The sequence below is a fragment of the Eretmochelys imbricata genome, chromosome 8 (assembly GCF_965152235.1).
Source record: "Eretmochelys imbricata isolate rEreImb1 chromosome 8, rEreImb1.hap1, whole genome shotgun sequence".
In the NCBI taxonomy this organism is placed as follows: Eukaryota; Metazoa; Chordata; order Testudines; family Cheloniidae; genus Eretmochelys; species Eretmochelys imbricata.
The window spans coordinates 33,154,676-33,298,854 of NC_135579.1; positions in this window are offsets into that span (position 1 = coordinate 33,154,676).

The window sequence follows — 144,179 nt, forward strand, 5'->3', positions numbered from 1 at the left end:
GGTAATCAGATTCAAAACATAGAGAATCCCTCTAGGCAAAACCTTAAGTTACAAAAAGACACAAAAACAGGAATATACATTCCATTCAGCACAACTTATTTCATCAGCCATTTAAACAAAACAGAATCTAACGCATATCTAACTAGATTGCTTACTAACTCTTTACAGGAGTTCTGACTTGCATTTCTGCTCTGGTCCCAGCAAAAGCATCACACACACAGAAGAGGACCCTTTGTTTCCCCCCTCCAGCTTTGAAAGTATCTTGTCTCCTGATTGGTTATTTTGGTCAGGTGCCAGTGAGGTTATCTTAGCTTCTTAACCCTTTACAGGCAAAAGGGTTTTTCCTCTGTCCAGGAGGGATTTAAAGGTGTTTCCCCTTCCCTTTATATTTATGACACAGGCTGTGGCCATTGATTTAACTGAGAGCTGTGGGTGCACAGCTCCTCTGAGTTTATTGATTTAGGTTACCTGAGACTGAAAGCTTTACCTTATTTAACTAACCTCACATAAAGAACAGGAGTCCTTGTGGCACCTTAGAGACTAACACATTTATTTGAGCATAAGCTTCTCCATTGGATGCATAGAATGGAACATATAGTAAGAAGATATATATATACATGCATACAGAGAACATGAAAAGGTGGAGTAACAGGCTAATTCATTAAGATGAGCTATTATCAGCAGGAGAAGAAAACTTTTGTACTGGTAATCAAGATGGCCCATTTAGACAGTTGACAAGAAGGAGTGAGGATACTTATATCTATTTCCCGTGTTAAGTATCCTCACACCTTCTTGTCGACTGTCTAAATGGGCCATCTTTATGCTCAAATAAATTTGTTAGTCTCTAAGGCGGTGGTCTCCAAAGTGGGATGCGTGCACTCCAAGAGGTGCACAAGATCATCCCTGGGGGAGCATGGCAGGAGGGGCACCACTGAAGGAGTGCCACCAGCACAGCAGCAGCTGTGCTCCTGGACCTTTGATTCCTCGACGGCATGCCGGCGGCAGCTCAGCTCTCCCCGCTCCATCTCCTGTGGGATGCCGGCAGCAGCTCGGCTCTCCCCGCTCCGTCTCCTGCAGCACGCCGGTGCCAGCTCGGCTCTCCCCGCTCCGTCTTCGGCAGCACACCGGCAGCAGCTCAGCTCTCCCCGCTCCGTCTCCTGCGGCACGCCGGCGGCAGCTTGGCTCTCCCCGCTCCATCTCCTGCGGCACGCCTGCGGCAGCTCGGCTCTCCCCGCTCCGTCTCCTGCGGCACGCCGGCGGCAGCTCTTTTTTCATTTTTGCTTCCCTAGAGCTGGCCCTGGGGGTGCGCGATCCAAAAAGTTTGGAGACCACTGCTCTAAGGTGCCACAAGTGCTCCTGTTCTTTTTGCTTATACAGACTAACACAGCTACCACTCTATAACCTCACATAATAACTCACTGGTGAGTCAGGAGCAGAATCCAAGTCTTGTGGTTACCTGCACAGCACTTTCTCCGCTGCCTCCCTTTTGCTGTGAGATGGGGGGCTATGGTAGGTCTCTGGTCCTCAGTGGGTCTCTTGTTCAAATCCAGCCCAGACTGACAGTTAAGTAATCAATGAGAGAGCACGAAAAGTCTTTTCAATCCAGTTCCTTTGATGAGTGGCTGTCCACATCACAACTAGAATCCATGTTGTCACTCTCAGCAGAGAGACCAAAGGCTGAACAGTCCTGAGAGACTCACTAGCCTCTCACCTCCTGAGACAGGGCCTCCAGAACAGGGTTGAGGGCAGGCACAGCCAGGTAGGAAGCTGTGCAGCAAAGCTTACATTGCCTCTCTTCCGGTTCCTCCAAAACCTGCTCCTTAAGTTTTGGCTGTGCTTCTCTCTGTATCTCTGTATTATTGCTCCCCCCGCCCCCCCACCTGAGGGCCTCACCACTTCCAGACCTCATTATCCTGCTCCTGCCACTGGCCAAGCTGGTTGTGCGTAAGCCCATGAGGAAAGCTCTGTCTCAGGGAGGCTTTGTGATTGTAGTACCATTTTCCTCACTCATGCAGGCATCTGAGAAGAGTTCCATTGGCCTGCATCCACTGCTTTCCAGGACCTCTTCTTGGAGTGGTAGGTGTAGTGAGAGCTCTCTGCTCAGCCCCCCCCGCCCCCCCACCGGTATGCTTGCATCATACCTGTGACCACACTCCCATCTGTGCACTTTGTTGATTTGTCCAACAAACTCAGTTGGCCTCAGTTCTTTTCGGCACCTTCCCTTCTTTTCTACTGTCATTTCAGGGGTGGGGGGGTCCTTCTCTCTGCCTCAAATAGGCCAGTGCCATGCACAAGCCTGAAATTCACTCCAGAAGGTGGCTTTTAAAAGCAAAAAAGAAAGACTGCCTAATGTCTACTCAGGTTCTGATCCTCACCCCCATTCCATATTAAATCCATTAAATAAATGGGTAGTATCATCCATAGCAACGCTGTCTTTGCTTTCCAGAACAGCTACTTCACAACTCTGGTTCCCGCTGGGGGTTTTATTACTGTGTTAGCATGCTCTAGCTCTGCAGTATTAGGCCACAAGCAGGGGCGGCAGGTTTGTATAATTTTTGGTGGTGCCCAGAACAGGTCCAAGTCCCCCGCACACACACACACACCTGCCTTGTAAGCCAATTTAAAAAGTAAATAAATAAATAAATAAATAATGTAAAAATGTGAGACTCTGGGGTGGGGCTGGGGATGAGGGGTTTGGGAGGGGCTTGGGCAGAGGGTTGGGGTGTGGGCGTGAGGACTGCAGGGGAGGCTGGGGATGAGGGGTTCACAGTGCAGGAAGGGGGCTCAGGGCTGGGGCAGAGGGTATGGGGAGGCAGGGGGGTGAGGGCTCTGGGTGGGGGTGCGGGTTCTGGGGTGGGGTGGGGCCAGGGATGAGAAGTTTGGGGTGTAGGCAGGCTGCCCGCAGCTGGGGCCAGAGTGGAGGACTCTTCCCAGCCCTCCCCCCGCCAGCAGCAGTGAGCTCCAGGGGAGGGCCCCCCGTCCCGTCCCCATCGCTGCCCCCTCCCCCCCCCCACAAAGCACACTGACCTCGCACCACTGTCACTGTACATGCTCCTAGGGCCCCTCTCAGGTCCAGGAAGCCCCCTCGCCTCCCCTGTGGTGGGTGCAGGGAGGCTGCCATCATGTATGTGCCTCCTCCCCTGCTGCTGCCTCTCATTGTAGCCTCACTGGGGGTAGGGGCATGGGGTGGGGGCGTGGGGCAGGAGCGGTGACTGTGGGCAAGGGGGCCCCCTCTGCTGGTGGAGAGTCCGAGAGGAAAAGGGAAAATTTGTCTGTCCGAGGCAGAAGGGCAGGGTCAGGTCAGCCTAGGTCAATCTGCCCTGGCACTAATTGTTGGGGGGGTGCTAGGACCCTGGTGGGAGCTGGCAGAGCTGAGTGCAGCATGGAGCTGCAGGGGCAGCTGTCCAGGGCACAGGCAGGGACACTCAGGGGAGGCGCGCGGGGGTGGCAGGCAGGGCTGGGGGAGAGACCCCACCTGGAACATTAGTGGAGCCAGGCCCCCATCCCCTGAATATTGTTGGAGCATGAGCACCACGGGCCCATATAACTCGCCACCCTGGCCACAAGTTAAAGGAAAGCGGTCTGCAGCCAGTTTCTAATCCTGTACTCGGTTTGGTACAAACCAATACAGGAAGAGATGCTACTGTAATCTCTGAATTCATCTCTGCCTTCCCATCTGTAATTTCTACATTACACCGCAACTAAATACAGCTGCCATTATGCCTCTTGCTCTTTCCAAAGGAACCTTACAGCAGCAAGAAATAATTTGCTCTTGTAGAGCAGCTACCCTCCTAGTATTTAAAAATGCTTTTTGGACATTTATGAATTAAGTCTCACAAACACACTGTTCAAGTCGGTAAATATTAGAGTTGACTAAAAGCTGTAATTTTCATCCAGCAGGAAATGCTGCTATTTTGACATTTGTTTTCTTCTTGAACCAGGATGAAAAGTCAAAATATTTTAACTGCGTGGAATAAAAGTTTCCGGAAGAATTTTGACTTGGAAGTGTCAAAATGTTTCATTTCAACATTTTTGATTGAAACAAAATGTTTCAATATTCCCAAACCAAAACATGTAATTTCCACTTGTTGGCCCAAACCAAAACATTTCCTCTTGAATTTCCCAGTGGAAAATTACACCCCTAAAAAAAAATAATAAAAAAAAAAATCTTTGCCAGAGCTAAAATTCAGTTTCCACAAAGAAACATTTTCCCATCAGAAAATGGAGTTCTCAAAAGTTGAGGACCAAACCCAGTAGATATTACCCCTATTTTAAAGATGGGAGAAGTGAAGCACAGGTTGACTTACCAAGGTCCCACAAAAAGGCAGTGACACAGCCAAGAACCCAGAGTTCTTGACTTCCGACCCCCTGCTCTCACCAACAGAATGCATTTATCAGTCTGGGCTGCCTTATTGCAAACATTGGACATAACCACTAATTTTAAGAGAGTCTGCCAGAGCTACCGCTACCTCAGAGGGGTATTGAGAAACTACATTAATTAAATGTTTGTAAAACTCCTTGAACTTAGATGGAAGATACCGAGCAGCATTTATTGTATCAATAAAACAAGCTAAAATGACTATCACTATATACAAAGATATTTTAGCTGCTGAGGGAAAACTTTGTTTCAGAATCTGGTCAAAGACAGCTTAGGCACTTGGTGCCTGATTGCCCTTTCATGAATGTTCTCAATGGAGTCAAGCTGGCATAAAACTGGAGTAAAGCAGCAGAAAAGGAGGCCCTTTGAGTCACATTCTGTGTCAATCACACTCTTGGAATCTCAATATCTTAACTGGGGCTGCAGGTGGGTAACAAATTCTGGAATTTGGCCTATTTTAATTGTAAATGCATATTTTTAAGATAGTGCATCTGGATTTTAAGTTCCCTTCCAAATGTTGTGTGTGATTCGTTCTTGCCAGAGAAGCACACCTGGGAGTAAGAAGGGGGGTTAGATAAGTGCCTTTCCATATGGCAAACTGACCAGTGTTTCATTCTGCATTGCTTAATTTTTAAAATAAATCCTGTATCAATAAGATACCAGGTTCATATTTTATAGGGCAACTGTGCTTCACCTATTAGAAAGAAGGATTTGTTGTTGGTGCTGCTATTGTTGATCCAGTTAGGAAATCTGAAGTGGTACTCCTGGGCATTACATCATCATTTAAATTCTTCCTCCTTACATTCCAGCAGATATAATTTAGTCCTCTTCATAGGGTAGACACTAGGTGGCTTAATAGCAAAAAAGCCAACATAAATTATTAGTCACAGACACTGCACTAAGTCTAGCAATAAAAAGCATCATTTTAAGTGACTTTTAGATACTGGGGCTTTTTAAGTAAAGATATTGTCGGTACAAAATGATAAAAGGGAAACCAAGCACTATCCCCTTGAGAGACTGAGGGCTTGTCCACATACTGCTTTAGCCTGCACCAGAGGACATTTTATTCCACACTAACATGTCGTGCACCAACTGGCCTGTGTGGGCCCTGCTGACGCACATGGAAAGTTCCCTAGTGTGTATTAGCGTAGTACTGTTTGAAATAGAACTATTGAAATAGAACTACACAGCTGTTTTCAGTTGCACCCTCAGTGCACGACATGCTAGTATGGGCTAACATTTACACCATCTGGTGAGGACTAAAGCATCTTGTAGACTAAAGCCTAAAGAGTGCAGTGTGTGTTTTAGCATCTCCTCCATGACACGTGGGACCACATGCATAGAAACCCGTGCTCCACTCACTACTCTGCATCCCCATCAAGTATAGTGTTCAGTGCAAGATCTAGGTTTTCACCTTCTGCATTTTTCATGATCTGGGCCCAGAACATCTGTGAGACCATCTCACTTTGCAAAATCTTGCCACTATCATCACCATCCACTACTCTGCTCTGGCACAATGCAATTGCCTGCCACAAGGGAAAAACTTGTCTGCATAGGGAGCCAGAGCTCTTTCAGGGTCCAGTCGAAGAATGGAGAACTCCTTCCCTCATCGCTTTGTTTCAAGTTCAGAGTGCACTCTTTGACCCTTCCTTCAATAATATTACTATTACATTGGCATACAGCAGCCCCAACCAAGCTCCAGATCTTATTGGGCTAGGCATTGTCCAGACATAAGATAACGGACACTCCCCGCCCAGACGATCTCACAATCTAAACAGATGACATAGGGCAGGAGAAAGGAGGCATTACTCCCATTTTACAGAAAGGGATCTGAGGCACAAGAAGATTAAGTGACCTACCCACATGGGCCTGGGGTCTAAACTCAGTCTTGTCATACTCCATTGTCTTAATCACCAGGCCTTCCTTCCCCTCTGTGGAAGAAAGCACATAGCACATGATAACCTAGGAAAAATAACCCATGCTCAGGTCCTCCAAGCAAGAAGAATGGAGAAGACACCATATATGACCAATTGCAATCACATTGGTTCATGCCTCTGCCAGGAGCTCAGATACCATGCCCATCACCATGGTATCCTACCCTGATGAGAACAGAACAGCAGATTACCAGATGTTTAGAGATGCAGTACATAGAAAACAAGATTATGCAATTTTCATAGCTACACAGCTAGCTACATTTATTTCCCTAGTTCTCACTGGGGACTTCTTGGGTCAAGTTTCAGCCTGTTCAACACATACAGCCATTCTGAGTTCTGCAGAGTTGCATGGATGCACGTAAGCAGATTTGCACTGAGGGTTCTATAACACTCCTGATCTCTGTGAACCAGATCCTCAGCTAGTGTAGAAGTCAGCTGAGCTACACTGATCAATAGAACTATGCCAGTTCACATTCATTGAGGATCCAGGTCCATTTGTAGAACACAAATTGATGACAGAGAACAGACAATGCACTGGATATTTGCATTGCAGGTATTAGGTATTAGGCATTTTGCCTTCACACTGTGTTTAGAAAAGAAGAGTTAGCCACTGGATCAATAGCGATCCTCCCGGGGAAAGAATGCTGTCTTGTCACATGCATTTTAGACCCAATCCCAGAAGGCCCTGACCACCTTCAATTCTCACACCAACTTCAATGGTTGTTGAGAGTGTTTGTATCATGATGGTGTTCAGTATTCAGTGTTCCAGAATTGATCCGATCACTTGTCAGGCTTAGGTGCCACCTCCCACCCCCCACCCCATACTACTGTTAATCTAACTGGCTGTAAAGAATGGGATGCAGCTCTTGTTTAAATTCATTTTAATTGCAAAATGCTGGGCTCCCCTCAAAGGAGATTTTTGGCAGTGGGGCAGCGAGGGATGTGGAGGCAAGACTGGTGGGTCCAGTCTTGGTGGATGCAGGCTGGGATCAGAGATTCTTACAACCCCGGGGCTGCCGTAGTTTGAGACAGCAGTTCAGGTGGTGCTTTGCTGTATGGGAAAGCCATGCCATGTGGAACACCCCTGACTTAAGCCAATACTCTCCGACTTTGAGTTGAGGGGAGGGCCTGACCATGGAAGGAGAGTAATTGCTTAGGAAAAAAGCAAGTGGGTATAACTAGGAGTAAATGGAGGAAATTTAGCAATGGAAAAAGTAGGCAGATTATCTGGAAAATATTCCTCATGGTGAGATCTATTAGCAGTGGAACGGGCTCCCAGAGCAGTGAAGAATAGACTATGTCATAAGAACGGCCATACTGGGTCAGACTAATGGTCCATCTAGCCCAGAATCCTGTCTTTCGACAGTGGCCAATGCCAGGTGTTTCAGGGGGAATGAACAGAACAGGTAATCATCAAATGATCCATCCCGTCTCCCATTTCCAGCATCTGGCAAACAGAGGCTAGGGACACCATCCCTGCCCATCCTGGCTTATAGCCATTGATGGACCTATCCTCCATGAACTTATCTAGCTCTTTTTTGAACCCTGTTATAGTTTTGGCCTTCACAACATCCTCTGGCAAGGAGTTCCACAGGTTGACTGTATGTTGTGTGAAGAAATACTTCCTTTTGTTTTAAACCTGCTGCCTATTAATTTCATTTGGTGACCCCTAACTCTTGTGTCCTGAGTCATTTTAAACTGGACAGAGCCATGCCCCAGAGAAATCACTGCAGGGAACAATCCTACAATGGCAGAGGAATGAACTAGATGATATACTAGGCATTTTCCATCGTTGCTTGTGTTAAGTGACTGGAATCCCCTGCCCCATGGCATTTTTCTAACATACCAAACACAGAAGATTTGTTCCATTAAGGAAGATTGTTTAAAAGAAACACAGATTATAAAGGAAAAGATTCAGCCTTTAAAGTTCCAGCCCTCAGAAGCCACCCCACCCTGGTGGGGTGAGGAGGGCCAGGTTCCCAGATGGTATAAATCAGAGCAGCTACAATGAAGTCCGTGGAGGACCTGCTCCTGAGTGTTAATCTGAGAGGAAAATAGCTGTGTATTGCCAGGAACTTACTCAGGCAAGGGCCTGTTACGAAAGAAACCCTCATTTAGTCACAGATGCCATGTGCAATGGAAAACATAGGCCACAGAAATAAAACTATGGCATGTCAAAGGGTGATGCTGGGAGCTACCTTCAGAAACAGACAACTGAGAAACATGACCAGCCTCAAACTCCAGCTGCACCCTGAGGACAGGTGGATACAATGTACGTTTCCTACATAAAAGCAGTCCCAGGTGAGTAAGAGGTCACTATGACCCAACTTAAAAAAAGCACTGCCTTATTCTTGGATCTAAAAAAAAAATCTGCCTTACTACTTTACTCTATCCCATTAATTTTATTGCAGCTGAAAGTCCCAACTATTTTAAGGAAAGGGGATTTGCACACAGGTGAGTGTTCCCAATACCAGACACAGGAGTGTTCAGAAGGAACTAAGGAAACAAATGCTATTAAGTGGTTATAGCAACACTAGGTACGTGTGTTTGAACCATGCATGTTAAAAATAATTTTTTTTAAAGGACAGGAAAAATCCCTGCCCCAGGAAATGCCACATTGGATCAGGCCAGTGGTCCATATTATTACAGTAGCATTTGTAGTACAGTAGCACCATCAGGCCTCAGCTGAGATTGCTGGACAGGCACACAGTGAGAGAGTCTTTCCAGAAAAGCTCCAAAGCCAAACAGACCAGACAAAGCGGGGGCAGGAGGAACCAGACACACAGCACTTCAGTGCCCACTAGGCCATGCTAACTCCTAGGCCAGTGCCTTGTCTTCTACATAGACCAATATCCTGTCCCTGACACAGGCCAATACTAGTTTCCTCAGAGGATGGTGCAATGATCTCTGCAGTAGACGGTTATGGGAAAACGTGTACTTCTGAGTGCAACCCTGACATACTCCTTTGAGATCTACTTTTCATTTGATCCTGCACAGTGCAGTGTGGATGTGTGTGTGCATAAAGAAAAAAGCCAAACAGAATGAGCAAACATGGAGAGGAGAGAATCTGATCCTGCAATAATGAGACTGCTGCTATATGGCTACCATGTTACTCCTGCCTAGCAGGAGAAGTGATTTAATAGGTTACCAAAGGGCTAGTGAAATTTTTCATTTATTGAAAACAGTTTTGATAAATCATTTGTCATTTAGTTTAAAAAAGTTTATAGTTAACAATTCATAAAACCTTTTGATAATGTCTTCAACAATTTCTTATAACAATTTTTTTTTGAGGGGGAGGCACACTTTTCTGTGAGAAACAGAAACATTGGAAAACAACTTGTAAAAAAATAATTGCCCTTTTTCCCTCCAGAAATAAATGTTTGCTAGAAAAACTGTTAGAAGAGTTTCTACCAGCTCTGCATTAGAACCAAAAAATTGTTCTATTGTATTTTGTACTTTTTATACAGCAAAAATTATAAAAAGCCATTTGGACACAGCTAGATCCCAAATAACGGTGTTTACTGAATATACACAAACAGGCAAGGCCTGGTTATATACCTGCTGCTTTTCTGGAAGCTTTTACAACATAGAACACAGTGAGTACCCCTAGAAGGCTCATGCACCATTTAAAAGGTGCATTCCTTATTCCTATAATCTGCAATGTCCATCATACATAATGGGGAAAGAGACTGAACCAAATAGGGACAGACAATTTTGAATGACAGCACCCAAAAGCCACTTACTCCTGAGATCTCTTGCTCTCCTTTTCAGTTTCTAACTTTGTAGACGTCATAGGGGTACAGTTTTGGGGGCACGGTCTAATAGCTACGTGGTGAGACTTGTCTTCAGTGACCAAACCAGGAACCAGCAAAATACAGCTGCTTAAAAAAAAAAAAAAAAAAAAAGCAGACTAGCACCCAGGACATTTCATCTGGGGATACGCATTTGTGGAAGGTGTCCTGTTCAGGGCTCACTGCAGATGGAAATTGATTTACTGCATGAAAACAATGTAGAAGGGCTGCAGCATGCCATTAGTTCACTGCTCCAAGGACACACTAGAGCAACATAATGTGTCTTTGACGTGTGTCAGGGAGATTAGTAGTCAGTGAATTTTAATTCCTGGCATATGCCCTAGTAAGATTCATTTACTATCTTGCAGGGCCTGATCCTGGCTCCTACAACACACTGCTTGTGGAGGACACCCCTCCCTCACCAAGCGGGAAGTCAGCCTCCTCCAAAGCAGCATCTCTTACCCAGGACCACAGAGGATGTTTTATGGGTCCAGGGATCAGAGGGTGTCGAGGGGGCTAGGACATATGGGTAGGCAGAAGGGGAGAAAGACAATGTATCATTCCCACCACTGGCTCTATGGAATTTACCGGCCCCAGGAAATAGCTGCAGGCCCCTCTGGGTTTTTCCCATAAGGTGGAGCCAAGATCAATTATCAATGGGCTTGCACTACCAGGGAATGTGGAGATGGAGGTTGGAGACAACCCCACCCCAGAGGAATGAGACCCCCATGCAGATGCCTCTGACTATCCCATTGTTTTGTCCCAATCGGATGCAGTGGCTAAAAACATTAATGTCATGGTGGGGAGTATTAGCAGAAGTGTCGTATGTAAAACATAGGAGGGGATTGTCTTGCTCTACTCAGCACTGGTGAGGCTTCAGCTGGAGTATTGTGTCCAGTTCTGGGTGCCACACTTCAGGAGAAATGTGGACAAGTTTCAGAGTCTCCAGAGGAGAGCAATAAAAATGAAAAAAAGGTTTAGAAAACCTGACCTACGTGGAAAGGTTAGAAACTGGGCATGTTTAGCCTTCAGAAAAGGACACTTGAGGGGCAGGGGAACCTGATAACAGTCGTTAGATATGTGAAGGGCTGTAATAAAGAAGGATGGTGGTTAGTTCGTCTCCTTGTCCACCGAAGGCACAACAAGAACTAATGTGCTTAATCTGCAGCAAGGGAGTTGCAGTTTAGGTATTAGGGAAAAAACCTATCAGGATAATTAAGTGCTAGAACAGGCTGCCCATTCTTGTAGGTTTTTAACATCAGGTTGAACAAACCTGTCAGGGCTGGTCTAGGTTTACTTGGTCCCACCTCAGCACAGGGGGCTGGACTTGATGGCATCCTGAGGTCTGTTCTAGCCCTCCGTTTCTATGATTCTATCTTCAGCTTGGCCAGATTTACTACTTTTTTCTTTTTTTTTTTTTTGCATCACTGCTGTTGCTCTGCCATCAACACTGCTACACAGCAAGAGTCCCCGTGCACTGTACAGTCATGCTCTAGCACAGACACCTGAACTCTCACCAAAATGGATCCTGCTCCCATTGAGCACAATGAGAGTTTAACTGGTTAAGCTGTGTGCCTCAGTTTCCCCACCTGGGATAACACTATCTGCTTCCAGCAGTCCTTTGAGATCTGATAAAAAAAGCACAATATAAGAATGAGGTATTATTATTACTACATTAGTGGGAGCAGAATAGGCCCCGAATGGTCTTGATGGCACTGCAGTAACATACCTACAGCACCCAGAAGAAACCTGTTTTACTTCCCTCCTGATGCAGACATTCCTTGTCACAAGTGCATTGGTCATTTTGCTGAAGTCCAGGGAGGCACGTAATGCCAATGCTGCAGTGGAGAGACTTCCTCCTGGAGAGAAATCTCTGGGTAGTGTGTCACAGAATACCCCTCTGAAACCATAACAGCATGACATCTGTGCCCTAGACCAGAAAGACTGTCACAGGATAACACTGATTAAAGCTAGGATCTGACTTCTCAGCCATTATGCAGACAAATCAATGGGAACTTTTGCATGTCAGCAAGGTCTGCAAGGGTCTACCCAAGCAAAAACAAAGTGAAATTTTCTGCCTCAGGCAATCCTAATACAAGAATCACTGGGTGAAATCCTATGGCCTGCGTTATGCAGGAAGTCAGACTGGATGATCATAGTCTCTGCAGCCTCAAAATGTCTGAATCAATGATAATAGCAGGAGAAATGTCACATTGCCTGAGCAGACCCCAGGATAATAGTTAACAGAAGTGACAGAAAAGCTGTGCCACTAACAAAGGGAAAAAAGTTTCCCCAGAGTGAGATTCATTAGACTGTGGAATATTCTCCCCAAGGAACGTGACAGGAGCTCCATAACTTGGATCATGTTAAAGCAAGAATGAACAATACAAGACAGACTATAAATTTAAGGAACAGCCCAACACTGGGAAGGGGCTGGCTTACATGACCTATTTTCTATTGTTTGTTTCTGAGTTTTCACCATTTACACCAAAGAAGAACCTAGCTGTGTGTCAAAGAAAACAAGAATCCAAAGAGTTTGTCATTAAAAAAAGCTTTCATCTTTGCCTCCTAGCTGAAGGGGCAGACTGATGCTCGGCACAGTTCCCTAGCGGGATCATTTCTCATTACTGTAAGAGCTTTGGAAACTAGCATCGGGCCCGACAATTATTTGTGTTTCTCAGATTTGTGCTGCAGTCTTTGTATCTGGAGATTACCACTGCACACTCCAAAACCGGACAGCTGGAATTAACAAAGGGCCAGATGCCGATACCCTTACTAATGTAAAGCAGGAACTTACTCCCCGTGATTTCAGGTAAGGAGTAAGCCCTGGTCTACACTAGGACTTTAGATCGAATTTAGCAGCGTTAAATTGATGTAAACCTGCACCCATCCACATGATGAAGCCCTTTATTATGACTTAAAGGGCTCTTAAAATCGATTTCCTTACTCCACCCCTGACAAGTGGATTAGCGCTTAAATCAGCCTTGCTGGGTCGAATTTGGGGTACTGTGGACACAATTCAACGGTATTGGCCTCCGGGAGCTATCCCAGAGTGCTCCATTGTGACCGCTCTGGACAGCACTCTCAACTCAGATGCACTGGCCAGGTAGACAGGAAAAGAACCGCGAACTTTTGAATCTCATTTCCTGTTTGGCCAGCGTGGCAAGCTGCAGGTGACCATGCAGAGCTTATCAGCAGAGGTGACTATGATGGAGTCCCAGAATCGCAAAAGAGCTCCAGCATGTACTGAACGGGAGGTACGGGATCTGATCGCTGTATGGGGAGAGGAATCCGTGCTATCAGAACTCCATTCCAGTTTTCGAAATGCCAAAACCTTTGTCAAAATCTCCCAGGGCATGAAGGACAGAGGCCATAACAGGGACCCGAACCAGTGCCGCGTGAAACTTAAGGAGCTGAGGCAAGCCTACCAGAAAACCAGAGAGGCGAATGGCCGCTCCGGGTAAGAGCCCCAAACATGCCGCTTCTATAATAAGCTGCATGCCATTTTAGGGGGTTCAGCCACCACTACCCCAGCCGTGTTGTTTGACTCCTTCAATGGAGATGGAGGCAACACGGAAGCAGGTTTTGGGGATGAAGAAGATGATGATGATGAGGTTGTAGATAGCTCACAGCAAGCAAGCGGAGAAACCGCTTTTCCCGACAGCCAGGAACTGTTTCTCACCCTGGACCTGGAGCCAGTACCCCCCGAACTCACCCAAGGCTGCCTCCTGGACCTGGCAGGCGGAGAAGGGACCTCCGGTGAGTGTACCTTTTAAAATACTATACATGATTTAAAAGCAAGCATGTGAAAGGATTACTTTGCCCTGGCATTCGCGGCTCTCCTGGATGTACTCCCAAAGCCTTTGCAAAAGGTTTCTGGGGAGGGCAGCCTTATTGCGTCCTTCATGGTAGGACACTTTACCACTCCAGGCCAGTAACACGTACTCGGGAATCATTGTACAACAAAGCATTGCAGTGTATGTTTGCTGGGGTTCAAACAACATACGTTCTTTATCTCTCTGTGTTATCCTCAGGAGAGTGAGATATCATTCATGGTCACCTGGTTGAAATAGGGTGCTTTTCTTCAAGGGACACTCAGAGGAGCCTGTTCCTGCTGGGCTGTTTGCCTGTGGCTGAACAGAAATGTTCCCCACTGTTAGTCACGGGGACGGTTGAGGGGGTAGCCACGCGGTGGGGGGAGGCAAAATGCGACCTTGTAACGAAAGCACATGTGCTATGTATGTAATGTTAACAGCAAGGTTTACCTTGAAAGAGTGTAGCCACTGTTTTATAAAATGTGTCTTTTTAAATACCGCTGTCCCTTTTTTTTTCTCCACCAGCTGCATGTGTTTCAATTATCTCCTTCCCAGAGGCTAGTGAAGATTAGAAAGAAAAAAAACGCACTCGTGATGAAATGTTCTCTGAGCTCATGCTGTCCTCCCACACTGACAGAGCACAGACGAATGCGTGGAGGCAAATAATGTTAGAGTGCAGAAAAGCACAAAATGACCGGGAGGAGTAAGTGGCAGGCTGAAGAGAGTAAGTGGCGGGCTGAAGACAGGGCTGAAGCTCAAATGTGGCAGCAGCGTGATGAGAGGAGGCAGGATTCAAAGCTGAGGCTGCTGGAGGACCAAACCAGTATGCTCCAGTGTATGGTTGAGCTGCAGCAAAGGCAGCTGGAGCACAGACTGCCACTACAGCCCCTGTGTAACCAACCGCTCTCCTCCCCAAGTTCCATAGCCTCCATACCCAGATACCCAAGAACGCAGTGCGGGGGCCACCGGCCAACCAGCCACTCCACCACAGAGGATTGCCCAAAAAAAAAGAAGGCTGGCATTCAATAAATTTTAAAGTTGTAAACTTTTAAAGTGCTGTGTGGCATTTTCCTTCCCTCCTCCACCACCCCTCCTGGGCTACCTTGGTAGTCATCCCCCTATTTGTGTGATGAATGAATAAAGAATGCATGAATGTGAAGTAACAATGACTTTATTGCCTCTGCAAGCAATGATCGAAGGGAGGAGGAGAGGGTGGTTAGCTTACAGGGAAGTAGAGTGAACCAAGGGGCGGGGGATTTCATCAAAAAGAAACAAAGAGAACTTTCACACCGTAGCCTGGCAAGTCATGAAACTGGTTTTCAAAGCTTCTCTGATGCGTACCGTGCCCTCCTGTGCTCTTCTAACTGCCCTGGTGTTTGGCTGCGCATAACCAGCAGCCAGACGATTTGCCTCAACCTCCCACCCCGCCATAAACGTCTCCCCCTTACTCTCACAGATATTGTGGAGCACACAGCAAGCAGTAATAACAGTGGGAATATTGGTTTCACTGAGGTCTAAGTGAGTCAGTAAACTGCGCCAGCGCGCCTTTAAACATCCAAATGCACATTCTACCACCATTCTGCACTTGCTCAGCCTGTAGTTGAACAGCTCCTGACTACTGTCCAGGCTGCCTGTGTATGGTTTCATGAGCCACGGCATTAAGGGGTAGTCTGGGTCCCCAAGGATACATATAGGCATTTCAACATCCCCAACAGTTATTTTCTGGTCTGGGAATACAGTCCCTTCCTGCAGCTTTTGAAACAGACCAGAGTTCCTGAAGATGCGAGCGTCATGTATCTTTCCCGGCCATCCCACGTTGATGTTGGTGAAACGTCCCTTGTGATCCACCAGAGCTTGCAGCACTATTGAAAAGTACCCCTTGCGGTTTATGTACTCACCGGCTTGGTGCTCTGGTGCCAAGATAGGGATATGGGTTCCGTCTATGGCCCCACCACAGTTAGGGAATCCCATTGCAGCAAAGCCATCCACTATGACTTGCACATTTCCCAGGGTCACTACCCTTGATATCAGCAGATCTTTGATTGCGTGGGCTACTTGCATCACAGCAGCCCCCACAGTAGATTTGCCCACTCCAAATTGATTCCCAACTGACCGGTAGCTGTCTGGCGTTGCAAGCTTCCACAGGGCTATCGCCACTTGCTTCTCAACTGTGAGGGCTGCTCTCATCTCGGTATTCATGCGCTTCAGGGCAGGGGAAAGCAAGTCACAAAGTTCCATGAAAGTGCCCTTACGCATGCGAAAGTTTCGCAGCCACTGGGAATCGTCCCAGACCTGCAACACTCTGCAGTCCCACCAGTCTGTGCTTGTTTCCCGAGCCCAGAATCGGCGTTCCACAGCATGAACCTGCCCCATTAGCACTATGATGCATGCATTGGCAAGGCCTATGCTTTCAGAGAAATCTGTGTCCATGTTCTGATCACTCACATGACCGCGCTGACGTTGCCCGATATCGTTGCCCGATATCCTCGCCCGATATCGCTCTGCCAGGCTCTGGTGCTGCATATACTGCTGGATAATGCGTGTGGTGTTTAATGTGCTCCTAATTGCCAAAGTGAGCTGAGCGGCCTCCATGCTTGCCTTGGTATGGCGTCCGCACAGAAAAAAGGTGCGGAACGATTGTCTGCCATTGCTCTGACGGAGGGAGGGGCAACTGACGACACGGCTTACAGGGTTGGCTTCAGGGAGCTAAAATCAACAAAGGGGGTGGCTTTACATCAAAGAGTATTTCAGGCAGGACTTCACAGAGGGTTCCAATAAGAAATGGTGCACCTAAGTTATTGTTCTTATTGGAACAAGGAGGTTAGTCTGGCCTCTGATTGATACATGGCTAGATTTACCTCGCTGCACCTTCTCTGTGAGTGACTGCAGTGTGACCTAGAGGAATGAGTCCCCTAGACTGGGGAGAGTGGGGAAGCAAATGAGTACAAAACAAATCTGGTCTATTTCTTGTTTTGATCCACTCCATCTATCTTTTACATCTTTGGCTGGCAGCAGATGGTGCAGAAGGACTGCATGCCATCCACATCTCATGGCTGCCCGGCAGAAGATGATGCAATAGGACTGCTAGCAATCCGTATCGCCTGCCTGCTCACCATAAGACGGTTCAATAGGACTGACTGCAGGACTAAAGAGAATGACCTGGTCAAGTCACTCCAAATTTAGTCTCTGCACCCATGTCTGCCCAGGCGCTCCTGGCCGACGTGGCCAGGAGCACCTCGGACATGACGATGACGGCTACCAGTCGTACTGTACCGTCTGCTGCCACAAGGCAAGGGGTCGATGCTGCTGTGTAGCAATGCAGTACCACGTCTGCCAGCACCCAGGAGACATACGGTGACGGTTACCTTAGCGGGCTCCATGCTTGCCGTGGCATGGCGTCTGCACAGGTAACTCAGGAAAAAAGGCGCAAAATGATTGTCTGCCCTTGCTTTCACGGAGGGAGGGAGGGAACGGGGGCCTGACGATATGTACCCAGAACCACCCGCGACAATGTTTTAGCCCCATCAGGCATTGGAATCTCAACCCAGAATTCCAATGGGCAGCGGAGACTGTGGGAACTGTGGGATAGCCACCCACAGTGCAACGCTCCGGAAGTCGACTCTAGCCTCGGTACTGTGGAAGCACTCTGCTGAGTTAATGCACTTAATGCACTTAGAGCATTTTCTGTGGGGACACACACACCTGAATATATAAAACCGATTTCTAAAAAAACGACTTCTATAAATTCGACCTAATTCTGTAGTGTAGACATACTCTAAGGCACTACTGAATGAGAGTATAAGGATTTGTCTACCAGCTGGGTCAGCTGACTTGGGCTCACCGAGCTCAGGCACTAAAAATTGCCACACGGATGTTCAGGGTTGGGCTACAGCTGGAGCTGTGGGACCCTGCAAGGATGATCCCTCGATTCGAGGATGATCTCTATCACAGATTTACATGGGGGTCCTGAGATGACTCAGGAGTCCGATCCTGGAATCACAGATCTGCCCGTAGTAGGTACAGACATTTCCTGGCGGGTCAGCTGCCAGCTGGGAGAAAGTTCTTTCTTTTTTCTTCCTTCCCTCTTGTTCCATAGTGGAGGCAGCCCAAACCTCGATACAGCAATTTTTAGCCCAGCAGCTTGAGTCCAAGGCACCTGATCTGGGCCAGCCATTGGGGTGTTCTGAGGCTTTTATTCCCATCTAGATGTAACTTTTGGGTCTAGAATCTGGCCCAGATTGATCTGAAATAGAAAATACAACTTGCCCTTTGTACGCCATCTGCCCAGCTTTATGCACTACCCCTCTTCCCTAATCCCCTTCAACTTTTTATATGAACTAAATACAAAAATAAATCACAAAATGATTCCTCCTTTGCACTATGACTTTCCAAGCTCCCACACCATAGACCCAATTGACTGCTACAATGTGAACCTTACCCAGTGACCGGCAGGGAGCCTGTGAAATTAGAAGGGTTTCCATGCTGTTTTACAGGGGGAGAAGAACTATATTTCATTGTAGCCCAGAATAATTTTAAAAAAGGGATAAAGTCAGACACACTCTCAGCCAAAGGGCAGGGTGCACACAGCTAATGCAAGCGACTGAAATATCCAGACACATTGCACCGTAGAAATGAGGAAGTTAAAAATTCAAAGCGGTTCTGAGCTAGAAGTTGCAGTTGCGACAGCACCTCTCCTTGGGCACTTTTACCTTTCAGAGAAAATCAACAGTCTCCATCCAAAGACCACTGACTTCAATGGGCTTTGGAGCATGCCCTAAGTAACTGACCCAAGGTCACAGAGAAAGCTGGCAGTTCATCCAGGTGCCAACACCGTAAACATACAATCATCCTTCTCCTGTTTAACACATCTCCAGTAATAGCATGGGATGCCATGGGTGAAATCCTGGTTCTACTGAATTTACAGGTGGTTTGCCATTTACTTCAGTAAAGCCAGGATTTCACTGCAGGGTCCGGGACTGTTCCATTTCAATTAATTGGCTTTCATCATCTGGTGACTGAACACCATGCAGGGCTAGGATCAGACAGAGAATGGAGAGGCGTTAGGAATATAAAGCCATGATTCCCCCCACACCACCACCTGCCCTCTACCCTCTGTAAAGTGTGTGAGGAGCTGGTGAGAGGGTGCTACCAAACACTGTTGGCCCCTTACTAAAACTCGGGGGGGGGGGGTTGGTTGGTTGGCTAGTTCCCAGTACCAAAAGGAAGGGGAAGGTTCGCTGGAAAATCAGGACCCCAACACCATCATGTTCACAAGAACAGCCAAGACTGTCTTGACCCATTGTCCCTCCTACAAGCTGCCCTGGATGTCACATGCCCAATCAGCTGTCTACCCAGCCTGCCAATTGACACTGCAAGGAGATTTCATAGTACTGCAGTCATAGAAAGAACACACGAAGAGGCATTTCAGCTCTTTCCCCAACTTTTGTTACACTGACAGATATAGGTAATATTAAATATTAACATGCAGAATAATATGTGAGATGGTTATATAGCAGGACCCTAAATTATTAAATGGGATCTTTCATAAGCACATGAGAATAGCTAAACAGGATGAGGCCAATGGTCCATCTAGCCTAGTATCCTGTATTCCAACAGTGGCCAATGCCAGATGCTTCAAAGGGAATGAACAGAACAGGGCAATTGAGTGATCCATCCCCTGTCGTCCAGTGCCAGCAGTCAGAGGCTTACGGGCATCCAGTGCATGGGGTTGCATCTTTGACCATCCTGACATTCTATAGCTTGGGGGAGCATGCGGTCCGCATTTTCATATACTCATGATCTTACATATAAAGCATGCCTTGTAAGGTAGCAGGGGAAAGGTTATGACCTGCTGAAAGTCATTTCTCTATCCATATATGTGTATCATTCATGCATATGAAGTTATGAGAATTGTGTAGTATGGTTGTCACTAAAACATGCTGTAAGATGGGGGAATCAGCCAGATCAGCCAGATATTAGCTTCCCAGAGGCAACAGCAAGGAAAGTAACCAGCACCCGGGCGGGGTGGCAAACAACCCATCAACAGCCATTGTCCAGCAAGGGCGCTACAATGCAATGACACACCTGCATGAGGCCACACCAGGGAATTGCTCAGACTTGCTTAGAGAGATTCAGTAATGCTCACCTGACTCTGAGGGGGGAGGGGAGGTGCAAAACCAAGAGAGAAGAAAGGACATGATAAAAGGGAGAGACATTTGTCATGCTCTCTCTCTCTTCCACCTACACCTACAGACACTATCAAGAGACTGAAGTGCTGATCAAAGGGAAGAGCCTGGCTGAAGAGCAACCAGCCAGCCTGTGGTGAGAAGCATGTAAGTTTGTAAGGGCATTGAAAGTGTTAAGATCAGCTTAGAATGCTTTTTGCTTTTATTTCATTTGACCAAATCTGACTTGGTATGTTTTCACTTATAATCACTTAAAATCTGTCTTTATAGTTAATAAATCTGTTTGTTTATTCTGTCTGAAGCAATGTGTTTGGTTTGAAGTGTGTCAGAGGCTCCCCTTGGGAGAACAAGCCTGGTACATATCAATTTCTTTGTTAAATTGAAGAACTCATATAAGCTTGATGCATCCAGTGCGCATAACTGGACACTGCAAGACAAAGGTTCCTAGGGCTGTGTCTGGGACCAGAAATATTGGTTAGTGTCAATCGCTTGCAAGTAGCTGGGAGCAGCTTACATGCCAGAGGCCATGTGTGAACAGCCCAGAGGAGAGCAAGGTAAGGCTGACTCCCAGAGTCAAGGATTGGAGTGGCCTAGCAGATGACCGGTCCGGATAACACCAGAGGGGAACATCACAACCATCTTGACTAATCATTATTTATGTACCTATCCTCCATGAAGTTATCCAGGCTCAGGTGTGGAAATCTTCCTCACATTCTTTGCAGTGAAGGCCTGTGCAAATAATTCGTTTAGCTTCTCCCCAGTGACCTTGTTTTCCTTGAGTGCACCTTTAGCACCTCAGTCATGCAGTGGCCCCACTCATCATTTGGCAGGTTTCCTACTTCTGATGTAATGACATTCTGTTTCTGTTAATTTGTGTGTCTTTTGCTGGTTGCTCTTCAAATTCTTTTTTGGCCTGTCTAATTATACTTTTACATTTGTCTTGCCAAAGTTTATGCTCCTTTTATTTTTCTCAGAAGCGCAGGGAAGGCGGTTAGGGTGCAGGAGGGGTGCGAGGTGGAGGCAGGGAGCTTAGGGCAGGGAGTTGGGGTGCAGGAGGGGTGTGGGATGTAGCAGGGGACTCAGGGCAGGGAGTTGGGGTGCAGGAGAGGTGCGGCAGGGAAAACAGAGGAGGTAACTTGACTCAGCTTGCAGGCAGGACCAGGAATAGAACTGAGATCTCCTGGGTGTGATTCTACCAGCCACTTTGACTCAACTACAACATTAAGGAGCCATAAGTAAGAAAAGCTTCAGTTGGGAAACAAAATAGATACACATGCACTTCATTGCTGAGTGGGCTTACCTTTGCCCAGTACAAAAACCTCCCTTTTAGACGTACCCCTATGTCAAACAATTCTGGGAAACAACTGTCAATGTTGAAGCCCAAGTGATAACAAATGGACATCTATGTTAATCTGATCATGAGATAAGGGCAGTTCTGACTTCCTTAAATGCTGCCAATACAGGCCATTGAAGGATTTATAAAATGCAGTGGGGGAACCCGTCTAGGCCAGGGCTTTTATTGAGAGTGTTTTCTTAATAGTGACAGAGGTCTTGAAAAATGAATTTTCATTTGTGCTCATTTTACAGAGACCTGAGGCAGAGAGATTTCTTTGGACTGAAAACCATCTCAAACCTCATTGATGTAGTTCTGGCCACCTTCTGTTTCCACTCTAAATCACTCTTAAAAAGATGTCACTGAATGGTTGATTGATATCTGGTTTGGAAGGAGGAGGGGAACAACTAGCCTTTTTCACACGAGCTGTAATAAAATAAAATATGGTGTTTTAGTTGTGTCTGACCATTTCCCAGATCCTTTTATGCCAGGTGGTAGTGTTAGGAAAGGCTTTCTGTTCACACTTTTTGTTTTTACTAATCAGGATCTGGCTTCTATCAATAGAGACTATGCATTCGGAGTACAGCATTGGCTGCAGCTAAACCTCAGGGCCAGATCCTCAGCTGATGTAAATGGGTACAGCTCCAAATAAATCTACAGAGCCACACTGATTTAGAGCCGCTTAGCATCTGCCAAACAAAGTATTGTGTGCTATTGTTTCTTGCATTCCTTGTCATTCATTTTCAGTAGGAGTGGGGTGCTACTTCTTTAACGCATTGCCCATCAGATTTGGTGTTGTGCTCCCGCATGCCCAATAGCTGATATTCCACAGGAAGACAAAACCAAACCTGCATCTAGCCCAATACAGAATGCTGATCACAGGGATACAATTCCTTCCTGGCCCAGGAACAAACTTCTATTGGGCTAGGAACTTATGTGACGTCAGTTCAAACTAAAATAATCTGAGGACCAGTCCTGTGCCTTAACCATAGGACCACCCTTGTTTCCTTCTCCTTTGAAGTATGCAAATGGATTATCCTTCCCTTCATTTCCCTTACATAATTACAATTATTATTGACATGCAAACTCTTGGGGGAGGCGGTAAGTCAAGGGAGAACTATCACTAGGCCAAGTTATCTGGTCTCACGATTTGCTCTATTTTTACCCAGATTTCTCATAGCTGTGTTTAGTTATTTTCACCCTCTGTCCCAAACTGAGCAGCGGTAATTTGTTGCAGCTTTTGTTATTTCTAAATGGCTATTTGCATGTTTTGTTCCTTATTATAGTTTCTGACTCATACTTCAGTCTAGTCACTTCTAATCATTTCTACATGAAACATTCAACCACTTAAAAAGAAAAGGAAAAACAAAAAACAAAGTTTGGACACGTCAGTCATTGGTGGATTGGGACACAAACTGCCTTTGCCGACTTCTATCAGAAATATTTGGACAAGGTGCAGTTTGCTAGATAGAAGTGCTTTTTTGATGCCTCTTGGACTTTTGATGAACATGAGCAACTGGCACTTTAGTACATATGAATTTCCTTCCTCACCACTGGAATATTGGTTACCAAGATGGAAACTATGTCCTGGAAAGAGATTCCAGGAAGGTCTTTAGGATAGTACATCAGATGTGTTAACATTGCTTCAACTCAGAGAAGTATGTGCTAACATAATCCACTTCACCCGTATCTCCTTCCCCCTACAATGACATGTGCTGTGACACAGCCCATTTCTGTTTAATGGGAAGAAACACAAGCATTACAGTGGATAATCAAACAAATGTGGACTCTTCAAGTCTTGGATGAGATTTCACTGTTAGCTAATATCATAAAACATGGGAAGAATGTGCCTTAATTAAACCCTTCTCCAGCAACGGTTGACTAGGTTTGGAACAAGCTACAGGAACTACGCTGAAATCATAGTCGCCAACATAGAGACTGGGACTGAAAGATTTCCACCATACAGGGTATTGGAGTGAGGCCTAGGCTAAGATGCTATTCAAGTTCACCAAGGGCGTTTACTGAGGGGATGCTGCATCCATCACTTTCATACAGATCTAGACAATGACGACAACATTCTCCTAGGTTTACACCAGCGCAACACATTGGAGACTATTGTAAACTCATCGAGGAGGAGAATTTACCCCTGAATAGCTAGCACCACATGCATATTGTAAGGGGACTGTTGGCCCCTTACTAAAACTCAGGGACGGAGCGGGGGTTGGTTGGCTAGTTCCCAGTACCAAAAGAAAGGGGAAGGTTTGCTGGGAAATCAGGACCCTGACAGTGCTCAGGAGCAATGGGTTGAGTAAATCTAAAAACAAGCAGCGGGAGGGCTAATACTGTTTCTTTTCTGAAAATCTCAACAGCTCAGCGATGCCTTTCCAGAGGCATTTGAGAACTTACACATCTGTAGCCCTGATCATGCATCAGCTGTTTTTGCTCATGTCTGAGACACAGATCTCAAGAGGAAAATCCAGATAAGGACAAAATGGAAGAATGAACCAGCTCAGACTCCCTAATGATAGGGGTAATGGCGTCCATTTTCACAGGTGGCTGTAAAACAGTGTGTTAAACCAGGCGATTATAAAACTTGTTTAAATTTGTCAATATGAATGTGACCCCTCCATACTCGTGTTAGTAAAAGATGGTACAAGTAACAGTCCTGTCTATGCAGACAGCTCTGTTAGAAGACAGGTAACAGCTTGGCTTTCAGACCAGGATGCTTATGCTTTCCACAAACCATTTCAAATATGTTTTAAAAGAAACAAGACCATTGTTTCAGATGTGGATGCGCAATGGCAGGCAGATTTGGTGGATATGCACCGGTTCTCCAAACACAACAGCTGTTTTAAGTACATCTTAACAGTGCTAGATATTCTATCCAAATATGCCTGGGCCTGAGACCTAAAAGACAAGATGGGTGGTGAGGTACCCAAGGCCTTTAAAGTTACTTTCAGCGAAGGTCATGTGCCTCAAAAATTACAAACCCATCAGGGGAAAGGATTTTTAAACGAACCTTTAAGCAGATTGTTAAAGCGGCATGGAGTTCACCATTTTGTTACTAATAATGAAGTCAAAGCAGGGGTTGTGGAGCAATTTAACAGAACTTTAAAAACTAGGATGTGGAAATATTTTACAGCCCCTAACACCTTTTGCTACCTCGACGTGTTACCTGACTTTATAAAGAGAGTTACAACCAGAGCTTTCACAGAACTATACGTATCAGACCCCTAAGGTTAACCTTTCAAATTCTCTGAAGGTATGGAAAACTGTTTACAGAGACAGTTTTAAAATAAAACTGGTTGTTGCCTCTTTTAGAAAAGATGACCATGTGAGACTATCTAAAACCAAAGGAGCTTTTGAAAAAGGTTATGAACAAATGTTTACCAATGAGATATTCATAGTGGATGAAGCCTTAACCTGGGTCCAGAGAGCTGTATACTGATTAAAAGATTATTAAAGTGAGACTGGGTGAATCTTTTTACCCTGAAGAATTACAAAAAGTAAACCCCAAATGAGACAGGATTTACAGGATTGAAAAAGTTCTAGCCAAGAAAGGAAAAGGGAAAAAAGGCAGCTACTGGTGAAAAGGCTGGGGGTGGCCAGATAAGTTTAATAGCTGGGTGGAAGCTTCTCAACTCTGACATTTAGACGTGAACGAAAAGGATTCCTTCTGCAAAGAGAGAGGGATGAGCGACAGCAGGTTTTACATCACTTTACCCAGCAATGCCAGCTCAGGGTTTTTTCCCCAAAACGCCAGCTCGAACTTTATAATATGGCTAATTAAGCCCTTGGATCTCCCGGATGCCTGGGAGGTGCGGTTAGAAATACAATACCCGCAGAGCTGGAACACTATCAATGAAGACACCCCTTCTGAAATCACCTTTAGAGATATGGTGTGGAGTTTCATCTAAAACGAGATTATTACTTTTCCATACCTGAATTACTGGATTATATGAATACCATGGCTCATCACCCAGGACCTCCTGAGGTGGTCATGAACTGACACTCTAGGTAGAAAAGTTAGACTTAAATCCACCGATTTTACTTATGTTTTCTACCAACGGGGAGCTAGCTAGCAAGCATTCTGGGTTTGGACCCCAAGTGCAGCGTCCACAAAATCCCCTTCTCAGCAGACATCACAAGGAGTTTCAACTCCTTATATCTATACACGGATATTGTAGAACACCAGTTTGTGGGGGACTTTTCCGTTCCCCTGTTACACTGCGTCCCCATCTGAGGGAGGAACAATGAGTTGGTCACCATCACCTGCAATAAACGTCATTACGTCCCTATCAGTAAACACCACATCGACACCATCACCACTGAAATAAAGACAGATCAGAACAGACAAGTCTCATTTCGCTTTGGCAAGGTAATCGTCAAACTGCACCTGTGTTCCCTAAAAAATTACAGCAACTATTACAAAGCCCAGGCTGGATACGCCCTTCCTGGATATCATGGGGCCTCCATGATGTATGGGGCTGGCATGGGTGGAATATTCCATAGCCTCTTTTGAAAAGCCGTACTGCTTTTGAGGAGGGGGCTAGAGATTAAGCCCCATGTAAAAACCACTGCTCAAAACATAGCGAGACATATCATGTCTCTCATGCTGTTCTGGAGAAGGTGGGGAATCCAGCTGCACAGGAGGTATCGAGGCTGATGTACATTAAAAGGAGGAAGAGAAAGAGAAATGAGTCATACCCGTGATGCACAGGTCCCCTGAAAACCTTTAAAAGAAGGGCTTTCACGCGCACGGCCAGCCATAAGCAAAAGTCCAAGAGGAAGCGGGGGCACAAAAAAAAAAAATGATATTTTAATCAACATGGCTTTTGTTCATTGCGGGTCTGAAGAGTGCACCAAATCTGAGCTAGATTTGTTCCAAATAGCCCCTATTCAGATCAGCATCGAGAAAAGCATCTACATCAAGGTGCAGCCTCCATCGGCAGTTACAGAGGCTGCCCCCATTGACTTTTTTATAGCAGGGAATGGCACAGATTATATGGATTTAAACACGCTGCTGTGCCTTTGTTGCAAGACTGTAAAAGGAGATGGAACTGAACTCGCTGGGAACGCCGAGGTGGGTGCGGTGAATTATCCCATGGCATCTATTTTCAGTCAGTTGGATATCGTGCTGGGTGACCGCCCGGTAAACCAAAGCAACAACTGTTACCCTTACAGGGCCTTTACAGAATCGGTGCTCAGTTACAGTGAAGACACCCTCGCCACACAATTTTCCGCCAGCATGTTTTACAAATATACTCCCAGACAATTCAAAGAAACAGCTGGATGGCGGGAATCTAGGGTTTGTGAGGTGGGCGAAGCTGACGGCCCTGAGCAGTACAATAGAACTGTTGGGTCATTTACACAGTGACCTGTTTTTTCAAGGAAAACTTCTGTTGAACGGAGTAGATGTGAAAATTAAACTGACAAGCAGTAAAAACTCCTGTTTAATGGGCAGTGCAGTCAAAGGTTTTCAAGTGTACATTGTATCAGCATCCCTTTTTGTGAAGAAAGTACGGGTGGCCCCGGGCATCTGTCTGGGGCATGTGGAGGCCCTGCTTACTGCAAACACTAAATATCCCTTGGACCATGTGGGAATGAAAATGTTTAGCATCCCTGTGGACAGCAGGGTCAGTAACTAGAAGCTGTTCTTGGGACCTGTTTTTGGGACAGTTACCCAGAATGCTTGTCCTACAGTTTGTGAATAATGATGCCTTTAGCAGAAGTTTAGCTTCGAGCAGGGGGTTGGACTAGATGACCTTCAGGGGTCCCTTCCAACCCTGATATTCTATGATTCTAAGTTACACTAAAAACCCCTTTCATTTTAAACATTAAGATATTAATTTTGTGGCCTTGTATGTGGATGGTGAATAGATACCAGCCAAGCCCCTGCAAACAGACTTTGAGGCCAGACGCTGCATGAGAGAGTACATGAATCTGGAACCGACAGCTGGTAAACACATGAAAGATCATTCTCTGCTAATCAACCATGAGGCGTTTGCGCAGGGTTACACCTTGTTTGCCTTTGACCTGTCTCCTGACCAGGAACGTGCCGATCACTGTTCCCTGATTAAAACCGGGAACTTGGGAGCAGAAATATGTTTTGGGAAGGCTTTGACGGTCACCGTCAATATGATCTTGTATGGGGTTTTTGACAACGTCAGAGATAAATCAGAGAAACATTCCATTTGACTGTATGTGAATATGGACACCGTGCAGCTCTCATGTGTCTTATCAGCAGACCCCTACACAAAAGGGAATTTCTTAGATGTGTTCCCTTGCGATTGGCTCCCTGGCAGCAAGCTGTCTCAGAGACCCCTAGGATTGGTGGTCAACACGCATCCACACAACCAACCGGGTGAACCCTGGCTCGCCTTGTATCTGGCAGAGGGTAACCATGCAGTTTTTTTACTCATACGGCATCCCCCGAACAGTCCTTGTTTTTTTATTCAAAACCCCAAAGCACATGCTCCAGGTTTGTGAATGTGTGTTTTCATTCACATTCACAATGGCTAAAGCGCATGCTCTGGGTTTGGGAAATGCATATGTTTTCACTCAGTTTTCTCAGGGTTTGGTGTGGTGTTGACCTCTGAGGAACTGGAGTTGTGTTTGCAGAGTTGTTTCTTACTAGAGTCTTTTGTTTTGTCCTTGGGTTTGACGTATATGAGCTTTGGACTGCCCTGATGCTTCATCTGCACAGTGGTGGTGGTCTCAGAGCAGATTTCTGGTTCTTTGGTGGTTCTGGTAAAGGTGTCTCTGTAGCTCTGACCACAGCATTGTCAGGAGAGCTGCCTATGCCTGATTAAGAAAAACAGAGATGTTCCAATTTAGCATCAAATAAACATTTTACAAAAAACTTAACCATCTTTCTCAGCCACTGTGACATTCTGTATCTTGGGGGGAACATCCTGCACCCCCATAAGGCGGAAAATGTGTCCTCATGGCTTAAAACAAATCCAGGCAAAACTCTCCAGGAGCAGAGGGGCAGTTCACACCTCATCAGGTCATATATGGGACAAACCCAGCCCAGCCTCACAGGAGCAAAGAACACTGGCCTACGCAGCAACAAAGGATCTGTTGGGCTCTCGAGTGAGTCACCCCCCTTCCCTTGGCCAGTTTGGGACTATGATGAGGTAATGCTCACCTGACCCTGAAGGGGGGTGCAAAGCCTAGAGGGAAGAAAGAACATGATTAAAGGGAGACATTTGCCACACTCTTCCTCTCTCCTCCTCCATCTATAGACACCACCACCAAGCAACTGAAGCGGGCATATCTGGACACTGCAAGATGGAGGTTCCTAGGATTGTGTCTAGGACTGGAGATATTGGCTAGTGTCATTTGGTTGCACAATCCAAGCAGCGGCTGGCCAAAAGTGCTCACTCACGTTGCTGGGAGCAGCTTACGTGCTAGAGGTTGTGCGTGAACAGCCCGGGAGTGGGGATTCTCACAGCAGAGCAGGGTATGGCTGGCTCCCCGCGTCAAGGATTGGAGTGACCTAGCAGATCACCGGTCCAGGTAACACCAGGGGAACATCACACCCCCACCTATGTATTTGCTTAAAATACAAAACCTCACAAAATAACCAAACGAATAAGCAAAATATATTTACTGGGCTTCATCCATCCATCAGCCATTGGTACTGGTGAATTTTCCTTTTCAGCTGTCTTTCCTTTTTCTTTAGAGCTTGTTTACCCTCTGGTCTAAGGATCTCTCATATCTGGATCGTACTGTGGAGCAGACGACATTATTATTAAAAAACACATGAAACTGTCTTGTAAACTTAAAAAATAAAATACTCAGAGTGTTTTTCTATTTAAAAAGTCATAACTTTAAAACAAAATAATCCATTTCAGGCTGTACAACAAACACAGGTTTGGGTTTATTTCTACCACTAGTGTTTCTCTAAAACCTACACATTTTTAATACAAGCACGTTTCCACCATGCACCCAAAAACAAAGTGTGCAAAAAAATATTTTAAATCCCCCACCATAACTATGTCTTGCATAGGCCCCCTGAATCACCAACAATTTAAACACAAACTAATTTTAAAACAACCCATTTTAAAAACAGATCACATTTTGCAGAATAACCCCCCCCGCATTAGTTTGAAACACACGAAACCAACAGTTTGCAAGCATATATTTTTAAAAAACACCCACACCTATATCTTGCACAGAGCCTTAACTCACAATTTAAACATTAAAACTAATTAAACATTTTGAAACATACACATGCTTTTAAAATCCAGTTGCAGAAAGTTACCTTCTACCACAAGGTACAGGGATGTTGGCACATGGTTATTCTGTTTTCCCCCAGGTGTATTTGAGCCTTTGGGTTAAAGAACAAGCAGAATTTGTAGTTAGTATTATTCCCCCATTGCACCAAATCCCCATGCAATCTGTGTTATACCTGGTGTTTTTTAATTTAACAGCATTAAGCACAACTATAGTTTAAAATGGGGTTTTGCCTGGCCCTGGTGAAAAGCAGCTTGAAGTTGTTATTTCCATGCTAAACAGATCACACTGCAATAAAGATAGGTACCATTATTTAGTAAGGACAGCATGGACAAAGAGTGACATTATATATATATATTCATTCAGCATTAAAAACAAGCAGCATACCTCATCCTGTAGTCCAGCAGTTATTCTGTTCAAGATAGTTTCTGTTTAAAGAGAACAGTCTCCAAAAAACTGAGGCTTTTATACCATCCTAACTTTTTGTTTCAGAGTCTGTAGTTAGCAGGTTGATTTGATCACTTACAACTCTTAATTAATAGATACTTAAGGAAATTAGGCACCCCTCCCCAAAGTTCCCTTTTGTGATCTGAGGGGTTGGGGGAATTAAGTTGTCTGCACAACTGGGCAGCTTTTTTCTTTTTTTTTTTTTAGTTAAAATACATTTTTCTGTTTCAATTGAAAAAACAGAGCACTGTAGGACCTTCTTACATTATTAAACAGTAAAACACCACACACAACAATCCTTAATGTTACTGATATCAATGAATGTCTTGTTTTGTTTTGAAACATGTTTCTTTCATGCTTAAAGTTTGGATATGTTTTGAAATCAAATGGATGTATCCCAACCATAGTAAACACCCTATGATTATTACCCATAGCTTTTAAATGTTTTTACAGAAAATGCTTGTTCTATAAAAGTATGGTGGAGGTTTGTGAACCCTTGAAACATTTCAGTTTTGGGTTAGACCCTTGTTTATTTTTGTAAATATATTATTTTAATGACTTTGAGTTGCTAGAAAGAGTGTCTCATAGCATTCAACCAACTCCTGAGGGTTTATTGAAACTGTCCAATAGAGTTCTACCAACTCCTGGGTTACATTTAAACTGTCCAATAGCGTTCTCTAAACTCCTGGGGTTATATTTAAACTGTCCAATAGTGTCTACGAATTCCTGAGGTTTTATTTCATTTAATATTAATCAGAGTTCACCATCCCCACCCATGTCCCTTACTGCGGGTGTACACGCATCAGACTTAATTACTGATCATTAATATGTTTAACGCTGATGACAACAAGGGTGGGTAATCATATCTAGTCCTAGAGACTCAATAGAGTCACCCTTGCTATTCAGTGGGGGTGTGGTTAAACCATCAGCTCAACAGTGAGTCAGCTCTGTTGTATTCAAACACATTTCAAACTTCCCTGTTTTATATAGAAGCCTTTTTTATCTTTTATTTTAAACACATTTGTGGGGGGGGGGTCCCCACAAGATTCTACTACACACATTTCAGTTTTTTGCTGTAAATGGGTCTCTTTTACACAAAGACACAAGAGCTAGTTTCTCACAAACTATTTTTTTTATTTAAAAGACATACAGCCCCTTGAAAACAAACCAAGATGCTCCATCAAAACTTTTTTCTTACTTAAGGGCCACACAGACCTTCTAACAGAAGAACAGATAGTCACAAAACCCTTTTCAATAGACATTTTTATTTACAGCTAACAAGTTTTATATCACGTTTGTCCCCTCACCATTCTCTAACTTAATCCTTTGAGATTTCTTATAAATAGTTTTTTTCTTAAGCAGGGTTCTGTAACTTTTTGTGCAGGCCAGACCGTCAATATAATGCTGTAAGCAGGCATCTTCTGGTTTGGTCATTTTCTTTAAAACACTGTCAGGGTCTCAACCGAATTGCACAGCATTTACCAAGGTCTCCCCTGGTGCTAAATTTTCTTGAGTTAGGCACAGACATTGCAAAGCACAACCTATGGCAATAACAGCGTTTAATAAACTTTCCAAACACAGGTCAGCACACAGTCCAGGAGTTTGTAGCTTATATCCTCCGAAGTCCAGCTCACACAGTCATGGTGCTGTTGGGCTGGTGCATCTATGACACAGCCCTCACAATCTTCGAAAAGCTTTTCCCTAAGGCAGTGATTAAGAACACCATAAACAGCAACATGTAGAATAGACCGCATGACTTTTTTACGCTCACGACATGGCACTGGCTCAGTTAGTTCCATGCCCAGCCTCCTCCTAAAATCCATATAGCTGTCATTCTTGGCGTCCTCGTCAACAATTTGTATTGGCGTTGAGCAAAAACAAGATGGGCCTGGTTTGTCTTTGTTGTTTGATGCAACGCTGTCCAGGGCCTCCAGGACCTCTAGAAAGTCATCATTGAGTTGTCGATAGATTTTCAGAAAAGAAACAACTGTAAGCCCTTACTGCTTGTTTTTAGATGTATGCAACCCCACGTTGGTTCCTAACCCCATTACACCCCACACTCGACTGTCACTTCTTAATCATTCATTTACCTGGGCAACTTTTTTTCCATTCACCTTGTCCACCAGTGACTTCCACGAGCCATGGTCACCTTCCTCCTCTAGGGGGGTGGAAGACGAGAGGCCATCATGCTTGTCTGTCTTCCTCATGAGAGGTTGGGTTTTGGGGTTGGGTTCTGGCGTATCCATCTACAGCTAGGCCAAAGGGTTCCCCTTGGTGGCTCCCTCCTCCTCCTCAGAACTGTCACTGATGTAGCACTTTCTCTGCAGGCAGTCAAAGGCCCTCAGAGCTAAAACAAAGTCTGAAGTTCTCACGGGGATGGTGAAGGAGTCCATGTTTCCTCTCATCTTTTCCACGATTTTTAAAACACACATTCTTGGAATGAAATGGCCTCTTCCATGCAGTGCTGGAACTTCTGCGGGTGGTGCTGCACTCTGATTGGTAGAGGGCAGTAGGGGGAGCTCTTAGAGGAGTCACACGACCCTGTTCTGGGTGGGTCACCCCACCCGGGAACTCCCCTCGATTGGTTAAATCTGCTCTCCGGGACGTCCTCTACAGCTGAAACCCACCCTGATTGGTAGAGGGTGGTGGGAGGAGTTCTTAGAGGTGTTACATTACACTCTTTGCTTCCGGGGATGTGTCTGTCTTGACCTTGGAAGTAATACCCCCAGGGGGCAGGTCTTATGTTTGATTGATGGTAGGCCCCTTCTACCACTCCTGGTGACTGTATACCAGTTCATAACCAAAGACACCGTAGACATAATAAAATACAGGACAAATGGAAGTAAAATCCCCACACTGTGGTCATCCACAACAATCCTGAAGTGTCAGTTTACACTATCCACCCTGAACTAGGAGGTCCTGAGAGCGTTGTACAGAGGGACCAACTGAAACATTGGACTTTTAGTCTGACCAGGGCTCAGAGGAGACATAGAGCAGTATGTCCCGAGGAGACTGAAACCAATGGGGCAAACTCAAACCCTGATGAAAATGGCCAGATCCCTCAAATTGACCTGGTGTTACTTGGGGACAGGAGAATAGAAAATATGGGTAATGAACCATCAGTCTTAAGAAGGTCCCAGAGAACTACTAAGGTTGTACTGCCTGTTAAACTTAGAGATGATTATGTTATTGGTAGAGTTTTAATGAATATTATCATGTAAAGTATGAAGAAGTAGACATAGAATGTTACATATGTTAAATGTTCTTTTGTTAATTGTTAATGTTTTTTTTTTTAATATAACCTGATGTTGGTATATGTTGCTAATATGGACCTGGAGGTACTGGTGTAAATATTGTGGCAGTGGCAGAATTTTAGCAAGGTGGAATGTAAGGGGACTGTTGGCCCCTTACTAAAACTCAGTGGGGTTTTTGGTTGGCTAGCTCCCAGTACCAAAAGAAAAGGGGAAGGGTCGATGGGAAATCAGGACCCTGAGACTGACAGTTCCCAGGAGCAACGGGGAGAGGCCAATGCTCCAGGTCAGCCTGATTGACAGGGCAGGCAGGCTAATGGAGTCAGGAGGCTATAGGGGTCCCTCCTGTCCTCCATGTGAGCTGAAATTGCCTGGAACTGGGTGGGGCCCAGCTAAGGAGAGAGAAGGGGCCCCAGATGAGCTCGGGAGCAGGGCCACGCTGGCCAGAGAAGCAGCCCAGGGAGCTGTGCTGGAAGCAGAGCAGCATCAGTGCTGAGGCAGAATAGAGCTGGAGCTGGGGCTGGGGCTGGGGCTTGAACAGTCTGGAGCTGGGTGAAGTGAGCAGCTGGGGAGATGCAGATGGATGCAATGAGCAGCTGGGCAGTGGACCCAGCACAGGGAGACACCCCCAGCCAAGAGGCCTTGCAGGCCAGACTTGGAGGGGGATCATAACCCTGACAGGGGAGGGGGGGAAGATGCTGGGAAGAAGGGCCCTGCCACCTAGAGCCTGAAGGTGTGAGGCCACCACCAGAGCAAGTGTCGGACCCGCAGCATCCCTGCAGCACAGCCAGGACCTGAGAAGGAGGCCTGGGACATGTGAGGAACAGATTGAACTTCCCTTACATTCCAGAGACGCTGTTTGTGATGTCTTCCTGCCACAGAGCAGGCTGATGTGTTTTCCTTTAACCTTTCCCATTTTTAAAAATTGATTGCTGTTTAATAAAGTGTATTTGCTTGAACTATACACAGTGATCAGTGGATATGGGAAGCGTCCAGTGTGGAGAGAGCACCCCGGAGTGGGGACACCCTATCCCCTGTCCTAAGTGACCATAACAAGGTTGGGGGTCGAGCCCCCCAGGAATCCTGGAGCCAGCCTTGTTGGGGTTACAAGGACTCTGACACACAGGAGAGTGGAAGGAGAGTCCACTGGCAGGCCTCTGGGTAAAGGGAGTGGGAGCGAGGATTCAGATCCTTTCTCTAGCCCATTTCACCATGGTAATTTATAAGGCTCAAAAGTTTCCCACAATAGCAGGACCATTCCCCCACTTGCAGTATCATCCTGTCTCCAACCCCAGCCACAGACTCAGCTGGTACACTGTGATATGGCATAACAGAATTGCTTCCATGCTGCCTTCTTCACCTCCACAATTTAAGTTTTCATTAAAGAAAGAGATGTGATCTGTAGCTGTTATGGTTGTTGAGATGGCCTCAAAAACCATTAAGTCAGAGTAGCTGGTGCACTGATGTCTGTCTGCAGTTTCAGATTCTGAAACAGTACCCCTGAAATGTGAACTGCCCCATTCATCTTAGTGAGGTGCTAATTCAGATGGCCCCTTTTAACAAGATGGACAGTTACAGTACTAATGATTTCACTGCTCAAAGCATGAAGCAAAGGAGAGGGAAGACTATATTATGAAGATCTGTGCAATCTACTGCCAGCAACATCAACAGCTCATTTTGGCACCTTGAGTGAGTAGTACCACCACATATGGCCACCCGACCACTAAGGAGCTTAGAGCCCAGAGGTGGCATCTGAGGTCCCCCAAAGGGGAGCCAAGCCCAAGAAACACAGTCAGCACACAACCCTCAGCAAGGGGAAGCCAAGCAGAGCCCAGTGGTGTCTCTGGCTCCCAGAGAAGGTGAGCAAGGAGATAGATATTTTGAACCTCTGCACAATCTACCGTGAGCGAAATCATGTGGGAGCACTTTGTTTTTGGGAAGAGCTTAGGTGAGAACATTTTCCCCTCCAATCTGACCCCTGTCCCAACACAGGTCTCCCTTTCTCACATCCTCTGTAAGCTCTTCTCACACAGTTCCATTCACTGGTACCTCTTGCTGGGCTGGCCTTGCATCTCACATCCCAGTTGCAGAGCCTGGGAAGCATCTGGAGGACTTGGATACCAGGAATTTTTCCATGTCTGGTGTGCAATCCTCACGGAGCACAGGATGCAGTTTAGATTCGCAATCTTGGAGTGTATGATGGTGGGGTTATAAGTGATGCTGCTGCCATTCTATCGGATGTCAATCTACAAAGCTCTTCTCTCTCAGCTAAGATTGCTCTCTTAGCAAGCCCTACAGACCAGGGTGGGGTAAATCAGCCCACTAACTGATGGTTATATCAGCAAAAGCCCTAGTGCAGATGCAGTTCTACGAGCAAAAAAACCTCAGTAATTTTACCAGTGTAGCTTATTTCATTTGAGGAACTGGTATAAGCTATATTGGCAAGATATCACTTTTGCCACTACAAATTGCATCTCCATTAGGAGGGTTGTCAGTATTATGCTGGCAAACCTTCTCTAGTGTAGATAAGCAGTGCCAACACTAGGCATAAGCATGCTAAGCAATTGCTTAGGGCCAAGCAACTCAAGGGGGCCCCCTACTCACTTATTTTCATAAGAAAATTCCTGTTTTAATATTGTATATGAAAGGGGACAAAAATATTCCTGGTAAGGGCCCCCAATGGGCTAGCACTGCCTCTGTAGACAAGGCATCTCTGAAGGACACTGCAGCATGAGTCAAATGTGCATACGTTTTAGGCTCTTCTTTTGAAAAATCTTAGCCTAACTCTAGGCACCCAAAAATATATATTAAGCAGCTAAGGGGGGATTTTCAGAAGGGCCTCAGGCACATAGAAGCACAGCTTCCATTGAAGGTCAGTGGGGCTTGCCCTCCTAAATTCCTTGGCTTCTGAAAAGCTCACCTGTGTAACTTTGATCTGATTTCCAAGAGTACTGAGCACTTACAGAGTTTAGGAGCCTGATTTTAAACACCCACTTTTGAAAGTCTTGGCCTCCTTGAAAAGTAGAATTATATGTTCTGGGGCAATGTGACAAATGTGTGACATTCATTAGAAAACAGAGAGAAGTGTTTAGCAGAGCACAGACTTAAGAATCCAGAGTCCTGAATTCTAATCTCTGCTCTGTCATGAACTTGCTGTGACCTTGAGCAAGTGACCTGAACTTTCCTTGCCTCAATTTATCCCTAAGTTAGATGGTTATAGTGGTACTTCCCTCACAGAAATCTTGTGATGCTTAAAGTGCCTTGGAGATCCTCAGATGGAATGTGCTATAAAAGTGCAAAGGGCAATGATTCTTAGTGTTATACTGCGGCCTCCAGAATCAGTAACATACAGTCACTTAAAGTCCAACCATTGCAGTGCAAACTGGTCACTCATAGTCCTCAACTATAGAATGCGGAGCTATCACATGGAGGATTAAGGTGAACATAAAAACAGCCAAAAATGATTACTCTCAAATGTCCATATATAAAAGAAGAAAACAAATACAATCTCCCCTCCCCTTCTTCTCCTGTGTAGAATGAGCAGGAACACCACAGAGGAGGTCCTGAGAAAACAAGTTCTTTGCAAACGTCATTCATCCCACCACACCCCGTGCAAAATTGCAGGCCCATCAACAAACAGCATGTCAAACACTGGCTATTGAAATAAGTTTCCAGCTATCCAGTGAAGCAAGACAAGTAAAAGAGAAACAAATAATAAAAAGTTGCTCTGGTGACCGAGCCCCAGAATAGCATCAATTTGCTTTCAAAATATGAATCCAATTTGCAAAAGCAAGTGTCAATGCCGTTGTCAAAAGACATCATTCTGAAAGCTGTTAGTATAGTGAAGAATGACTCAAGAACTTGACAAAGAAGAATATAGTGTGTATTGGCAACATTCCTCATTACATATTTCAAAGGAAAAATTGAAACCACATTTCTGAAGGGCAGACTTTGATTACTAGAAGGGCATTGCTATAAACAATGTGCTGCAGATTCTTTTGCAGCTCCTTGTTTTCCTTAGAGTCTGCCTTTCCATGCAAGCCATTGAATGCCCCGTTATGTATCCCAGCTAAGAGACAGCTGCCATCTGCACAGGTCTGTGAGAGACCATACCAGTGCCATGAAGAGGTTCAAGAGGATAATAAAATGCAGCAGGTGCAACCACACGAGAATGAAATAAAGCAAAATTATCTCCTTATGGGAGCAATAGAAATGATTGAGAGCACGGATTCTGTGATCTGCAGAAACTGGGGGAAACTTGAGTCAAATAAATACACAGAGTGGAAAAACCCTGGCCCAACAAATATATCTGTGTTGTGTGCCCATGTGTAATTTATGGCCTCAGTTGAAGTCTACCTTGGCTAGACTTTGAGGAGGAAGATAAGGAGACAAACCCTACACATTAAAATAAGGGCAGGTGTATAGGCATGGATGCAACTAATGGAGGGGGATGCCAAAGACAGTCCTCCCCCGGGGCGCCATTTAGTTTAGGGCCGACCCAGGGTGCAATGGTCCCCAGACTAAATTAGATTGTCCTAGAAGGCTACCTAAAGTATGGCAACCTGTCCCCAGCTGCCTATGGGCAACTGTGCCACCTGGATTCCCCACCCCCTCCCATCCCTTGCCATGGCATGCTTCTTATGCAGGGGCTTCAAAACTGTGTAAATTACCTCTGGGACAGCCTGCAGAAGTGAGAATTCTCCTCTGGCTTGATCTGGAGCACAAACGACTCTCTTATGCTGCAGCAGCAGCTTAATAGGATTGTAGAGGAGGGGAAAATCCTACCCACAATATATAGATATGGACTCCAACCAAAGGTCCAAACTGTGAGGGTGTTTAAAGTAAAGGTCTGAATTTTTCATGTAACCCCTCTTCTTACCCTGGTCTGACCCAACACACCCTAAAACACAGATCCCCATTATGCAGCTCGAGCTCCTTTCTAACAAAATGGTGTGATTCTTCCGCTCTACTGGTGTATTTTTTCACCATTGAGCCATACTGTGCCATCCATGTTGAATTGCAGTGTAGAAATCTGCTAGAACAACCAAATTAATAGTCTGGACTGGTCTTTATGTTCAGCTAGAACTTTGCCAAACTTTCAGAAAACCCAGAACTCAGCAAGTCTGGGGTCTCGTGACCAACCTACAACTCTGGCACGGTTCCTTGAGTTTCATTAGTGCCAGCACACTTTTAAAGTGATCCTGGGCTGGTGTATTGTTTCAGACGGATGCCAGGAGAAAGTGGAGTCACAGCTCAGTTCTTCTTTGTTTCTGGGTTTATGTGAACCTAAAACCCAAAGCTAAAACTCAAGGGCTCTGATTCTTTTCTCACTTACCCTGATGTAAATGGGGAGCAGCGCCACTGAAGACCATGGAGTGGCACTTGTGAAACAGGCCAATGGAGAGTCAGTCCTCAGGAGTGGGCAATCCACATTTGGAGAGAGAAAGTTGAGTCCTGTTAAGAAAATCGCTGGGTTCTGCACAGCTTTGCTTTCTCTCAGCCCCATACCGTGCAGCAGGTGGTACGGTCGCCAGCAGAGAACCGCCCACTGCTCAGCGCAGAGAATGCAGAGTGCCTCCCGCACCTCGGACTATTAGGTTACATGCCTAAAAGTATGTGTTTCAAATTCCTCTGGCCTCCCAAATCCTTTTCTCACATCCCTTCTGAGACCCTGGTTTTGTTGAGTTGTAATCAATTTGGAGAGAGAATGTCAGAAATGCTGGGGGATGGAGGGGGAGGAGGGGTGGTTCCCCTGCTAATAATTACTGGATTTAGTTACCTACCAGCAGCAATTCAAGGGATCAGTGAGTAAAATACACCCTGGCATCTCTCCAGCACTGAAGTATTATTTCATACTCTAGTAACTGTACATAAACTAATTAGATATCCAAGTAGGCTGGGATTATTTTTTCTATAATTTAATGCCCTGACAGTTGTCACAGGACATAAGTTTGCTTCAGTTTACTTCATTCTGTGTTCCTTCCACAGTAGACGCAGCTCTTCTGCTGCTGACACTGTCAGCTCAGCATAAATCAGGTGTCTTGATAAGTTAAGCTTTCTACACAGGTTTTGATTGTTTGCAGCTCAGCTAGGCTTCAGCCTCCACACAGCATAAATCAGGGAGTGGAGGGAGGGTTTCACTTGTATGTGAACTTAACTACCTTATATTCTCTTGCTGGACAAGTTTTTTAAAGGGGTGTAAAAAAGACCCCAGGTAGGGTTTGTTTAGTTGGGCTGGTGGAAAGTGGTCTGCCAAAAATGTTTTCCCCCTCTCCCTACACACACTTGATGAATAGTTACTTTTATAAAAAAAACGAGTTTGTCAAAAATTTTAAGATTCTAAAACCAAACCCTCCCTCCCTAACCCCCCTCAAAAAACCAGCCCATGCTGACAAGTTTTAAGCCAAAAGATTTTGGTTTGGGGAGTTTCAGGTTTTTGGTCAAAAAACCTAAACATGTTCAGAATTTTTTTTTTAAGACTGTGAAAGTATTTTTTTTTCACCAACACTTTCCAAAGCAAAAGAAATCATTTCATAACAAGGTCGAGAGTGGAGATTGATTTGGTCCACTAGTCAAATATCAGAGGAATGAGATTGTGATGTTATCTAATTAAAATAGGACCATGTAGATCATTGTTGCTACCACTGTTATATAATTTTAATAAAACTTGTACAAAGTATGTCATGTAAGGCATCTATGAAACAGTTATGATTTGCTGAATATGATTATCCTACTGGTATGCATATATCATTTTTTGTATCTGAAGTTATGAATATTAACTAAGTAGCTGTATTTCAAATGTTTGCTCCTGTGGTAACACCAACAAGGTATTCAGCCAGCACATTGTGAAGGAACTATTCAAGTTGAATGGCCCATCAAAGAACACAACTCACAATGAACCATGGAAGATGCCTATCTACACTTAATGGACTTTCCTGTGAATATGCTAACTAGAGTAGGGGTAATGGCCTCTGCTATGACTAAGCTAAGCAGGCATGGACATGTGACTTGCCTCATGTGATGCCAAACTCCATCTTGTTACTTGTATTTTTCCACAAATGGGACTGAGGGCTTTGTTTCAAACAATGTGTTTCACTCTACATGGCAGAAGCTATAAAAGGCCCAGGAAACACCTCCATTTTGCCTCTTTCCTGCTCAAACCTCTGGACTATGAACTTATTCTACTGGGACCATTCTAACCAAGGGACTGTGGACCTTCCAATGATTTGGAAGCAACCAGAGACTTAAGAAGCCCAGCCATTTATTTAATCACTGCTACAAGTCTGATCCACGAACCTTGCAATTGTATGTATTTGATTCCTTTAACCAGTTTTAACTCTCACCTTTATTTCTGGTTTCAGAGTAACAGCCGTGTTAGTCTGTATTCGCAAAAAGAAATGGAGTACTTGTGGCACCTTAGAGACTAACCAATTTATTTGAGCATGAGCTTTCGTGAGCTACAGCTCACTTCATCAGATGCATACTGTGGAAACTGCAGCAGACTTTATATATACACAGAGAATATGAAACAATACCTCCTCCCACCCCACTGTCCTGTTGGTAATAGCTTATCTAAAGTAATCGTCAGGTTAGGCCATTTCCAGCACAAATCCAGGTTTTCTCACCCTCCACCCCCCCACACAAATTCACTCTCCTGCTGGTGATAGCCCATCCAAAGTGACAACTCTTTACACAATGTGCATGATAATGAAGTTAGGCCATTTCCTGCACAAATCCAGGTTCTCTCACTCCCTCACCCTATTTCTGTTTATAAATAAACCTTTAGATATTAGGTACTAAAGGATTGGTACAGTGTGATTATTGGGCGGGTCCTTTGGGATCAAAAGAATCTTTTGATTAAATTGGTTTTAAATAACCAGTCATCATTAAGTCTTGTGGTTTTGGGGGTGATACAAGGACTGGAATACCTAAGGAGACTGCTTTTCTGACTTCTTGTTAGCCAGTGTGGTAAAACAGAAGTTTACTTTTGTTGCTGGTCTGGTATATCTTATGGGAGAATAACCACCAGTTTTGGGGTGTGTCTGCCCTATTTCTCAGCAGTTTGTCCTGAATTTGGTATTTAGTTGTGACCGACCAAGGCACAATGACAGAGATGTACTCGGAAAGAGGAATATCTATTAATAAACGAGAAAAGGAATGGAATTCATGAAGGCTCAGAAATAGCTTTTAAAGGTCCTTCTTCAACTAGAAAAAAGAATTGAGAAAAATGTTTGCAAGTACCAAGCAGGACAGAACTCTGATCTGGATGGCTACCATAATAAATAGTATGAATAATTAGGAGGGAAGACCCAATAAAATATAATAAAGAAATACTTGAAAAATATGAACATGTACAGATCAGCTTCTGCAGATAAGAGGAAAGCTTATGCTCAAATAAATCTCAGGTTTCAGAGTAACAGCCGATGAAGTGAGCTGTAGCTCACGAAAACTCATGCTCAAATAAATTGGTTAGTCTCTAAGGTGCCACAAGTACTACTTTTCTTTTTTCAAATAAATCTATTAGTCTTTAAGGTGCCGCCGGACTCCTTGTTGTTTTTGTGGATACAGACTAACACGGCTACCCCCTGATACTTGCAGATAAGAGACTTTCTATGGTATGAAGGGAATTAGCTATTGAACTCATTGAACTGTTGACAATTATTTTTGAAAACTCAGGGACAGTGTTGGGTAATCTAAGCACCTTTATTCATCATGAGGCTACATCTACACTACAAGCCCGGGGTGCGAATCCCTACATACACTTGCACTAGCTCACATCAAGCTAGCATGCATCTAAATAGCAGCATAGCCACAGCAGAGGCATGGCTTAGCCGTTCAATATACAAACCCACGTGAAACAGGTGCGTACATACTCAGCACTGCTCACCCATGACACTACCCAGGCTTTCATGATTACACTGCTATTTATACTTGCACTAGCTTGATGAGAGCTAGTGTGAGCATGTGCACATGAGCGGGGGAAGGGGGAATTAAAAACCACACCTTAGCTTATTGTGCAGAGGTAGCCTGAATAGTCTTGACTTTGTGACTAGACCCATTGGGCTGGATTGTATCCTTGCCTTAGTCAGCCACAGAAATAAGAGGAAGTAATTTTCCTCCTTTTCTCTTTGCTAGGTCTTCCCAGATCTTGGATTCAGGTCCAGCGAGGAGTACAGCACATGCTCTCTACAGATCAGTGGGTCTCAACCTGCGGCCCAGTCAGAACAGTGACATCCTCAGGGCCATACAGATATACTGGATGCAGCCCACATAACACATTGGCCCACAATGGTAAATACCCAGGGAGAAGTGAGCTGTACCATTTCAAGAGTGCTATTAACTCACTTCCCTGTCACCAACCTCACCCCACTCCCACCACCAATCGTTATCACCCTAGAGGAGGAGAGAAGCAGAGGAAGCATTGTGCCTCAGAGGGGTGTCTCAGGCACTGGCCGCACAGAGCTTCCACTCACTAAGAATTGTCCTCAAAGCCACAGCCTGGCCCGCTGAGTTTAGGGAAAGGGTTTGTGAAGTAAGGTACGAGCCAAGGCTGGTCAGAGTATCAGAATCTGGCTCAAATGACAGATGGCTAGAGGGACTACTGGTCTGATCCACTATAGCAAATCCCACACTCCTGTTTTGGCAAAGCTACCAGTCTGACCGTGATAAACATTTTGCTAGATGAACTATATCAAGACAAGATGAACTATAGCAAGACAAATTATAATGAGAATTGTTTCAAACATGCAGACTCTCTGGGACTGAAGATTCAAATCCAAGTAAGATCAGCTTCACCCTACAGAGAAGATATGCTGAGTTTCATGCATTCACTCTACAATTGGCAGGTCCTTTGTATGAGAGCCTAAAAACTAAAGTCCTCCTGTCTGCTTTCTATGGACACTAAGGATCTCCAGGCACTATTGGAAAAATGGAGGTTCACCCCAGCGTCCTGGGACAAAACTGACCTTCCTTTTTGTGCACTGGTTGAGGCCATACCCCAGATATAGTTGCATTTCAATGATGTTGTAAGTTCATAGTTTGGGTAAAGATTTGGGATTCTTTGCAATAAAATCCACTATATATAAAATATATTTTTTTCCAATTGCCATGTACATCATTTCACTTTGTGTAGTTTGAGGAGAAGAAGGGATTTGGGGAACGTTAATAAACTAAATTCCCTCTCCAAAATGTCTAATTACTTTTCCTCCCCCATACACCTTGTTTGTTCTTTCCCAACATAAATTGAATTTCAGCTGACTTATTGATAAATGGAAGTGATGATAGCTATTTTGCACCACCCCAAGGCTGATTGTGGACCCATGCCAACTACAGGTCTAATAGTCCCAGCAGATAAGATTGTCTGATCTGGTGAGGTGCATCATAGTTCACGTTTTGTTGTGTGGATGTTCTATACCATTATCTAACTGCATTAAGGAATCTCTTTACCAGGTCATGAACTAGAATATGCCATTGTCTCACACAGTTCTGATGTATAACTATTGTCTCACCCATGCTACAAAGAGAAAACTATCTTTAAAAAAAACTATGCTGGGCAACTGCAGACTGCACTACCAGACAGAGCCCAGGGACTGGATGGGTTAAAGAGGTATGGGTATGGACAAATCCCTTCCAAAGAAAAACCATTTGCTTGTACAGGAATCCTTTGTTCTAGTGCATTGGGGGAACTTATTTTCAACCTTGAAAGAGGCACTTGATTAACCTCTCACCAGTAGATAAGATGCCTCAGTGTCTTTCAGAACAAGTCAGGGAGAGCAAGCCTTGGTAGAAAATGCACTCATCATTACAGGTTTTTATTTTTCCTCTACAACATTCTCCTTTTGACAATTCCCTCTGACTTTTCTTAGCACTGATGGAAAGTGGCAACTTATAAAAATGAGGTTTACAGCTTGCCAGATTGTTGCTGTAAGTAGAACAGATGGCCAATTCATCTCCATTGAACTTGGTACTTCTAACAAGAGAAACTGTGTGTTTTGCTGTCTGATTTTTCCCGCAGGTATCCTAGCAGGTGACTGGAAAGTACGATGACAGGAATGACTTGACTTGAGCTTCCAGAGGCCCAGAATTGTGGGGTTGCCATTGTTTTGCCCAATGACCTGTTTCTTAGCAGCACTCTGGTTTGGTTTCTTGAGACCCCAAAAACAATAGCAAACCCAAACAATACGCAAAAGCCAGTGGCCAGGTGCACTATCCCAGTGTGACCCAGGGACCCCCTTGGTGCCAACTGAAAGAGGGTACAAAGGGTGCCTAGGGTTTTACAGAATCCTGTAAGTCAGATATAAGCATAATAGTTCACCAAATGGTGGCATATGAGGGCTCTACCTAGAGCCAGTGGCCCACTGCTCACCATTATCATTGCAAAAAAAAAATGTATGTACAGGTAATATTCAAGGAGTTCTGTGTTTATACCGAAAGATTTGCTCTTAAGGTCTTGGAGTTAAGGCAGGTCACCAGGAGGTGACATCCCACCTGCCTACAAGGAACATCTCCAAGATAACTGACATTTGTCTCCTGTCTGGCCATATGTGTACTGTGTGCCTTAGGTTGTGTGCCTATTTGCATACTGAGCTGGGTGTGAAGTGAGACATCGTAAAATCTACAAGAGAGGAAATCTACAGAAAGAAACAGACAGCAGCATGGGGGATAGGGGTCCCATTTAGGAATAAAGACAAGAGAGTGGGGTCTGGTATATCTTGCAGTGCAGAGAGACACAATCTTCCACTTAGGAGGCAAAACTAATAGCGTGCATCTCTCATGAAAGAAGGGGCACAGCCAGTCTGGCTGTAAAGCACTGCAAGGATTTGGAGTGAGCGTTATTCTGCAAGCCATGAGTATATCTTAATACGTCTAGGCTCTCGAAAATGCATTACGATTTCATTTTAGATGTAATCTTTTATTTCCAATACGTTACTTGCTACTACTTGAATCTCTCCGCCGTGTTAAATAAACTTATACTTGATTTCACTATAAACAAATCGAAGTGCTGCGTGCAGCAGAGCGCTGATGGGAGGAGTTGGGCTGTACTGCTTCTTTGGAAGTAGCAGATTTGTGACTCCTACCCGTGTGCAGTGGACTAAGGCTTTGATGCTCTCGGGAGATGCTCGAGCAGCTCGGGGGTTGGGGTGTGCTTAGAGCAGGGCTTGAGGCTAGAGGGAAGTCCTTGTGCTGCCCATGGAGTTAGGGACCTGATCCCTGGCAGGTACAGGCAGGACTTCCTCACCCTAAGGGCAGGTGGTAGTGAAATGCCTCACAAGGGGGTACCCTCGGGAGACATCACACCCATCATTTACAGGTGACTCATTTTTCCTATTCAAATACATCTAATCATACCTAAAAGTATTCTTTTAATTCCTCTTCTTGTGTTCATGTTGAGTGTAATACACTCTGGTGGAATAAAATGCAGGCAAAATAGAATCCAAGACTAGAATGAGAGGATCCAGGTACGTATGGACATCCACAAAGGATCTCAAATTCAGTACAACTCCTGGGTCTACTCCTGCACTGCTAATTTGAGCTCATGGAGGCAGAGTGAGTGGACTGCTCCTTATCTACTGAAAATCATAGCAAACATCCTTCCAGCAAGAATGGCTTTATTTTAGATTGCGGTCTTAGAAAGAAAAACAATAAAAGGAAAGGAAAGACACATGCATATGTGAGAGAAACTGCACTGAAATGAACACAAAATGGCTGATGTATCTGGCTGAAGCTTCCTCTGCCCTCGACCCTATTAACAGTGGCTGCTATATACTACCTTGCTGTACTGGATTATGATGCAGTATGTACCAAATAGATCATTCAGCCCAGAGATACCAATCACCCACAACTCCCATTACAGTGATTGGGCCAACATGGGTACAACACAACTCCATACATTGTATTTTCTTACAGTTACTTTATGATGGTTATAATGTCAGTATAACAACTTTAACTTTCTTTAACAAAGAAAGAAGAGACTATGCAGTATTGTTATATGCTACAAAATTCCCACTGGCCCAAATTTGGGCCACTGAGTGCTAGAGTTATGAATGGACTGGGTACACAACCTTGAGCAAGCCCAATCACCTGTCCATGCCTCTCTTTCTTTCCCCTATCATCTCTACCTGGCTACCTAGAAAAACAGCATGGTCCAGTAGATAAGGCATGGATCAGGAACTCGGGAAACCAGGGGTCTTTCCCTGGCTTGACCACTAATATGCTATGTGGGTTTAGCCAAGTCACTTCACCTTTCCCCATTCCAGTTTTCCCTCCCTACCTTTACCTATGTAGATTTTGAGCTCTTCAGGGCGGTGCCCTTCTCCTACAGCATGTATGTCCAATTCTTAGTACAATGGGACTGCAAGCTTTGTTGGAGCTACTGTGCAACAGCAAGTAATAATAATGGAAAGAAAGTTCTGAGAAAAAAATCTCAGTGAGATGATGTAATCAGTAGATCAGGAATGGCACTGTGCATGTTATTATGTATATGTTTCGAAAGCAAAACAGCATGAGATGTTTATTCAGTGAAAATACACTGAATACACTGATTATAAAATAAATATATGATTTTTATTATCTGCATTGGTTTACCAAAAGGCTTGCTTGGAACTCTTACTTTATTAAAATTAAAATAGAAAAAACACTATGAAATATTCATAATACAAATAATCAAATATTGATGTTTAGAAAGTATTCCCAAAAGTACAGAATCTCAAATATTGGTCTAGTACCCCAGGTCACACAGTCCGGTCTATTGAATTGTTCACAGAGCACTTGCTGAGAGCGGTGACTGGTCACGTGGTGCTGACACCTTGTTTAATTAAGTTTAGCAGCAGTAAGACAGCTAACAATACATTAAGGCTGGAGTTTTCAAAGAGGCCTAAGGGAGGTAGGCACCCAGCCTCATGGACATTCAGAAATGGGCACCAAAGATACAGATACTCAAAGATATTGTGGCACCTAACGCCCATTGAAGTCATTAAGCACCAAAGTATCTGCGGAGCTAGGCCGGAACTCCCTTAGACACCTTTGGGAACCCCTCAAAATTAGGGCTGTCTATTAATCACAGTTAACTCACCCGATTAACAAAAAAATTAATTGTGATTAAAAAAATAATCATCATTAATCGCACTGTTAAACAATAGAATGACAATTGAAATTTATTAAATATTTTTGGATGTTTTTCTACATTTTCAAATGTATTGATTTCTATTACAACACAGAATACAAAGTATAAAGTGCAATTTGCTGCAGTGTGTTTTGGGAAGTTTGCAATGCCTCATGAGAGCAAAACATTGTTACAGGGGAGAATGGGAACACTGGGTCAGCATCCCATGAGGCACTGTGCTCCCTCCCTCATATCAGGGGCAAATAATCCAGTGGTTTTCATGCCTTAAAACTGCCATGCGTACACCCTAACCCCAGAAGCATGGAGCCTGCTCAGTTGTGCACTCTTGCTGTGAGCATCTCAAACACCTCACGCCTTCCTCTGCAGTATTTCCAGAGCTGAAGTAGGGTCCGCTGCGCAGAACATAGCAATGTCCTGCAAGCAGCCCTGCTGCAAGCCATTGAAAAAAACAATTCACAGTGCAGCAGCACTCTGTGCAGTGCCATTTCTGGTTCCGTTAAACAAGCACTGGCTGGTGGGACAGCATCGTTTTGCAGGTAGGGGATGATGAGCAGTGACTACAGAACTTTCGAATGCGGGAGGCCACCTTCTAGGAACTTTGTGCAGAGCTTTCCCCTGCCCTGCAATTCAGCAACACAAAAATGAGAGCTGCTCTGACAGTGGAGAAGTGAGCAGTGATTGCTATTTCGAAGCTTGCAACACCAGACAGTTACCAGTCAGTGGGGAATCAATTTGGAGTAGGTAAATCAACCATGGGAGCTGCTGTGCTCCAGGTGTGCAGGAGCATTAATCAACTTCTGCTACAAAAGGCAGTGAGTCTGGGAAATGTGCAGGACATAGTGGATGGTTTTACCGTGATGGGGGTTCCCTAATTGCAGTGGGGTGATAGATGGCACTCATATCCCCATCTTGGCACCAGACCACCTTGCCAAAGACTACATAAACTGAAAGGGATACTTTTCAATGGTGTTGCAAGCTCTGGTGGATAACAGGGGGCATTTCATTGACATCAACATAGGATGGTCGGGAAAGGTTCATGATGTAAGCATCTTTAAGAACTCGGGTCTGTTCAAAAAGCTGCAATCCGGGCCTTTCTTTCCAGACCACAAAATTAACACTGATGACATTGAGGTGCCTATAGTTATCCTGGAGGACCCAGCCTACCAATTGCTCCCATGGCTCATGAAGCCATACACTGGCCGTCTGGACAGCAGTAAGGGACGGTTCAGCTATAGGCTCAACATGTGCAGAATGGTGGTTCAATGTGCCTTTGGTAGTTTGAAAGGGCGCTGGAGAAGCCTAATAACAAGGCTGGACCTTAGTGAAGAGACCATCCCCATGGTTATAGCTGCCTGCTGTGTGCTCCATAATATCTGTGGAAAAAAAGGCAGAAAATTTTCCACAGAGGTGGGCACTTGAGACATGTCACATGGCAGCCATTTTTTGAGCAGCCAGACACCAGGGCAATAAGAAGAGCACAGCAAGGGGTGCTGCGTATCCGCGAGGCTTTGAAAAGCCATCTCAGTAATGAGTCACAGTAATGTGAGCTGCTTGTCTGCACTGTGCTTTCCCAAACCTTCGCCTGGCTTGTATCACTGTCCCTGTAAAGCTAACTGTTTCTACTCAATAAAGAACATTTATTTCTTGAATCCATTTACTTTATTTAACAAACATAAGTAAAGAGGGAGAACAGAAAAAAAGGTAACCTTGGGGAAAAGGGGTTGTAAAGTTGTAATGGAAGAAACATTTTCAGCTGTGTAACATAACACCACATTCCAGACCATCAAAGGTCTGTGAATGGGCACCTTCTTTTCTTTGTACCCCTCCCCCACACCCCCTGAGTTAAGTGAAAGTGATAATGGACTTTTTGCCCATGCCTCATGGAACGCTTGGGAGAGGGTGGTTCTGCACCAGGCAATGCTGGCTGGCTGTCCACCAGGGTCTGCAGAGGGACTCTACCCTTCTGCTTCTGTTCCTGCAGTTCAACCAGATGCCTCAACATGTCTGCTTGGTCCCGCATAATCTGAAGCATCTCAACCTGTACCACATGCTCTCACTCATTGGAAGCTTTCCTGCTCTCCATGTCCATGTTTAACTTCTTAGACAGTGAAATCCTCCACACTCTCAGATCTGTGTCAGCTGTCCGAGAGGCGTTCATTATCTCAGTGAACATGTCCTCCCACGTCCTCTTTCTCCTCCTTCTAATCACTGAAAATCTGCTTTCAGGTGTTGATGACACACCGAGGGACACATTTCCAGCTGTCAGTCAGGGGAAAAAATAAAGGAGCTATTGTACATAAATAAAATGTTTCCATAGCAAGGCTGTTTTTATTAAAAAAAAAAAAACAACAACCCTTAGTACACTGGGTGCAAGCCATAACGTAATCAGAATCCATAACCGTTCACTGTGCCATTTTGCTGCTCCAGCTATGGTAAGTATGACCCTCCGGGGCCTTGGGTGACTGCACTTTTAATGAAGTTTAGGGCAGGCTCATGTCAGGAGCACAGGTAGCTAGTCAAACGATGGCCCTTCCCCATAGCACCACAGGAAGCTGTTTACGAACGGCGCAGGGGTGGGAAACATTTTCACTTCTGAATTGCGGAATCTCTCATGTGGGGCCCCAGTCCCCTATCAGCCACTTTAAACTACTTGCCAACCCATGCCAAGCATAGCAAAGGCACATTAGCAGCCACGTGGTTTGGCAATCCGGAATATGGGGGGGGGCGGGGTGGATCTACATGCCCTTTTTTCGTCTAAGAGCACTTTTAATGAGAACTTCCCTGTTTCCTCTAGGTAATCCTATGTGATATCAGTCTCCTGAGGGTAACAGAGGTGGAAAGGAAGGAGATGCTGCAAGCATCTGGGTATAGACCCAGTCCTTATGCTGCAATGATGCCTGCAGAATTAATTCAGGAGTTGCGTGGGAAAATGTCCTACCATGGTGAAAGAAATAAGACTACCCTGCCCAGAAACCTTCTGCAAAGGATTGCAGTGTACATCCATGAAAGTTTCCTAGAGATATCCATAGAGGATTCCCGGGCTATCCCAGTCCACATAAATAGTCTTTTCCGGGGGCCACCCTCTCCATAGGTGGAGCGGCCTCTTGTAAGCAGAGAACCACAGCACCTTGCTTCTTCTTCACAGTGAACATGCAATACCACTGAATGTGTGTGCCTGCTAAAGTTTAACTGGACTTTGATTGTAACTGTATACTCACCAGAGGTGCCTTCCCCAGCATAACCGTCAGCCACCATGATGTCCTGCAACCCACAGGGCTCCGGAGTTAAAAATATTTCCTGGCTCTTGAGGAGAATGGATCCACTGCTCACCTGTCTCCCATTCTCCTCCTCCTCCTCATCCACCATATCATCCTCCTTGTTGTCCCTAGACTCACACACCTGTAAGGTGTCCATGTTGCTGGTGGGGTCACCCTCAAAAATCACATGCAGCTTGTTGTAGAACCAACATGTGTGGGGTTCAGCATCAGAATGATTGTTCGCCTCCCTTGCCTTCTGGTACGCTTGGCAAAATTCTTTTATTTTCACATAGCACTGCTGTATCCCCCTTGTGTAGCCCTTCTCCCCCATTCCACGAGCGATCTTTGCATAGATGTCAGCGTTTCTTCTGTTGGATAAGAGCTCTGCCTGCACACACTCCTCTCCCCAAACAGTGATGAGATCCACCACCTCCTGTGCAGACCAGGCTGGAGCACGTTTGGGGCGTGTAGTCTCCATGATCAGCTGTGCTCAAACTTGCACGATCCCAATGCTGATCAAACAGGAAATCAAAATTTTCTGTGGCTTTAGCAGGGGAAGGGCTGTTTTCTATGTGCCTGCTGCAGTGCAACAGAGTTGAGAATGATCTCCTGAGCAGTCACAGATGAGCATTGTGGGACACCACCCAGAGGCAAATTAAGTCAAATTGCACAATGGTGCCTGTGCACTACCTCCCAGTCAGCCCATGAAAATCTAATTAAGCACTACGCTTCTCACAGAGGTGGATTACAGAAGTGGACATCAGAGGTGACTTAGGCCGACATAAAGGACCTGGTAGTGTAGACACATACATTAAAAGGTTGACTTAAGGGGGGCTTCCTTCGACCTAACTCTGTAGTGTAGACCAGGCCTCAGATGCGGAAACTACAGACCCTGTACCACCATAAAAGAAAATCAATCTTCTGCTGGTGGCATCTCAGATGATGAAAATGAACGTGTTGGTCTGCTTTGCTTTGGACTGTTATCGAGCAGAACCCATCATCAGCATGAACGCATGTCCTCTGGAATCGTGGTTGAAGCATGAAGGGACATATGAATCTTTAGCGCATCTGGCACGTAAACATCTTGTGATGCCGGTAGAGTGACCAGACAGCAAATGTGAAAAATCGGGACGGGGGGTGGCGGGTAATAGGAGCCCACATAAGAAAAAGACCCAAAAATAGGGACTGTCCCTATAAAATCGGGACATCTGGTTATCCTAGATGCCGGCTACAACAGTGCCATGCGAACGCCTGTTCTCACTTTCAGGTGACATTGTAAAGAAGCAGGAGGCAGCATTATCTCCTGCAAATTGTAACCAAACTTGTTTGTCTGAGCAATTGGCTGAAGTAGGACTGAGTGGACTTATAGGCTCTAAAGTTTTGCATAGTTTTATTTTTGAATGTAGTTATTTTTTGTACATAATTCTACATTTGTAAGTTCAAATTTCATGATAAAGAGATTGCACTACTGTATTTTATTAGGTGAATTGAAAAATACTACTTCTTTTCTTTTTTACAGTGCAAATATTTGTAATAAAAATAACTATAAAGTGAGCACTGTATACTTTGTATTCTGTGTTTTAATTGAAATGAATATATTTGAAAATGTAGAAAACACCCAAAAATGTTTAAATAAATGATGTTCCATTATTGTTTAATCGTGCAATGAATTGCAATTATTTTTTTAATCGCTTGACAGCCCTATTCAAAATATTCCCCAAATACCATTTTTCCATGTAGGCAATTGCTACAGGGCTGTTATGTGATCACGCAAGGGAGGGGAGGTGGTCTGCACGCTTGTGAGTGGAGGAGGGTTGTCCATGAGACAAGACCTCCAAAACTGTATGTCTTTCTAAAAATATATGCATTGGTTCCAAAAGCAGTTCTAATCGCAAACTGCTGGGCTAGGTGCAAGAATGATGGGGTGACATTCTGTGGCCTGTCTCATAGAGGAAGCCAGGAAAGACGATCACAATATGTATGAGACCTACATGGTCTACAATGAACAGGCTGTGGAACGCTGGGCCTTATAGTGCTACTGAAATTCCTTTGGTAAAAGATCAGTGGTGGAATCTCAAACTTTTTGCATCTCCCATCAATAATTATCCTAGCCAAGAACAACAAATGTTAACCACCATCTCCCCCCACCCCTTCCAATACTAGAGTGGTTTTTGAGTTCAAGTATAACATTATGCAGTACGCTCATATTCTAGCACAGGACAATGCACTGAGCTGTCAGTAATCAGCTAGCACTGGGAGCTTTAGTTACTGATTTTTTATGTTCCTCAAACATGTAAGGAATCAAGTAATTCCTTTAAACACATGAGTATGGTAGTAATGTTATTTGTATGTCTGTGGCTGCAGAACCAATCACCTAGTGTTAAATTTCCAAGCATCTAATTAATTTCAGTGCCAAGTCTTTTGGGCGCCCAAGTGGAGCTGAATATGTGCAGCCAGTCTGCAAATCTAGCCTGGTTTTCCCCACAATATCTTCCATACCAGACTCCCTTTTCCATACTGGGCAAACCATTCATCTAGCCAGGTTAATAACTCTTGGCTTAGATCTTAGGCATCTGATGTTGGGCTCCCAAAAATTAAAGTATCCAAAAGGAGTGCTCAGATTATGTGCAATCGTAGGCAAGTAATTTAGGGACAGATTTTCAACAGAGCTCAGCTCCTATTGGTCCTGATACTAAAGTAGGAAGTCCATGGGGTTAGTCACATGTGTAGAGACTTATTTTGGATTTACAGTTGGATCTTGTGTTACCCTAGTCACATGCTTCAAATTATACGTGTTTGAATACTTTGCTGAATTAAGGCTGCTGAGTTCTGAAAATTTGGCCCTCTCTACAGAGCTAATATTATAGGGCACCTTCACCTTGTGGGTGCCCTCGCATACCTAGAGGCAACATTGCGGGGGGGGTCCTCATCTCTGGCCACCAGGGGGTGCCATTTTCTTGGCCCCACGATAAATGTATGTCTGGGTCTTCTGTGACCTGACTCTCCAGTCAGGTCACTTAAAAGTTCAATCTCCTTCTAGGGTAACACAAGATCCAACTGTAAGTCCAAAATAAGTCTCTACACTAATAGCTTCTGCTGCCTCTCTTGGACCACTCTAAAGTCTTCTGCTTAAGGTGACCACCAGCCCTTATTTGAATGGACTGTCCCTTATTTAATTGATTTGTCCCTTAGGGTGACCACCCATCTCTTATTTTAAGATATATTGAAATGTATTAAACTGATACTAAGTACCATTTTAAACAGTAAATTAATGCCTATAATAATTGCATTATATACTTGAGGGCAGTAGAAACGCACACTTGAGAGAAAAATACTTGATATGCTAAGGAAAATGGTGTTTCCCTAAAATGTCCCTTAGAATAAAGCATTGTCCTTTATGTTTCATGTGGTTTTCCCTTATTCCTATCCAACAACGGTGGTCAACCTACTGCTGCTTTGCCTCTACTCCTGGGTCCTGCAGAGTTTGGGTCTGGAATTTTCTTGGGTTTTAGCTTCTGCCTGTAAGTTTCTGGTTGTCAGACGTGAGGTCTGGAGGGTTAGACTTATTACCTACAAAAAGGTTTGTTGCTGCTGCTAAAAGTGAACATGAACATTTGCAGATTTTTCCCCCACAGGAAAAAAAGGAAGCCATTTTCCAAGCAGCTCTAATTAACAGCACCGCTTTTAAAGTACCTGGGTATTGCTTTGAGGTCTCTCATCCAAGTACTCTCCTGGCCCTAGCTTTTGAAGTCTGATAGTCCCCCAAACTGAGGTGGTATATGGTAAACACCTGTGATCAAGAATTTGTGTATTATCTAAAATAGAGGCTTGTGATTATGGGCCAGCTTTGCAGCCTCATCAGCCAGCATGAAAATCAGAGCTATTGAATGAAGTGCAGCGTGCTGATCCTGGAAGGATATGTATTGCAAGGTTCTTAACCCCCCGCTTTTCCTTGTGCCAGACAATTCTGTCAGCATGGTATCATGTGATTAAGAACAGCTGCATGGATATTGCAAACCTAGCTCACTGACCTTGTACATAATTACAGGACCACTGGAAACATGGAGGAAGTTGCATGTACAATCCTTCATAAAGTGCGTCCCAGCTGGAACGTGACATCACAGCCATAGATCAACTTGTGGCCTATTTGGAGTTTTCATCTACAGCCTCACTAGGATTGATTAGTGAAAGGAAACAAGCTCTGCATTGAACTGACATGGATAAACTACTTGCCAAAATATTTCTTCCTGATGTGCATTAGGAGGCTATCAAATCTCCCTAGAACTTTTATTTAAAAAGTGATATAGCAACTTCCATACAAAGGTCCTATACTGCTTTACAAACAGTTTATTAAGCCTCACAGCACATTTGAAGTGTGTAATTGCTATGATATCTATGTTACAGGTAGGTAAACTGAGGCACAGAGATTAAAGTGTGGCTATTAGATCCGTGTGAACAGAATTTCTCATTTGCTGGCCATCCAAATTGGAGGTGGGGGGGGGGAATCAATTCATTTTTGATCAACCCAAAAACAAGATTTAAGAAGTTTTGGCAAATCAAAAAGTCAAAAATTATTTTGGGTTAAGTGAAGTGTTTCTTTCAACCCAAAACCAAAACCAGTTCTTAATTTTTAATAAATAAAATTGAAGGTAGCTTCAAAAGAAAAGTTGTTTTGACCAAAGATAAAAAGTTTCATTTCCATATATTCAAATTGAAATAATTTATTTTTGGATGAGCATTGGGTGAAACTGACTTACTTTCAACATGTTTTGCTGTTGTCTAGTCTGCATTGTTTGCTGAAAAAAGTTTCAGATGAAATATGGTGTCTATACTCGGAAAAGGCATCATCTTACCCAAGAAATTTGCTACATGTGTTTATATTCCAAGTCATATATGCTGACTTGTGGGGTGAGTTTTTGCAACATATATGCACTCATGTTTAACTAAAGCAAATACTCATGGAAAGTCAATTTTAAGCTCATATGCTCAAATACATGTAGAAAGCAAATTTTAAGTTTGCTTTTTGCACACATTCACACCAGAAACCTGATTATAAGAGTTACACATCCAGACAGAGAACAGAAACACCACTGTTTGTTATATGATCAATCATAACTAAACTACACAGCTTGAATGTGGGATTTTGAATGTCAGACAGCAAACCATACAGTTAGTGAAATTCACCAAAAAAAGTTGTCAAGTGTTTGACTAATGACTACATTTGAAAAAATTGGGAACTGTTCATGGCAGAACTGTAGTTACACATTTAAGCTACTGTAATTTGTTTAGACGCAATAAAAAAATCCCAAAGCTGGGCATTTTCTTTTTTAAAAAAAAGAAATCAGATTTTCCCTTGAGAAATAAGGATATTAAAATGGTGGCTCTAGCATTACAGATTTTTTTTTTGCGCACTTCAAAATTGGTTACATATGGGCCTCATTTTCAAAAGCAGCCTCTGCAGTGTTCCTGCAGTTCTCTTCCCTCAAGATTTTGCACATGTAATTGTTCGTGTTTCATTTTCTTCCATGTATACAAATTTGGAGGTATACATGCATACGACATTTGCACCTGCATACTTGATTTATGCATTTGTTTACATGCACAAATCCAAGTTTCTGTGATACTTCATTCTTTCATTACACCCATGCTAGAGTTCCATTTCTGGGTGCAATTGAAAAATACTGGTTTTGATCTATAAAGCCTTTTCTGGTTAGAGACAGTCCACATCTCCCATGTTTTAACCGAGCAGCTGAGATCATCTGGGATGAGCTCCAATCCCTAGATGTTTGCAGGTGGTGACTGTAGGCAAAACTGATGGGCCCTCAGCTCTGGGACCTTATTTATGCAGCATCCATCCCTCTATCAAAGACTGACTGGTGACTGGGATGAGAATGGTAAAGCCCAGTGATCGGTGCAGGCATCGGGAACCAAGGACTAGGTTGAGAGCAGGCATCAGTAACTGGAGCCAAGGGTCAAATGGGAGGGCAGAAAACGGATACCAGGGTGAAGGGTCAAGTTGCAATCAGTAGACAGAAGCCAGGGCCACAGATCAAGATGGAGGTCAGGAATTGAAGCAAGCAGAGCGGTAGGCAAGGAGTGGTTCAATGCTGGGGCAGGACAGAGGCAAGGCTGGGTGAAAGAAAGGAGCAGCAGGAACAAGGTAACACAGAAGCAGTCACAGTGATGGGTGTGACAGGTTCCCCACCGCAGGGTGCCACTTGGAACTGAGGTACCACTGAGCCCACCTGATCCACCAGCATGGGCTCCCTTTCACACTATGATGCTATGATAAGTTGCCAATCTCTCCAAGCTGACTCGTTCACTAGTATATACGCAGATAGGGACCCATCCAGCTGCAGCTTCACACAGATGCTGAGATCAGCTCTGCATGGGAAGGCTCAGCTAAGGCTCCTCTCAGTTGCTAAGGCATGCACCCACCTCTGGAGTATAAATCCAAAATTATACCATCTTGCACTGCACAGGGAACTGAACAGCATAAGCACATAAAATCCCCCCCCCCCCAATGTGGAGAGAGATATGCAACAGCTTTCTGCCCCCATTTATAATTTCCACACACCCTGGTTTTAGACAAAACAAAACAAGTTTATTAACAACAAAAGATAGAATTTAAGTGATTAGACGTGATAGCAAACAGGTCAAAGCAGATCAGTAAATAAACAAAACTGCACACTAAATAGGTGGGATATGAATTAGCAAATTCTCACCCTGAGTGATAAATAGACTGGCAGATCAAGGCACGTGTTGACTTGGCTTTCCTAGGTTTTCATACACAGACTAAAAATCCCTCTACCTGGGACCATCACTTCCCACAGTTCAGTCCTTGCCCCCCAGGTGTTTCCAGGTGTGTTGTTGTAGGGAGAGTGAGGTCCCATCTTGATGTCATTGTCCCCCTTTTATATCTTCTTCCCACTTGCTGGAAAACTCTTTTGCTGTGACCTGGGTCAAACTGTTCCTATTGTGTAGTGCTATCTCTGAGAGCTTTCTATTGTACACAGTTCCTGGGGTAATCCTTGTGCTTGTGTGCATTTCCTCAATAAGCCATTAACATTGTTTGGCCTTTTTACTGTTGTATCTGAAAGGCTGCTTGTGGGTGTTTTCAACCTCACAACATGTTTCAGTAACACATACACAGCCAAATTTCATAACTTCACATGCGACGGTAGCCCACACAATCCAACAAGATATTAATGTCTAGCAGATCAAGACTTTTAGATTGATACCTCACAAGGCATACTTTGTACAAAACATATCCTAATTACATGACAGTGATGAATATTGGGGTGCCAGGGTGTCATAGTGGGCATGAACACTGAGCTGCCAGCAAGCTGCTGCTGGTTTAAGGTGGCCAGCTGGCCCCTCCAGCCAGTCAGGTATCCTGCTGCAGGCTAGCTGTACTGACAAGGCTGCCTGGAGACTAGTTCTGCTGAAGGCCCCAATTCCTGATAGACTGACTCTGTTGTCCTTCAAGTAACACTGAAAGGCAAGGTTCAGCTGTTTCCCCAGGCTTTTCTGGAAAGGGAAGATGGGTTACTTGAGAGAGACTGGTGGGAAAGTTATGTTGATGTCATTGCTTACGGTAGTTTGTTGTATGTAGAAAAATAGAATAAACCCAAAATGTTGTATGTGCAAACAGACATGAAACTTTGCACATGTAAAAACTGAGCTGAGAAATTGTCAACACAATTCATAGGCCAGGTTAAGATCTGTTTACAAGTTTGCCCTCATACTTCAGAGTCTGTGCCCTCAGCTTACACAGTTTAGGCTAAAGTCTTCCCCTACTTGACATTGTCCTTATGTTGCATTTGTAATGAATTCAGCGTAAGATACCGGTTACTATCAGACAGCAGTAGACAATGTAGAAAGATAATCATATTAGGATAGAGAAAGCACAATTCTGTAAAGCATGAACATAAGAACAGCCATACTGGGTCAGACCAAAGGTCCATCTAGCCTAGTATCCTGTTTTCCAACAGTGGGAATGCCAGGTACTTCAGAGGGAATGAACAGAACAGGTAATCATCAAGTGACCCATCCCTTGTTGCCCATTCCCAGGTTCTGGCAAACAAAGTCTTATAGAGCAAATATCATAACATGGAAACCTTTCCAAGCTAGGTACAAAGTGAGAAAACATTGAGCATTCATCATATCATTAAAAGAATCAGACCTCCATTGTTTAAATGGCATGAGTCCACCATAGTCTCATAACGGCATGGGATTTCTACTGCCCCAGACTAGTTACAGATGTCTAAACATATTGTAGTACTAGTAGCTAACGTTTTGTACTTGGAAATTGACCTACATTAGGAGAACAAAATTCACATTGTTCTATACATTAGATAGAAAATCACATACTTCCATAATGCCAGGAAACCTTACAATGAAACATAATTTGGGATAGTGGGGGAGAACCTTATAGAATGAGTTATAGAAACTCTTATTCACAAGAGGTAGATAATATATGCTGACATAGTACTATCCCTCCTAAGCTGCACTGGGTATAAGCTTACATCATACAGGCCTTGTTATGCAGTCATGTCATTATGCCTTAGTGGCCATACACACACATTTTCCCATAATGCACAGAGTATACTTTTGCAGGGCTGTAGGGAATGACTCACATATCTGCATGCTGTCTATGGACTAGATTATAAAATATTGGCTGTGGACACATCATACCACACAAGGGGTTGGTTTCATATCAGCACACAGAGGCTATAGAATTACATCACTCTATTCCAACTCTAGACATACACCAGAGATTCCACTGGTATCACACTTTGCTGGAACAGGCTTTCAATATATGTTCATAAGGAGATTGGCTTGTCACATATCCCACTTACGTTTCACTGTAACTATGCCATACTTTCCATAATTTGAAAGCAAGAGGTCGTGAACTGAAGTTGAGGCAGAAGCCAGCATATAATAATTAGTTTCTTATCCTACAGGCATGTTGGGATAAGGAGCAAACTGTGAATACATTCAACAATGGGAGAGGCAGTGGTAATGAAAGTGCTGTGCAGTCATCAGGAGATAACTCAGTAGCATTAAGTCAACTACTTCCACATCATGTCATTGTTAGCACCGGGCTTGTGGTCTGGAAGCTGGAGCCCTTTATCTCATAAGGGTGTACAGTCAATGTAGACAAATCATTATTATATAGATTGCAGGAATGTAACCACTAGTGAGCGTGTGTTATGGGTCCCCACGGTGCTCCATCTGCAGAGAATATGAGATGTGTAGAAGACTGGACTCACTGCTGGCATGTCGCCTCGTGACTGGGTGTGGTGTAGCAGGTTCTCTTCACCTGGCGCCCCCTGCCAACAGCTGCTCTGGGCCTGTCATAGTCTGCTTCTTCTTATGACTCAGCCCTCCAACCAGGTCATATCTAGCCTCATCCCTTTGGGAGTAAGAGAGTCCCACAGCCTCATACCAAGTCTTTGATCCAAGTCCAGACTCACTAATTCTTCACTCCAGGGTGGAAGCCAGGCCCTCCCCCTTCTCTGGGTTCCATCCCAGGGTCCCAGTAGTGAGCAGGCAAGGTCTGTCTATTCTGACCCCACCCTTGCTCCCTCCTTGAGCTATTCCCTACCTCAGCCTGGCCACAGGCCTTTCCCATTGCCCCTTCACAGGCCCACTGCCTACCTGCATTCTTCCCCAGCCCCACCATCTCACAAGATTCATGCTTCTTTCCACGAAGGGGCTCACAGCACTCCCCCTGGAATCTCCCAATTAATCCCAAATGAAAATACAAACAAACCACTTCAGCTCTCCTCAGGCTCATGCTCTCATCCCTCTTAAACTTTCCCTGTGCTCCAGTCTCCAGCTGAATACCAGATCTCAGGGCTGCCTCCCCTGGAGTCTTGCCCTTATTTCAAGGCCCACCACTAGAGCTAACTCCCACCCTATGGTTTGCCCCAGCTCTGCTTCCACCCATCTCCTATCAGCCCTTCGCTGAGAGAGGGAATTTCCAAGGTCCTCTCTCCTGAGTCACCTCTTTGACCAGCCCGGTCCCACTACTGCTAGGAGAAGAAATACAGCAGGCTTTCCCCCTCTTTATAGTCACCAGCCAGCTGCAGCTCATCTTCAGCTAGGCTGGTCCAACCTCCAGGTGTAACAAGATGCATTAATTATTCTCTATCTCCAGTGTACTCTTTCATGAATGATGTGGGGCATGCACCCCTTCACAGTCTGTTACAGACCCAGCCTGAGAGTCTTGGCTTTTTAGCTCAAACAGTAACAGCTCATATTTTTAGCTCCGGAGGTCTTCTCCCAATTCCTCAGGTCAGCCAAGATGTCAGCAGTCACAGTGGCACAAAAGGGACCCATTTTGCTAGACACTGTACAGAATAAGAGACAGCCCCTGCCCAGAAAAAGCTTCCTGTCCAAAGAAACAACAGCCAAACAATGGGAGGGGAGATGCTTAGAACTGGGCAAAATTTTTCATCCAAAACTTTCCCTTTTGTTGATAAAAAGCAGCTTCAGCAACACTGGGACTTTTGCGAATGTTTGTTGGTTTCCCCAAATTGCCTGAATTTTTGTCTGACTTTTCAATTTGCTGGAAATTTGGGAAAATTTCACGTTTCGTTCAATACCCAACAATTTCTTTCCTGATTTTTCAGAATTGCCAGTGAACAACAATATTCTCTAGCAATATAGTAAAGTGACTCACGCCAAGTGATACAGCAGAGTGTGACAGGGTCGGGCCAGACGGCTATAGGAGAGTAATTTTTTCTTCTTTTTTTTTTTTTTTTACAGCAACAGCTGGGGCTGGGGTCCCTCACTCCCCACTTCTGGGGAGCAGGCCAGCTATAGGAGAGTAATTTTTTTTTTGAAGCAAAAGGTGTTTTTTTTATTTGTATAACACACTTACAAAGTAAAAACAGCAGCATATGCAATGTGTAACACAGCAACCAATCACAATTGCTTTCTCATTAGCTTCAGGGGAGGGAAGTGTTCGAGCTTGCCTGGGCCCAGAACGGGTGGCTTCCTTGACTCTCGTGGTCTTCCACCCTTCTGAGTTACCTGGTGGAGCGGAGCGGAGCAGAGCAAGGGGGCTTCATCGACTCTCGTGGTCTTCCACCCCTTCGAGTTACCTGGCGCCACGCCCGAGTGTCACCAACAATTCCCTCCTCTGAAAGCACCCAACAAGAGGGGCAGGCTGTGGAGTGGACAATCCTGGGGGGGGGGCATGTGCACCCACCTGTGAAAGGACCCCTCTAAGGTGGTGATGTCCGCAGCAGCAATGGCTGGGGCTGGGGTCCCTTACTCTCTCCCCCAATCAAAGGGTCAGACAAAGGGACCCGGATGGGGACACCGAGCAGAGAACCTCGGACAGCGCCCACCGCTCCTCAAAAGCATCAAGGGAGTCGGTGGACGCCGCCCAGAGGAACTCCACCCGGAGACGTGAACGGACAGAGGATCAGAAAATGGCCCCACAGTCACAGGAAACTCCATCGGCCAACCTCCTCTCTCTGGTTTTATAGATGGCCATTTTAGCCAGGGCCAGGAGGAGGTTAACTAGGAGATCCCGCGACTTTGTGAGGCCATGGATGGGGAGTGCATAAATAAAAAGGTGAGGGGAAAAATGCAACCAAAAATGTAATAGGAGATTTGTGAGGAGCTGGAAGAGGGGCTGCAGCCTGGCACACTCCAAATATATGTGCGCCAGGGTTTCCCTCATGCCACAAAAGGGACAAGTATCTGGGACGGGGGTGAACCGCGCCAAGTACGTGCCCATGCTCACAGCTCCATGAAGGAGCCGCCAACTGATGTCCCCGACGGGCCTCGGAACCAAGGTGGAATATAGGCTGGCCCACTGGGGCTGCTCACCTTCCAAAGGTGGCAGAAGGTCTCGCCACTTTGTGTCGGGGTGGGACACTAGGGTGAGGGCGTGAAGGATGTGGAGTACGAGCGTGTATAGATGTTTCCTTGGTGCGGTTTGGAAGTGTACCGGCTGCAGTTCATGCAGCCAGCTTACAGTGAAGGGGTGAGGGGGTCGATTGGGTCTGCGGGGCAGGGGTCCAATTAAAAGGTCCGGCGGGCCTGGGGTAGAGGGTGGGCGGGGCGTGCCCTCGAGCAGGACCCGGTCGAGGTAAGCTCGAGCAGTGGGCAGCAAAGCGGCCTTCGCCTCCTGAAGTACGCGCCGGGGGGTGCGAGGTCTGGAGAGCCCCATGCGCCGGGCGAGCGTCAGGGGATCCACCCAGTCTCCCCAGTCGTAGTCCAGGAGGTCTCCGACTCTCATGACTTCTGCCAGGATCAAGCTCTGGCGCACCGAGCAGGACTCCGCCACCTGCACACGGAGCTGTGGGTTGTGTAGCAGGGGCTCCGCGAGGAGATCTACCACCTCGGTGGCCGCCACAGACCTGGTCATTAAAAACAGTTTCCAAGTCCGGAGGAGGTCCTGGTAGAAGACCGGCAGCCCCGAGAGGTCTCGCAGAAGACCTCCCGGATGGAGATAAAAGAGCTGCTGGTCATATCGGAGCCCTTGGATGAGGCGCAGACTGGCGTGTGCCAGTGTGCTCCATGCTGAACTGCCTGCACCATAGAGAAGCCTCTGTAGGGCCTGGAGACGGAAGACGCGGACCTGAGTGTGTAGGCACTTCAGGCCCTGTCCTCCTTCCTTCAGGGGTAGATGAAGAACCCCTACAGGGGCCCAGTGCATTCCTGACCAAAAGAACCCCAGAATCGATGTCCGGAGGTTGGTCGGGAAACCCGGGGCCGGGACCAGGGTGTTGAGCCGGTACCAGAGCATGGACAGGACTAGTTGATTAAGCACCAGCGCTCTCCCTCGGAGGGAGAGACATCGGAGTAGTCCCGTCCATTTCCGGAGCCGCTCTATCACCCCGCCCTCTAAATTTTCCCAGTTTTCCGGTGGAGAGGGATGCGTGGCAGAAAGGTAAACGCCGAGGTAGAGCAGTGGACCCGCGCTCCACCGGATGGTCTGAAGCGCGGGTGGGAGGGAGCTCGCCTGCCGCCAGTCTCCTACCGCCAAGCCAGAGCTCTTGACCCAGTTGACCCAGGCAGAGGAGGCTGCCGAACAGATGGCCTGGCAAGCCTCCACCCGCGCCAAGTCCCCCGGGTTCTGGATCACGAGGAGCACATCATCTGTGTACGCTGACAGGACCAGCTGCAGCTCCGGCTCCCACAGCACCAACCCTGTCAACCTCCTGCGGAGGAGACAGAGGAAGCGTTCGATCGCCAGAGCGTACAGTTGGCCCGAGAGGGGGCACCCCGCTGTACTTCTCGCCCGAAGCTGACCGGTTCGGTCAGGGTCCAGTTGAGCTTAACCAGATACTCTGCGGAAGTGTACAGCACCCGGAGAAAACCCACAAACTGGGGTCTGAAGCCAAACGCCTGCAGAGTGCTCAGGAGGTACCCGTGGTCCACCCTATCGAACGCCTTCTCCTGAGCTAGGGACAGGAGGGCGACCGACAGACCGTCTCTACGCCCGAGTTCTGAAAGGCCCCAAACCATATATAGGTTATCAAAGATACTGTGGTCCGGGACAGTGTAGGTCTGGTCTGTGTGGATCACGTCCGCCAGCACAGACCCTAGCCTCAGCGAGATTGCTTTCGCTATGATTTTGTAGTCCGTGCTGAGGAGCGAGACGAAATGCCAATTTCGTAAATCGCGGAGGTCCCCCTTCTTCGGCAATAAGGCGAGCATAGCTCGGCTGCACGAAAGAGGGAGGACCCTGCTCTGCAGAGACTTGGCCCAGACGGTGACTAGGTCTGGGCCGAGGACTTCCCAAAACACGCGGTAGAACTCCACGGTCAGCTCGTCCATGCCTGGAGACTTATTAGTGGGCATACGACGGAGGGCTTCCGAGAACTTGGCCAGAGTGAGAGGCAATTCTAGCCAATCTCGGTCGCTCGCGCTGACCGTAGGGAGCTCCTCCCAAAGCACTCTGCAAGCGCTAGGGTCGGTTGGATCCGGGGAGAAAAGATTTGCGTAGAAGGCTCGGGCCCTCCCACACATCTCCACCGGTTCCGTGAGGGGGGTGTCATCTTCTGCCAGGAGGCAGGTGACGTGTTTCTTAGTCCCCCTCGTTTTCTCCAGGGCATAGAAGAAGCTGGAGCCACGATCCATCTCCCGAAGGAGGCGGATGCGGGATCGAACAAAGGCGCCCCGGGCCCGATGGTCCTCGAGGGCCCGAAGCTCCTCCCGCTTCTCCCAGCATGCTCCGCAGAGGAGCGGGTCTTCGGGGCTGGCGGCCAAATGCCTCTCTAGCTCTAAGACCTCCCGTTCCAACTGCTTTATCACTGCATTTCTCCATCGGCTGGTGCCCCGAGTGTAGTTGCGGCAGAAAAGCCGGGCACGCACCTTCCCCAGGTCCCACCATCGCTGCACCGAGGGAAAGGCATGTTGCTGCCGTCGCCAGACCAGCCAGAGTTCCTGGAAGGACATCATGAAGCCTTCATCCTCCAACAGGCTGTTGTTAAAATGCCAATAGGCCGGCCCCGGCCTCTCCGCACAGAGGGAGGCTGTCACGGTGGCTAGGTGATGGTCAGAAAATGGGGCCAGCTGAATGCTGGAGGAGTGTGCTCGTGAGAGATGGAAGCGTGATAAATAAATGTGGTCCAACCAGGAGTGGCTAGACCGATGGGCTTCCACCTGGACAAAGGTGAACGTGGAAGTGTCATCCGGGTGGTGGTCATGCCAGATGTCCACTAGGGAGTGATGTTCAACTATCTCCCGGAGGATGTCTGCGGCGGTCGGGCTCTGCTCGGTCCCCGAGCGGTCTCGCTCCTCGAGGGTGGTATTAAAATCCCCTTCCAGGACCAGGCACTCATGAGAATCTAAGGTGCCGAGGAAGGCAGACGCCTGCTGATAAAATTGCAGCCGCTCCAGGCCCGATGTCGGGGCATAGACATTAACAAGGTTAACCACGAGCCCCTCTATACGGGCCCGGAGATGCAGCAGGCGACCCAGCATGGCCTCGGCGACCCCTAGCACCTCGGGCCGTAGGTCAGGGGAGAACAGGGTCGCAACTCCAGCCTGCTGAATAGGGGAATGGCTAAATTAGACCCTGTCCCCCCACTCCTACCACCAACTGTCTTCGGCAGTCGGACCTGTATGGGTCTCCTGCAGGAAAATCACAGAGTACCCTCCCTCCCGAAGGTAGGGGAGCACCTGGGACCTGTGGAGAGCCATCCTACAACCCCAGGTGTTCAACGTTGCGATGGTGAGAGGTGTCATGGGAGGGTCCGGGGGGGGAATCCTCACTGGCAGGGATGCTCGCATCCCCCAGCAGGCCGTGCAACAGTCCTTGACCCATCCCATAGGTGAGTAATTGGTCATGGAAGACGCGGACCCGCCAGTAGGCCGCGGCATCCTGCTTCCCCGTCCCTTTACCTTCCCCCATGAGGGCCCTTGTGGCCCGGAGGATTTGAAAAAAATTCCCCCATCGCTGGAGAGCAAGCTGTACCTTGTTGCGGGAGCCACGGGCATCCTCTAAAAACTTCTGCAGCTCTCCTCGCAGCTCATGGGGGGGGGGTGGGGTTACGGTTTCCTGGTTGTTCCCTTGGTGCAGCCCCATGGTCCACTAAAACGGACAAGCAAGGTTCGGACCCCCGACGGGGTGCCTGATGGGCTGGAGCTTCTAGGCCCGCCTCAAGCTCTGGGGCGATAGGGGGCAGTGGAGGGAAGATAGCAGCTCCTAATGGGTCGGGGCAGGGGAACACAAAGGCCGCTCCCTGGGGGTCATCAGTTGGGAAAGGGAAGGAGACAGCCCTGGTGGCGGCAACATTGCAGGAGGTAAATTGGATAGGGGCAGGGGCAGGGGCAGGGGCAGGGGCAGGGGCAGGGGCGAGGTTCTGGGTTTCGGGAGGCAAGCAGCTGGATGATGGCACCTCCCGATCAGGCTTGAGGGTTAAAGGGGTTGGGAGGGAGCTCTCAGTGATACCGGGCGCGGGCTCTATGGTGGATTTAGCGGCCACAGCATCAGGAGGTGGACTATCTTCTGTTGAGCTCCCACCCGGGAAGGAAATCGATTGCTCTGCACCAACGGAGGGTGCCCCTGGTGACTCGTGTCCCGGCCGCGTGGCGCCAGCTGTCACCTGAGCAGGCTCGGTGGTTGTCAGCGGGGTGCCATCAGCGGCCGGGTCAATGGAGGAGTCCAGGGGCTCCTTGGAGGTAGGAGCAGAAGCAGCAGTTAGGGGGAGGGAGCATGGGGAAAAGAGGGGTGGACTGAGGTCGCCCAAATCAAGGTTTGCTAGCAAAAGGCTGTCCTCCCCCTGGGCGACAGGGGTCAGATCTAGGGCCTCGATCTCCTCGAACATGGAGGAGAGGACACTTTCCATCGCCCCAGGGTTCTCCCCACTGGCACCTGCCACGACGGTTGCCTCAGGTAGTGTCAGGACAGAAGGGGCTTCCTCGAGGGTCTCGGAGGGGAGGGTCTCCCATGGAGGGGAGACACTACCTTCCGGTGCTACCACTTCTTTCCCTGCTGACACCGGTGGATGGGACGCACTCGTGGGCAAAGCGGAAGGTTTGGCATCGGTGCCCCCCTTCCTGGTCTTCCGGGGGGCCTCCGCCTCGGGTAGATGAGGCAGAGCTCGAGCCTTCCGCTTGCCTCGCTTCCCCTGGACTAGGGCCCAGCCCTCCATGGCATCATCTGGGGGCTGGTTAGCAGGAGTCGTGTCAGGGGGTAAAGGTGATGGCTCAGGAACTTGGCAGGGGGACAGTGGGGCAGCATAAGGGAGGAAGGATTCTCCCTGGGGCAGGCTCTCTCCCATGCCTGGTGGTATCTCTGCCACACCCTCCTCCATAGGCCCCCACCAGAGTGTCAGCAGCGAGGGCGGGGCTCTCCCGCTCGTCTGGGCATTGTAGGGGAGGTGCCCCTTGGGCCTGAGCAGGAGAAGTGGTGGTCCAAAGAGGAGGGGGGGTGGGTTCAGGTATCGGGCAGCCAGGGGTGTCGGCAATGACGGGGCCGATGTCCTGCCAGGTCTCGGGGATCCCAGATGCCCCTCCTTGCCAGGCTAAGGGACAGTCCCTCCGGACATGCCCTGATGCCCGGCAGAGGTTAGCACCAGGCTTCCCCCATGGAGAAATACACCTGGTACCGGGCCCCCTGGTGGGGGACTAGGAAGGACCCCTCGAACGCCTCTCCATCACGCACCGCCGACGGCAGTAGAAGCTGCACTTGCCAGCAGAAGGAAAAGATGTGATGGAGGGTGGGGTCCTTGCAGCCCAACGGGAGAGGGCTGATGACAGAAACAGGTTTCCCCAGGGTGGAAAGGGCGGGTAACAGGGCAGCATTGGGGAGAAAAGGAGGGACCGAGGTCAGGACCAGGCGGACGCCCAGGTCCTCTAGCGGCTCTAGGGGGACAAACACCCCCCCACTGCCAGGCCCCTCTCCACCGCCTCCTGGGTGGCAGCCTCCGATGCTAAGAAGAAGACGACCTTTGCATACTTTTTGGAGGCTGCCACAATGGCCGAGGCCCCACCACCCTCGCCATCGCCCGCACGTAGGTCTCCACGTGGGGCGAGGCAGGCACCAGGAGGCATCGGACACTGTGCTTCCTTGTCATGGTGGAGAAGGGGCCCCAGCCGCTGTTGATGGTGGCGGAGGTGGTGGGCAGGAGAGATGACGAGGCGGCAGGCGGGGGCGCTGCCGCCGCCCGGGCATACATCCATGGGGGGGAAGGAGGGACACCCGCAGAGCTGGTGAAGGGGGCAGCGGGGAGGGATGCCGTGGTCGGTGGCAGGGCCGCAGCAGTGGGGGTGGCCCCTGCCACGGAGGGCCTGGTGGCATGTTAATGTCTATGGTGGTTTTAGCAGGGCCCTTCCCCTTCTTCTTGCCCTGGCCTTTCCCGCCAGCTGGGGGGGCTCCCCTAGAGTCTGGGGAGGCAGTGGGCATGGCAGCGGCTCCATTGCCGATGACCCAGCAGGGGCGGTGGCAGGTGGTTAACAGGAGTTGGGGTCAGGTAAAAAGGGACAGGCTGTGGGACAGGCACTTCAGGGGAGAGGGCACATGAACCACCATATGCTTGTCCAGAGAGTCCTGTTTTGTTGGCTGGTGCTTCTGGCTCACACGGTGGAATCAGGGTGAGCAGCTAAGTCCAGAGGCAGATGTTAAACAGCCAGCAATGACGGTGGAGGAGGCAGTTGTGAAGATGGTAGTGTGGGGGTTGGGAGGACACAAAGATGGATCGGGGGGCAGCTCCGTGCCACACCCCCTGTGTCCCTACAAACACAGTCACGACACAGTCAAAGCCTCCCCCCACACGAGAGCACAGTTCGAAAGTTACTCAGTCTTGGGCCCCCTCCACGGCGATTTGTAAGTTCCCCAGGCAGTGTTCCTCTGGTAGACAGCTGTTTCTCTGTCTGTTCCGGGTTTTCTTTTTTGCATTCCAGAAATGCCGGAGCAAGTGATAAGATTCCTCTCAACCGGAGACGGGTCCGCAGACAAACAGCAAGCGGCTGGGTCTGGGGGCTGGGTCCTTCCACTCCTCCCTCCAGGGAGCGGGTCAGCAGGCCCCCCCTCTCTCGGGGAGGGTTTCAGCTGGAACGGCAACAGCATCCGAGGGTGGGCGGGGGAGGCTAACAGCCGGCTGGCAGCCGGCCAGCACTCTAGCAACAGCGGAGAAAGAAAAAAAAACAACAAAAAAAAGAAAGGGGGGAGATTGTCTGGCCCAGTCGGGGGGGGGAGGGGGGGAGCCAAAAGCAGGGACAAAAAGCAAGAAAAGCCCAGGCCAGAGGGTAGCAGTAGGAGAGCAGGCTAAGTAGGTCCCTTTTCCTTGGGTAAGGTAACAGGGAAAGTTCCAGAACAATCAGGAACCTTCTGGAGACAATTAAGACAGGCTGATTAGAACACCTGCAGCCAATCAAGAAGCTGCTAGAATCAATCAAGGCACACTAATCAGGGCACCTGGGTTTTAAAAAGGAGCTCACTTCAGTTTGTGGTGTGCGTGTGAGTAGCTGGGAGCAAGAGGCACTAGGAGCTGAGAGTGAGAATGCGGACTGTTGGAGGACTGAGGTGTACAAGCATTATCAGACACCAGGAGGAAGGTCCTATGGTGAGGATAAAGAAGGTGTTGGGAGGAGGCCATGGGGAAGTAGCCCAGGGAGTTGTAGCTGTCGCACACCTGTTCCAGGAGGCACTTTAGTCAGCTGCATTCCACAGGCCCTGGGCTGGAACCCGGAGTAGAGGGCAGGCCCGTTTTCCCCCCAAACCCCCAACTCCTTGTCAGACACAGGAGGAGTTGACCTGGACTGTGAATTCAGAAAAACGGCCAAGCTGAGGGCTGCCGTGAAGCTCCAAGGTGAGCAAATCCGCCAATAAGAGCAAGACCCACCAAGGTAGAGCAGGAACTTTGTCACGAGCTAGAAACAGAAACCCTGGTCTGCTGACTCTAAGTAAAGTGCTGGATAAAATAAGCCACGCTGCCTCAGCTACAACTAGAATAAGCTTGGAGCACTCTGATCTGCATAATTACAAACCCTCTATTGTAGTACACTGATGCATAAGGATGGAACATCTGCCTTTGTGTCAGTCCCACATACGGCCATTTTAAACAGTTTTCAAGTTACTAAGCAAACTCACCATTAATTCTCCAGTGGGCTTTGGATTCCTATCCTGGTGCCCGGAGGCTCATACTGTGCAGTGTGGATAGGGAACTTACATGGAGAACACAGGTTGCTATATAGGAAGTGGTGAGTCTGCAAGTGGCAGTCTTCCCCTTAGTCAGTGTTGAACCAGTGACCCAGCAAGAGACTATTGGGCATTATATTGCTTGTGTAACTGTGCCTCAGTGGGTCACAACTGAGGATGCCAAATTCAGGACAAACTGCTGAAAAATAGGGCAGATACACCCCCAGACTGGTGGCTAATCCCCCATAGGATATACCAAACCAACAACGAAAGTAAACTTCTGTTTCACCACACTAGTTAACAAAAAGTCAAAAAAGCAGTTTCCTTAGGCATTCCAGTCCTTGTATTACCACCGAAGACACAAGACTTAGAGATGAATGGTTCTTTAAAACCAGTATCTTCAAATAAAAGGTTCTTCTGATCCCAAAGGATCAGCCACACACCCAGATCAATATATAACTCAGATCTTACCCAAAGATCACGCTGACGCCAATCCTTTAGTATCTAAAATCTAAAGGTTTATTTGTAAAAAGAAAGAAAAAACATTGAGAGTTAAAATTGGTTAAAGGAATCAAATACATACAATAATGGCAAAGTTCTTGGTTCAAGCTCGCAGCAGTGATGGAAGAAACTGCTGGCTTAAGTCAAGTCTCTGGCTGCTTCCAACTCATTGGAAGGTCCTCAATTCCTTGGTTAGACTGCCTCCATTAATATAAGTTCATAGTCCAGAGGCTGCAGCAGAAAAGAGGCTGGAGTAGAATAGTGGCAACATGGAGGGGTTTCCAGGGCCTTTTATATCTTCTGCCATGTGGAGGGAAGCCCACTGTTTCAAACAAAGCCCTCAGCACAGCTCATGGAAAATTACAGGTGATAAGATAGTGTTTGGGGTCACATGGGCGAGTCACATGTCCATGCATGAAGGTTTGGACACAGTAGAAGCCATTACCTATACCTCAAACAGCACATTTGCAGAACAGTTCATTCAGTGTAGATGGGCATCTCCCATGGTACATTGTCAGTTAAGTGTTTCTTGATGAGCCACTTAATTTGAATAGTCCCTCCAAGATGTGCTCGCTTATACTACCTTGTGGGCGTTACCCCAGAAGCAAACATTTGAAATCCAGGTATAAAGCCAATATTCATAACTTCAAATACAAAAATGATACATGCATACAGATAGCATAATCATAACCAGCAAATCATAACCTTTCCATAGACATCTTACATGCCACATTTTGTACAAGATTTGTTGCAAATATATAACAGTGGTTGCAACAATGATCTCTGTGGTCATATTTTAATCAAATAATGTCACAGATTGATGTACCAATTCTCCAATGAGAGGTGAAATAGCTCCGAGCCATCAGTGGCCTTTGAAGATTGTGCAGAACTTTTTGCAAAGAACAGGGAGGCCTCCCCAGGAAGGAAAAATGGCCTGTTGGTTGGGGCAGTCACCTAGGACATGGGAGAGCTAAACTGACATCCCTGCTCTATCTCAGACTTTCTGGGTAACCTTGGGCAAGTCACTTAGCCTCTCCGTGCCTCAATTCCCCCTCAGTACAATAGGCCTAGACTTGAGGTGGCTCGCAATCTAAATCCAAAAGCCTCACGCCAAAGAGTTGTAGTCAAATGCTTCGTGAATGTTAAACCACAGACACTGGAAGAGACTTCATTTGGCCTCTTGGTTGCTGTCGAGTTGGCAGATGGGAATTAAAGAGGGGTGGGGGTGTTGGCCCAGGAAGCTGGGGCTAATTCTTAGTTTGGATGATTATGATATTTTGTCTTCCCTAAAATTCCTACCCCACGCCACATCATATTCTGCCTCCTTAATCTTCCTCCTATCAGCTGGATATTGTGTTCTTCCTTTTCTGTCCTGGGCTAGTGTGTAGCATTGCTGCGTGCTGTTCAGTAGCTATGGGGCTGCCTGCATTATAGTGGTTTGTGAAGTGGGTCCTGCATGCTGTGTTGTGCATAGTTTTAAAATCAGTGGGTAAAGTGCTTTGGGATTGTTGGATAAAAGCACTCTATTGCTATCAGTCATTTAGAGCTTTGCAAGCTGGCCCAAACCTGAGGGGACCTGACTACAAGTGTCATGAGTGGGGCGGGTCACTAAACAAGCTGACCCTCTTGAGGTCAGGGTGGGTCTGATCGCCTCCTCCTGCCTGTTAGGTCCGCACAGCAGCTGCTGCCTGCCCTACTACTGCTGGCCACCTCCACCGCCCTACGCTGCGAGCGTGCTAGGCAGTGAGGATGCCAAAGCCTCTCACTCCGCAGCGCCCAGAACGCAGCAAGGTGATGGCAGCTGGCAGGGGCCACCACTGCGCTGACCCCATGGACAGAAGGTGACTGGAGATGGGCTGTGGACATGAGGCCTGGGGAGCAGGAAGCCCCCACCAGGCCAAGCCCCAGGGATGAGGCAGCAGCATCACTGAAACAGGTTTCCGGGAATGAGTTGGGTTCTGGTCACGTCAGGTCTGGGTCAGCTTGTGCTCAGGTCAGGCTTTAAAATTAGGCCCAACCAGACCTCTACAGTCATTACTATTGGGGGGGGGGGGAGGGGAATAATTATTCAGCAAGGCAGTGCATGAATTATTATTATTCACTTTGTAGAAATGTGAGAGTTGCCCATAGCAGTGTTGATCAATGGCACATCTAGTATCTGTCAGTGACCAGTAGCAGATGCAAATGAGTATAACACCTCCATTCAGCAATCAATTTTGTAATGTTATGCCATAGGGAGAAATTTATGCCTGACCCCAGTATGTGATCAGCTTGTGCTCTGAAGCAAGAGGCTGGATAACGCTTTGTTGTCTTATCTTGGCTACATCTCTACTGTTTCCATCCTGAGTGGGATTAAAACTGTGTGTTCTACACCTAGTTCTTTCACTGTGGCCTTGGGCATGTTACTTAACCTTCAGCTCCCCGATGTGTAAAACTGAGTAATAGTATTTACCTACCTCACAGGAGTGTTGTGAACTTACTTCATAGTGTTTGTACAGGGCTTGAAAGGCTTTAGATGGAAAGTTCTATAGACTGGCAAATTATTATTGTTATTATTCAGTAGTGGTATTATGACTGTTATATAGGAGATATACAGCTGGGTAATACAACGTAGATTTACTCTAACCTCCATTGGATATAGAGCAGGCAGGGCTTGAGCCTGGTTTAGTGGTATAATGGCTATTGGAAAGCTGGGGGTTTTTTAATGTCCATGGGCAGAATGAGTAATTTTGAGGTGATTTTCAGAAGGCTCTACGATGGAGAACTTGTGCAGCTGACATCAGTGCAAAAGCCACAGCTGATAGACAGTACCGTGCCAAGTTTCGTAGCTCTGGGCACACTTTTATAGCTGAGTAATAACGACAAGCAGGTGCACAGGGTAATACAGTTCCGTGTGGATGTAGAATGGCAGTACAACAAGCACCAATGAGCAGCTACACCAGCCACTGTCTAGACTATCCCTCCTGAAGGGGCCCTAAGAGGAGCTGGTAGAAAGGTTTCTGACTGTTGTTTCCAGAATCCAGTCCTGAGTGAAGGCGATTTCTAATTAATTTGAAGGGGAAAAAGCAGAAACTTTTCAAAAATAGAGCAGATCTATAGATTTCTATTACGAAAGGGGAAGAAATGACCACTTCTCTTGATAACAATACCAAGCACGTGTCTCTTATTTGTTTCAGAGTAGCAGCCGTGTTAGTCTGTATTCGCAAAAAGAAATGGAGTACTTCTGGCACCTTAGAGACTAACCAATTTATTTGCGCATAAGCTTTCGTGAGCTACAGGGGAGAGAAAATCTTTTGAAGTGATAAACACTCATTTTTTCATGGCTGTATGTATAAAAATATCCTCACTGCATTTTCCACTTTTATGCATCCGATGAAGTGAGCTGTAGCTCACGAAAGCTTATGCTCAAAAAAATTGGTTAGTCTCTAAGGTGCCACAAGTACTCCATTTCTCTTATTTGTTATATTTCTAGCTCTCATTTACTCTCCATCTTGTTAGTATTCTCCATATTTGCCTGTTTCTATTCTTACTGGTACCTATCTTCACATTCCTCATGTGGGCCTCCCAGCAAAACTTTTTCTTTCTTTGTTTCTTTTTAGCTTCTGTCTTTCTGCCTTCTCTTTTCTCTCTTCCCCGTCTTTCTATTCATCTCCTCCCTCCCCAGTCTCCTATTCCCTATTCTCCTGTGTTCCAAGAATTAGATATATCAATTTATTGCCCCAATATTTTGTTGACAATGTTTAAATTCACTAAAAACCACCATTCTTTCAGAAGTTTCCCTGCCGGACAAACCTGGCTCATGCTAGAGTGGTATTCAACACTAAAAACAATAATGCTTTTACCCACCATTAATAACTGGAAGGATGTCTCTCATGAATATTCTGTGGTGCCTTTCTCCCCAAAGCACTTCACACACTTAGACCTAAATACCTTTGAGGATCAGAGCCTAAGTGCTTGATTCAGCAAGTCCTCTCTGTGTGCACATTGCCCATTGACTTAACTGGTCCTAGGTATAGTCGTAGATACATAGGTCATAAGGGCAGAAGGGACCATTATGATCATCTAGTCTGTCCTCCTGCATAACATAAGCCACGGAACTTCACAAAGTAATTTCTGCATCAAGCCCATCACTGCTCTGTAAGCTATAGCACATCTTTTAGAAAGATATCCCATCTTGATTTAAAGACTTCATGGGATGGATAATCCACCACATCTCTCGGTCAGTTGCTTCAATGGTTAATTAGTCTCGTTGTTAAAAATCTGCACCTTGTTTCCAGTTTGAATCTGTCTAGCTTCAGCTTCCAACCACTGGATTGTGTTATGCCTTTTTTCTGATAGGTCAAAGAGCCATCCACTGTCAGACATCTCTTCCCTGTCTAGATACTTGTAGACCAAGATCAAGTCTCTTCTTACCCTTCCCTTGGATAAACTACATAGACTGTGTGTATTAATATATAAGAATAACTTCATCCACCACGGAAATGCAGTCACCTTAGGAGAGAATGCAGTAGCCAGACAGATAACTCTGGCCAAGGTCCCTAGGGCATACCCTATGCAGACGCTCTTAAACCTGTAGTAAAAGAACAGGTGCAATATATGAATTATTTCATGGTGGTTTTAGTACATGAGGATAATTTCTAGTAATAAGATATAAATTTGTTCCTTTGGGGTCTGATCCAAAGTACACTGAAGTAAATTAATTATTATTATAATTAGTATTACAATAGCACTTAGAGGCCTCAATCAAATCAGAACTCTGAATATACACACAGCAAAAGACAGTATCTGTGCTGAAGCACTTACAATCTAAATACACAGGCCAGCCAAAGGGAGAGAGGGGTTTAAAACGAAGATGGACGGTGATTTGCCTAAGGTCACAGAGCAGGCACAGCATCCAGATTTCCTGACTCCTATCTATTTGACCACGCTGCTATCTTCAAAGAATGTTGGATCAGCAATGTAGTCACTTGCCAGAACGTGTGGGTATTCTATTTACTTATAAATGCCCTTAGTTCTTTTTTAAATATTCATTATTTTTTCATAATTTTTAGCAAACACAAAGAAAGGGCCAAGTTCTGTTTTCTGCCACACTGAGTATATCCAGGGTTACTCCACTAATGTTCACAGAGATACTCTGGAGTTGCAGTGGTGAAGGGAACCCGTACTAGGCACAAAATGAGTAATTGCTCTGCTTTGTATCAGTAATTAAAAATGACTGAGAGTCACAGTCTGCTCTCACTTACTCCTATGCAAGCTCCTGGAAGACCACTGGGTAACAGGCAGATCCAACCCTTCAATGACTTCATTGGGTCAGGCCCTTAAGGAATATGGCTCAAAGTTATTTTTAATTTAGGTGTGGAATTCACCCATGTGCAGAGGAAGGGGGTTACAGTAAGCAGTGACAAGGGGGGAACTCCAGCTCCTCAGTCTGGCTTTCATAACCATCTCTCCCCCTACTCTCTTGGCTGGTGCAGTGAGAGCACCTCCTGCTGTTTCAGTCTAGATTACCCACCCGCGGGGAGCTAACATAACAATCACTTTATAGCCGCATGTAGGCCCTCAAGACAGGCTGTAAGTGTTGTCTAGCCTTTGTGTTGGTCTTCTGGACAGAGTTGAATTTCATCTTATGTGCTGCTGTTGCTCCATTTCTGGGGGCGAGGGGGGCCATGTGGAATGTGAGATGGAGATTATTTTAAAAAAGCCCTTTGCTCTCCCCCTTAATCAGCTCTCCAGTTTCCTCCAGAGCTGAGGAACACAAAATGGCTGGAAGTTCGACAGCTTCATTAGTGTCCTTCTCAGGCAATCCGTTCTCTGGTACGTTGCACAAGTGTAACTGAGGATACGAACTGCGTCAAAGGAGTCAGTTACAGCGTGGGGTTTATGTGGAAATTTTTGTTACTGACATTGCTATTAGACCATATGAATGCAATTATAATATTCCAATAGAAACTGCTTGAGCGTGTGGTAAACCAGAGGAACATATAAGGGGATATGTGTAAGATAATCTCTGCGTTGTACGGAGGGAGACTGGGATGCTTTCCAGAATCAGAACGTTCCCTGCACCTCCCTCATGCGCTGGTGGAAGGACAGTTGAAGGCTTGTTGAAGACTCACTAAGGGGATGCTGCATGACCAGACTGCCCCAGGACTGGAAAGGCAGCTGGCTACTCTGGTGCTCACCAAGAAGAGCAGTGGTGGGGAGGGACTGCGGAGCTGGAAAAGGCAAGTCAACATGTAAATCCTAGTTAAATGTCTTATTAGCAGCATTTTAATCACTTATGAAAACTGGAACAGGATCAGACAAAACAGAAGGCAGCAGCTGCTGTAAACAGCCGTTGTTGAAATGGAAAAATGATTTGAGCTGAGGGAAGGACGTCAGACATAATGAATCTGATTTTCAGGCTGTTGAAGTTGTACACCAAGGGCTATGGGGCAGTCTAGATCCCCACCGTGGGCCCTGTGCACCATGTACCGCCCCGTTAAATGTGAAATTCACCCTTGTGCAGAGGCTGTATGTACCATATGAGTCCCACCTATGTCCTGGAGTAACGGGGCCTTGTACAAGACCACTGTGTTGGGGTGAATTTCACCCTCTGTGCTCATGCTCATGAAGGGTGAACTATTGTGCCTGATATACAACCCTGCTCCTGCTTTTAGATTTAAGATTTGACTCTGGATATCACCTGCATTTGAGTCCTTTATACCTTTTGGAGGGATTCTCCATTGGCAGAGTTCTTTCCAAAGCTATGCAGGCAGATTGGGTAGCTCAGTAGGGACTGAAAGACAATTTAAGCACATTTTTAGACAATATTCTCTAATCACAGACTCATTGGATTTGAAGCATCCTAAAAAATGAAGGTGCGAGCCTTTTGCATTCCTCCTCTCCATAGCACATATTCCCTACTGCTGTCTGGGAGGCTCTACAGCCATGTAATAACTGACTGCTCAAAAGCAAAGCGTGGAAAGGAGAATTAGAGTAAATCAGTGTGTGATTAGGGATGGGTGAACCAGTTTGGATAAAACAAGAAAGCCCCCACAGCAGCTGCCATCCACCACACCCTCACCTCCAAACAGTCACCCCAGACTAGAACTGAATCCCAACCAAAAACTTTTCAGTTTTAAAAGAAAGTTGGCATCTAGCTAGGTTTTATTGTCTTCCATTCCTCCTCATGGCCCTGAACTTCCAGGGGCTGGCTAGGATTGGATGCAGAAGTACTGAAGGACAGCAAGAAAGACTATCCCCAGAGCTGCCCCTTGGGTTCATGGTCCCCATGCAAAGTCTATATCCTGCCTAGCTCTCTCCCCATCTTTAACTAGTCCTATGACAGTGTAATTGGTGGCTCAGTTGTACTCTTAGTGGGCCTTTGAATAAGCAGGTATCAAGCAGTTATACAAGAAGCATAGATCTAAGACAGGGTGGCCAACCTGTGGCTCCAGAACCACATGAGGCTCTTCAGAAGTTAATATGCGGCTCCTTGTATAGGCACCGAGTCTGGGGCTGGAGCTACAGGTGCCAACTTTCCAGTGTGTCGGGGGGTGCTCACTGCTCAACCCCTGGCTCTGCCACAGGCCCTGCCCCCCCTCCACCCCTTCCTGTCCCTTCCCATGAGCCTATGTGCCCTCGCTCCTTCCCCTCCCCCCCCAGAGCCTCCTGCACACCACAAAACAGCTGATCGGGAGGTGCGGGGAGGGAGGGGGAGGCGCTGATCAGGGGGGCTGCCGGTGGGCGGGAAGCGTTGTGAGCGGGGGGGGGGGGGGGAGCTGCTGAGGGGGCTGCTGACGTATTACTGTGGCTCTTTGGCAATGTTAATTGGTAAATTCTGGCTCCTTCTCAGGCTCAGGTTGGCCACCCCGCTCTAAGATCACTGCTGGCTGCGTGCTTGGTATTTCTGGTAGGGCCGGAAGCAGACTGTAAAGAAAAATCCTAGGAGAAGCACATTTTCAAGCCCAGTATTGCAGACCAAAAAGGTTTAAGTAGTTTTGACCAGGTCAGCCCAGTGCTGGGATTTTATCGGAATCCAGCCTCTGCACTTTTTAACTTTCAACAATTACAACAAATTGTAAGACTGATGGAATCCCACCATAGCTTAGTCCGTTTCGTTCGCAATCATGATGGTGCTTCGTGGCAGGAGTTTATCTGGAAGTGCGAAGCACTTACTTCACAAAAGAGCATTTTCCGTAGTTTATAGAGATTGATTTCTTAAACATCTGAAGGGACGTGAGTTTAGGATGTTCTGCTGTGTTCCCATAGGGGCAATCCTATATGCTCAGCCCAGCCATATGTCTTGGAAGACATAGCAATGGAACCGCACTAGAGCGAAGAGCTAAAGTCGACAAAGAAAGGCGGGGTGGGGCGAATATATTTTGGTAGTTATCTTTTACATACAGTATCAATATCTCTTTTGATGCCTGTCAAGATAGACAAAGAACCTCAGATAATTACCAGTGGTGGAAAATCTATGGTGTAATGCTCACAGAGAGTGTGCTCAGTAGCAATCTGGCACTGATCACAAAAATAAGACAGCCTAGAATTCCACGTGTGCGTTCTTTCTTGTTACAATACAAGCCAATGGCTCTGTCCGTTTTCATTACACTTGCAACTGGATCTATGTGAAATGAGTTTCAGCCAAGTTTTCAGGTTGTAAACTTTTGTGCAGCTGTCCTGTATATCCAGGTCCCCCTGACAATCAGACTATATCAGCTGTTCTTTTACATCAGAGACGCTACACTTTTCTTTTGCATATAACCAATGCACACTTCACTTTACTTTTCTTAATCTTTAATCATATCAGGATGCACTATATTTATATCTCATATACACAGTGGGTCAAATTCTCAGCTGGCTTACCCAACAGTAGTGAATACAGCTCTTGGACAAAATACACATTGTAGTTAATGAGTTATGGCAGCAGAGGGCTCCACCCAACTTTCCTTGTTTTCCTAGTAAAAGGTGGCCAACAAAAATTATATATATTTTAAAAAATCTAATTATTTATTATTATTAATTATTATTATGATGGGGTTTTTATTTAACTATTCCAAACAAAGTTATGGGGTCAAATCTGAAGAGATGCTGAGCACCTGCAATTACCCAATGAAGTAATTAGGCCAAATGCAGAGATTCTTATTCAATTCTCGTTCAAGCAAACATCTCATTGAGGTTAATAGGAAGTCCATTTAACCCAAGTGAGGAGTATTCTGTTCTGTTCAGGTTCTTGTACTGGACCCGTCACCAGAGTATCTGACTGAAGTTCTTAACTTCAGTCGAGCTATGGATTTACACTAGCAGAAGAAATAGTTCCATATCTTCAGGGCTCCCTCAGAAATCAGACTCATGCAGGTTTCTTTGACAGGTCCGACAAGCACTTTTCCACGCTGATATCGATGAGAGGGAATATCAGATTATCAATCAGATCTGTCTAAGGGCTGAGCCCTTAGATGGCATTTCTTATCCAAGGATCTCACAACTTCCTACAATAATAAGTTAAGGGCCACGGCCCAGATCCTCAAAACTTTTTCGGCTCCTAACTTCCACTGACTTCAAAGAAAGTTAGGAGCCACCCTCCCTCACTCCTCAAGCAGGCCTTCTGAAATCAAAGGGGCTCCTCCTGGAATAAAATGCTATTCAACATGAGCAAGGGCATCAGCATCTAGCCCTAATTAATTAGGGATGCTCCCCCTCGGAAGGTTGTATTACAATTACTATCAATTCATTACACAGGGTTCCACACAACAGTCTCTTCTGGATCTCACAGTTGGAGGCGAGATGCTTCTGTCAGTGCTGATTTGAGACAAAACGTTGCTCTCCTGTCAACTATTCAGAAAGGAAATGGAGGTGAGATACAGTGAACAATGAGAGTTGGCTTGGGTAGGGGTTTTAACATTTAGTCTTCTCCCTGAACTCCGAGTTCCCTTTCTCTTGCAACCAGTTGGTGTGAGGAAGAGGGGACATAGTGGGTCAGTACAGCTGGAGAATGTTGTCCATGGTGAAACCTGCAGAGAGAGAGAGAAACAGAGAGTGTATGGGGGTGGGGAGGGTGCAGCAGGAATGGTGGAAGAGTCAGGTGGTCAGCCACTGGGGAAGCAGCATCTCCTTCAACCTGTGCCAAGCATGGGCTGGGGAGAAGAAGGAGTTTCAGACTAGGTAAAGCATCCTACTCACCCTCCGAAATAAAGGACATTCCAGTTTTGGGGGGCCAGAGGGGTGAGATGCAGCATTTGTAGGCATCCCATACAAAATGGTGGCGAGCCAATGAATCTGAAAGTGACTCTCACCAATGAAAAGCCTGTCTAGGCCACCCCCTTTCATCATTCAGATCTGAGTAATATCGACCAGGGCTGTGTTGAATACATGAAGGTTTCTTTTGTTGCTATTGTTACAGTTGGATTTGAATCTGTGGGATACTGAGCACCTTCCACTTTCATGGGGTCAATGGTACGGTGCTCAGCATTATGCAGGATTGGGCCCTTATAATGCAAGCTGTAAGGCGTATGTTATGGGCTTGGGCCAACTCCTTGTGAAACCAATGGGAGTCTTTCCATTGATTTCAGTGAGCGCTGGATCAGGCTCTAAGTGAAAATAAATCCAGTTGGAAATTTAAGCCTCTGTCTTTTTGTCCTAGAATTCCCCTGCCTCCCCTCAAAAATGTTTGCAGTTATTAGAAAGGCACAAACAACTTTCACCTGTAGATTGACAAGATAGTGTGCTAAGATATGTATTTGAACTATGTTTGTTCACATATATAAATATGCATATATGCCAATTAGTGATGTCGTAGACAAGTTAAATTAAGCAGACACATGTACTACAGTATGGATGAGAAGCATCCTGATGCCAATACTCTTCTGTGATTTATCTTGAGAAAAATGTATTGTTTAATATTTTTCATTTCCATAAGGGGGAGCTTGTGCATAGAGGATTACTGGTTGGGTGACTCTCCAACCCCTTTGAATTTACACACTTTTAGTGAATGCAGACCATTTTCTGTGTAAATCCTATGGATTGTGAGTTTAAGAGGTAGCACAAATATTTAGTGACTCAAGCTTCTACAAGCTGTTCTTTCACACAAGATGGATATTGACAGACTCAGTAACCAGATCGAGTAGGAGTAAGAAAGGGAAACATTTTTGCATTAACCAAAACTATGTGACTCATGATCAAGTCTAACCTTTGCTTATATAATTATATGAGCAGAAGGTTAATGTTTTTATTTAGCTAGTATGGAATTTTCACAAGCCGATGGTGAAAATTAGTGTGTGATATGTAGACCGGATGTGTGTAGTAAACAATAAAACATGTGGAATGAAAAATAAAGTATAAGGGTCCATGTATCGAGATCTGTGAAAAAGATACAAGGTATTAGGCCTTAGGTCACTCAAAGTTAGGGTTGTGCTCAAGTGCCTTGTGAATCTGGCCCTTACAAAGCACCCCCACATTATAAGGAAACAAACGTCTCTATACATTGTAGGGTGGGGGTGTCTCAGTTCAGGGATTTGAATTATAATTTCTGGTTTAAAAAAGGATTTTTACACAATTGTGGCAAGAAAAATTTTGAAAGGCAGGCTATGAAACACAAGCTGTAATTTTGTACACGCAAATCAGGTAATCTGAGTTTTTGTTGTGCAATATCTTGGGAGAGAAAATGTGAATGCCCAAAAGGTAAATGGGTGATTGCAGGTGCCATTTTAGAGGCCTAACTTGGGGTCTCTTTGAAAATGGTGGTCTTGATCCTTAAACTCATACAAAGATAATTTTAAGGAATCATGGCCCTGATTCAACAAAGCACTTGGGCATAAGCTGAAAACCTATTAATGCCATGATTCCATGAATCTTCCATGATTCCTGGGGCAAAATCAAGAGCCATAAGCTCTCATAATGGCATAAGCTCTTAAAAACTGTAACAATCTGGGCCAAATTTATGAAATGACCATAACTGAAGAGGCCATTTAAAATTTCACTGCAATCTTTCTTCCAAAAGGCTTTATGTGCATTTTCTATCGGTACACCCAAATTCAAGTTTGCATTCATAAATGTCATTTGTGTGACCAAACAAGGTCATTAAAACATACCTACCCAGCTCATACATGCATATGGAAATCTGAGTGTTTGAATAGAGAAGACTTTGAATGTGGGTTGAGGAGGTTTTTTAGGCTGCTTTTGAAAATGTTTCTTTTCATCGTAACTGTTTTTAAAACTAATGTATTGAAATGGATAGCACTGACAGCATAACAGACGCATTATTTACAGGGTAGATTATAATGATTCCTCAGAGACATTGTATGTCGTGTGTGAGTAGCTCTTGATATGGATTTCAAAGGAGGAATTAGTTATTGGATACAGCGTGTTTAAAAACAATACTTGGCTTTGTCCTAGCTCTGTAATGAAAGCTCTCATCAGCCCTGTGATATAAGCATTATTGCAATATATCCATTGCACAGATGGGTACAGTGAGGCACAAAAAAGGTAAGGACTCCTAACAAAGTTGAGTGTGCACAGCTCTTTTGCGGGAGATGTTGAGCTCTTTGCGGCATTCACTCCACTGGGAATCAAGGTAAGAGCACATAACAGAAAACATGAGATTCCTGACCTTTCTCCCACGTTCCGACTCAGTTTCCTCCTCTTTTAAGATCCATACTTTTGAAGGGTGCATGTTATTCCACTGAAGGAATATGTCTGTATAGCTTGCACTATGTTGTCAATGGGCTACTAGATCTTAACTTTTTTACTCCTTTTGACAGCGCACGCTACTCACCAATGGATGGCACCACCTCCTGGAAATTCTGGGGATTAGCTCTGCCAGGCCAATGCCCCTTCCAGTGGTCGCATTCAGTCACTCTGTCTCTTTCTCTGTCTGCAGCCCCTTTCTCATTCCAGGAACCGCAGCCTCCTCTTCGTGACTTGTCCCTCCATCGTGGTCACCACATGGTTTCCCCTTCCTGGGTATATCTAAGGCCCTTCTCACGAGCAATCTCAGGCAGTCTTCCCTTTCACTGACACATGGTGCCACTCCCTCAGTGGCTGGCAGGAGAACCCAGAGCCACCCTATACTCTGGGTTCCAGCTCAGAAACTCTCTAATCAGCAGCCCAGGTATGTTCCCTCTTGAACCCTGCTGCCTTTCCCTGAGTTCTCCTACCTTCTTCAGGGTCTGCCAGCCCAAACTCCCTCCACCTAGGGAGTGACTGTAGGCTACCTTGGCTCTGCAGCCCCCAAATCCACCTCCCTTCTCCCAGGGAGTGACTGCAGACTACTTCCCTGCAGCCCCCTCTGTTACTAGCCTCCCAGCTTTGTAGAAGCCCTGCCTGTTCCTCAAAGGTGAGCTTCCCTCTAATTAGCTGCCTCCAGCCTAAATCTCCCTCATTTGCAGCCTAACTGATGTAATTCCACTCTTGGGGGGCCAATTTGGGGAGTACATCCCATCACACCATTGTTTGGGCAGGTTCTGTACCTTGTATGCCCAGCATATTTTAAGTCACCCAGGCATTACATACTGAAGTATTCTATTTTTCTATTACTATACATGGCATTAATTGTGTTGCCTATTTGCAGTAGAGTCATAAACATTTAACATTATGTGAGACATTATGAAATACAGAACTATGACGTATGCACAAAGGAGCCAAGTTGTGGTTTCTGTGGCAACCATAACTTTGAATATGCTGATTATAATAATATCAGCTCTCTATTATATTGATGCTGCACTGTAATGAATCAATAGACACGACTGTTATATAAATAGCACCCCAGGGGACCCTAGGCTAGATCTCTAGCCCTTCAGCTTCAAAACCACTTGAGTTAGAGGGTGACTCCCTCTCTTGGCCAGCCACTAGAGGACAACATTGCCTGCTCATGCACACAAAGCCACTACAGTATACATGTATTGTGTTAACTAGCTTTTAGATTCAAAATGTAAAATGTTTCCGTACAGATTCAGCAGCATTGTGCAATGGTTCCCAGCTTCGACATAGCCTGGTATGTGCAGTCTGGGAGGCAAGGGCACTGGGGAGTAGGCAGAAGGAGTACAGGAAGAGGAGAACGCAGGGCAGTTCTTGTCCGGTTGCGGGTTAGGCTGTTCTGGGGTAGGACACAAGGGGTCCCCTGAGCTGCTGAGGTTCAGAGACTGTGAAAGGGGGCAGGGAAGCAGAGCCTAACCCCTGTCCCACCCCACCACAACAGGAGACGGAAAGCCCAGCGAGCTACACTGGCAGTGCTGGGGAGAGCAGGGGGCTAAGGATGGTGGGTGTCTGGGGGAGGCAGGGTGTGCTGAGTGCCTTCAGCAGGCAGTGGGGGGCTTGTGTGGGAGGCAGGGCGTGTTTGGGGTTGGGGGAGGCAAAGGCACACCTGGTTAACTGTCCTCACACACACCTGTCGGGAGCGGGTACCAGGTGCCCAGCCAACTTCACCTCTTACCTGCCAAGGCCAGCAAGATGGGAGACTCCTGCTGCTTCCTGACATCAAATCTGGCACCCTCCTGCAGTGCACAGGTTCAGGGGCTGCTCCAAGCAAGGCTGCCCTGTGGCCTGCCTGATTCACACAGACTACATCACCGAGTGCATGCTAGCAGGGTCTACATGGGGTGGTGAGAGTGCCACCCATTAGAGCACTCTGACAATCACACACCTGTGGGCTGGTCTGGGGCACTGTGTAAAATTGTTTCTCCTGCAAATCTGTCATGCGAGGCAGCTGCCTTCCTGGTTAACCTATAGCTACAGCAGCCTTTGAAGTATCCTTCATTCAACCAATGAAATAGTTGCATACAAATTAGCTGCATAGAAAGGGTGGTGATTGGTTGAGTTACCTCTGAGATCACAATGGTCTAGGACTCTTTGCAAGGTTTTTCTTTAGATACATGCTTTACCGTAGCCATACTCTACCCGAGTGCAATTTGTATGTCAAAATGGCTGAGAATGTAAGAATTGGATGGTAACAGACCATGAAACCCAGTGAGGATTCCACTGGTGATATTCTGAACAAAAAAAGCTATCACCCATGCTTCACATTGACTCAACAGTCAGACTAAACTTCAGGTGACAAGACTGGAATCTCATTAATTAGATGATATGTTGGAACGTTGTGGCTTCTTTTGTCTCTTGAAGCCTTTAAATCAAGACAGGATGCCTTTGTAAAAATAGATATTTTAGCTTGAGATAGGAATCAACTGGTGAAAGTCTATGGACTGTATTATGCAGGAGGTCAGACTAACTGAGCATAATAGTTCCTCCTTGCTTTAAAAATCCGTGAATCTCTGGTGACTTATTTGATTAAATTAGCCCCTGTGAAATAAAGTCCTCTTTTAGTTATGAAATAATATAGACCTACGTCTAAAAGTGGAGCAGACAGATAATGAAGAGATGCAGTATCAAATCACTGTAATGTTTTTCTCTGAAGACTAGAGGAGCAGTCGGTCCAAAGAAAACTACTTAGTAGCTTCAAGCAGTTGGAAAAAAAAGTACATTTACTTGTTAATGTCTAATAGTCTCAGATGTCTACAGTACAAAGGAAAGTATTTGACCAGCTTAAAAATTTTATGGTTAAAATAACATTCAATAAAAAAATGCATTTTTGCAAGGCTGGTTAAGAAACCACATAGTTAAAGGCGGGAATTCCGGGAAAACCCCTAGGGTAGCCACGTTTCTCTGAGGGAGGAACAAGATGGGGCAAAGAGGGGTCCTTTTCCTGCTGAAGCAATTGGCTGCCACACAGGTTCACAAGAGAGGGGAGGGCAGGAGGGTGGTTTCTTCCCTGAAATATTGCAGCTCTTTCACTCGAACAGCAAGAAAGCTTTACAATGGAGCCACTTTCTGCTCCTGGTAGGAATGGAATGAAAACACTTTGGCCAAGGCCTCTCAAAGTGACTAGTGATTTGGGATGCCTCAATTTAGGGGACCCAACTTGAAACACATGAAAGGGGCCAGATATTCAGACATTGCTGAGCGCCTATCCTTTGTCAATCAGACCCCTTTAAGGTAAGTCACACTGGGCACGCACAAATGAACGCACACAATGTCACAAAGGACTTACGCTCTTAACTCCCTTAGGAACATACAAATAGCTCCTTTTAATACTGTGGTATTACCTACCCAGTGGCTCCGATCAAGTTTGGAGCCCCACTGTGCTAGGAACTGTACAAACAGAGATAAGACAGGTCCAGAGACACACAAAGAGCGAGGGATGGGGATAGAACATACAAGCTAATGAGTGTGGTAATGAAATGTCAGTTTCCTTAGAGCAATGATCAGCCTTTTCCCAACTTAGTAAATAAGAATAAACCAGATATCTCCTGCATTGCATTAGTTGAACTTTTGATATAGAGAAGAATTTGGCTCTTTAGGCCTGATTTATCCTAGGCATAAGCAGGAGCAACTCCTTTGGCTTGAATGAAACTCAGGGATCGGTTTTGGGACCAATCTTATTTAATCATTTTATTACTGACCTCGGCACAAAAAGTGGGAGTGTGCTAATAAAGTTTGCGGATGATACAAAGCTGGGAGGTATTGCCAATTTAGAGAAGGACAGGGATATCATACAGGAGGATCTGGATGACCCTGTAAACTGGAGTAATAGTAATAGGATGAAATTTAATAGTGAGACGTGTAAGGTCATGCATTTAGGGATTAATAACAAGAATTTTAGTTATAAGCTGGGGACGCATCAATTAGAAGTAACGGAGGAGGAGAAGGACCTTGGAATATTGGTTGACCACAGGATGACTATGAGTCGCCAATGTGATATGGCCGTGAAAAAAGCTTATGCGGTCTTGGGATGTATCAGGCGAGGTATTTCCAGTAGAGATAAGGAGGTGTTAGTACCGTTATACAAGGCACTGGTGAGACCCCATCTGGAATACTGTGTGCACTTCTGGTCTCCCATGTTTAAGAAGGACGAATTCAAACTGAGAAAGGTACAGAGAAGGACTACTAGGATGATCTGAGGAATGGAAAACCTGTCTTATGAAAGGAGACTCAAGGAACTTGGCTTGTTTAGCCTGACCAAAAGAAGGCTGAGCGGAGATAGGATTGCTCTCTATAAATATATCGGAGAGATAAATACCAGGGAGGTAGAGGAATTACATAAGCTCAGTACCAATGTGAACACAAGAACAAATGGATATAAACTGGCCATCAGGAAGTTTAGACTTGAAATTAGACAAAAGTTTCTAACCATCAGAGGGGTGAAGTTTTGGAACAGCCTTCCAAGGGAAGCAGTGGGGGCAAAAGACCTATCTGGCTTCAAGATTAAACTTGATAAGTTTATGGAGGAGATGGTATGATGGGATAACATGATTTTGGCAATTAATTGATCTTTAAATATTCATGGTAAATTGGCCCAATGGCCTGTGATGGGATGTTAGATGGGGTGGGATCTGAGTTACTACAGAGAATTCTTTCCTGGGTATCTGGCTGGTGACTCTTGCCCACATGCTCAGGGTTCAGCTGATCACCATATTTAGGGTCAGGAAGGAATTTTCCTCCAGGGCAGATTGGAAGAGGCCCTGAGAGTTTTTCACCTTCCTCTGTAACATGGGCCACGGGTCACTTGCTGGAGGATTCTCTGCACCTTGAAGTCTTTAAACCATGATTTGAGGACTTCAATAGCTCAGACATAGGTGAGAGGTTTATTGCAGGAATGGGTGGGTGAGATTCTGTGGCCTGCATTGTGCAGGAGGTCAGACTAGATGATCATAATGGTCCCTTCTGACCTTAACATCTATGAGTCTATGAAACTGAGTCCACTTGTGCTAGGGCTGGATTTTGTCTGGTAAAATCATGGTGCAGCCCAAAATTCTTGCACAATCACTGCCAAGTGGGTGTGATTTCAAGGACAGCAGGTGGCAGTGGAGAGATTTGGGACTCCGTATTTCACTGAGTCCTTCACTCCTGTTTCCACAGAGGTTCAGTGGGAGACGGTGCACTCAAAAGATGAGGAAACATGACAGTGTAGTGGGAGCAAATAAGAGTGACGCCACCACTTCCCTGGGAAGGGAAAGATCCGCAGTTTGGGCCAGCCATCGCACCCCTGAACTGTATGGGGTCAGGAGGACAGAAGATCCTGATTCACGATGACCACTTCTCCCCTAGCTTCTATGGCTTGGACAGAGCTCTCCAGTTCAGGCCAGCTACTCCTATTCTGGCCTCCTGGAGTAGGATGAAGAAGTTCACCGGCACCTGGACAGTGCAAGAAGACATGATCTCTGCTGCTATCAGATCCCTGACTCTTGGATGGGCTGAGGAGAGAAGATCATGGACAGTGGCATAGCAAACAGTGGGTTGGGCCAGGGAGGGGGAGAGGAAGGGAAGGCTCTGGTGGATGAACTTTCCCTTAGATTTGGGTGTGTCTGATCTGGAGTTTTGGTACAGGCCCATTTCCACCAACTATTTAACATGTTTTAAATACAACATAGGTTTATATACATATATGTACAAAGACTCTCCAATGGCTAGAATAACTCTGAGGATATTTTATCTACTTGGTATAAAAGTCTTCTCCTTTCCTGGTATGTGCCATCTGTTTTGGTCATTGCAATCATGCCGCAATGCTGTATTGTCGACTTTTAAAAGAAAAACTCATGAATAAAATATTGACACAATAACCATCAGGGGAAAGAGAAACAAAGAAAAACTTCACATGGTTTGGCCAAAAGGCTGTTCAGCAGGAGGCGGGGACATGATGTTTGAGTCCTGGACAATCTGAATGATCGCTCAAGTTGAGTCAGCTTTGGATGGATGAAGTCCCCAATCTTAGGTCACATCTACATTGCATACCTGTTGTGGCAGCATGTAGGGTAGCTACGTGCTGCAGTGAACAGCAGGCTGTATCCACGCTGCAGGGTAAAGCTACATGTGTCAGTAAAAAGCGAGGGCAATGGGGAGTCGTCGGTGTCTTCTTGCCACTGGGAAATGCTCCAGCAGCGGGAAACCACACTGCTAAAAATATCAGTGGACATAGAGGAAGCACTGCTTGGGCAAATAGAGAGCCCTGTCGGGTACATACAGGGCAGGTCTACACTTAAAACACTGCGTTGGCGCAGCTGGACTGCTGTAGCACTTAAGCAAAGATGCTCTTGCGCCAACAGGAGAGTTTCTCCCATCGGCGTAGTTAATCCACCTCCCTGAGAGGTGGTAGCTACGTCAATGGGAGAAGCTCTCGCACTGTCATGGCGTTATCTACATGGGGGAGATTAGGTCGATATAACTACGTCACTCAGGGTGTGAATTTTTCACACCCCTGAGCAACATAGTTGTACCGATATAGGTCTGTAGCGTAGACCTGGCCACCCACAGAGATCAGGACTGTCTTTATTCTACTCACCTATGCAGTGCCTCACCATCTACAGTGCTATTTATACCTATGCTAGGGTGGCTTGGAGTAATATGTACCCTACACACCACCAAAAGGAGCATGCTGTGCAGACATACCCATAGAGCTGTGTGACGTGTTTGCAATCTAACCAGAAACCCGACAGCTTATAGGCTTCATTACAAACTCAAAATGCAGAACAAGTTTGCTTTAAAAAAAAAATTATGAACTTTCTGAGCAAAGCTGGGCCCAATTTTGAGTGGTTTTGGGCCTAGTTTCAAATGACCCAGGGCTGTGATTTATAGTTTCACATCAAAACCACAGGAAATTTATGGTTTCTCCTGGGTTAGAGGTGAAACCAGGTGAGACTCAGTGGTTTTGACTGAGTTTCACTTGGCGTTTTAGGCTTTGTTTGAATCTGAAGCACAAAGTGAAAGTCAGAGACGTGAACCCATATGAACCAAACCCAACAATCAGCAGCAAAAAGTACAGTGGAATGGAAAGACTGCTTTGCACACAGCTCTTGTGGATATATTCCTTACAGCAGCCTTGTAAGATGGTCATTAAAATGTACCAGCTCAGACACAAAATCCCTTCACCCACCCTTTCTCATGGTGACAGGTTAACGAAAAAACTAGGGATGTGTTTACCTGTGCATCAAATAAAATGTATTCACACACGGGAAGTAGAACTTCACAGGGCTGCCTTAGAGTCATGCTGGGTCTTCCATCTTGGTTGCTATCAATGGGAGCATAAATTATGACTGTTATTGTGGAGAGGGGAAAAGAACAAAAGAACAAATATAGCCTGGTAATCTCTGATGGGGGTGAGAAATGGGCAATTCCCCACCCTCTGAGCATGTGTAAAATTAAAGCTATAAAATGCAGACGCACCGTATGCAATGGTTTGCCTGAGCAGGTAAGGTGATCACTATGAAAATATCAGCATACTGATATGTGAATGACATGGCAACAAGTTGCTTTGGATCCCAGTAGATGGTTCTTTTAACTCCATGGCTTGCACCAGTCTGCACCCCTGTGTTCCTTCTTGATCCTTTCATCCTTCTAAAGGTACAATATAGAATGCTACAAAGACTATGGTGCGTGTATGAGAGAGAGACCTCATTAAAGAATGGAAGTTATGCTCTCATCTCTGTTAATCTGAATCAGCTGTTTATTGTGTGTCCATCATGGCAACCAGAGTAATTTGTTACCCTAACAACCCCAGTATGCCCTGGTCCCAACCAGACAGATCACAGCTCATATCTTCTTTCTGCAGTGGGTGCGAGTCTTGTTGAATGGTGGGAAAGATACTGCTTTGCAACCAAGTGACTAATGTCAGCATCTGGGTCCCTGCATTACTGTGATGCAAGCTGGAAGTGAAACAAACACTCTCCTCTACCAAAAAGAAAAGGAGTCCTTGTGGCACCTTAGAGACTAACAAATTTATTTGAGCATAAGCTTTTGTGAGCTACAGCTCACTTCATCGGATGCATTCAGTGGAAAATACAGTGGGGAGATTTATATACATAGAGAACATGAAACAATGGGTGTTACCATACACACTGTAATGAGAGTGATCACTTAAGGTGAGCTATTACCAGCAGGAGAGCGGGGGGTGGGGGTGGGGGGACCTTTTGTAGTGATAATCAAGGTGGGTCATTTCCAGCAGTTGACAAGAACGTCTGAGGAACAGTGGGGGTGGAGGGGGGTGGGGGAATAAACATGGGGAAATAGTTTTACTTTGTGTAATGACCCATCCACTCCCAGTCTCTATTCAAGCCTAAGTTAACAGTATCCAGTTTGCAAATTAATTCCAATTCAGCAGTCTCTCATCGGAGTCTGTTTTTGAAGATTTTTCGTTGAAGAATTGCAACTTTTAGGTCTGTAATCAAGTGACGAAAGAGATTGAAGTGTTCTCCAACTCGTTTTTGAACGTTCTAATTCTTGATGTCTGATTTGTGTCCATATATTCTTTTACGTAGAGACTGTCCAGTTTGACCAATGTACAAGGCAGAGGGTCATTGCTGGCACATGATGGCATATATCACATTGGTAGATGTGCAGGTGAACGAGCCTCTGATAGTGTGGGTCCAGATGATGAAGATGTCATCGATGTAGCACAAGTAGAGTAGGGGCATTAGGGGGACGAGAGCTGAGGAAGCGTTGTTCTAAGTCAGCCATAAAAATGTTGGGATACTGTGGGGCCATGCGGTTACCCATAGCAGTGGTTCCTTCCCCACTCTGAACTCTAGGGTACAGATGTGGTGACCTGCATGAAAACCCCCTAAGCTTATTTTTACCAGCTTAGGTTAAAACTTCCCCAAGGTACAAACTATTTTACCTTTTGCCCTTGGACTTTATTGCTGCCACCACCAAGCAGCTAACAAATATATAACACGGAAAGAGGCCGCTTGGAAACGTCTTTCCGCCCAAAATCCTCCCAAACCCTACACCCCCTTTCCTGGGGAAGGCTTGATAAAAATCCTCACCAATTTGCTACACTGATGACATCTTCATCATCTGGACCCATGGAAAAGAAGCCCTTGAGGAATTCTACCAGGATTTCAACAATTTCCATCCCACTATCAACCTCAGCCTGGACCAGTCCACACAAGAGATCCACTTCCTGGACACTATGGTGCTAATAAGCGATGGTCACATAAACACCACCCTATACTGGAAACCTGCTGACTACTATTCCTACCTACATGCCTCCAGCTTTCATCCAGACCACATCACACCACACGATCCATTGTCTACAGCCAAGCTCTACGATACAACCGCATTTGCTCCAACACCTCAGACAGAGACAAACACCTACAAGATCTCTATCAAGCATTCTTACAACTACAATACCCACCTGCTGAAGTGAAGAAACAGATTGACAGAGCCAGAAGAGCACCCAGAAGTCACCTACTACAGGACAGGCCCAATGAAGAAAATAAGAGAACATCACTAGCCATCACCTTCAGTCCCCAAATAAAACCTCTCCAACGCATCATCAAGGATCTACAACCTATCCTGAAGGATGACCCATCACTCTCACAGATCTTGGGAGACAGGCCAGTCCTTGCTTACAGACAGCCCCCCAACCTGAAGCAAATACTCACCAGCAACCACACACCACACAACAGAACCACTAACCCAGGAACCTACCCTTGCAACAAAGCCCGTTGCCAACTGTGTCCACATATCTATTCAGGGAACACCATCATAGGGCCTAGTCACATCAGCCACATTATCAGAGGCTCGTTCACCTGCACATCTACCAATGTGATATATGCCATCATGTGCCAGCAATGACCCTCTGCCATGTACATTAGTCAAACTGGACAGTCTCTACGTAAAAGAATAAATGGACACAAATCAGACATCAAGAATTAGAACATTCAAAAACTATTTGGAGAACACTTCAATCTCTTTCGTCACTTGATTACAGACCTAAAAGTTGCAATTCTTCAACAAAAAAACTTCAAAAACAGACTCCGATGAGAGACCGCTGAATTGGAATTAATTTGCAAACTGGATACTGTTAACTTAGGCTTGAATAAAGACTGGGAGTGGATGGGTCATTACACAAAGTAAAACTATTTCCCCATGTTTATTCCCCCGCCCCCCTCCACCCCCCACTGTTCCTCAGACGTTCTTGTCAACTGCTGGAAATGACCCACCTTGATTATCACTACAAAAGGTTTCCCCTCCCCCGCCCCCCGCTCTCCTGCTGCTAATAGCTCACCTTAAGTGATCACTCTTGTTACAGTGTGTATGGTAACACCCATTGTTTCATGTTCTCTATGTATATAAATCTCCCCACTGTATTTTCCATTGAATGCATCCGATGAAGTGAGCTGTAGCTCATAAAAGCTTATGCTCAAATAAATTTGTTAGTCTCTAAGGTGCCACAAGTACTCCTTTTCTTTTTGCGAATACAGACTAACACGGCTGCTACTCTGAAACCTCTCCTCTACCAGGATATCAGTCTGGTTGCATGCTAGAGCCCTGTGAATCACTCAGCCAGGTTGTCAGTGCGGCCACATGCTAGAGACGCCCATAGACTGCTCAGGCAGGCTGTCAGTATGGCTGCATGCTACAGAGCCCTAAAGCAAACAATTTGTTACTGATGTAATTGGAGCAAATTTTGGACCAGTCAGAGTTGCATTCACATAGGTGAGGGCAGATTTTAGTCCTACAACTCCTATGCCAAGATCTTCATGAATGGGTATCTAAAGCTAAGCTGCTATATACACAGTTAGGTGCCCAAATAGCTACAATTTCAGAAGTGCTGAGCACCCAGCAGATACCATTGCACTCACGTCCATAAATCAGGCCACTTATTTAGGTGCCTAAATAGAGATTTACACATTTAGGCTCCCACTTTTGAGAATCTCAGTCCGGGTATATACACTTCCCGATTGTATCTCATTGTTTTGACATAAAGAGCTTCCACTAACTGGGGATGCAACAATCATGACAGTAGGAAGACTTTTTTTAGGCCCTTCCAAAGGAAATCTCCCAACCAGCTCCTTCTTATTTAAATTTCACATGTGAAGTACATAGAACTACAAAAACTAATTTTCAGATTATTGACCTGCAGTAAAGTTCATAGCATTTCTGCAGTGTTAAAGAATCAATACTTCATCTTCAAAACAGATCCCAGCAGAGAAATTCTCTTTAGTATGTCAACAGATGTAACATCTCTTTGCAGTGTAACTGCAGTTATGTACCACTTCCGACACATGGGATATTTTGCTGCCTAGATATAACATTATTGTGATCTTTAACCTTGCGTGGGGGATCGTACTGCACATAAAACTGGTGAAACCTAACTGGGGAATCAGACAAACACACATGGAAAGATCATTTTGTTCCTCTGAACCACTGCGGGAGCATTGTCTGGTTTAGCATGCACAACATTTAGCCTGTTTTAATATTTGTATCAGTCTCATTTTCCTTTCTCTTTAATTTAGTTTTCCCTCTTGTATCCCTCATATCCTCTCCTTTTGTAGTTTAGAAATTCAGCAGAGACCAAAACTATTAGAGCAGGAAAAATGGCTCTGGTTTCATTGGGTTGGAATAAGTGACCCAGTCTGGATAAAAGAAACCAGCCTGAACTAAACCCTAATCTTTTCTGAGATTCAATAAATGTGGTTAAACCTTGTTACTGCTTCTTACTATCCATGTTCACTTACTTCTGTGCTACCCGGAAGCAGAGAAAGAAGAGCAGATATTTCACCACTAGCTCATCAGGTCTAGTCCACTCTGTCTGGAGATGATGGAATGCTGTTACCAGATAAGGGTCAGTCTACACTTAAAAGTTAACATAGTTACTTCAGTCAGAAGTTTGAAACAACCACACCCCTGACTGGTGTTGCTACACCAATGCCCAGCGTAGACGCAGCTATGTCAATGGAACATTGTCATTCGGGGAGGTGGTACTCCTACACAGATGGAAAAACCCCTTCTGTCAGTGTAGGATGCATCTGCATAGCTATGTTGGTATAGCCTCCATTGTGTAGACACAGCCTGAAGTCTACTCAGTAACATGTATAAATAAATTGGGGGCCTCATTTAGTTCTCGGTGGTTAGCTATCCATATCACAAAACCAATTCTACAACTGTCACAAATTGGGTCCCTTGTTGGAGGTGATGGAATGCTGTTATCATCTGAAGGTTATTTCAAGTAATGAGCATAAATAAGTCAGTGGTGTCAGTGGTTAATTCTCCATTAATATAAAACAACCTCTACAGTGGACACTCTCTGATATATTTGTTGACAGCTAAAGCAGATACTGAACTACCCTCACACCAGGGCTGAAGCACTTTGTGAAACTGTTTAATATGTGTTTTGAGCTATTTGTTAGTTGATTAACCAAGAGTTAATTATCTCAGTGTATGTACGTGGTCTGATCTGCAGCCCATGCAAGTTACTAGTTTGCTCCTCCTGTGTAACTGCTGTCTTGCATGTTGGCTAACATTTTTACCTGCTTGCAGGCAGACTCCATTGCTGCCACTAATGTTCATAAATCCAAGTGATTTAGTCCTGAACCAAGAAACAGTGGGGGAAATTTACAAAGTTTCTGTCTGTCTTATGCAATGGAAGAGGACATGGTGTGAGCCTCCCACAGTGTCATGCTGGTTTCTTTGGGGAATTAAAAAGAAAAAAGGAGAGCTCAGATACTGTGACAAATACCTGCTCTCAAACAGTTCAGGCTGCTCAGAAACAGGATTTCTCAAAAAGAGGATGTTCCAGAGAAAGCCGGTGTAAGGGACTTGGGCATAGGCAGTCCTGCCTAGCAGTCACATCTGGACTGGTGCCACAGGTCAAGGCCAGCCACAAGGCAGCAGTCAGTAAACAGGGTGTGGAGTATTCGCTAGATCCTGAGTCAATTGGCAAGAGTCAGGGTGAGAGTCAGGCAGGTCTCAGAGACTGGAGGCCAGAGGTAGTTAGTAGGCTGGAATCAGGAGGCCAAGTCGTGGTCAGAGTCAAGCCAGGGTCAGAGATCAGAAAACAAGATGAGGTCTGGAGTTAGAGCACAATAGAAGTCTGTATAGTTGCCAAGACAACCTGCTGGGGTACTCTCCAGGATTAAATGGTGAGCATGGGCTAATCAGAGGGTGCTGTCATTCTAGACACTTTGGGCAGTACTTCCTATGGTGCCTGATCTCCTCAGTGCTTCCTGCAGGTGGCTTTGCATTGTGTCCTGGTGGTGAGGTGGCAACATCAGCTGTCCCAGGTGCTGCAGACCTGGGTTCTAGGGTCCCCAGGATCCTTACAGCCACGGATGAGATTTCTAGCCCAGTTTTGCACACCAAGGCGCTTCAGAGAAGCATTTGAATTTGGGGGTGAATAAAACATGTTTTCCCTGTTGTATCTTTGTAACTCTGGTGGCTGAACTGTTTGAGAGGAATTCAGCAAAATGCCCATTATTCTGTTACAACTTATTGAGCCTGAGTTGTTATAAGAGGTTCTGAAACATGGATGGTTTATTTTAATGGTACTTGGTGGCATTGGTCCACGTTCCAGTCAGGTATTTCATGGTTAAAAAGAAATAACTGGATGTGAAAAACAGCTCTGCATTCCTGAATCTTGGAGTTAGAGTCATGTTAGAAAATATCCATGAGATAGGGTTGCCACCTGTCCAGGTTTTCTCCAGATTGTGCCTTTTTTGCGGTAGCTGGGAAATCTGTCAGGACGCTCAGTGTACACTGCCCTGCCCAATTTCATGGGCTCAGGATCAGCCTGGATGTCCCAGTTTTTTGTACCTCACAGGTAGCAACCCTAACACAGTACAAAGTAGAAAAGACCTTACAGCAGGATACCAGAAAGTCCTGGGCAGGGGAAAGTCTGGAGTGATGAGATTCCTCACAGCACTTGACCAATCCATTGGCCTGCTCCTCATTGGGTCTTCCTGGCCTCCAGGGTAGCATTCTATAAGCCTGTACAAATTCTCTATATAATACCAAGTGTATTTGAGAAAATGCAATCTCTGTATTCTCTTCAAGTTCCAGCCCAACATTTTCAATTCCCCTACCTTCAGACTCAGATTTCACTAACACCACAACTACTATGCAACTTTAACTCTACCCCCCGCCCCGCCCAGTAAGAGGTGGAGAGGCCTGGAGAAGAGGATGCTGGAAGTTTGGCAACCCCGTGGGCGTAGATTTAAGACTGCAATCTGTGGTCTGGGGCAGTCGTGCATCTCTAGGTGGAGGAGGAGAAGCTATGAATTGTTAGGTGGCTGAAATTTTCATTTGCTGGGGTTTGGCATATACTGTATATAATTATTCATATTATAGTAATACCTACAGGCCCAAACCAAGATCAGTGCTCTGTTGCACTAAGCACTATATAAGTATGTAGTGAGATACATTTCCTATTCCAAAGACCTTACAGTCTGAATAGACAAGACAGACAAAGGATAGGAGGAGAAACAAAGGCACAAAGAGGTGAAGTAACTTACTTAAGGTCATACATCAGACCAGTGGTACAGTCAGAAATTGAACTCTACTGCTCTGACATTCAGACCAATGCCCTGTCCGCTACCCTGCATTGCTGCTCTTAAGATGTTATTTGCAATTAGAGCTGATTGGTAATTTTCCAACAAAACATTTTTCATCAGAAAATGCCAATTCATTGAAGCTGAAACCCCCAACCCTCATATCTGTGGACAGGAAGTTGAATTTGTCAACTCATTTGAGTATCTTGGCTCCTTTGTCACCAAGAAGGGAGGTTGCCTTGCTGACATGAAACATTGAATCAGCAAGGGTACAGGGGTTATATACACTCTTTGGGGACCTGTGGCATCAACTTGACCTAAGACACACATCTACCAAAGCAGCAGTGACTTCTGTCATCTTGTATGGCTGTGAAACCTGGGCCAGCACAGCAATGCAAATGTGCCAGCTGCACTGTTTAGACATGCAACAGCAATAACGTATTGAAGGCATATAGTAGTTTTGTCATGTTAATAATGAGCAGGTTAGGCATCGGACCAACCAGCCTCCACTGTCTTCCCAAGTGACTCAATGCCAGCTAAGGTGGCTTGGCCATCTGCTCCTTATGCCAGAGTCCGTAGCAGCCCACCAGATTTATGCATTAAGTCCAACAAAAGCTGGATGGAAAAGACTTTCTGGATAGCCCTACACATGCTGGAGGGATATCATAGCTTCTGACCTCACCCATCTCAGTCTTAACATAGAGCAGGCCGCAACATTGACAGGAAACCAGGTTCTCTGGAAACGGATGATCTAAAGTGTGCACTCTATGCTCTAGGAGCAGGAGAATGAACTAATGAATTGAAACCGTTGGTGGCAATGGGTCAGTTTCAACTAATCTCCTGGTTCAAAATATTTTTGAAGAAAAAAAAAAACAGTTTCAAAATTGGGGAAACTTCCCATTTTGACATTTTCAAGATTTCCTGGTTCAAAATGACTTTTCATTTCAAAATTCTCATTAATTTATACTTTAAAAAGGGTCAAAAGATAAAAAGGTCACAATCAAAATGAAACATTTCAAAATTATTAAAATTAAATGTTTTGATTGACCGGCTCTAGGGGGTTGTTGTTTTTTTCAGATCATCAATTTGTGAAAATTTTCGGGACAGAAAAAAGTTTTGAAATCACAAAATCGCTCAGGACAGGATAACAATTTCCCTCCCAGCTTTACTTGCAATGCCATTCAGCAAGGTGGGGCAGCTATGGAGCCTAACCCTCCTGTAACTAGCACCAGCTTTGCACGGGTATAATTCCATTTATACAATTAATCTTCGCCTCATTTCCACCAGTTTAAGTGACAAGAACATCAGGCCCATAGAGTGTGCAGCAGGAACACTTTAGGCCAAATTCTTTACTGGTGTTAATGGACGTAGCCCATCTGACTTCAATGAAGTTATTTATACGAATAGAGAATTGGGCCTTTTGAAAACAAGTCATCAACATGTGCTCCAGATTGAACAAAAGTGACAGGGAGACAACGTGAAAATTGCCTCTACTCATGCTCCCAAGGCATCCATCCCAAAATGAAGGCTGGAGGTGTTGACGAGCTTCAGCAATATGCAGATGAAAACAGGATAGGAAAAGCAATTGAGGGAGAAAAGTAAATAAACAAAGGAGTATTTTAGTTATCTTGGAGATGAAAGGTTCTTTTAAACTGGCTTTATTAGCTTTTGAACACAAGGCTTCAACTTTGCTTGGAAGAACACTGGATTCTCCATGGGATGCCAAATCATGAATCTGTCTGAAAAATCTCTTTTTGAAATCTCTCTCTGACACTACTAAAGGAAAAAGCTGTGTTGACAAAAGTGCCCATTGTGCCTGACATATTCTGGCCTACTTCGTTGTTTTAAGAGATATGAAGGAGGTTGGGAGTAACGGATTTATAAACACTAAGCAAACCCTATCCCTTTAATCTGAAATCTGTCTTGGTTTGCCCTCAGGTTGACATTTATTGTTTTAAAACCTTGAGAAAATGAAGTGAGGAATTGCCCATTCCCATCAGTTTCAGTCTGAAATGTTTGAAGTGCACATATTTCATCCAGTGCCAGGTCCAGGATCACAGCCAGGTCTTGTTTGACAACCAGATGACTTACACAAAGGGGTTCCCCTTATGAAAACATTTAGATATGTGAATTGGCACACACGAGCACATCACAACATACCTTCTTGGAAGCCAGATCGCAGTCATATGCAGGGCATATGGGCTGCCCCATTAAAAGTGCATTGCCACACAGAGCTGAGAAAGATTGGATTGAATAATCAAGCAGGCCAACTTTGGGGTCATTTTATATTTCGCTGTAACTCATATCTGCTTAAGGGCATTAAATGGAAACAATTTGAACAGAGAAAATGAAAATTGACCACACATTGCTGGGAGGTAAGTAATGCTGATCTACAAGTTTGCCATTATTTAATACATATAGAGTCTGTGTTTCCAGTTCAGGAATAAATCTTTCCCATAAATCTGCAGAACAGAAAGAGGATGTTAAGCGTAGAGCAGAGGAGTGGTATTTTTTTTAAGTTCCTCTGTTTTCTGATAATTCTTTTTATTCACTAGTTTGATCTCCATCTTCCGTTAAATCATTTGTTCCAATTCACTTTAAACAAAACTAATGTTTTCAGACCTGCCATTGCTTTTGCCTCCCACTGATTTAAAACTGTTCAAGTAAAAGAAAGCTTAGAAAACATCCAGAGTATGTCTACACAGCAATTAGACACCCACGGCTGACCCATGACAGCTGACTTGGGCTCAGGCTGCAGGACATTGCAGTGTAGCCATTCGGGCTTGGGCTGCAGGCCAAGCTCTGGGACCCTCCCACCTCGCAAGCTTCTACAACCTGGCACAGGCCAGCCACGGGTTTTTTCTGGAGTGTGGACATAGCCTCAGTGACTTCCCAGATCATAGCCAGGTTGCCAGCCCCACGCATTAAACAGTCATGAGTCAGCACTCCAACAATCATGAAATTGCCTTAAAAAAAAAGAAAGAAATTTTGACCGTTACAAATTTGGGTTCTTTTTATTTGCCTTCAGTTTTGAGCCTTTAGGGTTTCACATTTTCAAATTCTTCTGCACAACTTTTTTTTATATATGAAATCTGAGATTCCCATGTAATCCCCTGACTCCTAGAGGTGCGTATTTATGTAAAACACCTGATATCATGAGATTTAACACTGGGCGGAGGATGATGCCCACAATACACTGAGCCAAACCAACTATGCAAAGACACTATGCTCCTCCTTGATGAATTACTGTGAAAAGAGGAGTCTCCTCTACTCAGAAGTTACAACTCTCATTCCACTGAGCATGTAAATGCCTGCTATCTCTCTCCAAAATCCCAGAATATATGAGATTTTCTTGGGTTGGAAACTAGATATAATTTAATTCCAACTGTATCAGATTTAACTGGGAGCATCTTAAAATAAGTGCCGACAATATACACCTATACACAATCCATTTTATGGAGGATTTGAATGACTTATCATCAATCATTGTTGGCCAATGGGTTCGAACCATATGGCCAGTCTGTCATTCTTATATTATATCTTAAAGTTTGGTCCCACTCTTAAAAGTGACTTCATAAAATTGGCACCTCCTGTTCAGCAGGTCTGTGTTCAGAGTCAAATATTTTGTGACTATAATAAGTTATCACTGCATTTTACTCCTACTAGCTCTTCTGAGCCAACACAGTGAAGGGTATAGATTCATATATTCTAAGACCAGAAGGGACCATTGTGATCATCTAGCCTGACCTCCTTATAACACAGGCCAGAGAACTGCCCCAAAATAATGCCTAGAGCAGAGCTGTTAGAAAAGCATCTAATCCTGATTTAAAAGTTGTCAGTGGTGGAGAGTCCACCACACCCCTGTTCCAATGAGTTAAAATTCCCTGCTTGGGTAAACACATCCACACTAGCTCCAATCCAGCTAGCATACTAAAAATAGCAGTGTAGCTGAAGCTGCATGGGCAGCAAAGTAAAGGCTATCCACCCTGAGTACAATCCCAGCTGAAACGCTCAGTATGTACTCAGCTACACGGCCATTTTTAGTGTGGTAGCTCAAACAGAGCTAGCATGGGTATGCCTGCCCCAGCTGAAAATTACACCTCCAGCGCCAGTATAGACATACCCTTGGACTGCATGAGCTGGATCCTATTCCTTATTGTGCATCAGCCCCAGGACTGCTTAATAAGTTCCAGTCAGTTACACTTGTGCAAAGCCTCAAATACGATGGTGCTGTGGGGTTTCAGAGAGGTCACACAAGAAGTGATCTGAAGAGAGTGGGGCTGCACAGGTGTAATTTAGGGCTGTTCTGCAGAAGCTTTCATCACTGCTGATGATGCATGAAAAGGAAAGGCACAAGATTGATTTTTGGAGCCCTGGCTGAGTTTGCAGGGCTAGCCACAGAGCTGGGAGGAAAGTGGTTTTCCTGTCCAAGGAAAAATGTTGAGAAATCAGATATTTTTCCCCAACACAAACTGGAACCAAAAAGTATTCACACACCAAAGATCTGGAAAAAAATTTGGTTCAGGTCAATTGAAATGTTTCATATGGATCATTTCAAAACATTTTGATTTTGACTTTTTTTTTTTCGTATAATTGTATTATAATTAGCTTAAATTTCAAAACAAAAAGTCACTTCAAACCAGAAAAGTGAAAAAATTTCATGCAGAAAAATGTTGAAACGGGAAGTTTCAACAATTTCAAAAGACCCTTTCCTGTAAAAAGTTTCAGTTTCAATTAACCTGAATTTTTCATTAAAAAAAAAAAAGTGTGATTGGAAAATTACGGACCAGCTCTGTCTGGCATTTAGGAAAAAAAACCCTCACATTTTACTTTTTAAACTGAACTTGCTGAACACAGAAATCACCAATAAACAAAGAGCACAGAACCTGCCATGGCTGTTTTTACAAGGCTACTTTTCAGAGGAGAGCTGCAGTTTTACCCCACCCCCACCCCCACTTTGCCAGACATACCAGCCTTCTTTACTCATTAGTCAAATTTTCCTATAGACAACTTTCTGCTTTCTCCTATGGCATCCCTTCTGCTAGGGAGGGGCTCCAAGCAAATTCCTGCAAAGCCTCTACACTATTTTAACTCAAATCTCTCCAAAAAACTCACGCCTCTGATTCCTATAAACCACTCAGCAATGGCCAAGCAACTGATGAGTTGTGACCATTGTTTCTTATACTTACAATTGTCTTGTCCTGGACCTGTCTTCTCCTGTTGTCTCTATTTTTATATGAAGACTATAAGGTCTCTGAGGCTAGGACTGTCTTTTTTGTAATATGCATATATCGTACCTGGCATAATGGGGCCCCAACTCCTGTTTAGAACTTCCAGGTACTACCATAATACAAATAATTCTGCTTAAAAATTATTTGTATCTTAATTAATTACCATGAATAGTAATTGTGATGAAAGCGCTATGAGGTGGGTTGGGTGCCCTGCTTCACTACTGTTACTAATTATTATTTGTATTATGGTAGCACATCCAGGCCACAGACCCATTGTGTTAGACACACTGTCCAAATATGTCCCTGCCCCAGCACTAGCCTAGCTTGGTTTCACATGCCCCCACACCCCAAACAACACTTTTTACAATTTATTTTAAAACAACAAATGCATAGGATTGTACCTTCAAAACATGTACCCAGGCAGACACAGGATGTTCTGTTTGTAGAACCTTTGTGCTTCCTTTGCATCACAGGGAGTTGCTTTCATTTGTTGCAACTTGTCTTATATTTGGATCGTAAGCTCTTTGGAAAAGAGGAGTTGGTACTTTGTTTGTGAAGTATCTGGCACACTTTGGGGTACACAAATAATACCAATACCAGCATGGTGTCTAGAACTGATGCAAACTGAAAGCAACATAATAATGAAATAAATGATACTGCTAGCAATCCTAGCACAGGGCCCTGGCAATGGAAACTTAGCTAGAGATCCAGGTTGCACTGCCAGAGATCAGCTTCAAACTCACTCCTAAGTGGCCAGCAAAGCCTGGAAAGTGGGCAGGGCCACCAGAAAGTAGGGGTTGGGGAAGTTGCCAGTAAATTAATTGGCTCCCCCTGAAGGTTTCTGTTGGAAGAGCTTGGCTGGAGCTGGGAGGGAATTAAATCTTTCCCTCATCTCCTTCAGATCACTGCCAGCCCTCAGAAGGGGAGAGTTTCCCTTGGGTTTGGTAAGCGTAGCTGTCTCGGGAAGCTGCACATCCGCACTTGATGGGCCAGGTTGGCTGAATTTAGCCCCTGATTTGGAAGTGATTTTACATTGAATATATACCAACTGAGCATTCAAACCTGTCTATTTAGGGTTGCAATTCTACAGCACACATAGAGGTAGCCAACTGACAGTTAATGAAGAAGCAACAATTGTCTCTGGACAGTTCATAACTGGGGCAAAATATACACCAAGGGATTACTGAAAATGTGTTTCTTGAGCTACCGAAGAGAAAAAAGAGATTTTATTTAGCTATTAAACAAATGTACAGTATGTTTTTACTAATCAATTGTATTCCATTAATATGATGTGGTTCGCACTGAATTAAATGCATATTTAAAGAATTTTGCTAAAAGTCTTTTCACTTTTAGTTCTTTATAAAGAACCTTGGCTTACATTTTGGGGAACGAAATCTCCTTAATTTTGTTTTTTGTTTATTATTATTTTTAGCACAATAGTGCAGAGAAACTTCAATTGATGTCTGGGCCCCATTGTGCTAGGTGTGGTACAGATATCAGATTCCTATCCCAAAGAGGATCCTGATCATACAAAAGTGCTATCCCCATTTTACAGATGAAGAACTGAGACAAAGTGACACAGCGAGTGCCCTTAGGTCCAACAGGAACTCTGTGGGATGGCCAGGAATTGAACTCAGAACTCAGAACTTCTGACTCCTATGTACTTATCAAACCCACATTAACCACATTTAAGACCCAATTGGCTACAGGAGATAAATAAGCCTAATTTATATGATTAACTGACAATTGGCTACAAGGAGATAAGTATGCATCAATTATAAAATTGGACAATCACACTAACCACATTAACAATGTGGTCCAACCTGATTTGTTGGTCTGTTTTAAAACACGGCCAACAGATCAGATAAAAAATACGAAGGCACAGAATTAGTGTGTGTGAGTTGGTATCGGAAAAACCTGACCCACACCCCCTGAACCGAAGGGACGTGCACTTCTCGACTCTCTGTACCTGGCCAGTGCAGAAAAACGACCGACTGAAGGGTAATGTATTTTCAGACAAATGCAGGGTAACATTATGGAGTAAAGAAGTCTGGTTGCTCGAGATGATCTGATCTTAGTTGTATCGATACTGTAGTGTAAAACCAGTGATAAGTGACTGGTGTATGATAGCTTTACATGTACTTGTGCTTATCTTAATTTGCCAGTGCGAGTGCACGTGAGGTTGTCGTTCATTAGCTCCTTGATGAATAGTAGCTTTACATGTACTTGTGCTTGTCTTCAGTATAACTTGCCATTTATAGGTTTCAGAGTAACAGCCGTGTTAGTCTGTATTCGCAAAAAGAAAAGGAGTACTTGTGGCACCTTAGAGACTAACCAATTTATTTGAGCATGAGCTTTCGTGAGCTACAGCTCACTTCATCAGATACATACCGTGGAAACTGCAGCAGACTTTATATATACACAGAGAATATGAAACAATACCTCCTCCCACCCCACTGTCCTGCTGGTAATAGCTTATCTAAAGTAATCGTCAGGTTAGGCCATTTCCAGCACAAATCCAGGTTTTCTCACCCTCCACCCCCCCTCCACAAATTCACTCTCCTGCTGGTGATAGCCCATCCAAAGTGACAACTCTTTACACAATGTGCATGATAATGAAGTTAGGCCATTTCCTGCACAAATCCAGGTTCTCTCACTCCCTCACCCCCCTCCAAAAACCCACCCCCATACACACACAGACTCACTCTCCTGCTGGTAATAGCTCGTCCAAACTGACCACTCTCCAAGTTTAAATCCAAGTTAAACCAGAACATCTGGGGGGGGGGGGGGGAGGAAAAAACAAGAGGAAATAGGCTACCTTGCATAATGACTTAGCCACTCCCAGTCTCTATTTAAGCCTAAATTAATAGTATCCAATTTGCAAATGAATTCCAATTCAGCAGTTTCTCGCTGGAGTCTGGATTTGAAGTTTTTTTGTTTTAAGATAGCGACCTTCATGTCTGTGATTGCGTGACCAGAGAGATTGAAGTGTTCTCCGACTGGTTTATGAATGTTATAATTCTTGACATCTGATTTGTGTCCATTTATTCTTTTACGTAGAGGCTGTCCAGTTTGACCAATGTACATGGCAGAGGGGCATTGCTGGCACATGATGGCATAAATCACATTGGTGGATGTGCAGGTGAACGAGCCTCTGATAGTGTGGCTGATGTTATTAGGCCCTGTGATGGTGTCCCCTGAATAGATATGTGGGCACAATTGGCAACGGGCTTTGTTGCAAGGATAAGTTCCTGGGTTAGTGGTTCTGTTGTGTGGTATGTGGTTGTTGGTGAGTATTTGCTTCAGGTTGCGGGGCTGTCTGTAGGCAAGGACTGGCCTGTCTCCCAAGATTTGTGAGAGTGTTGGGTCATCCTTTAGGATAGGTTGTAGATCCTTAATAATGCGTTGGAGGGGTTTTAGTTGGGGGCTGAAGGTGACGGCTAGTGGCGTTCTGTTATTTTCTTTGTTAGGCCTGTCCTGTAGTAGGTAACTTCTGGGAACTCTTCTGGCTCTATCAATCTGTTTCTTTACTTCCGCAGGTGGGTATTGTAGTTGTAAGAAAGCTTGACAGAGATCTTGTAGGTGTTTGTCTCTATCTGAGGGGTTGGAGCAAATGCGGTTGTATCGCAGAGCTTGGCTGTAGACGATGGATCGTGTGGTGTGGTCAGGGTGAAAGCTGGAGGCATGCAGGTAGGAATAGCGGTCAGTAGGTTTCCGGTATAGGGTGGTGTTTATGTGACCATTGTTTATTAGCACTGTAGTGTCCAGGAAGTGGATCTCTTGTGTGGACTGGACCAGGCTGAGGTTGATGGTGGGATGGAAATTGTTGAAATCATGGTGGAATTCCTCAAGGGCTTCTTTTCCATGGGTCCAGATGATGAAGATGTCATCAATATAGCGCAAGTAGAGTAGGGGCTTTAGGGGACGAGAGCTGAGGAAGCGTTGTTCTAAATCAGCCATAAAAATGTTGGCATACTGTGGGGCCATGCGGGTACCCATAGCAGTGCCGCTGATCTGAAGGTATACATTGTCCCCAAATGTTTATATTAATCCTCATTCAGTGCTGGTCTTTAATCTTTCTTTTCTTATTTTGTCTGTATTGCCTTTATAGCTGAAAATCAATAAAACCCTTTTTTTTTTTTTTAGGAATAATTAGTAGCTTTAATTTATCTTGTACGGGCACCACTCAACCTCATTACATCTGTGTTGGGTGGTGGAAAGTAGTGATCACCCAGGGCTTAATTAGGGTCCTGATGCGTCTCTCCTTCTTCCTTCATCTCCGCACCATGCAGCTGTAGAAAAGAGATCATGTATGAGTCACCTGCCTGATCCTAATGATACTGTTTACTCATTAGCTCAGAGGAAGGCAAATAAAATCCAAACCCAAGGTCACTGCCAAAAAGTCCAAGGTGAATATTTCCTCCCAGCAGTGGAGTTTCCATCAGAACTAGCTGCGTGGGGATCATTCTTAAAATGAGACACTCTATGATCTTACCTGCTGCTTCAACTTGGCTGACAGTGCGCGTCTGTTTCACCTGCTTGTTTTCATATGTCTGTCACCAGCTTCCACCATTTCTTGGACCTGAAACAATTTCCACACATATTTATTTGAATTGTTTTTGCCCCCCATTGTGTTTGCCCCCCATTGTGTATTCTCTTTCCACAAATATTCTAGCAAATGAGTTTTATTAATGTGAATACCTGTCAAAAGCAAACTAAAAGTTGGGATACTCAAGTAGTCACAAATTGCATAACTCATTCATAATGGAAAAAACCTGCAGTTTGAAGGCATTACACTTTGCACATGCAATTCAAAATAGGCCCCGGAGTTGGCTAGTTAAGCAAATAATCCAATCAGAGTCCAAAAACAACGTCATTGATTTGGGTTGCTGGCCAGCACTGCTTGAATTGCTGTTTGCAAATGCTCTGCAGATCGAGAATAATTCATAAAGAATTTCCTGCCTCATGTTTAATAATGGACATATCTGAGAAAGTCTTATTTGTTCATGGAAACAGGGAGCAACATTCAAACAAGTTAGTTACTGTAAATTGTCTGCCCTGATCTGATGTTGATTCTTCATTGTTCCAGGCCAGCCACCAAACAAATACAGCACCATATATTCAGTGACAATAAATTTGTCAAACTTTAATTTCAAAAACCACTGAAATTTATGGCGGACAAAGAGAGAGAGGCCTGGTCTACATTTGATTGTTTTACATCCAGTATGCTTTTACCAAAATAATTGTACCAGTAAAAGCCCTAATGTGAAGGTCAGTTACAGTGGTATAAAACAGGCTTCAGAGTAGCAGCAGTGTTCGTCAGCCATAAAAATGTTGACATACTATGGGGCCATGCAGGTACCCATAGCAGTACCGCTGATTTGAGAACACTTCAATCTCTTTGGTCACTCGATTACAGACCTAAAAGTGGCAATTCTTCAACAAAAAAACTTCAAAAAACAGACTCCAAAGAGACAATGCTGAATTGGAATTAATTTGCAAACTGGATACAATTAACTTAGGCTAGAATAAAGACAGGGAGTGAATGGGTCATCACACAAAGTAAAACTATTTCCCCATGTTTATTCCCCCTCCCACCCCCACGGTTCCTCACATTTTCTTGTCAGCTGCTGGAAATGGCCCACCTTGATTATCACTACAAAAGGTATTCCCCCCCACACACAGGCACTCTCCTGCTGGTAATAGCTCATCTTACCTGATCACTCTTGTTACAGTGCGTATGGTAACACCCATTGTTTCATGTTCTCTATGTATATAAAATCTCCCCACTGTATTTTCCACTGCATGCATCCCATGAAGTGAGCTGTAGCTCATGAAAACTTATGCGCAAATAAATTTGTTAGTCTCTAAGGTGCCACAAGTACTCCTTTTCTTCTTTCAGTGGTATAAAAGTGCTTTATGCTGGTATAGCTTATTTCCCTTCCCATACGGGAATAGCTATACCAGACTACAGCATCTCTCTACTGATATAACTGCATCCACACTGTGGGGAGGAGGGGATTTGTACAGCTTTAACTATATTAATTAGTATAGACAAGGTCAGAGAGATAGTGGGTGGGAAATGGGGCACTGGAAGAAAGAGGGACATATTTCTTGACTTTATGATATTGCTAAAATCCTATTTCCAAATCCAAATAAATAATATTCTCATGTCAGACTGCTGAGTCCAAATCTCTATGTTGAGACCTGTGCACAGCCCTGCTTGAGAATATAACCATAAAAATGTCTTACATTTATATAACATCTTTCATCCCAAAGGATCCCAAAGGGCTTTTCAGATTGTCTATATTGAAATGCAGCCACCTTTGGGGCGGAATGGGCAGCTATTTAACAGCAGACACCGACACTCCACAGTGTGTTAGGACAGGAAATGGATAAGCTTTGTTTAAAGGGCAATTACCTTTTTATTAATCTTTTATAGCTGCCTTTGCATCTCAGCAGTTTTTAGTACTGATAATGAAAGCAAAGAGAATCATTTTGCTCAAATATTGCCAATGGTTATCTCCCATTCTCCGTGGAACCCTAATTTTATCAATCAATTTGGAGGCCAGAGGCGTCCATAGATGGAGTATAGCCTCATTTTTCTGTACTTAATCTTAAACTTCAAGAATAGTCTCACTATTTTTGTGCATGATCTTATTGTTAAGAGCAATTAAAGAATAAAAACCTACATATGTGCCTGTAGGGAAATTAGCATTAAGAGGTTAAGTGTCTGTACAACGCTGCAGAATGCAGTTCATATTCGCAGGAGGATTCCGCTAAATTGTTTAGACAAACTGAGTAAATGTCAGTGGGAATTCTGACACTGTGCATTACATTAATCTTCATAACTACTAATCCAGATGTGTACATATGTTTCTGGGATGCAGATTTTTTTTAAATTAACCTTTACAACCCAATGTTTTTTTTTTTTTAAAAGAGTGAGAGGCTTCTGGTAGCCATAATTACTCCTGGTTATTTACTCTGCTTAGGGTAGAGGTATATCATCAAGAAAAAATGCACTCTTCTTCTTACACTGGACAGGCCCATTTCTCTGGTCAGTGGGTGAATGTAGGCATCAGCACAGTGAAAGTAACAAGATTCTGGCCAGTTTCTATGCTGCCTACTAGGCTACTGAACAGCTACAGAAGTACAGACTTAATGCCCCTTTGCTGTCATGAGATGCTTCCTTTGTGGGAGGGACTGGGAAGAGACAGGAAATGAGACTCCTGCTGTAACTCTCCACTCTTCTGTCCCCCAACCCACCCACCCACCCAAAAGAACTCTGAGGCAAAACCAGCAAGATGCTGATCAGTTTCATGGGTGCTCTTCAGAAAGCCACAGGGCAGCAAGAGATCGGAGTAGAACCTGATTTCACTGTGGGGAAACTGCCTGGAAGGTTTCCCATTCCTGATAGTGGCTTGAGGGTGGAATGTAATTGACTAGATGCTTGTCAATTTCACCCTGTTTCTTCCCTGATAAACTAGGAGCCGCACCAGAAGGATCCAGACCGGAGGATGGCCCAACCCTGCTCCAGACAGATGGGAGGGAGAGAGGGAGGGCAGGATGGAGAGAGAATAATGTCCCAGGAGGGGTGTGGGTGGACGGAAGAATGTTCAGCTTCTCCCTAATAGTGGCAATGGACTAGGGGGGAAGGAAGAGAGATTTCCACCTCTCACCCTTACAGCAGCCTGCAGGCCTGGATGCTTCCACATACCAACTGGAGGCAGCTAGGATTAATTTCAGTGTTATTTAAAATGACACTTTCTATACAGCCCAGGATCAATGGCAGCTCTAAGGCCAGGAAGAAGCCAGGATTGGATCTTGGGTGTATCAGCCCTCCCATTCCCCGACTATTTCTCTTTCGCTCGGCAAAAAAAGGAACATGACTTAACTGGGCAATTCAAAGTGTACCCAGCTCCTTATTTTGCCTAATAAAGTCAGTTGATGCTCCCATCTAAGTAACTAGTAGTTACTCTTCTGAGGATATAGGGAGAACAAGCGAAAGTTTCCCAGTGACAGAAGTGGGAAATATGATCAGGCATGGTAGAGTTAGTAGCAGGAGGTAGTCAGGGAAGTTTAGGAGACACAGAACAGGAGTACTCTCCTATAAAGGCAAGTGATCCTTGTTCCTATACAGCCAATCCATTACAGACTGATGTCAGCAGGAGTCTTTTAGACTAATGGCAGATGGATTGGGCCCATGCATAAGAAATATTCCTGTGAGTAATAATTTGTATTGGGCCCCCACGGTTTAAAAGTTCTTGTATATTGACTCTGTGTGTGAATGCACGTGCATGAAAGGGAGAAAAAGAGGGAGGGGGTGGATGGTTTGTAACTTCCAGATGGGGAATATATTTCACCTTTCTTTGTAGTACAGTTATATTTAAACACATCCAACAAGCCAGAAAAAGAAAAGAAAAAAAGAGAGACAGTTCATGATATTTAAACTATGTAATTCAATGTACCATACATCTAATGAAAATGGGTCTATTTAATAGTATTTCAATAGGGTTTCGTCTTGAATGCTGTTCTAAGGATACATATAGTATATTTTATGAAATGTGTGAAATCTGTTTTTGTTTATGAATCAGCCACGTCTGGATTTATGTATAGTGCTTTCCTCTTAGGAATTGTGTACAGGATCACTTGAACTGAAATAACTTTATCTGTTATACTTCACACCTTTGGTTATTCAATGTATGTCTCTGTGCAGGCACTTATTTTGGTATGAGAATGCCTTTACATTGATTTAGTTAAGCAGGTAAGGAACTAACTTAAGTTATGCTGAAATGGGGCACTCTCATACTGAACTAAAACTGTCTACGTACATACAAACCAAAATAATTAAGGGTGTGCACTACAACCAATATAATTATTTCAATTCCATTTACTGTGTAGACAAGCCCTTAGATCAAATGATGTATGAATTCAGCTGACTTAAGAGTGATCCACACCCACACTTACACAGTGTGCATAGAGGGCAATGAACAGGAGGCATTCCATAAATTACCTTTTCTCCAATTAAGGTTATATTAATTATTGTTCGCTAGCACCTATAAGAACATAACATAAGAATGGCCATACTGGGTCAGACCAATGATCTATGTAGACCAGCATCTGGTCTTCCAACAGTGGTCAGTGCCAGATGCTTCAGAAAGGATGAACAGAACATCCCTTGTCACCCATCTTCTCGCAGTTAGAGGCTTAGGGATACCCAGAGCACTTTTATACATAGCACTTTTCACCCATATATCTCAAAGCACTTAAGTATCACTATCCCCATTTCACAGATGGGTAAACAGAGGCACAGGGAAATTAAGTGATTTGCCTTAAGTCACACTGCAGAGCTGGGAACAGACCCCCAGTTGTCTGAATTCCAGTCAAGTGCCCCATCCCAGCTCAATTGCAACCAAAACTCTCTCGTGCCTGAAAAGAATGCCATGAAAATATTGACAGACTTCATGCAAAATATTCACAACAAAATCTGAAAACCACGCAGTGGTGTCACATTTGTAAAAATTCTGATTTCTTGGAAAAAATTATATTTTTGCTATTTTTTTTAAAATGACAACTAGGACCTTTCTCTGAGTGAATCTGAATTCACCACATTCAAAAAAAAGTGTTCATTTTCAAATGAAAATTTCATGAAAATTGAAGTTTCTGAAACAAAGAAATTGCTGAGAACAAAACTGTGAACTTTTAATTCTGTAGCAAAATTCTAAACCAAACTCCTTGTCGTTTTCCAACACTACGGATCACACTGTAAATAAGAAGGCTCTGTCCTCAATATATGCAAGGAGGTTGATTACTTCAGTAGGTATAAATGTTTAGTGTTCAGGAAGAGTTCCATATCAGCAGCCTGTATTACACTGTAACATATATCTACTGAGCATCTGTGTCATACAACATAGGTCAATACAAGGAAGCCAGCCTCAAGCTTTCAGTCTGAGGGCTTGATTCTGCAAAGATTTGTGAATGTGCTTAAGTCCATGCATTGAGCATAATTCCACTGATTTCAATTAATCTGCTCACTATGGAAAGCAAGGCAGGTGTGCAAGTCTTTGTAGGATGGAGGCCTAAATAGGGTCGACAATAGCATAGACACCCACACCACCAGGGGCCAGATTCCCAGCTGGTGTAAGTTAGAATAGTGCCATTGGTGTCAGGTCTCACCAGCAGAGAATTTGGTCACAGAGGAGCAGGATGTGGAGCGATCAGTCTCAAATGGTGCAGAGGCTTTTTTAGACAAGATTCACGTAGATGGTGACATCCAGGCTCGTATAAACACACACGTAGGTACAGACAATTAAATAGAGAGTGAAGACCTCTGTTTATCCATGAAATACATACAACTGCCCTGACTACATGCCTCATCCATGCCCTGGAAGAACCACAAAACCCATCATATTAACTGATGTCTCTGTTGGCCATCACAGCACAATGGACAGAGACTGGATGGGCAGAGACTTTGCCCCTAGGAGAGTTCATACACTGTGGCCAAATCAGTCTCTGTCCATTCTACTAGTGGCCAACAAGGAGAACAATTACTAAGCTCCCTGTGACTTAGATTTAGACACTGAACTCCAATTCCTATAAACCACTGAACAACCGTCAGTCGCTGTCAGCACAGGTTGGATTTGAACTGAGCACCTAGTCATCCAGTTTACCTGAAAGCTTTTATTTTGTCCAAACCCTCTTGCCCATCCCTAACCATAACCTAAGACAGTTTCTTGTGACAAGACAATATAATGGCTTCCAGCCCCTAATTTGTTTTTTGTGATCACTCTTATTGCCCAGGAAGACATTTAGAAGAGGAATCCACATCGGATTCCAGAGACACCACTGATTCCCACCACGCCAAAGTTCATCTAGTCCCATATGACTCTCTTTTTGGATTAGAAGGGAATCCTTTTGTATTGTGTTCACAGTCATATCCTTCTAATTGATGTGAAAGACTGTGGGTTCTGAAATATATTGTACTTCATGTCATAAGTCAATGTGTCAAGGAACATTTGAAGTCAGAAGTAGTGTGATTTGTTTTAAATAACTATTGATTAATGTTCCAGGATTGTTTTTTTGTTGGTGGTGTTGTTTTAAACACCAGAAACACTCATGTTATGTAGGAGCACATATAAACAAACTCATAAGATTCTGGAAAAGCAACATAATGCAAACCACAGTTCTTTTGAATTTACATAGTCTCTGATTCAAATAATTCATTAAACATTATGGTCTTGATGCAGAAATTGATGGCTGAGGTTCTATAGCCATTGTTATACGGGGGCCAGATTTGATGATCATAATGGTCCCATCTGACCTTAAAACTTATTTAAATATTTCTTAAGTAATTTTAGTGCATTTAATTCTTTGTGGCAGTACTTGGAGCAGTGGCTGGGGAGTCAAGACTTCTCGGTTCTGTTCCCAGATCTTCCACTTGCTCATTATGAGACAATAAGCAAGTCGCTTTCCCTCTCTTTGCTTCAGTATGAAAAATGAACCACTTCCTGCAGCTCCCATTGGCTAGGAACAGTGAACCGCGGCCACTGGGAGCTGCAGGCAGCTGTGCAAATGTAAACAAATGGTCTGGCAGCCCGCCACCAGATTACCCTGATGGGCCGCATGTGGCCTGTGGGCTGCAGGTTACCAACCACTGGCTTAGGCACACAAAGTGTGGGATATTTCTCCTCATCTTCTCCAGCAGATGAACACTTAAAATAAATGCTTTCTGGACAGACTCAATACAACTTTGCATTTGCAGTTGTTCTGAGCCACACTTTCTGCATATGAGCCCTTGTAGAGGCTACATGACACTTCCCAGTCTCAGCTCAGTCTGCGTCAATCATGCCTGTCAGCCACTCAGCACTTATCAGGAGATCTTAGGCCATTTTTACATCTACCATAAATGTATCTTCTCCTCTACTTATGAGTTATAGGACCACCCACTTGCCTGGTATGTATTAGTATTTCACTGACTGATACTATCTTTCACAGAAAGAGATGATTCAGAGGGAGGAATAAAACTTACTAGATCATCCAGTCCATGGTTCTAACATTGTAGGATTGTTTCTTTACCATACGTTTTCCAGAGCCAGAGCTTCAACTGTTTTAAATTGGTGTGGTGTCATTGACTTCAATTGAGCTGCATTAATTTGCACAGCTGTGAATCTGACCCTTAGTGTTTTTCATTCCTGTTTTAAAGGTTCCAACTAATGGAGCTTCCATCATTTTCTAATTCACCTCTGTAATAGGGTGGCAGGTTGCAAAGAGATGCAGAGCTATTCTGCTGATTTACCCTGGTAACCAGATCGAGTGGTTCTCATTAGCATCAGTCAAGAACAAAGAATTGGAGTAAGAGAGCTGGAGGGAGAAGAAGGTCCTTCAGGAAGAAGGCCTAATCAGGCTGCTCATGAAAGACCTTGGGGCCAAAGTGGTAGGGGTCCATGATGCAGTGCCAAAGGTCCTGCTGATACAATGTTAGAGACAAGATAGGGATGCCACTTGTTTGCAATCCTATTGTTAAGTTGGGAAACAAAGCAGGTGGGATATTTACCACTATGCTAACAAGGAGTTGCACTCAAAATGATCCAGCATCCAATTACAAATGGTTCAAAATGGTGAGAGGCACACCTTGTTCCCAGCAGTTGGGCTTGGATAAGAACTTCAAAATGTCAGCTGTTCCTCTGTGCCTGCAAAATGGGTCCAAATAGGCTCTCTCCCAAGGTTTCCAGTGAGAAATCTTGGGGGGTGAGGGCGCATTATCCAGATTTGATCAAAATTCCTTGAACTGTCCCATTTAGTCTGATTCAAATTGGGGGTTTATCTGAGGCTGGTTCTCATTTCCAATGAGCCTGTTCCCAGTTTCCTAACTGCTTCTATCCAGTAATGCTGGTGAAGTGGCCAGAGGATGTAAGCGAAGCATGGAGCTGCTACACCTCCCATGTCCCACTGACAGTGAATCTGACCCTGCTAGAAGGAGAGACGCTCAGTCACCCTGAGATAATTGGAAAAAATGCAGATGAGCATGTATCTAACATGCCTTCAAAGAAAGAAATGGAAATTACCTTACATGGCAGAATCAATAAAGACTCATTACCTGCACTGAAGATTAATTGTCTATAAAAGGACTTGGATATATACAGCCATTAATCTCTTTCAGGATCTTGCATAAGCAGAGATCTTTGTAAATTTTCCTCATTAGCAAATCTACGCTGCGCAAACTAGTTTAAGATGCACAGACAGACTCAGCCATGGAAAATGTAATATTTCAGGGTCCTCTTTTTGTTTTGCAGCAGGATATTATTACTGGCTCACCCAAAAGAATACTGATGCCTAGACTTTCCCCAGACACTTATCTGCAAGAGACATTTCATCTTTAAGCCCTCCTCCAATGACCAACAGGGAGCAAACCCTGCACACCACAGTTCGCACAGCTCATTGTTCTAGTGCTGTTACACACCATATTTGCTGCTCCAGTTCACAGCAACTGCAAGAATTCAGGGACAGCATTTCTACTTCTCCATTTTGTAAAACATCACTGATTCGGATTCTCATTTGTCTTGCACCTTACCTCATCATCTCCATCTCTGCAAAACAGATGGAAAATGCTACTATAGGTGTAAGTCAGTAGAGAATGCTGATTGGTTTGTGTCTTACACAGGTGAGAAAAATCAGGTCCTACAAAATAACAATGCCTTGGGCCCAAATCCTCAAAGGGATTTAGGCAACTAACGCCCATTGGAATCAGTGGGAGTTAGGCACCTTGATATCTTTGAGGCTCCTGGGCCTTTGGGTTCCTGCTGCACTGGACTGAAACTTAATGATTCTCTTTTGCCCCTTCTGCTAACATCACTGGAAGCTGAGCTCCCTTGTGAGAGGGAGGATAGACCACTTGGGCCCCATTCATGCTATAAGGTTTGCACCGCTGAACCCCTCTGCTCACATGGAGCCTCACTTAAACCAGTGGGACCCTGGGATCTCCCTGTGAGGAGCAGGAGCTTAGTGTCTAACTCTTCTGCTTTGGTGACGCTCCTCCAGCAGATAGGTTCAAGCAGAGGAGTGGAAGTCCAGATCCTGGGCTTGGTTTCCAGCTCTGCCCCTGCCTGCCTGCCTCAGAGGAGTTTGTATAAATGGCCTTCGAGATCCTCAGATCATTGTACTGCTCCCAATTGTCATAGTCAACCTGACATCACCGGCTCCATTCTTTACCAGCTCACCAGTCTGACCCCCACCTCCCAGCACACACAAACAGCAAGAAGGAAAGGCAAGTGCTTGCTGTCCATGCTCCAAGATGCTCAGTGGGCCCATGAAATGCACCCTGGTTGAACAGATGCCTGACTTGGCATCAGGACAGCAGACAGGAACAAGCCATTAGGTCCACTACAACTGTATTCAAATGCCTTGTTCTTGCTTTCCCTCTACAGACCAGATTCAACTGTCAGTTCCATTATGTAGCTGAAATCAGACTCTAACCTACGATACTTCCAGGGAGCCCACCACCATAGCATTTAGGAATTGCATAGAAATATTCCATAATGCACTCTGCACAGTAATATTGAAACTGTTTTTTAAAAAGGGGCGATAGGAAGCTTTTTTGGGGCGGGAGGTTGGTTCAGGAGTCACGAGAGGCTCTTATTTTACAGAAATTAGTTCACCTATGCCTTACTACTTTCACATATGCTTTCCCCGCTTTCCTCCTTCTTACCTTTAAGAATAGTAAAACATTAAACAAGAGCAAAATAACCCAACTGACAGTAGGTGATCTGGGGGTTAGTGACAGGAGACCTTCACTCTTGCATCTTGAGGTCTCAAAACAGAGGGGAAAACATGGCTGGTCTCATCCAACTCCCTTCTGAAAAGCTTTGTAGGGTGGTGGTGTTTAATTGCAAATGGATTGCACTGGAGCTCTGCATCAGACTAAGTCAACTGACTAATTAAGAGACATACCCTCGGGGACAAAAATCAAGCTGCAAACAATTTATTATTTAAGAACAAATAACCCCCTGATGATATCAAAACATCACCTGCAGGAAAATACTTTGCATCACAACAGAAGGTTCAAACTCCCAGTGAAGAGCATTTGAAAGGCTCTGGAGGGGTGCCTACACAGCAATCAGAGGTCTGATTGCAGCACATGGAGACATACCCGAGCTAGCTTTGCTCTAGCTAGATCAAACAACATCATCAGTGAAGCCACAGCAGCTGGCAATGGAGAGAAAGTAGCCTGGCACCCACCAGGAAGTTAACTACCCAAGTACAAACCTGCCCAGGATCCTAGGTATGTATTTGAGCAGTTAGTCCCTGTTGCTGTGGCTTCACTGCTATTTTTAGCTCAGATAGGTCTACTCCTGCTGCAATCATGCCACCCAGCTGCAGAGTAGACAGATCCTCTGAGAAAGCTATCACATCATATCTTTGGCCTCTATCCTTGCAATGGATTTCCCATGAGCAAACCCTTCAAATTGCACACAGTACTATTCAGTTCATGTCTTCCCAGTTATTCCTGCAGCACTGGGGGCTTGGTTTTCCAGTCTGTTGGAAAGAAGAGGATAGTGGATGGTGTTCCCAGATACCAGTCTGATTTTGATTCTAGTGACATTTGCGTAAATCCAAAGTACAACCACTGGTTTCAGCACAGTTACTCTGGGATTAGACAGGTGTAGCTGAGATCAGAATCATGTGCACCCACCAGAAAGTTATTTTCCCTCCACTGCCTGCTCAGACCCAAAGACTGATGATTGGTCTGACTCTCCTCAGGTCAGTGGGACCCCAGTTTCAATCTGTTGACTTCAGTGGAGTCATTCTTGACTTCTATTGGTGTAAAGGAGAAAAGGACCAGGCCCCGTGGAGCATAATAACAATGGTTACAATCCCCTGCTTTCTCATTAGCCGACAACTTTCCAAAACGGTAGCATTTGGGGCTGCAACATTCTGTGTGTGATCTTTGCCCAACATACGGGCACAGGAGCTACTTTAATAGGACAGATCAGGTTAGAGGTCCATCTAGTATCTGGCAGTGGTTATTGCCAGATACTTCAGATGAAGGTGTTAAGAACCCCTCTAGTGATCAAGTACAGAATATCTAGCCCTCATGGGACATTTCGTTATAATCCTCATCCATGAGTGCCTAGCTGGAACACACAGGCAGGCATTGCGGGGCATCATTCTCTACTGGACACAGAACACTTCAGTCTTTAGAGATCTCAAAGTTTCACCAGCACTACATTCACTTGAAAATTAAAATAAAATAAAGGGATTCAGATTCAAGTGTAACCCCTGCTTGGACAAACTTCTGCTCTCAGGTTTCACATAATGGCTCTCCACTTTCATGCATTGTTATTCATTATTATTAACAAAGACGCAGTGCAGGCTAGATTGTGACTTGAGACATAACCCAGAGCAATGGATGCTGGGTAAGCTGCACCACTTTGAGAGTAGATCTAGGAGGCAAATGTCTCCAAGACACCCCCCAGGACACAATGTCACCCTGGAAAAAGGGTGGAGGACTCACTAGCCAGCACAGCCCTTGTGGCTATGTATGGCACAGCAGGGTCTCCTCATCTGGCACCCCCTGCTGACAGTCACTACACCATTCAGCCCCTTCTCATGAACCCTCTAGCCAGGTAACTTATAGTCCCACCCCTTCCAGTGTAACACAGTCTAACAAATAAAAGTTCAACATCCTCACATCAAGTCTTTGGCCCCAGCTCCAGGGTCCTTGCTCCCTCTCATTTCAGGGCTTTCAAAGGGTCTATCTCCTTATAGCAGGAGGGCTTCATGCCACCTTCTTTCATGGCTGGTAGGAGAACCCAGGCCCTCTGGCCAGCAAGTGGCAGGGGGGGAGGGTATAACCAAAGATCACCCCATACCCCACCCACCTGTTCCAGAGAGGTCTGGACTGCACAGATAGGGCCATAAGGGAGGTTCTTGTTCCCCTGCCTGGGTGTATAGTCCAAATCACCATCTGGAACTCACAGAGCACTTGCCAGGGTGGGCAGCTCATTATAAAGCATAAAGCAGGCCAAGTCTCCTGACATGGAGATGTAATACAAGGAAATGGGGGGCGCAAGGCACAATTTACTTATAGCCTCAAACTCTCTTGAAAACTATTTAAACGCCCACCATAGTATAAGAGACGTGGATCCAAGGAGTCCTTCCCCTCCCACACACTGAAGAGCTACTTTTGCTGTGGCAAAGTCTGTACAGTGTATCACTGCATCCATTTCAAGGCTGCAGAGCACCTTGGAAGTGCAGAGTGGGGGAGCAATATCTCCAGCACCCAGAAGAAGCTTTAGAAGCAGATTCATTTGGAAAATAATAAATGGTTGGCTAAAATGGCCAGCAGCCAACGGGACATTACGCTAATAGCATCCGTGTCACAGCTAGCACAGCCGAACTGGTCATTCCCCAGAGGCACATGTGGTTCTTTGGAAGAGATACTGCTGCAGAAACACTGAAATCAGGCTTGGCTCCAAATCCAGCCCTACGCACTCAGCCTGTGTATCTAGGCTGGTCATGGGGGAGATCAGCCCTGTCAAGGGAGTAGAATCGGATGCAGGAGTTTCACCAGGAGGTTCTGCGTGGGATGGGGTGAATAGCGCTGAATCCAGGAGGAGTTGGCGGAGACTGGGGTGGCCTGGGGTGGGGACAGGAGGCTGAAGCTTATTATAGCTTTATTAGATTGTTACCTCTTTACTGTCCCTCATTGTTGCTCCCACGTTATCTATTTCCTCATCAGGCGGCCAGCAGTATAGATCAGCTCGTATATTTGTGTTTTTATGACCTAGGATTTGTATCCATAGAGACTATGTTATATAGTCCTCTCCACTCAGAAATGTCACCTCATTAGATTCTATAGGATCTTTTGGGGATTTTGTCACTCCCTCTTTCTCTAATCTGTCCTCCCTCTTTAATCATAAACTTCCACTAAAAGTTCTTGTTATCTGCAGAGCCCTGTGTTTTTCATAGATTTCATAGGGCTTTGGTTATAAGGTCAGATGTGTTCCCCAAGGCTTGACTTCACATAAGTCAGGTTTCAGTACACAGAGATTTACGCACATGCATCTGTAGGCTTTAAGTCAGCCCTCAGTGCAAAAAGCTTATGTGTTGAAGTCTTGCTGATTTGGATGGCCCTACGAAAGTTGACACTCTGAATATTATGATGGGAATCAGCCAGCTGGCTTTGAAGTTCTGCATAGAGGGTCAAAAGACTCAGAACACAGACTTCGGAGTAGACCTGGTCAAAAAATGTCCATCTAAATATTTAATTTCAAGGGACAATGGGGGAAAAATCTGTTTTCACTGAACTTTTTTTTGGGGGGAGGGGTGTCATTGAAAAACCAAGAACCCCAAAACCAAACATTTTTCAGTTTTCAGCAACTGAAACATTTTGAGTTTCGTTACTGAAACTTGCATTGGAGACTTTTTTGACAAAAAAAAATGAAATAAATCAAAGAAAACTTTTAACAAAGACATACATTTTTTTTTCTTTTTGTCTAAATGTATCATGGGAAATAACAATTCCTGACCAGAGTCTGCTGAGTTAGGCCCCTCGTTAGCCCAACCCACGAGATGCAGATTGTCTTGGGGAGTACCTGAAACAGTTGGTCATTGGGGCCCTAGTTTGGTTCAGATTGTCACAAAGTGGGTCCATTTTCAAAAGGGCTGAAGCCCAGCTACTCTTCTGCAGTTTTTGCAAAAAAAATGTATCCCATATTTCACTTTGCAGGTGGAAAAAATGTGTGCAAAAATCTGAATGCTTGTGTTGCTTACAACCTGCTCTGTGCTTTCTACAGTGGCACAAGTACTCAGATTTGTACCTACACTTCCATTGCAGGCACACAACTGAGGGAACCAATTACATGAGTCCAAATTGCATCTGCAAAAGGAATACTGTTCTTTTGGAAATATAGTCTGCATTCTACTCAGGTTATTACATTAAGAAGAAGCATGGACCTGAAATTCCTGCATACTCACATCCAAATCAGTGAAATCAATGCAAAGATTTTTACAAATGGGATCCTAAGTAGGGCTGCTCACAAATTTTCCATTAAACCTTTCGTTTTCCCTCAGTTGACAACTGAGTTTTCAATTAAATGAAAATCTTCATGGAAAGTGTTGGCTTTCCTCAGAAATGTTTTAACTTTTTGCTGGAAAACCAAAAACCTAAAAACTTTTTTTTTGGCTTTTGGGAGTTTGGGGCTGAATTTTTTTGATTTTCAGATGAAAAGCTTTGGGTTTTGACAAAAAGTCAACGTTTTTGGTTGAAAACTTGACAAAAAGTTTTGGGGTTTTTCTGGTCTTAAATTTCTACAAGGAGGGAAAAAGGGGGGAATACATTTTCTGACCAGTACTAATCCTAAAGTTCAGCTCCTTAGCTTAGGTTATGCATCTAAATAATTATCCTTGATTTTCAGAAGCGCTGAGCTCCCACTGACTGTGTGACCTTGGAGATTTTCAAAGCCATCACAATGGGAGTTGTGTGGCTAAATCACCTAGTCAGCTTTGAAAATCTCAGCCTGAAACTCTCTGTGCCTCAGTTTTCCATCTATAAATTACTATAATAATCCCTCCTTTCTCTCATCCTTTGTCTGTCTTGTCTATTTAGATTGTACAATGTTCAAGGCAGGGACTTGTGCAATGGGACTCCAATCTCAGTTGGGGCCTCTAGGCCCTACAGTAATATAAATAAAAAACATTAGAGAGGAAGCTGTGAAAGGGGCATTTTCAGCAAAGTTAATAAGCATTGACCCACAATGCTGTACCTGATAGTGTTAATAAAAGCAATGTCATTTGTATAGCAATACACAGAAAGCTGTACTGAAAACACAACTGGGAAAATCAAGTGCAGCAAAGCTATGGTATATCTATAGATGTCAGAGAGCTTATTCCTTCACCCTCTCACTTCCCTGTCCTTCTCACATGAACAGAGAGCAACAATACCCAAAATCCAAAAGCCAAACAATTCTATGTTTATTAGGGTGAACTTCCAGCAAGCTTAAATACACGTTCCTTTTTCCTTATTTTTGAATCCCAACTTACTTCCTGTTTGCCCCTAATTTATGTAGTAATATTCTCAGCTATACCTTAACCAATCATTTTACTGAAATCTATCTAACCAATCCTAACATATTGTAACATAATTCTCTAACCAATTATATCCCAATACCCTAATTAATTTACACCTAGCAAAATTCATTATACAGCAGACAGAAACAATTAGAGAACCAGACAGATTAACAATAGAAAAGTGGGGGCCATAAAGATAAAACATACAGAAATGAGGGTTTCACAACCACGACTATTGAGAAGTGATTTCTTGCCAGACAGGATGCTATCAAACTAAGTTGTCTTTAACCATCTTTATCTGCTGGTAATAGGCATTATCAGGACAGGATTGTATTCCTAACAGCCCAATGGCACCTTATTTCAATGTGACTAGTTTGGAATGTGAGGATTCGCTTCCCAGCTTATGGCTGCCTCTGCTGCTTAGCCAAAGGCCTTAGCTTAAGAACAGGGCCTCAGACTGTCACAGTGAGAGAAGGCCCTTACACAGATTCTTTCTTTTATACCTCTATAACTAGATAAATGATAAACATTTAGCTAAATTCTTAAAGTATAGGCCTTTACAGACAGGCCTGAATATCTATGTCCTAACAATAGCACTCAAATTAACGTCTATATTCTGTTTCCTTGCTGACAGTTGCGGGCAATGCACAACAGGTATGGGTCTAGCAATAACTTCTTGTTGCACTGGTCTTTGGAAAGGATACACAGATGCTCTAGGGGCTTTCAGAAAGAAAATGAGCTTCCACAGCAAATACTGCATGGATTTTGATGGTTCTCCATCTGTTTAGGGGGCTCTGGCGTACATGTATGTGGCTGTTTGTGCACCACCTCCCAACGGCTACTTTCTGGAATCACAAGTCACTCCCTGCTCTGCCCGTGGTACATTACAGAATCACTGACAGATTTGCCAAGTTCACAGGATCATGTCGTCATTCATTCAGACTAAGATCACAGGAATGACCCATTCTCAGGCAAGGCGAGTGCAGGGAGGGTGGCTGCTAGGCAAGTATATATTCCTTTTGTGATAATCTTCAAAAGGCAGAATTACTGTGTGGGCCTGCTCAGGGAAGGAGAGATACCTACTACGAAGTATTTTGGTAAAGGGTGCGTATAAAGAGGAGCTAAAACATACTGGAACAGATTGTGCCTGGCTCTGCACAAGTGAGTAAGGTGGGGAAAGGATACAAGAAACCTTCCCCACCAGCCACGGCCAGTCTCAGATGGGCTGCTGGTGCTGTTATCCCCAAAAGGGAACATTGAAGGGAAGGGTCACGGGCTCACACTCTCCTCCACAATAGCTGTTTGATGTGCAGAAATGCTGAGCATCCACATAGCCCAGTGTAGTCAATGGGAGCTGCAGATGCTCAGCTATGGTGATCATATAGTAAGTGTGAAAAATCGGGATGAAGTGAAGGGGGGGAATAGGCACTTCTATGAGACCAAGCCCCAAATATCAGGACTGTCCCTATAAAATCGGGGCATCTGGTCACCCTATCCTCAGCACCTTTGAAAATTCGGCCCTAGGAATCTGAGCCAAAGACCATAGGTGCTGGAACTAGGGGTGCTGGGGATGCTACCGCACCCCTGGCTTGAAGTGATTTCCATTACACACAAGGTTTGCAGTTCAGTTCAATGGTTCTCAGCACTCCCACTATACAAATTGTTCCAGCACCCCTGCATTAGAGTTAAAGGGATTCTTCCCATTGACTTGGGGTCAGCCCCTACACCATAGCTGAGCTGATGCAGGAAGAGCATATGCTGTACCCACAAGCGCCGGCTTCCTCTAGGCCCTGGGCATGCTCAACCCCCACTCCGTTCCAGGGCCGTGCTGCTTCCCACAGCTCCCATTGGCTACTGGGAGCTGCAGGTGGCCGTGCAAATGTAAACAAATGGTCTGGTGGTCCTCCAGCGGATTACCCTGATGGGCCGCATGGGGCCCATGGGCCACAAGTTTCCCACCACTGATCTAGTCTGACCGCCTGCACAATGCGGGCCACAGAACCTCACCCACCCACTCCTGTGATAGACCCATAACCTCTGGCTGAGTTACTGAAGTCCTCATATCATGATTTAAAGAATTCAAGTTACAGAGAATCCACCATTTACACTAGTTTAAAGCTGCAAGTGACCTAGCCCCATGCTACAGAAGAAGGTGAGCCTCCCCTCTCCCAAGGTCCATCGAAGACCCATAACTCTGGAGCTCGTCCTCTCAGCCCCTTCCAGAATTCATCCGTAGCCTCCTTCAGGCTTGAGGACCAAAACTTTTGGTTCCCTTTTTTGGTAAGTTGCTTTGTGGTTTTGTGTGGTTCATTTTGAATGAAAGTAGCCCCTTCTGCCTATGACATGAGCAGATTTCACCCACAGTTGTCTGGCTGTCAGGATCTATTCTCTTTCTTGATCATCCCTTTGATATGTATAGTTCAAAAACCTATAAGCCACAGACACCTAAAGGCATTACATTGTTATTAATATCATCATCATAAATACTAATCCCCATGTACTTACACATCACTTTGCTTCCTCGTAGCCTTGTCTCTCAGGGTTTCTCCTTGAAAATGGCACCTGCTATTGAAACACATTGTTCTACAGAACAATGAAAGCAGAAGTAGAAAGCGTTCCCTTCCACTGATTTCCAGGGGAGCCCACCTCTGCCCTCACCTGTGTGTCTTGGCCTTTTGCAAAAGGATGGGGAAAAATGCACACATCAAGAAAAAAAAAACCTGTTGCCAAATAGGTGTTTTTCCTTTGTGCTGCTGCCTGGATTTCTGTCTCTCCACACTTCTATCACATACAAGGGCCTGCCAGTTTCATTTCTTGTCTCATTTCACAATAAGATTTCTGACTAGCTGTTCTATCTACCTTTTCCCAGGTGTTACACACAATTGTATCTCTCTCTTCCTAAAAGTACCATCCACTCAGCACTAGAGGGCACCACTGACCACCTATGCTCCTGCAGCAAGGCTAAGTGGTGGGCAGGTGCATTGGGCCGGTTTGTGTTTATTTTTAAGCTGCCTCAATCCACTAACCTTACAGCTGATTTTGAATTTCCTCTCCCCTGAAAAAGTGCCTCTCCCCCACCTGTTCCCTCATTCCATCTCAGGGCTGTAGACACACTTTGCATTCTCAGGAGCTTCCCACCCAACAAAGCATTTGGCAAAATCAAAGAAGCCTTCCAACATCCCTATGAGGTACACATCATTGCCCATTCTTACAGAGCAGTAAATTGTGCACAGAGAGGTTAAGTGACTTGCCAAAGGCCACATAACATGTCTGTGGCAGAGCCAGGAAGAGAATCCTGATTTTCTAGCATCCACCTCCCTATTTAGACCATGCTTAGCCACATGCAGTACACCTAGGGCCATAGCATCCTCATGGAGATCTACATTAAGGAGCATGTGTAACTCGCTGGTGAGCGTGTGTTACAAGTCCCCCTCTTTGAGGATCTGCAGAGGATATGAATTGTTACAGTGCTGCACTATAGCAGCTTTTAGCTCTGGCTTTTTAGCTCTGAATAGTGGTGGATTTACCGTGAAACAAATCGTGCGGTGGCATGGGGCCCCCAATTATGAGGGACCCCAAAATGCAGGACAAATCTGACAAATGACTGAATTTAATAAGCATTGCAAGTCGCGAAGCGGTCCAGGCTTTCTGCAGTCTGTGAATTTATTCTGCAAACTGTGCTCTAAATGTGGGTTTTTTAAGTAGTGTAGCAATGAATTTTGCTTTGCCATTTTTTTTGCTGTCTCGGCAATAGCATAACAGCAACTAAGGGAAATCGTCATTTGCCAATCAAAGTCTGTCTGCCTGACCAATTATCCAACTGAACAAAAGCAACACCACACACATACACTTTGCAACAATGCCTATGATTTGTTACTAGTATGTAATAGTTCAAAATCCCGTTTTTACAGAGCCTGATAAAAATGCGGGATTAACTGTGTTAAACCTAATTGGGTGGTCCATGGCCCATCCAGGCCCACCCGTGGCTACACACCTGCTCTTTCAGACATTTTTAATCTGTCTAAATTCAAGATCAGTTTTAGCAATAATGAAGCAACATTATGAGTCTGGCAATCAAAAACACAAAAAAATGAAGGCAAGGCAAGAAGATGAAGCTAAGCAAAAAGACAGTTTGTCATCTTATTTTAAAAAGCTTGAAGTATTGAATAGTGGACATTCATCAGAAAGTATGGGCTAGGAAACATCTGAATTATCTGATCACTTGCCGAGTTGTGGGGATACCACAATGACTGCAAAAGTTGAACAAGCGGACTCTGAAGTGACAATGGAACGACAAAATATTGGTAATTTTGTCGAAGCAAGGGAAGAAACCTACCCTGAAGACATTGCATTATGGCCAAAATCTGTTTATCGGATATGATAGAATATTTCTTAGTAAATAAACCGAAAAACGTAGGTAATATGGAAAAATTGAGAAAAGAGTATGAGGTTGCAGGACGAAAGCAATTTAGAGGTCTTCATGAGTCCCATTTTCTGAGGATGAAGAAAAATGGGACAACAGAAATGAGAATCTGGTTGATTTTTTTGGAAACCACTAAGGCAGTCTACTGTTATGTTTGCAAATTATTCCCTGACCATAGTAAAGGAAAACAAATATTCGTCGACGGGCACTCTTATTGCAGAGATGTTGTAAGACATATTGCTGATCATGAAACTTCCAAAGCTCATATTAATACTATGTGTAAGTTTGCTCAAAGGTGTAAATTATCTGGAAGAATTGATTCTGTGTTATCCACTCAGTTTGAAAAGGAGTGTGTTCTTATTGGAGGAAAGTGCTGAGACATATTGTTGCCATGGTCAAACTGCTGTCTTCTTTGGGACTACCTCTAAGAGGACATGATGAGTCATCATTGTCAAATCAAAAAGGTAATTTTTTAACCTGTCTTGAATATCTTAGTGAATTTGATGATTTTCTCAAAGAACAGTTGAAAAATTATCAGTATTGTGGCTCAGGGAAGACCAACTTTTTAATGCACCAAACCTACGATGAATTCATCACTGTAATGGCAGAGCAGCTCAGAAACCAATTCACTGATGAAGTAAAGGATGCCAAGTACTATTCCATAATAGTCGATTCAACACCAGATGTGAGTCATGTAAACCAATTAACATTAATTTTAAAATATGTGACCTACAATGGTGAAGTTGTAGAGCGATTTCTTTGTTTTGTCCCGCTAAACTCCCACACTTCTGAATGTCTAGAGACAACTGTTTTGGAAATCATTGAAAATTTAGGTTTGGACATCAAACATTGTTGTGGGCAGAGCTTTGATAATGTCGCAAATATGGCAGGAAAATATTCAGGTCTACAGGCAAGACTGAACAATGCAAGCCCCTCTGTTTTATTCATACCAGGTTCCAGCCATTCCTTAAATTTAATCTGCAATGCTGCCGCCGAATCTTGTGAGGGAGCTACACATTTTTTTGACTTCGTTCATAATATGTATGCCTTTTCTTTTTGGTTTCCACGCATCAGTGGAGTATGCTACAATCTTGCTTGCAGCAGCCAAAGGAAAAACATTTGACAGCTAAAAGAATTTGTGACACCAGATGGTCTGCTCATGCAGACGCTGTTTTGGCTTTGAAAATGAACTATGGTGATATCAAGAAAACCTTATTCGACATCGCCACATCAAATTCTGAAAAGCCGCGTGTGAAAACCGAAGCAAAATCCTTAGCAGAAAAGTTTGAAAAGTATGATATTGCTGGTTTTACTCTTTTGTGGTACCATTTACTTCAAAGAATTAATGCCATCAGCAAATCGCTATAAAAGGTTCATACAAATTTATTGAATGCTGCACAATTGTTAGCCTCAATTAAAAGTTTTGTCATGGAAGTTCAAAATGACTATAGCTCGGTGGACGCAGAGGCACGAACATTAACAGAAAATATAGGTTCCTCTCATATATCTGATATATAGCAGGAAGTTATTTTTCGATGAAACTAGAGACAATGAATCAATTTAAAAGGGAAAGAGAAGATCATTGTTGAGACCGTCAATATTATTTGTGACACAGTAACAGTGCAATTACAGAATAGAGGTAAATCTCTAAAGAAAACTGTTGATTTATTTTGCTTATTTTTTTTTTGACAGCGTATGGACGAAAATGCGAAAGCCACTACAGTAAGAAATTGAGTGATTTCTACTAAGAGGACACAGACATAAATCTTTTTGAAGATGAAGTGGAACATTTCATTCATTTTATCGAAAATGATGAGGTCTGTGCTTCAAGATCATCAGTTAATTTGTATAGACTTGGACATGATGGTTTGCAAGCAACCTTTCCAAACGTAGAAACCATTCTGAAAATATTTTTAACAATACCTGTCACAAATGCTTCTGGTGAATGTTCTTTTTCTGTATTGAAATGAGTTAAAAATTATTTGTGAAATACGATGAGTCAGGAACATTTGACAAGTTCAGCACTATTGACAATTGAAAGTACCTCTTTACAAAATATTACTTATGATAACTTAATTGACTATTTTGTAAAGAAAAAGTGTAGAAAAAAGCTATCTGAATAATTTTTTTTTTCAAATTGAATAAGTTTCTTCAGAGGAAGTTAACTTTTATTTTTCCATTCATGCGTAATCTATCCTTTTTATTTTTACACATTTTTCATGCTACGGAATGCAAATACAAGCTTTCAACTAGACCAGAAGTTCTCAAACTGTGGTCCGAGAACTCCATTCAGATGGACTGAGGAAAGGTTATTAAGTTTTTTTTTTTTTTTTAATAAAGTACTCTTAGCCAAAGCACTTTACAATAGTTAGCTAACAGTACAAACAACATTTGGAAAGATCATTAAGTGGTCTGCCAAGACCCTCGGCAACATTCAAGTGGTCTGTGAAAAAAAAGTTAGACTACAAAAACAACCAAGGTACCTCACTTTATTTCATTTACGTCGTATTACTTATAATACAGGAGGAGAATGAAGAAAAAAGAATGAAAAATGGAAGGGGGAGATAAGAGAGAATGTTCTTTTTCTTGGCTGGGTCCTGGGCAGGGGGGAGGTGAAAATGAAGCTCTAAATCTGCCACTGGCTCTGGAGGTCCCTGATTCAATTCCCAGTGTGTTAGCCAAGAGGATGGCCATCACACATGCACCTAAGATGTGCACACAAACTGCATGATGCATAGACGCAACTCAGTGTTGTCCATGCAGAAACGTATGAGCAAAAGTATAATCTTCAGGCAATATGCATGCATCGGATGTTCTGCCGGTGCAAAAGTAAACGTGCACCTTGGCTTATGCACATTTAGGATTTTAGCCTGTGTGTCAATCTGTATCTTTCCTAATAGTAATACCTAGCTGTTATGTAGTGCTGGAATATAACAAAATGAGAAGAAAACTGTTCTTTCCTTTATAGAGGAGGGATGCTGTGTGGCCTAGTGGCCAGCCGGCTGGGATTTAGGAGTTCTGGGTTCCAATCCCAGCTCAACTACTGGGTGATTTTAAGCTAATCACTTGCCCCATCTGTAGAATAGGGACAATGACACAGACCTCCTGTCTAAAGCACTTTCAGACCTGTGTATGTAAAACACTCCATAACAGCTAGGTATTACTTTTAGGAAAGTCTTATGTAATTTAATTGAATATTATATATTTTCTGTAGAAATTTTAAAAACATTCTGTAGAATTTTATAGAAAATAATGTTCCTGTTACCAAATTGTACAGGATCGCCTAAATATTCTCTGTTACTGGTATATTATATATGTTTTAGAGTCAGCCCACATTACATTTCTATAGAATACCAGCTATAGAGACCTCTATAGAGATCTCATCCATATTAAATTCTATAGGACTTTTCCCCTTAAGAGACTTTAATAGAGTATCAAAATTATTGTTATGCCATCAGATTTATGGCATTTCCTAAACATGATGTATTATGTAAATAGAGCCAAATAGAGCCAAATTTTTGGTTTGTACTCAAGCAAAAACTCCCATTCTTTTCCCATTGCTTGAGTAAGGGTGGCAAAGTTTGGCCCATGCTTCATTTGCCTGGATCTTTCGTTCTGTATTTAAACTGGCATTTTTGTTCAACACTCTTACCTTAATACTTCCAAAGTCATCTTCCATACTTGCAAATCACTAAGGGTCCCTTCAATTCCATTTAAACATCCCATTGACTTCAAACAGGAGTCACACTGGGCCCTAAAACCAGTATAAATCCAGGGTAAATCCATTGACTTCTGTGGAATTCATCCAGGTATGAGCTAAGTCTTGGAAATTTCTCAGCACCCTCAGCTGCTTCTGGTCAGAAGGTATCAGTACCATTCAAGATGGGGTCCTATCACTATTGTAACTACTGGCAGAATCTGGCTCTGTATCTGAAGACTCCTGCTTCTTCTTCCGCCTTTGTGCTTTGGTCTCTTAATAAAGAGGCTCAAATGATCCATTATTTATTTAGGTGGGTGTGGTCTATTGTGTGTATTAGAGCAGGCAGCCAGGTACATTCATGTATTGCCAGCCAGGAGCAGAAAACCAGCGTCCCACTGAGTTGACATCTCAAGTCAGCTTATAGGGCTTGTCTACACTACCGCACGGGGTCAATCTAAGATACGCAACTTCCGATACGTGAATAGCGAAGCTGAAGTACTTAGATCTACTTACCTACATACAAGATCTGCGTACAAGATCTACTTGTCTTCACTGTGGTAAATTGACAGCTGATGCTCTCCCATCAACTACGCTTGTGCTCCTTGTTCTGGTGGAGTACCGGAGTCGATGGGAGAGCGCTCAGTGGTCGATTTATCGCGTTTATACTATACTATCATGTCTATACCAATCCGGCGGTAGTGTAGACAAGCCCATAGTGACAGTTCTTAAAATAGCTCAGAACCTGTCAGGGCTCGTATAAATGGGCATAACATTTGAGACAAGTGATCCATTTAGTCCAGCATCTTATCTCCCACAGTACCAGTGCCACTGCTTCATAGGAAGGTGCACGAAACCTTGTATTGACAATTACATAATCTTCAGTGTGCAGCCATACACAGAGGATGGAGGGCAGAGGGAATTTTCTTGCCCTCTGCTCCTGGGAAGCCATGCGGGAGCCTCTCATAGTCTGGGTCCAAAGGGGTAAATCATAGCCCCATTGATGTCCGTGGCAAAATGCTCATGGATTTCCATATGACAAAGACTTGAGACTAGGAGAAAGTCATCGATGTAGCTTTTGCAGTAACAAGGCCCTTTGACAGCTATAGCCAGCCCTGCTTAGCTCTCGCCAGCTCTCTGTTTCAAACTGTCCGCCATCTCAAGGAACTCATAGAATTCATCGCTGCTGGTCTAAGCAGATGCTGCATACAACATGCTCACCTGGAAAGAAGGGTTCCTTGGTGCATAATTAGCCCGTTACAAGTCTCTCCCCACACACACATCATGGCTGCTCCACAGAGGCTTGCCATCTGCTACCGTTTTCTGATTTCAAAGGGAGTTAGACACCTAAATAGCTTTGAGGATCTGGGCCTCAGTGCTTTAGCTCTAGTGGTAGAAGCTGGTCATGGGGGCACATGGAAACCAAAGTAAAGTCTCTCGTCTCGTCCTTCCCCCTTTTCCCCCATCCGAGATTGGATGCTGTGGCTGACTGGCAATGTTACAGCCAGCCATTCTGCCACCATAAAAACACAGAAACCATTGGGGGTCTGATTAGAACCTACTAAAAACCACATTAGTGAATATAAAACATTAGCCTGCATGCTTGGTTTCTCTGTGTGCTCTTTGTTCCCTTAAGAGAAATAACCTTCCCCTTATGTAAACATTCTCCTCATTTTCTCCAACAAAATTCCCTCACTGGATATTTTTGCAATTACTTGTAGCCCTTCTTATACCTCCAACTTTCCTATGTATAAATCCTTTTCTTTACTGCCTCTCTTATATTTCTCTTGTTAAGTTTCACATCTTTACTAGCTGAGGCACTGTCTGTTTTACTAGCTAATATATCCCCCTTTTCAACACTTGTTCTGCTTTTCAATGTATTTACATACTATATGCCACTGACTTTTCGTGCAATGTGACCCCTGGCTGATATAAGCCTACAAATTTGGATTCAGGCTGAAGAAAACCTTTCTTTTGTGTTGGGACTCAAACCATGTTCCTTGGTGCAAACGAGCTGCCACTGGGGTCAACCCATCACAAAGTGAAGGAAAAATACCTTGCAATTTTTTCATGGAGCAGCATCAGAAAGTCCATAGAACTGTAAACAGGGAAAAGTCTGGTCTTTTATACCACAAAACTTAAGCATTTTTTAAATTTGTTGCAAAAATATTCCTACTCTATGTAACCAAGAGTTTTGATAGGCGCTAGTTCCAGCCGAGACAACTGCAGTGCAAATGTCTAATGTCGTTCATTAAGGCCATATCTACACTACAAAATTAAGTTGACTTAACTTACATCACCATACAGTCACCACCGTAATTACATCACTTATGCATTTCCACGCTTTGCTCTTTATGTCGGCAGTGCACATCCTCACCAGGAACACTTGCACTGATTGAACTGTCAGGGTGGGGCATTCTGAGACAGCTTCTGAAAGCCAGCAGCAGTTGATGTAAGCAACACAGTGTCTACGCTGACACTGCCTCTACCTAACTACATCGACATGGACTCTACGCCTCTCGTGGATTTATTAAGTCAGGATAGTGAGTGCAAAATTTTAGTATAGTCACTTACATAGCTAGGTCATCGTAAGTTACCTTTCCTCGACCAGGGCTTAAAGACTACAACTTGGTACAAAAGATGAGACATTTCAATGCATCCTCCTGGACCTGAGAAATGGTGTATTATGTTATTGGATCAAATTCTCCGTTGGTATAACTCGACTGAAGTCAGTAGATTTACACCAGCAGAGAATGTGGCCCATGGCTTATAAATACATGTGAATACACTGGAAATAAAGCACACATTTTTAACAGTGGATTGATTAACCGTTGAAACAACTTGCCCAGGGATGTGGTGGAATCCCTACCACCTGAAGTCTTTAAATCAAGATGGGATAGCTTTCTAAAAGAGGGTCTGTAGGTGAAACAGAAATTATGGGCTTGATGCTGAATTTACTGGGGAGGTTCTCTGGTCCGTGCAATGCAGGAAGTCAGACTAGATGATCAATAATGATCCCTTCTCACCATAAAAATCTACAAAATCTTCATCCAAACCTCAAACTAAATATTTTATCTGTAATTTTGTCCCAGCTGGTTTCATGCCAAATGTACATGTACATGCAGAGTGAAATTCACCTCCATGCAGAGGGCCTGTGCAAAGCCTATGCACCACTTAAGCCCTCAAAATAGGTCTTAATGGAGCATATGTCTTGTGCGGGCCTCTTACAGGGTGAATTTCATCCAGAACGCACGGTACAAACAATAATTCAACTCAGCATTTATAACTCTTTTCATGTGCAAAGTGCTTAACAAACAAGAGTACAAATAACTGTGCAAAATAACAGTCAGCAGAAATTATACAGCATTTACAAGAAGAAACTATTTCAATTATTCAGAATAAATGATCCAAACCTTTTTTTGGAAGTTAAAGTTGAGCTTTTCTTGATTATTCTTCATTTTTGCAGTCTCTGCATGTCTGGGCTTCCTCTGGGACTGGAAGCAGGGAAATGCCATGAGACAAGCCGGCTGCTCAGTATTTCTGGCCATACTGGGAGCAGAGCAGCACCATAAATCTCAGAAGAAAGCCTGATTGCAGAAGATTTTCAGCCTAAATTTGCATCCACAAAAGGACTTCAAATAGGTTGGATGTCTGAACTTTTGGATCTTCACCCTGGTGGAACCCCCTGAATCCTTTTCACAAGAGCTGGTTGAATATTGCAAATACAGTATTTGTCAATATTTGTTTGAATTATGCAGGACTGTTTAGTTTGCCCACATTCACGCCCTTGGTTCACGACCCTTGAACAGTCACACAAATGGGATTTTGTTCACATGACTGTTTGGGGAAGGGATACCTGACTGAAAGCCATCTTGCCCTGTTCATATTCATTCAGAATGCTGTTGCAAATTTTCCTAGCCAGTCACTTTGACCACGTCCCCCCATTGGCTCCCCGTTCTCTATCATGCCAAACATAAGTTACTTGTCTTCACTTTCAGTGCCCTTCTTGACCTACCCTCACCCTACCTGTCATTTCTCTGATTTGCTCATGATGTCAGCCTCCACCACCCACTTGTCCAATTTTCAAACAATCACCTTCCCTGCTGCTGTCATGCTTGGGAGGTGCTCCCTGTAAACATCAAGAAAGCCACTTCACTGTTCTCTTTCAAATCCCTGCTTAAAATTCTCCTTTGCTGGCATGCCAACAGAAAATGTTACATTGGTTGGGCTGGTGTGCTGAGACCACTGGCTCTCTTGCTGACCAATACTGTCTTGTTGTTTCCTTCTGCTCCCTTGCTTGGCTGTAGCCATCTATTGTCTCTTGTTTTATAGTTAGATTGGAAACTCTTTGGGGCAGGAAGTGTCTTTTGTTCTCTCTTTGTACAGCACCTAGCACAGGGAGGGTCTGGTCCACAACTCGTGCTTTTAGAAGCGATGATACAACAAAAATTAATAATGAAGTATTGGAGTGCAAACAAGAGTATTTGCTCTTTGTTATTCCCTATTAGTTATTCTCCTGTTTTAAAAGTTTTAGTCTTCCAATCAGGAAGCAGAAAAAAGATTACACTAAATGAGATATGAATAGAAGACCCTATCCAGATGAAGCTGCAGGAAGAGTGTCATGGAGCAGAATGTAATTTAAAATACCCGACTTGGAATTTGACCATGATGAGTGGCACCAACTGAAACACCAACACCATTTCCTGTAACATCTAGATATTCCTTGTAGGTCTCCAGTCCAAAAGGAGATAACTCCTCTTGGGGCAAACTAATATTCACGCTTGGTAATGCTTCTCCCTTGACTGTGAGGAATTTACAGTCTGAACAAACATTTTGATAATTACAAAGCAAGCGTTTAAACATTACCCTTATAACATGGGAAGCAGATATTATAAGTATAGTAGAACCTCAGAGTTACAAACACCAGAGTTACAAACTGACCAGTCAACCATACACCTCTTTTGGAACTGGAAGTACGCAATCAGGCAACAGCAGAGACCAAAAAAATAAAAAAGCAAATACAGTACAGTACTGCATTAAATGTAAATTACTAAAAAAAATAAAGGGAAAGGAGCCTTTTTCTTCTACATAGTAAAGTTTCAAAGCTGTATTAAGGTGGTTCCCCCTGCCTTGCTTTCAGCAGCAGTGCTGTGCAGGCTGTTTTATACTTCGTTGTGTCTGGATCTTCTGCCATACAAGATCTCACTCTGGCACAGGGTCATTTAACAAACTCCAGTGTTGTTGTGTCTGCTTACAATATGCTTCTTCACTCTCATGGCTTCTCAGACGGTTCCCCGGGAGGTGTCGCTCCCAAGGAAAACAATGTGCTGCCTGAAAGGGTCTGCTAGCTCTTTCATATTGTTACTCTCCTTCTCTTTTAACAGAAAACTGTCAATCACCCCAGCAATAACTCATAAAATAATTTAATGTTTTCCTTTCAGATGCTGACCATTCTTGCAGTTACTGCATTCACATCTTATTGGTTTGTCTAGCTATATACCTGTACAAGGTGCTAGTCCATCACACAAAATCCCTCAGATGAGCAGGTCTTTTAACAATTCGCCCTCCTCTAGTACAGTATGGTTCACTGGTGCCACCCTGGTGCTGTCTTCCTCCAGTCTGGTCAACCACAGTCTTGATATTGCTGGGGTCTCTGCCGAAACACCCTCTTCCTCCTGTCTTTCCTCTGGCTTACCCTTGATATTGTCCACTTCTAACAAATCTGGATTGGGATTCTCCTGCTGTAGAACCCTAAAACATGTGTTGTCTGTACTATGCTTAGAGGTTTCTTTTATTTTCCTGAAGTGCCTACAGTTTCACTTCACTGTCTGTCCATTGTCCATTTGCCATTGATATGATCTTTGGTTTTCTGCTTCCACAACTGTAGTTTTGTGGCAGAACTTATCCTGTTTTGTTAATGGTTGTATATGCACTTTGTTACTCAACTCCAGATCTGGCAGATCTCTCGCAGACTTGCTGTAGTAAAGCACTTGTCTATTTTGTTGGTTTTTCCCTAGTTCCCCACTGAAGCACTGAGTACTCTCTCTCTAACAAACTTCCACTTGTCAGAGTGTCTTTGTTCTCCAGCTCATCAATCTTTGGGCCAGACTAGAATTTAGGCCTTGCAAGGGAGTATTCCTGTGATCTAGTAGTGCTAAGTATGGGACAGCCTCTGCAATTTCTGCTTTTTTCAATAGTTTCTTAGCAGTTTTTACTGCTGATTCTGCTTTGGCACTGCTTTGAGGATACCCCAGTGAAGATGTTAAGTGATCAAACTCCCAAGTCTTTACTGAACTTCCAGAATGTTTTTGAAAGAAACTGTGGTCCATTATTGGAACACATGATATCCAGTATCCAATACCATGCAAAGTGTGCTTTTATCTTCCATATGACTGTTCTGGATCCTGTGTATGTCTATAAAAAGAAAAGGAGTACTTGTGGCACCTTAGAGACTAACCAATTTATTTGAGCATGAGCTTTCGTGAGCTACAGCTCATGCTCAAATAAATTGGTTAGGCTCTAAGGTGCCACAAGTACTCCTTTTCTTTTTGCGAATACAGACTAACACGGCTGTTACTCTGAAACCTGTATGTCTATAGTCTATCTCCCAGAAATTGTAAAAATAGTCTACGATGATCATGTAACTTTCTTCTCCAAAGATAAACAAATCAATTTCCAGCTTTGCCCCTGGTCTTTCTGGAACTTTGTATTGCAACAGGGTCTCTTGCAGTTGACGGTCTTCCCAGGATCTATATATTTTTTGTGAAAATCCATAATTTCTCATTCATTCCTGGCCAGTATAAAGTCTCCCTGGCTCACCCTAGGCAACCTTCAATTCCCAGACCTGATTAATGAACTTTGTACATAATCTCACTCCTAAAAGCTGCTGGAATAACTCCTCTTTCTCCCCAAAATATGCCATTCAGGATACACAACTTGTCTCTTATCTGAAGGAATGGTGTTCTTTCTTTAGGTACTTGATCTTTCATTGCTGGCCATCCTTATAGGATCATGAGTTTCAATATCTGCAGCATTCTGTCTTGTTCTGTACCGCTCTTAACCTCTCTTCCAAGATAGGCAAGTACTGTATCATATTTATTGTATTCACCTTGGCCTCTATGGATCTCTCCTTGCTGGATTCTAGCAGGTATGCACAGCTCTAGGTGTCCACCAACACAAGTTTCTGCCTAGGGATCTGTACATTGTATCTCTGCTGTCACATCATCATCCACTGTAATCACTTTGGTGCACTGTGTTATGGCTTTCTCCAAATGTTTTCAAGAGGTACGAGGTAAGATTGTATGTCCATAGTGCTAATAAGTGTACTAGTGAATTTTTTCCATTCCAGAAAAGAGTATTGCTAACAACTCTTTTTCAATCTGAACATACCCCTTCTCTGTTATGGACAAAACTCTCCTAGCAAATGCAACTGGTTGTTCCCATTCCAGCATGGTAGGCCCTAGACGCAACTCAGATGCATCACATTGCAGCATCAGGGGTTCCTTTGCATCGGGAGCCTTCCTAAGCATTTCTTTTACTTTCCAGAACGCTTGCTTGTATTGATCTGTCCACTCCCATAATGTGTCTCAATGTGTCAGCTGTCTCAGGATCTTACATCTCTCAGACAGATGGTTGAAAAACTTTCCTAAATAACTGACCATTCCCAAGAATCTCAGGACTCCTTTAACAAAGCTGGGTCTTGGCATTTCTCTAATTTTTCTCACTTTATCTAGGTATACTTTCAGCCCTTTGGAGGTAAACAAATGTCCAGTGTATGGCGTTTGGTTACTCTCCACCTGAGCTATCTAGGTTCAATTTAATATTTTTATCTGCATTGCTGTAAAAATTGCAGTAACTTGTAGTTGTGACATGGTTGTGTTTGTTCTGGATTATAACCCTCTCCCAGTATCAGCACATTCTCTGGATTCCCATCAGGCCCTCCAATGCTTAGGTCAATCTGCTCTGGAAGACTTCTGGTCCCGGACTGATTCCCACTGGCATCCTTAACCATCGGTTTCTCCCAAATGGAGTTGCGAAAGTTGTCAAGTAACTGGATTCTTCATCCAGTTCAACATGCCAGAATCAATTTTACATACTGTAGGCAGATCTGGTAATATGTCCTCAATTGTAGGCAGAAGGAAATGGTTCCATTTCAAAGGTTTGTTTAAAGGCTTTGGGTCTGTGCATATTCTGTTTTCTGGATGGCTTTCTCAGTATAACAAGACTATTTATCCAGTCTGTGCTCTTCTCTACAGGATATATAAATCCACAATTCTGTAGTCTTTGTAATTCATCTTTCAGTGGCAGTAGTAATGCAGTGGATACTTTTTGGCAATTTAACTGGCTTCATACTAGTATCAATCTCTATTTTATAAACACCCTCTAGTCATTTGTCTCCCAGAAACACATCTCTGTATTCCCTCTGTATCATCTCCTAATCCCAGGTAATACCATCCAAGGAGTTTTCATCACCCCACTGTCCACTTGCATTATGATATGGAGTTGTACTTTTATCAGGTTCATGGCTTGGGCAGACTTGCTGCCCAGAAGCGATACTGCTGTCATCATTTATAACCACAAAGTCCAGTCTGTATTTCTTTTTGTTCTTTGATTTCTTAATTTAAGAAAGAATTTAAGACTTTAAAGTGCTATGGTTGTACATTGTTAACAGCTGGTTGTTCTCTTCCAACCGTATATCCGTGTTCAACAGTCTGATTGTGATTATGTTACAATTTGCACCACAATCTAATTGAAAGGTATCACTTTCTTCCCAAGTAACATGGCTGTATACATCTCTTTCTGGTGCTTACTAGGGTCTTCTTGCAGTATGTTTATCATCTGCTTGGTCACCCACATAATGTTTTCATAGTTGAGGTTGCTCTCTTCAGTTAGTGTGTACACTTTGGATTTCTTTTTCTGGATTTGTTGGGACAAACACTTGACTGCAAAATGGTTAAATTTGTCACAGATATGGCATTGTTTACAATATGCTGGACACTCCTCTTCCTTTCTTACATGTTTGCTCCCATCGTATTTGCACAGGTCTTTACTGTTGTCATCTACTGATGTTGTATCTGGTTTTGCTTTCTCTTTCTTATGTATTGCATGGACAGTTTCTGCTGACTGTCCTTCTAATCCTCTTTTGGGAGAGCTGTGCAGCCCTGCATATCTCCGAGCTTTTCCCCAAAGTTAAGCCAGCTTCCCACAGCAACTGCTATTGTACTTGTATGTCTCGTATCCCACACAGTATCCAGTCTTTTATCAATGAATCTTTAATATTTCCAACATTGCAACTGGTGGGTAGCACTTTTATATCAGTGTTGTACTCACCTATACCGTCCCCAACTGCTTGATCCCAAGTAAAGAAATCACGTTTCCACTGTGTCATCCTTCCTGGGGATACCCACGGGTAACCAAACAGCCTGTTATTGCTTCTAAGGTGCATTGAGCTTGGGGAATTTCCATGCACACCATCTCACTTCTCTCTCTCTCCCCCTTTCTTCAATCAGGTAACAAAACTTTTTTTTTTCCATAGCATACTCTTTATCTGACACAGCAATAGCTACACAGAGGTTAAATTCCTCTTTCCAGCTCTTCCATGCTGGAGCTAAATTCTTAGCTTGCAGGTTTAATGTCCTTGGAGGCGTCAGCCCCTCTCTTTTCTGTTTATCAGCTTTGTTTTGTAAAACAAACTGTGTACTGACAGAGGTATTTTGCGCTCTGCACTGCAGCTCTGAATGGTCTCTCCTGCTGTCTAGGACTCGATTACTACGGTCACCATGTTCTATTCTTCATTGTGTCTGGATCTTCTGGCATATAAGATCTCATGCTAACACAGGGTTAATTAGCAAACTCCAGATTTATTGTGGCTTCTCCAGCATCATGGCTTTTCAGACAGTTCCCCAGGACATGTCGCTTCTAAACAGTTTCCCCCAGGAAACAGTACGCTGCCTGAAGTGTCTGCTAGCACTTCTGTATTGTTGCATAGGTTGCATTCCCAGCAAGTCAAGAGCTGGGCCTGAGTGGAAGCTATATCAGCATGCCTGTCTGGCTGGGGGAGGGGGAGCCCACAGGTGCAGGAAGAGGAAGAGCTAGTAGTGGTGTAGATAACACAGCATTTTCCTCCCATTGCAAGTTCTTCCTTGTAGATTACCTGCAGGATAAGGAAAGGGAAAACAAAACACAATACACAACCCTGCCTTCCTCTGCTGACAAACTCAGCTGGCTAACTCCCTTCATCTCATCAGCCACATGTCTTGGGTTTATTATAACCGTAGCTAATTGTTTAAGTAGTGCATTTGCCTGCAAACGCAGACCTGATCATTTTGATAATTAGTACTTTCCCAGAGTTTCTGGCTGGACATTGTATTACCAACAAACCAAAGCTTTTCCCCATGAAATGTTTCAGGTGTATCCAAAAACTGCAAGTATATCAAGAACTCAATCTCTGCAGTTCCATTTGGTTCAAGTTTTCTACATGCAGCAATAATTCTTCAGTTCATGGACTACAGTATGTATGACCTATTCTTTGGCAGAATAAGCTGTTATGTTTCCATCACAATATATAAGCTTGGTTTCATGAGTGTGAGCAGGCAATGGGCCAAGAGTAGAATACCTCTCCTTTGCAGTCAGTTCTGAGCCAAGATATTATTTTTACTTTTCAAAAGCATGAGTGGTCAAAAAACACTGCTTGGAAATTGAAACCATCCTCCATGCACCTCTGCTTCTCTCATACTGAGCTTGAAAAGCATTGTAGATTGAATGAGTCATACAGTATGGGGTTTGCAATTTCCCAATCAATAATGGTCTCAGTTTATATTTCTCAGCTGCTCTGCAATGTTTTTTTCTGTCTATAGCTGAACTGGAGAGATAAGCCCGTGGATCATTCTGCAGAGCCAGCGGCTGTGTCAGAAAGAAGCCTTCAGAACAGTGCATCTTCATCACTCTCCTACATCTGGTCCTTATGTATCTTCCCTCCTGAAGGGTCCTTTGCAACGAAGCTGGAAACTTCGATGCAGTGTTTGGAATTTGTTAAACAGCTACAGTATATCTCCCCTTACAACACACTGTGCCACATTATGATTCACCTGGCAGTTATACAGCTATCTAGGGCTTGCTTTAATCTCAGTAGCAGAATAAAACATTTTTCAAGCTGTTTAGCATTTTTGTTTTATGATTGTCCAAATGCTGTGACACTCTGCTGGTATTATTGTAAAAATCCAGAGAATGAACCTCAATTCAAGTCAATTTCTGGCAGATGGCTATTCTCCATGAGCCAGATTCATTCCTAGGGTAACTCTATCTTTGTGTCTGCACTGATTGGGTTGATACTGCATGTCAGACATTATGGAGTGACCTCTAGAAAGGTAATGAGTGGGGAGATGTCTCATCATACATGTGGGTGACATCACATTTAGCCCACTCACCAATTTCAAAGCCTATTATGGACAGAACATGTACAGGAGAGAGACTGCTGGCAGTATTTGCTCCACTGAATCAGAACTGGGCAGCGATATAAAATGGAAACCTTGTGTAAAACCTATACCACTGTTAAGCCTGTCCCATAAACAGTACTTGATTCCTTGACTTTGGCAACACCCCTATACCTCCTCATGCCAAAGATGTAATTGAAATTGCATTCTGATGAGGGCTACGTGGGTGGTGAGCTGAGATTGCTGCTTCCAATTGGTTAAGAATTGAACGCATCCTATTGTTTGTGATACTCTTCTCCCCCTTGCTTGTTACATTTACTTGCTTGTCTCTTAGTCCTTGTCTACACTACCAGGGTAAGATGACATAAGTTATGCAACTCCAGCTACATGAATAACATAGTTGGAATAGACGTAGCTTAGGTCGACTTACTGTGGTGTCTACACCATGCTGGGTCGACGGGAGACACTCTCCTGTCGACTTACCTTACACTTCTCGTTCCAGTGGAGTACCGGAGTCAACAGGAGAGTGATCTGAGGTCGATTTAGCGGTTCTTCACTAGACCCACTAAATCAACCCTTGGTGCATCAATTGCCGCAGTATCACTCCCCAGTAAGTGTAGGCATGCCCTTAGATGGTAAGCCCTTTGAAAGAAGGGCTGTCATTTTCTATATAGGTTTGTGTAGCACCTAGCACAATGGGGCTCTGAACTGTATGTGCTACTGCAACATAAATGTTTCATAATAAATAAAAATGCTTACTTTTGTTTATTCATTGCTTACACAAACATTTTCTACTAATGAATAGAGAGAGAGAGAGAGAGAGAGAGAGAGTCAAGCAAGTGAGACTATAATTCTATGGGGATAGCTGGGACAGCAGCTGGGAGGTATAATTTGCAGCTCAGGTAAACCTACACGTGCTAGCTCTACTCAAGCTAGTGCCCAAAAATATCAGCATGAGCCCAGGCAGTAGCTCAGACTAACCACCCAAGTACAATCCTATCTGACTCCCTGCGTACATACTTGGGTGACGAGCTCAAGCCACTGCCCATGCCACGCTGCTATTTTTGGAGAACTAACTTGAGCAGAGCTAGGGTGTGTACATCTACCTGTGTTGGGAATGCTACCTCCCCAATGCAGTGTAAACGTACCCTAAGAGAACAACATTC